The sequence below is a fragment of the Convolutriloba macropyga genome, chromosome 11, assembly GCF_964194025.1.
Source record: "Convolutriloba macropyga chromosome 11, txConMacr16.3, whole genome shotgun sequence".
Taxonomy (NCBI): Eukaryota; Metazoa; Xenacoelomorpha; order Acoela; family Convolutidae; genus Convolutriloba; species Convolutriloba macropyga.
Window position 1 is genome coordinate 35262292 of NC_134478.1, and position 119179 is coordinate 35381470.

Below are 119179 nucleotides of genomic sequence, written 5' to 3' on the forward strand. Positions count from 1 at the left end.
TCACCTTGAATTACAGACTTTTACCAATTGCTATACTTTACAAACTAAGCTATTGTTAAAATCCAATGTTCGAAAACAGAAGTCAACAATCAAAAACGGAGGTAAATGCTCGAACAGAAAGAAGTCAAAATTCAAGTCATGAACAAACTTGCTTTCTGCTAAAAAAAAAACCTGTAGAATATCATTACTCCTCTTCGAGTCGTAAAAACCAAGAGCACCGCAATGTAGCTCCGCTCAGCTTACCAAAATCGTCACTTCAATTTGAAAAGAACAGCGCCCCAATACAATTCAAATTGTTTAAATTGTAAAAAGAATAAAAGCGCTAAAGTTACCGGCTGAGATGAGGACGGCTATTAAATTAAATCGTTACATGAAACTTTCGGTAGGACTGCTTTTTTAGGGCTTAGTATTGCTCAAACACTTGGCTCTATCACCTTAGCGACTTTGGTTTTCACAGGTATTCCTTCTTTCATTGAACGATTTGGGGCAGCAAGTCACTTAAAAAGACCCAGAAAAATGTTGTGAAGAGTAATTAACCACCATAACGCGCAAATCCATAAACAAACACGCCATTAAAAAAATCTTATTCAAAATTTAAAAAGACCCAGAAAATGTTGTGAAGAGTAATTAACCACCATAAACGCGCAAATCCATAACAAACACGCCATTAAAAAAATCTTATTCAAAATTTTGAATATTGAATAAATAATAATGGAAAATTAGTATAGGGCTCAAACGACTGATAGGTGGAGTCTAAACATCATAATTTCATGTCTCCTCAGCAGCTTCGGTGATTATTGCACTGGTAAAACTCTAAAAGAACTGCTCCAACTTAATGCCCTCCGGGTTTCCCTTTTTATCCGGTTATTGAGAATGAAAAGTCAAATGGTCAAACGAAAAAAGTATGCGACGAAAAGTCTCCAGTACGCCCAATCGCATTACGAAAACACCAACAGGAATGATTTAATTGCTGGACATTTCCTTTGGTAGGGGTCTCAGCAGTCATTGGTCGTAATTACATTATAGACTTCTGTTAAATTTAAAGTGCAAAAACTGAAACCAAAATCAGAACTTTCAATTTGACGTTAAACAGTGAACTGCTACCAATTGATCTAACCTGCTTTCAAAAAGAGAAACGGTCCAGCAAAAATTTTGCATTGAAAAGACACGACTACAATAATTGCTTTAAACTGCGTTCGAAAGCAACTAATTATGTTGAAAACAAGCTTCTCCTACGCAACAACCAATGTTTATCTCACTAAGATATAGCTCAAACAAATTTGCCCTGATAATACCCCCCCCCCCCCCCCCCAACAGCAGTACCTAAAGCGTAACATTCCTACCTTCAATAAATTCGGAGGATTTCCTGTTTAAAAATTTGGCTTCTAATAGGAAAATTTTTTCTTGTCAAAAAGATATATTAATGTCATTTAATATTAGCACGAAGCAATCGACGCAATCAGTTAGCTACAAATAATTGGCCTACTGCTAAAGATGCAATATATTACGTAACTACACTATCTGAAAGTCTTTGTTTTGAAACTAGTTCTCTAATCATTTACACAATAATCAGGTTGATTCACAATCATGGTTGGAATAAACCGGCAATGGTTAAGGAAATCATCTTAACAGTATTTGTTGATATAAATCAACTGCATATGTACATCTAAAATGCAAACTATTAGCACCTCTTTTCGATGAAATTACGGAATTCAGTTTTGTTCGAAGAGCTGTCTGTTTCTACATTAAAAACTACTTTTAATAATTTCAAAACTGACTCTGGCGGTACACGTTACCTGGATAATACAAAACAGAAATTCGACAACGTGAATGGAGTGGTTCGCTATTTGTCCACATTTTCCAGTCGATATGCTTAATTAGCTAAATTTGGAGTGCACAAGGAACTAAATTTGTTTTGTAGTCAGCAGCTAAATTCTGAACCCCGAATAACTATTTCACTATAGTGTACTTAAGACTTTAATGGCAATCACTGTCTGAAAACCACTTGGATTCATTTAGAAAATGAGGACGCAGTCTTTCGAATTAAAATTGCGGCATTATTTTTATTTGTATTTGCACCATTGGAAATAAATCAGTTGTAATCTAATAGCTTCGAAGGATACAAGCATACAAATAGATGTCACGATAGATAGGTTGGTTACATCCAGAGAAAGAGAGGCAGAAGGTGATACAATAAGAAGGTACCAAAGAGAGAATAATTTAGCGATGAAGAGAGGTTATATTTTACTTGTTTTTGTAGTTATCCTTATGCTGACAGAAGTTGCACTATTCGGCCGAGAATTGCAATAATTTCGAAGCTCTCTATGGATTACACTTGCTCACAGTACAACACATAACTTTGTATTTTTTTCAAAAGCAGTAATAATCGGTTCCAAACTGAGTAAAAAATAAATTTAAAATCTAGTGAAAAGTGAACTTCTGCCATCACAAGAGTAGCATGTATTGAGGTATAGTCTGTAGTGTAGTTATTGAGGTACAGTTCATTTGCGTGATGAATTTGTAGAGTGCTTAACTCGTGACTACTGCTATTGTCGTTATTGTTGGAGACCATTGTTACGATGGAGAGGATGGATGGATGGATCATCCTACAGTTATGGTGTCATTTTCGTTAGTTTGAGGATGCGCCGGTCGGTGGTTGAAGTAAATGAGTAACATGAGCTCATGTACCAAGCTCTCGTATCTGAAAACCATCACTTTTCTTTCTGTTTTAGAACTAATTAATTGCTGATTAACACAAAAACTAAGAAGTTCTATAATCGATTTCCCTCGATATTCAGCATTTAACAACCCATCATTAAGCATGGTAACACTGTCGTTGACTAGCTATAGTTAGACCCAATGAAAAACTTGACTCAGATGTTAGGCCAGTGGCATTCGAATTTGTACCTGTAACAGACGCGTATATCGGGCACGTTTGTCTGGTTGATGTCGTTGCCACCTGGCCCGTCGTCTTCCCAATTTTTGCCGAGCCAGATGGCCTTCCTGGCATTGGCAAAGCCACTCATCGCCACACTGTTTCTGGCTAGCTCACACATGTCACACGTGCTCAGCTTCCACACCTGCAGATGGAACAAAACTTCACTTGTTGATTGCCTATAATCGAAGTACAGAAATTTGTGAGTTTCGTAAGTACGACTCAAAAGTAAAGCATACCACTATTTCAGTACTGCGAAATAACGCGACCAAACATTTATTAGTTAATTTGTACCCAGGAGCAATTGATAAACTCATCTCAATCGAGCACAATACAGTACAAACGATGTCACCGATCCTGTCATATCCTTCTGACAAAACAAGTAGCAAACAATTCGTACAACTTGATGATGAGTGAATAGTACCTGAGCAGCAATGCTGTACTCCTCCATAAGAGGCTCCCTTGTAAAGTGGAACTGGAGGGGGTCATCTGTGGAGAGGGATACATTGAGACCTCTGGCATGGTACTCTGGCAGAGGGTTCTTGTGGTAGTTGAGGAACAGCGAATTATTGGAGAGAGGAGACATCGCAATGCCCACTTGGCATAAATAGTACAGGTATTGCAACACTGGACTCTACAAACAAAACACAGTGTACAGAACCGATTATAAATATTCGCAATTTCATTACAGGGACAACCCTTTATGGCAGCCGCATCTGTGCCAGGTTCAACTCGCAAAAGGTTCCTAATATTCTTTCAGCAAATTAATGGTGAAAACGGGGTTATTTTAACTGTCCGAAACTTTTAACTACCTTGAATTACTTTGATCGCAAAGCTGCATTCGATCTGAGAATGCGACTTCAAAATATATGTAATAAGACAAATTGCGAACCAACAGATAGCAAGAACAAACAAAAGAATATCAGATGTATAAAATATAAAGCCTAGTGCCACACCTCAGAAAACCTCCAACTTCCACTAACGAAACTTCCACTAACGAAACAGCCGCCGCTGACCTCACTAAACCAAAAATGGTGACTACATCGTTTAACACTTTGTCTACAGATTTAAATGCCAATTAAAACTGACGGTTTTTCTATTTTTTTAATTTTGCTTAGGTAAGGTTGGCTAGGAGCTTATTGCTTGACCCGTATAGTCCTTTTTGGTTTTCCACCAGTTATGTTGATTGTTTTTACTTGATTTTTCCAATCGCTCGCTCGTGGTTTGAGAGCAATTCGTCCTACTTCAGTCGTTTATCTTTACCGAATCTAATAAAGCTGCAAAAAATTACAGCAGTTTGTAACGCTTAGAAAAAATATTGCTATATTTTTTCTCTTGACCTATTCAATCCCAAAGGTGACCACATAAAGAACCAACATAAATGGTAGAAAACAAAAAAACTCAGATAGTCAAGCAACTTAAGCTCCTTACTTAAACAAAATCAAAGAAAATAGAAACCCCATCAGCTTTAATTGCCATTCAAAACTGTAGAAAGTCTTTAACTATGCAGTCACCATTTTTAGTTTGCGGGTGACAGTAGGTGGAGGGAGAGAGGGGTTAGGTAGTGGGGGCGGGAGGGTGAGCGCGGTTATGTAGTTAGGAGTGGGTAGATGAGGGGGCTGTTGGAGGGGAGTGGGTTAGAGTTGCTTATTGATATTTGGATGAGGTAGCTAGGAGATAGAGAGAGGGGCATTTATTGATTCATAACATTTCGGAATGACATTAAGTTGACCTAACAACTGTGCTTTATTGCCCTACAATACAATAAGCTAACGTTCACGAGCAGAGCTAAATGTTCATTAAATGTACATCTGTTATTGAAGGTTCCACTTTAAGAGTAGCTTATTTTGTATTGTATAGTAATTAGGAACTGCCCTCACCTACCCACTCCCAACTACCTAAACCCTTCACCCACCCACGCCAACTAACTACACCCTCTCTCCCTCCACCTACCGACATCCGGACACCAAAAAAAATGACTGCAGCGTTTAGAACTCTGTCTGCAGCTTTGAATGCCAATTAAAACTGACATTTTTTCTATTTTCTTTGATTTTGCTTAGGCAAGGTTGGCTAGGAGCTTATTGCATGACCCTTACAGTCCTTTTTGGTTTTCTACCAGCTACGCAGGTTGTTTCTTATTTGATTTTTCCAACCGCTCGTTAGTAGTTTGAAAGCAACTCGTCCGACGTTTGCCGTCTCTTTACGAATCTAATTAAACTGCAAAAAAATTCGAGTAGTTTGTAACATTTACAGAAAATTTTTGACTGTCGTCAATTTTTTTTAAACATTTTTCTGACTTTTTCAATATCAGAGGTGGTTAGTGGGCTCAACGTCAGCTGTTTTCCGACAATCGTTTGACAACTTACCTAATATCTCCACCCTCAGATACCTACACCCTCCCTCACCCACATACTTATGACCTTAGCCGCCCGCCAGCCTACCAATCCCCCCCAAACCTCCCACAGTCATGAGTAAAATTAGGGCCTGCTTTTTGAAATACTTCAGTTCGGTCAGGTAATTCTTTCTATTTTGTTGATGTTTCCGATTTAAGCAGAACACGAGCTCCTTCTCTTTGATGCTCCTGACCTAAAGATTAAATTTTGCTTCGTTTCCGGTATTCTATACCAGCTATGTTTTTTTAGCCCGATCAATTTGACTTTTTCCTTCGCGAAAATTTACCTCTGTTCCCTGAACGTTAGACTTTAAGAGTAGCTTAATTTTGTATTGTAGGGTAACAAAAACAGGTCAAAAAGTTATGAATCAATAATGTAGCTATCCCTATCCAAACTTCCATATCCAGACATCCTCTAATTTACTACCCAACTACTCCCTCCAAATATCAGCATGCAACCGTTACCCACTCCCCTCTAACGGCCCCCTCACCTACCCACTTCTAACTACATAACGGCGCTCACCCTTCCACCCCCACTAACTAACCCCTCCCTCTCGCCACATACTGACACCCGCAAACTTAAATTGGTGGCTGCGTCCTTTAAGACTTTGTCTACAGTTTTATATGAGAATGGAAGCTGATGGGTTTTTCTATTTTCTTTGATTTTGTTTTAAGAGCTTACATTGCCTGACTATTTGAGTCTTTTTCTGATTTTTCCCATTTATTTTTCTGATTGTTTATGTGGTCACCTTTGGGATTGAGAAAATCAAGAGAAAAAGTAAATTAAAATTGACGACACTCAAATATTTTTTGTAAGTGTTACAAACTGCTGTAATTTTTTGCAGTTTTATTAGATTCGGTAAAGATAAACCACTGACGTCGGACGAGTCGCTCTCAAACCACTAGCGAGCGGTTGGAAAAATCAAATAAAAAACAACCTACACAACTGGTAGAAAACCAAAAAGGACTATAAGGGTCACGCAATAAGCTCCTAGCCAACCTTACCTAAACAAAATCAAAGAAAATAAAAAAAACCATTAGCTTTAATCGCCATTTTAAACTGCTGTTAAACGTTGCAGTCACCATTTTTGGTTTCCGGGTGTCGGTAGGTGGAGGGAGGGATGGTATAGGTAGTTGGAGTGGGTAGGTGACGAGTTTATGTAGTTGGGAGTGGGTAGGTGGGGGCAGTTCCTAATTACTATACAATACAAAATAAGCTACAAAATTAAAGTGGAACCTTCAATAACAGAAAATAATCGCGAAGGAAAAAGTCAAAATGCTTCAGCTAAAAAAACGAAGCCTGTAGCATACCTGAAACGAATCGATGAGTCATGAAAGGTAATCTTCAGATCAGGAATATCGAATAGAAGGAGCCGGTGTTGTACTTAAATCGGAAACATCAAAAAGAAATAGAAAATTTATTACCTAGCTGAACTGAAGTATTTCGAAAAAAGGAGAGGCAAGGCTGTGGGAGGTTTGGAGTGGTTGGTAGGCTGGTGGGTGGGGAAGTGGATAGTGGTTGGAGAGGCGGTAGGTATCTAAGGGCGGAGATAAGTGAGGTGAGGGTAGGCAGGTGGGGTGGGGGTTTGTAGTATTTTGGGATAGGTAGGAGAGACTGTTATGGAAAGAAACCTTTTCACAATGGCCTTACGACCTTGAACATTACCAGCAATTCTTGATGACCATATATTAGTAACTAAGCTACTCTTAAAGTCAAATGTTTGAAAACAGAAGGCAACGTTCTGAAACGGAAGACAAGGCTCAAAAATAAAAGTCAATATTTCATGAACAGACCTGCTTCACCTGAAGAATATATTTCAGAAAACAATATATGGTAAAAAAAAGTTTCTTTAGTTAGGAATGTGGGTAGGTGAGAGTGTATCTAAGAATAGCTTCGATCTAACTGAGACAAAAAAAGTTTCAATAAAGTTTCAAAAAACTCAAATCAGTGTACCGTTTCCGTTATATTCTTAAACTTTACTTAGTTCAGCTTCCAAACTGAAAGCTACAATAATTTCAACTAGTAATCGCTCTAGTGGTCTTTGAAAACACAATGCACAATGACAGGTCTTTATCGAATTATCCCGTTTCTTCTGATTTTGCTGTTTTGACATTGACCGTGTTCAGTACATTGCGTAATTCAATACGTGGAAGAATTTACAATCCATTCAGTTAAGACAGTGAGTGAGGTAAGTCACGAGTCAAACGTGACTTATGTCATAGGAAAAATATGATCAAAGGTCAAGCGAAGTCGAAAAAAGGAGAGCACCTACAGTTGAGAGGCTGACGTCGGTTATAAATAACTCCAATATCAAATATATTACACAATACGGTGTCTTGTTTCATGGCTGCTGCTCTTCCTGATCGCTGCTTAGCATACAGCAAATCCAGAGCAATCTTAAAACTTATCCACTCAAACATAAGAACAATCGTTAGACCTGTTCGAAAAGCACAATGTGCTCAGTTTATTTGAATAACATCTTCAAGAAATTGTATATACTTCAGATCAACTAAATTATACAGTGCTCTAGTATCAGCAGAAATACCTCCCAAAAATGTCGAGAGCCAACCCTCTGGCCAGCTCACTTCATTCGTCTATCATTTCCGTTTCCAAAAATTTCATTGTTAATAATGATCTGATCAAATTTTCATGGGTAACGCCTCTTTGTGGGTAAGAAGATCCCTTTACATGAACACTAACAATACAATAAGCTAACGTTCACGAGCAGAGCTAAATGTTCATTAAATGTACATCTGTTATTGAAGGTTCCACTTTAAGAGTAGCTTATTTTGTATAGTAATTAGGAACTGCCCTCACCTACCCACTCCCAACTACCTAAACCCTTCACCCACCCACGCCAACTAGCTACACCCTCTCTCCCTCTACCGACATCCGGACACCAAAAAAATGACTGCAGCGTTTAGAACTCTGTCTGCAGCTTTGAATGCCAATTAAAACTGACAGTTTTTCTATTTTCTTTGATTTTGCTTAGGCAAGGTTGGCTAGGAGCTTATTGCATGACCCTTACAGTCCTTTTTGGTTTCCTACCAGCTATGCAGGTTGTTTCTTATTTGATTTTTCCAACCGCTCGTTAGTAGTTTGAAAGCAACTCGTCCGACGTTTGCCGTCTCTTTACGAATCTAATTAAACTGCAAAAAAATTCGAGTAGTTTGTAACATTTACAGAAAATTTTTGACTGTCGTCAATTTTTTTTAAACATTTTTCTGATTTTTTCAATATCAGAGGTGGTTAGTGGGCTCAACGTCAGCTGTTTTCCGACAATCGTTTGACAACTTACCTAATATCTCCACCCTCAGATACCTACACCCTCCCTCACCCACATACTTATGACCTTAGCCGCCCGCCAGCCTACCAATCCCCCCAAACCTCCCACAGTCATGAGTAAAATTAGGGCCTGCTTTTTGAAATACTTCAGTTCGGTCAGGTAATTCTTTCTATTTTGTTGATGTTTCCGATTTAAGCAGAACACGAGCTCCTTCTCTTTGATGCTCCTGACCTAAAGATTAAATTTTACAACTCTTTGATTCGTTTCCGGTATTCTATACCAGCTATGTTTTTTTAGCCCGATCAATTTGACTTTTTCCTTCGCGAAAATTTACCTCTGTTCCCTGAACGTTAGACTTTAAGAGTAGCTTAATTTTGTATTGTAGGGTAACAAAAACAGGTCAAAAAGTTATGAATCAATAATGTAGCTATCCCTATCCAAACTTCCCTATCCAGACATCCTCTAATTTACTACCCAACTACTCCCTCCAAATATCAGCATGCAACCGTTACCCACTCCCCTCTAACGGCCCCCTCACCTACCCACTTCTAACTACATAACGGCGCTCACCCTTCCACCCCCACTAACTAACCCCTCCCTCTCGCCACATACTGACACCCGCAAACTTAAATTGGTGGCTGCGTCCTTTAAGACTTTGTCTACAGTTTTATATGGGAATGGAAGCTGATGGGTTTTTCTATTTTCTTTGATTTTGTTTTGTTAAGAGCTTACATTGCCTGACTATTTGAGTCTTTTTCTGATTTTTCCCATTTATTTTTCTGATTGTTTATGTGGTCACCTTTGGGATTGAGAAAATCAAGAGAAAAAGTAAATTAAAATTGACGACACTCAAATATTTTTTGTAAGTGTTACAAACTGCTGTAATTTTTTGCAGTTTTATTAGATTCGGTAAAGATAAACCACTGACGTCGGACGAGTCGCTCTCAAACCACTAGCGAGCGGTTGGAAAAGTCAAATAAAAAACAACCTACACAACTGGTAGAAAACCAAAAAGGACTATAAGGGTCACGCAATAAGCTCCTAGCCAACCTTACCTAAACAAAATCAAAGAAAATAAAAAAACCATTAGCTTTAATCGCCATTTTAAACTGCTGTTAAACGTTGCAGTCACCATTTTTGGTTTCCGGGTGTCGGTAGGTGGAGGGAGGGATGGTATAGGTAGTTGGAGTGGGTAGGTGACGAGTTTATGTAGTTGGGAGTGGGTAGGTGGGGGCAGTTCCTAATTACTATACAATACAAAATAAGCTACAAAATTAAAGTGGAACCTTCAATAACAGAAAATAATCGCGAAGGAAAAAGTCAAAATGCTTCAGCTAAAAAAACGAAGCCTGTAGCATACCTGAAACGAATCGATGAGTCATGAAAGGTAATCTTCAGATCAGGAATATCGAATAGAAGGAGCCGGTGTTGTACTTAAATCGGAAACATCAAAAAGAAATAGAAAATTTATTACCTAGCTGAACTGAAGTATTTCGAAAAAAGGAGAGGCAAGGCTGTGGGAGGTTTGGAGTGGTTGGTAGGCTGGTGGGTGGGGAAGTGGATAGTGGTTGGAGAGGCGGTAGGTATCTAAGGGCGGAGATAAGTGAGGTGAGGGTAGGCAGGTGGGGTGGGGGTTTGTAGTATTTTGGGATAGGTAGGAGAGACTGTTATGGAAAGAAACCTTTTCACAATGGCCTTACGACCTTGAACATTACCAGCAATTCTTGATGACCATATATTAGTAACTAAGCTACTCTTAAAGTCAAATGTTTGAAAACAGAAGGCAACGTTCTGAAACGGAAGACAAGGCTCAAAAATAAAAGTCAATATTCCATGAACAGACCTGCTTCACCTGAAGAATATATTTCAGAAAACAGTATATGGTAAAAAAAAGTTTCTTTAGTTAGGAATGTGGGTAGGTGAGAGTGTATCTAAGAATAGCTTCGATCTAACTGAGACAAAAAAAGTTTCAATAAAGTTTCAAAAAACTCAAATCAGTGTACCGTTTCCGTTATATTCTTAAACTTTACTTAGTTCAGCTTCCAAACTGAAAGCTACAATAATTTCAACTAGTAATCGCTCTAGTGGTCTTTGAAAACACAATGCACAATGACAGGTCTTTATCGAATTATCCCGTTTCTTCTGATTTTGCTGTTTTGACATTGACCGTGTTCAGTACATTGCGTAATTCAATACGTGGAAGAATTTACAATCCATTCAGTTAAGACAGTGAGTGAGGTAAGTCACGAGTCAAACGTGACTTATGTCATAGGAAAAATATGATCAAAGGTCAAGCGAAGTCGAAAAAAGGAGAGCACCTACAGTTGAGAGGCTGACGTCGGTTATAAATAACTCCAATATCAAATATATTACACAATACGGTGTCTTGTTTCATGGCTGCTGCTCTTCCTGATCGCTGCTTAGCATACAGCAAATCCAGAGCAATCTTAAAACTTATCCACTCAAACATAAGAACAATCGTTAGACCTGTTCGAAAAGCACAATGTGCTCAGTTTATTTGAATAACATGTTTAAGAAATTGTATATACTTCAGATCAGCTAAATTATACAGTGCTCTAGTATCAGCAGAAATACCTCCCAAAAATGTCGAGAGCCAACCCTCTGGCCAGCTCACTTCATTCGTCTATCATTTCCGTTTCCAAAAATTTCATTGTTAATAATGATCTGATCAAATTTTCATGGGTAACGCCTCTTTGTGGGTAAGAAGATCCCTTTACACGAACGCTACCGGACGTTCAAAATACAATTGTCGTCAGTATCCGACAGCAAAGCAGTATCTGTTAATATCACTGTGACGCGTCGTGTATTGTTCCTTACTCTATTTATTTTATTTAAATTTGCATTTAAAAGAACGAGAGGTTTAAAAGAATATAAGATTTCTGTTTTACACCAAATCAGGTATGAACTCGTGCACCTCGCTTAACAGCCATAGGTCTTACCACTTACGCTACAAAGGCGTAATTTTTGCGTCTTTTACCCTGTGTACCATCATTTTATTGTGCAACGACTTGTTTAGTTTTGCCACGTTGCATGTTTAGGGAGGGCTAAATCTCGTTCAGATTGCTTTCTCGTGCGCAATGCTTCGGTAGTAGTCAGGTGGGGTTCAGGGATAATAGCATTAGGGGGAGCAGAGTGGGGGCGCACTAAGAGAGCTGCTCATCCACTTAATGACCAACTGTTTAAACTGTTTTTGAAGATGTACTGTTTTTGAAGGCTCAGACAGAAAACCAGTCAAGCAAAAACTGCATAAAAAAGATCACAGGACTAATATAATCGGTACAAAAGGTTTCAGAGCAATCAATTAAAACATAGCCGACTATTATCGAGCGAATCGCTCTCAAACGGACGGCGAGCTGTCGGCTTCGGTAGTAGCCAGCTTGGGCTTGGGTATGCTAGCATTAGTGGGGGGGGGGGGGGGGGTTACCGGTGTGTGTTTGTGGGGGGTGGAGGCAGCGTTGGGGGGTGTCAAGCGATGGGGGTAGGGTTGCGAAGGCTAGACGAGGTGGGTTCAAATCGGCAAATGGAGGATGGTGGACAATGGAAGTGTTGAGGGCGATGGAGGCTGAAGGGGGGTGGGGGTGACCGAGGGGTGTCAAACTTTTCAGATTAAGAACCGCCCTTCCCACCATAAAATTGTCTCATCAGAACAATTTTGGTGAATCGCATTCTTAGAGTATAGTAAAAATTAAGGCTCTAAGAGAACATAATGCCCTCCGAGCGCTATCTGTTTTCCGTTTTTAAGGAACAAAAGTAAAATGACAAAAAATTGCATTAAAAAGACCACAAGACTAATATAACTGGAACAATTATACGGATTTTTCCGCCTCTACATGTGCTCGAAGCCCTGCCCTTCGTTAAACAGCCACAGGTCTTAACCTTACGCTACCGATGGTTGTAGTTCTTGTCTACTACCCTACATGCATCTGCAATTTTTCGGTCAACAAATTGTATGCTCGCATTTTTATAGTGCTAACACATGAGCTTCAAAATGTCGTTATAGCGCGTCTCATTATTGCGGTATAGCGCGTATAGAAGGACCGACCGTTAAAACATGTGAAGATAGGAGCGATATTAATCATCGCGCTCAAGTTAGACTTACATTTAATAACATAACCGACTAACGTCGGGCGAATTGCTCTCAAACGACCGGCGAGCGGTTGGCTTTTTCAGTAGCTAGCCACGGGGGTGCACCCGGGGCTGATGGGGGCAACAGCGGGGGGTGGGGGTGGTAACAGTGAGGGGTTTCTTCAACCTCTAAGAACCGCCCTTCACACCTTAAGTATAAGTCTCGAAAACAGTTTGAGCTGAAAGTCTCTAAGAGGACTTAAGTCCCGCTGGGGGCTACCTGTTTATCCCGTTTTTGAGGACGAAAAGTCACATGGGTCAGACGAAAAATCGGTCGAGCAAAAAATTGCATTAAAAAAGACCGACAGGACTAATATAATTGCTACAAACTTCGTTTGAGAGCAAATTATATACTAGGAACTAAGATAGCATACTGTTAATGTTCAATGTAAAGAAAGCAGAACTCAGCGTTCGAAAACAAAAGTCAATGCTTGAAAACAAGTAAGTCAAAGTTTAATTGGAACAAACTGGCTTCAGCTAACGAAAATCCTGTAGTGATAAAAAAGAAGAGCGCCGAAATAGTAGCCGTCGAGAGGCTAACGGTGGCTATCAAATACAGTCTGTATATTTTGACTCACCTTCCTTAAGAGCAGTCCGTGCGATATGTTCTCGGCAGCCATGAATGCCACCGCCAAGTGAGCGATTCCTCCTGCCTCACCCGAGTGCGGTCGCAACACAAACGTGTTGAGGCCCAACTCCCTAAAAAACATTATCAACTAATCCACTCTTTACTTCTTGATATACCACGAACTTCTGCCTACACTTAAATCTTAGTAAAGCTTTAAGACGAAATCATTTGAAAATTTGCATCAAATGTAAATCAGTTTTTCGTTCTCCTACGCAAAAAATATGAACTAGTGCATTAAACCGAGCTCCAACCATCAGATCATTGTATTGGTGTGTAGTAACTTGTCAAGATACGATTGTGGGTCAGTTCACTTGATTATTATTTTGAAACCTCATTTTGATCAGGATAGAGCTATGGCAAAAATATTATTGACTAACTGTCGGAGAGCATTAAGGACGACCATGTTGGACCAGATGTAGTAAATGTAGTAAGAGTAGGCAGGGTTAATATCACTCGTCCAGTTCTCTGGTGTAGGGTTAGTGGAGCAGAACCGGATAGCATCATTCTTACTCTCATCGTCAACACTGTCAAATCCAATCACCTACAATCAGACACCCACCAGAGGATAACAAGTACAGTTCATAAACATAACCAATTAACGTCGGGCAAATTGGTGGGTGGGGGGGGGGCAACTGGGAGGGGTAAAACTCTAAGAACCACACTTCATATCATGAATTTTTGTTTCTAAACTGCTTCGGTGAATCCCATACTCAGATAATTAGGGACTAGTGAGCCGTAGGCTCTAAGAGAACTTAATGCTCTCCGGGCTTTACCTGTTTTTGATGACGAAGTCAAATGGGTCATTGACTAAAGAGACCGCAAGACTAATACAATTGTTACAAACTTGGTTTGAGAGCGAATACTATATGTACTCTTGCTCATTATTGCAACTCTATCAATTCAAAATAAACTGACTTTGCCAAAATCACAAAATTTTTAACGCCACTGAATATTGAAAATGTTCATTATACTTTGTATGCTTTCCAGGGAAACAAACTTGGCAAAGATGGCAAATTATTGAACTTCTTTACTCACTGGTTTTAAGCTGCTGCGTGGCTATCAGCTTGTGACGAGTCCTCAAACAGAGGAGGGGGTCAGGTTTCAGAGTATCCCGCTAGGATTCCACTCATATAATCATACTAACGGTAACCTCCGAAGCATGACCACCTCCTCTGTACGAGGACGCATTACAAGCGGACATTTTCGAGCGATCTGAACTTACGTGTAGCAGAAATTGGTAGAGTTCTGGATGTTTTTCCGGACAAAGAGTGGCCTCGAAGAGGGGTGCAAATGTATTGTATATAAGCTCACCGAAGTTCTTCACCAGCTTCTTGGATCGGAAAATATCACTGAAACAGTACAGCCTTTACTCTCAGCAGAGCATTCAAAAAACTAACTTTGTATGAACTTGGAAAGAGCTCTTGATTGCATAAAATGCTCTTATTCCAAGCGCCATTTTTCGCAGCACATCTTTCACTTCCTCTTGGTAGTTTTTTGGAGCATATAGTTAAAAATGAGTTTTTCCAAAATTAAATTGAAAAGGTAACACTCCCATTGGCAAGGTAACTATATATGTCTTTGAAATTCAAGTGTTCTTTTTTATAACTAAAGCCTTTATAGAGCATGTTTGTTAAAAAGTGCAACACGAGAAGGTTTTCTGGGGAAAAATCATTGACCGTCAACAGACTGCTAAATTGAGATCCTCTGATGAATCCACAATTTAAGCGAAAGCCAAAATAGTCTGTCTGCTCTGAATTTAGAATTTAGAAGCACAATTAAGCGTAATTATTCTTCGCTCCATTTTTGTTAGTATATTGCATGGCCTTAACATAGACGGCAGATTTCCGAAATAGCCGCCGTTGACGCGCTTGATGCCATCGGGATTGAAACAGAAGAAAACATAACCGACTAAACGTCGGAAGAATTGCTCTCGAACGACTAGTGAGAGCTTTAATCAATTGCAGCCTGCTTCAGTCGGGGGGGGGGGCTAAATAGGACTAAGAAGTTCAATAGTGGGCTTCAAATAACCACATTAGAGGTTAACATATACCACTATTAAGATATAAAGTAAAAAAAATGGCACCAGTTTCGGCGCACTTTTCATTTTAAATTGCCGCCCATTGAATTTAGCTGCTTGAAATTATGATTGAGAGAGAATTTTGGATCACGCAAAACACAAAAAGTCAAGGCGTAAAAGTCACTCGAAAAGTCAAAATTGTCAAGCGAAAATTTTTGCGTATAAAAAGACACGTTTACAATAATCGCTATGAACTTCATTCAAGAGCAATTACAAACAGATAAATTGACCGAATTTTTTTTATTTTTTTCTGTCAAAAAGTGTTCTAATTCGTCGCGCAGTTGCAGTTGGATTCTAAAACTATACTTAATTCAGCTGCTAAACTGAAAGCTAATAAGCTTAATAATAATGTCAGCTAGCAAACACTCTAATGAACTTTGATAACCTAACTCTCAAAGACTTAATGACCGGACTTTATCGGTTTATCCCGTCTCTTTTGATTTTGCTCTTTTGACATTGACTGTTGAAACAGTGAGTGAGGTAAGTCAGAAGTCAAGGTGAAAGTCGTGACTTCTGTAAAACGAAAAACGTGATCAAAAGGTAAAGCGAATTTAAAAAAACATTGCAGGACCAGTCCTGAAATACAATTCAAAGAATTGTACTAATATATGACCAGACAATCACTTAATCTACTTCAATAGACAAATGAGAGGTGTTACTAATGAGACTAAGCAGTAAAGCAAAACAAGAACAAAAACCAGCAAGACTAAAAATTCATCTTTTATTTTTTTAAAAAAAGAAAGGATCAACATCAAAAATTAACTGCTATCAACTCAAACTACATTTATTTTTCTACTCAACCTGTCATTAAATGTCGAAGAGTTCTCTCACTAATAATATTAAATAAGAAAGATAACCAAAAATCGCAATAAAACTGGCTGAAGCTTTTTAAAAACACTTAGTTAAGTCACAGAACGCAACAGCTACTGAAGGATGCAATTACTTCAATTAATTGAGTTCTCAAAGACGACTGCAGAGACCTGTAATCAATGAAATTATGTGAAAAGACAGCTATAAGTACAACAGATACTAGCAAAACTAAAAAATCAACAACAGTCTTTTAAAAAGCAAACAAGCGTAGAAGTCACAAAAAGCAACAGCTATGAACTGAATGAATTGCTTCAATTGCAGCCTTTTTAGCAAGCAGTGAGACCTGTCAATAATGAGACTAAGAAATAAGACGACGAAGTTGAAAAGAAAAATTTCGCAACACTGAAAACAATTAGTGTCAAAGTCATAGAAAGCTCTAGCTTTGAACAAAACGATTCAATCAATAAACTTAACCCCTGTTTGCAGCATCAGAGACCTAACCCCAATGAGATTGAATGATAAGCCATCAAAAAGTACAGAAAATACTTGCAGAGCTCAAATTCGCTCAAAATTTTCGAGAAAAAGTAGTTTCAAAGTCATTAAAACCACTAGCTATTAACTCGCGCCAATAATTAGGTTCTTTTATGCCTCATTACAAAGCAATCAGACCTGTCATTGATGATACTAAGTGATAAGACAACAGATAATTTTAAAGAAGGGGGCAAAATCTAAAATGCACTAATATTTTCTGACAGCAAATAGTTGCAGGGTCATAAGATTTAGCTGCCCCTTAATGAATTCAAGCAAAAGCAAATATGCAGAATTAGAACACTTAAGTACCGCCCTAAAGGCACTGAAGGTAGACGGGGGGTTGTGATTGGGAGTTCGAACTTGTAAGAACCTCCCTCCTATTTATGAACTATCACCAACTATCACAAACTATCACAAACTGATTAGCATTGAGCAACTCAAAATGTTCAAAATAATTAAGAATTCTGTTATAGATAATACTTTCAAACACTTTTGCTAATGATGGGAGTAATGAAATTGGTCTGCAATTCCCATACTCAATGACATTACCATCTTTGTGGAGGCGATTTACTTTTGCAACTTTAAATTCGTCCGGGAGAATTCCAGTTTTAACACAGTTATTGAACACATTAGTTAGTGGTTCACTTATAAGGGGACAACAAAGTTTTAACATTTTGGAGGATATACCATCGTGACCATAGCTCTTTTACTTTGTATGTTTATAATTACGTTTTCCACCTCATTATATTTAATTTCACTAAAAAACAAAGATTGTGGTTGCCTTTCTATGGGTACTTTTTCTACTTTTTCAATTTTGGCATTCAGTTCTGTGCCAATGCGTGCAAAAAACTTATTCATATCATTTGCGACATTTGAGTCAAAATTATCCCGCAAAATCAACTTTCTTTTTGATCCAATTATATTATTGATGGTAGTATGATATTGTTTTGGGTCTGCATTTTCCAACTCAGTTCTCCAGTAAGCTCGATATGCTTTACGAGATAGCGCATTACAATTATTCCTTGAAATCTTAAACTGCTCAAAGTTGTCTATTGTCGGATTTTTAATATATATTTTGTAGAGCTCTTTACCTGTCCTTGAAGCACGCAGTACTTGATTTGTTACCCAGTTCTTACGCGCCCTTTTGATTTTTGTAAGTGGACAAAATCTGTCGAAACAATAGGTAATTACCTCATTAAGCTTTACGATTGCTGTATTGGGATCGGTTTCACTAAACGCGATATTCCTTAGCTTTTGGCTCATTAGAAACTCCAGTCTTAACCTATTATCAAGGTTATTAAAAACATTTAGATTTCTTGTGAAGAAACTGCGTTCATTTTCTTTTAATAATTTCAGAAGCATCAGAACACATTCACACAAATAATGATCGGCTGGTCGAAAACTATAGTTCATGGCTCTCTTACTTAAAACATTACCCCATATATGGTCTATACAGCTTGCAGAAAATGATGTTTCTCGGCTTTGACTTCGTTGCGACAGTAAATTCATACCGAAGGATGTAGATATGTCGGATAACAACCTACACACCTTGTTGTCTCTTACGAGATCAATATTAAAAACTCTTGCAATTATTCGTTTTCTCAAAAAATTATGTTCCTCTAGAAACTTCTCCAAGATATTAAAAAACCATCAATGGACTCGGAGGGTGACCGATACAAAACTGTGAAAGTAATTTGTTGACCATTTTCAGTAGCAATATCAATGCTTAAAATCTCTGCGTCCGAGTGTTCTTTAAAACTTACTTACTGTTCTTTAAATCTTACTTTGAGCTTATCAGATACCTAAACTCCTACACCTCCTCCTCTTGATCCGCGGCACCGTGAGAAAAACTTATAACCATGAATAGAAAAAATGTTTTCATTTTCAAACTTGTTTAGCCAAGTCTCCGTAATGGCGATTATATCTGGTTTATTAGTGAGTTGCTCAATGCATGCTTCTAGATTAATAGTTTTCCCTTAGAGAACGTACATTAGTTGTAACACAAATGACAGCCTCAGAAGAACTATTGTGTTGCTTAGACGAAATGGTGGAAAAGGTAGGTTAAGATGAAGTGAGGTGATCTCTGAGACTTCCAAGCATTACGAATCAATAGAATCTTCGACAACAAAGCCGTTTTCAGAATCAATATCATTATTTTGATCAGTAGTAGTGTTGGTTACAATGGATTCAATTTACTGATTGAGTAGATCTTTTTTATTTTTCAGCTTCTTCAGATTTCCGACTATTTTTCCATCATTAGGGCTGCTCATTCCTCGTTTGTTTGCTTTTTCTTTTCCATTAACTTGTTTTTGTCCTGCTTCAGTAAAATTGAACAATGCTGTTTTAGGTGCTGATTGCAATGTTTTTCGTTTTTAGAATAAGATATAAGGGAGCCTTGCGCGAGTATTGAATCTGCATTCTCCATGTCAACAACGTTGTGGGGTTTCGGCTTACTTCCATGCTTTTTAATAAAAACTTGTGCGCAGTTGTACGTCGATGATGTTTTTAAGCCTAATCCTTTTAAATAATCCATTAAATCGGCATCTCTTTTTGTTAATCGTTCGTTGAGGAAGATCGGTTTTGCATTTGTCGGGTTAGCTGATTTCTCAGGAAATGTTTTCTTCCCCATAGTCTCCTTCACATCAAAGTAAACGAACTTGACAATGAATGCTGGTGGTTGGCTAGGGTTGTGGATCGGCCCCAGTAGATGACATGCTACAATGCTGTCCCGCTCTACTTTGATGTTCAGGTAGTTGGCAAAAAACGTTAAAACTTCCTCCCAATAATCTGTCCCATGCACAAGTGGTAGGTTGTTGATAATGATACAGTCTTTTGATGAGTATCTTTCAATATCGTTCACCTTTTTCTCCAGGAATTGTACAAGTCAAGAAAAGAAGTCAAATTCAGAGTGAGGAAGTCATTTTTGAGAGTGAGGAAAGTCACGTGTGACCAAAAATTTAATCACGCAAATGAAAAGAAACACTCTCCACAAAAAGCAAGAGACGTCATGCACGCAATTCGGTCGAAATTGCATGAACAAATTAAAAAAACGCAGATTTGAAGTGATTATGACGTCATATAATCGTAACAAAAATCTTGACGAAATAAAAAAAACATAGCTTGAAGAATTTCGGAAACGACACGAAGAGTCGTCTATGTGCAAGAATTATATTTCATATCAACTGGTACCTGCTAAAGTAAGTGACTACTAAAACCAAACAAAAAAATTCAGTCAATAAATTAAAAAAATAGTCCACAAAACCAACTGAACTAAAAAATTACACTACTCCTATACATGAAACAAACCAAAATTGTAGACAATTAAAACATTAAACAGCGCAAACAACAATAGTCAAGCCAAGTTAGGCTCCCAAAACTGTCCAATTTTGAATAAAAAATGAATACTGCAAGAAATGGCCAAAAATTGTTAAAAATTTATCAATCTCCATAAGTTCTCTCAATCGAAACACAATAATTCTACAATACAAACCAAGTAATCAGTTGGTAACTAAATAAACTTTGCACATTAATTGTCGCTTTAAATTACAATGAAAGCGATAAAACTAAACAATGGCCAAAAAAATTAAATCGCAATTAATCATGAAAAAGACTACAGAGACGGAACAATGTTCAAACGCAAAGTATCGTATATCACCAAAACCAAGCACTAAGAATTATCGCAGAAACATAGCCGGCAGATTGCCGGAATAGCTGCGAAAGAATAGACCTGCGTGACATATAAAAGAGATACAGATCTAAATTGAAAAAAAAAATCGACGCCGCTCAAAAAACTAGGTAAAGAACATTCAACGATAAATTAATAAACCTTGTTAAAAATCATCCCGCAGAAGCCTCTTATTAGGGACCTTTACGGCACATATGAGTTCCTTTGACCTTGAACAAATTCAAACTAAACTTAAAATTTAGAGTGCAAAAGTCATTTTATTGAGTGAGGTAAGTCACGTATGATCAAAATCTAATCACGCAAATAACCTAAAAACTTTTGCTAAAGCGAGTGAGAAACGACGTCACGCGCGCAAATGCCGCTAGTGAGAGGAAGAAGTCATTCAAAAAATTTGACATTTTCAGCTTTGCTGTGTGAACAAATGTAAAACGAAAAAAGCGTCAGACGACGAAACAAAAAAAACCAAGAGCACCGCAATATAGCTTCGCTCAGCTTACAGCTTCGCAGCTATAAAAAGAGTGTAAACCAAAATTTTAAAAAGTGAAGCACAAAAAATCTCAGTGCCATATCATATTAAATAAAATCAATTACAAACAAAAAAACAACTTAGCTGACAAAAAATTGGTTCATATCAAAAATTCTCAATTTAATAATTATTGCCAAAAACAATTCAATTAGGAACAAAACGATACCAAAAACACCGACAGCGCACCAAAAGACTTCATGGTAATTAAAATACCTCAGATCAAAAAGAGGCATCCAATTCAGGATTTATCAAACATACCCGGCAGATTGCCGGAAAATAGCCGCCGTTGATTCCAATAAGCATGATTGGGATTGAAAGAATAGAAGATATTAAAAAAAAGATTTTTGTACAAAAACATTTTTTTAAGTCCGATGTATTTTGATGGCATTTCGTAGTTGAACATACTTCTGTTTCTTAGAGAGAGGCTACAGGGGCTACTATATATACCAATAAGCATACGAGATGGTAACTAAGACTTATAGGAACGACGTTCAAATAGCGGGCATCTAAAATTGGGCTTTATGGGTTTATCCCGTTTCTATTTCTGACTTCAATTTATTATACTGACTGGGTTCACTTTGAATTGCTTTGCTGAGCAACTGATGTTCAAATTCACTTCTAGCAGAATTAAAGAGAAAAACTAGCCTAGAGAAGTCAAAAGATTTCACGCAAAATGTCGAAAAAGCTACAAAATGGTAAAGCGAAAAAAGTTCGACGAAGTAAAAAAAATAGGAGCGCTATAATAGCCGGCTGAGAAGATGAGGGCGGCTATTAAAAAGACGTTGCCATATTTTCTAATTTGGTTAAAAGAAGTCCGCTCAAAGATCCAAAAATGAAAACTTGAGAAAAGCCAAAAATTGACAAACAAAAATGAGAAATATGTGCCAATTTTTCACTTGAAACGCATCATTTGGCTCTCAGAAACATTCGGGTTTCGATTTCAGATGGTTGCTTATTCATGCGGCATCGATCAAAATTTACTTCTACAAAAAACCAAGGTAAAATAACATAGCTGGCAGATTGCCAGAAAATAGCCGCAATAGATTTGTAGACCGGCAGTCTAAAAAAAACATTAAAAAAGACAGACCAAAAAAATTCGTCTTTTCATTGAAGGCTGATCTGTTATATTTTGATTAAAAATCTGTATAAGTTATTGCTGCCTCTATTAGCTGGTCTCAAATAACCTTCATTTAGAGTGACACACACCCATTTGACCTTATCTCTTTGAATTAAAGTAAATAAAAGTCAATTTCAAAGTGAGGAAGTCATTTTTGAGAGTGAGGTAAGTCAAGTGTGACCAAAAATTTAATCACGCGCATGAACAAAAAAACTCGCTCCACTAAGAGCGAAAAATGACGTCACATATGCAATTCAGTTGAAATTGCATGAACGAATGAACAAAAAGTGGCTGTGACGTCATATGGTCGTAACAAAAATCATGACGACGAAATAAAAAAAAACCAAGAGAAGGCCAATAATAGCCCCAGCTATCGCTGTGCGGCTATTAATAAAGAAAATTGGGCCCAATGGACAAAATACGACTAAAATGCGTCATCTGTATGCGCCAATATCTCAAAAATCAATGCACATGAACAAAAAACTTTTCTCGCTCAGCAAAAAGTTAGTTCACACGCTAATTTTACTCACTTTTACTATTAGGTCAAGACGCCGCCTGAACAAATAGTACTTCCGGTAAAAAAAAACTTAATAAAACCAATAGTCCTCTTCGAGTCGTAAAAAACAAAGACAAGGCCGATAATAGCCTCAGCTATCGCTTTCCGGCTATTAATCATTTAGTAGCAGAATCTTTCTTTTCAGCGAGTTTTTTAAACCGTAGAGAAAACAACATTTTTGCTCCCATACGGTCTCTAACAGCGACTCAATACCATTGCAATGCTTTACAAAACACTGGCACAACCGCAATATAACTGCGCTTAACCTAAAAATTTGAAGCCATATTTAAGGCAGGAGAAATCAGCTGAGATGCTACAGTTCGCTTCACTTTTCTGCAATGTGAGAGCAAAAGCTGACTATCGTTAAACTTACTACACACGCGGTAACTGTATGAGCCACTTGATGTGCGGAGAGAAGACATTGTTTGAGAGTGCAAACTTGGCTAACAGTTCCCACTCTTTAATGTCAGTGCCATAGATTGAGATCCTGGGTTCTGCATACTGGTACTTGCTATCTTCCAAATCACTTATCACTTCCTAAATGTACACAAAACATCATTTTCGAAAAAGACCCATGAGTGGCTAAATTAAAATATTATACAAAGAAAACAAATTAAAATATTATTTTGACCAAACGCCAGTAATAGAGAAACTAGCATAGAGATTCAATACCTTTTTAGCACAAGTTCAATTTTCGAAGATAAAACCCATGTTAGCCTTTTTTATCCATCCGACATATAACATTAGTCGCACTTGAAGATTCAGGATAGTGAATTCGAGTTGTGTACCTTGAGAATCTCAGCAAAGTACTGTCCGTTCATGTAGTTGTTTGTCTTGATGAAAATCTCTCGCAGTTTTGACTCTCCAATGGGGTTGTACTTGGCATTGAACTTGTCAAATCTGTGGAAAGTGTTCCGATCTGCGTGTACATCTAACAGGTCCACAGAGAGGTGATACGAGGTCAAGTTCATCTTCTTGAAAACCTGAAAATCTTCGATTGCAAATAGTTCGCCCTATATAAATTCTGATCTTCCTATGTCCCGGGATTCGAATGTAAATAAAGGTCCGCAAGAAAAACTGGTGCCGACAGCGGGATACCTTTCTAGCGCAACAGAGATGATTATCTTAGTCCCATTTAGGCTTTCTAGCCTAAATGGGACTAAGAAGTTTAATAGTGGGCCTCAAATAACCACATTAGAGGTTAGCATATACACTATGCTTGAAATTGCGATTGAGAGAGAACTTTAGATCACGCGAAACGCAAAAAGTCAAGGGCGTAAAAGTCACTCGAAAAGTCAAAACTGTCAAGCGAAAATTTTGCATAAAAAGACACACGTTTAGAATAATTGCTATGAACTTCGTTCAAGAGCAATTAAACAACCAAATGCTCAACATTCCTTCGCATGATAAATTGTCAGTTAAAGCTCCGTATCAAAATAATGTTACCTCTTCCAGAGTAACAGGTCCCTCCTTTTCAATGCCCACAATGTCATGCGGGTACTTGCGCAGTTTCTTCTTCATGAACCGCAGAAGGTGCTTTTGGTTCATGGATCCTGCTGCGTGGATATGAGTATCCACCTGAAATGAAGCTATTGTCGAGTTTGAAAACAGCAATAGACTTTTTTTCTTTCCCAAAACCTTTCTGAAACCTTTCGCTAAATATTATGAATTCGGAAGTGTTACTAGTAGCATGACTGCCTAAAACCTGCAAAATGTCACGCAATTAATATACAGGAAAAGTGACTCAATGATTTTTTACCTTTCGGACATTGTAGAAGTCTCGATGAGGCACTTTGCGCTGTGCAGCCAGCTCCTTGACCTCATTCAGCAGACAGTGCATCTTGTACTTGGACTCAAGAAAGGCCAGCCTCTGGTAACAGTAGGAGCGTCTAAAATTAAAAAAATACGCTCCCGCTTTGAAATTCTCGCTTCTTTTCAAGCTTCTTGATTGTAGATACATTTACGATCACACCGCTTCCATTATAATAAAATGTACTCAACTCTGAACGCAAAGCTCTCAATGTAAACTGGACGAAAACGGAACTGTAATTAAATGAACACCTCATTATTGCTTCATTCATATCTGAGATTTGAGAATCTGTACGGTATAGGGAGGGATGAATATACATTTGGATATATATATAAATAAAACTTAAAATATATTTGATTGCTGATTCGAGAAAAAACAAAGTTCATTCCCACCCGCATTCGAAACGCTATTGCTCATCGCGAAGAACAACCACTAACAGTGAATGCTGCTTTTGAGGAGCTAAACATAAAGCATATATTATATTGCTAGCTAGCTACAAACTAACGAGAAGTTCTTAGTTGCATAAATCGATATTTGATTACTTTGTTGAGAGATTACCTGCAGTACTTTTTATCTGATTGCTGATTCGAAAAAAAACAAAGTTCACTCCCACCCGCATTCGAAACACTATTGCTCCTCGCGAAGAACAAGCACTAACAGTGAATGCTGCTTTTGAGGAGCTAAACAAAGGTTTCATCACATTGCTAGCTAGCCAAAAACTAAGGAGTAGTTCTTAGTTGCATAAATCGATACTTGATTACTTCGTAGAAAGACTAGCTGTAGTACTTTTATTTGATTGCTGATTCGAGAAAAGCAAAGTTCATCCCCACCCGCATTCGAAACGATATTTCTCATCGCGAAGAACAAACATTAACAGTGAATGCTGCTTTTGACGAGCGAAACAAAGGATGTATCATATTGCTGGCTAGCTAAAAACTAACGAGTAGTTTTTGGTTGCATAAATCAATAATTGATTACTTCGTTGAAAGATTAGCTGCAACACTTTTATTTGATTGCTGATTCGAGAAAAAACAAAGTTCATTCCCACCGCATTCGAAATGATATTGCTCATCGCGAAGAACAAACACTAACAGTGAATGCTGCTGTTGAGGAGCTAAACATTAAGGATGTATCATATTGCTAGCTAGCTACGAACTAACGAGTATTTCTTATTTGCGAAAACCAGATATCATTGCCGCTTTTTCCTACTCATCTTGAAGACTCCGTGGGTAAAGTATATACAGATAGCCACGCATTAAAGTCATAGTTGATGAAGAAAAGATGCTGTGCTGAGGACATCTTAGATAGAGTAATTTTTGAAAGAATTATAACCTATTGTAGATACCTAACTGTGCGGCCATGACAATACATATTTATTAATACGTCCTTACGTTGGACCATGAGCCGTGATAGCAAGAAGTTCGTTCAAGTCCTTCACAAATGTATCTCTATCGGGATAAGGGTAATCCAATTCAACATCATCCTCCACTGACAATGATGACTTCTGGGTACTGGTTTCAGCCCCATTTGGGAGGTCACGTTGACTTGCATGTGTGATCTTTGAGAACAGGTGAAATACTCCATCCACCATTTTGGCAACCACGCCAGGTTTTCCAGCCACTGGATCAACGGTTGGAAATTTGGTCAGACCTTCACTTGATACTAAAAACGAGAAACCATTAAAGCGTCACTTATACGAAAAATAAATTGCAGTTGACACTGCGTTTTCCAAAATCTGCGTTAGAATGAGTTTTGTCAGTGGTTATTGCATGCGTAAAATTAATCTCACAATGTATATGAATGAGCAAATTTTTAACTTCTCTCACCCTGATTAATTTATCATCTTTATCTTTAAAAAAATATTGATTAAGAACTAGGGCACTACTAAATAAATTGGTTTATCTGATTCAATATTGTTGCATATTTTTGGGCTGCCGGGCTTTCTTGTCAGTTCAGTCTTGTAAAATTATGCGAATTCAATTATTTCGTTCCATTCAGACATTTGAACAAATGTCTCGAGCAAATTTTTGGTAATGGAGGCACATTCTCAAAGCATTTATATCCATTCAATATCAATTACACGGTGAGCAAAATCAGCAATAATGCAGTGCATAATCATACATAGTTAGGATTGAGACGTGAATATTCCGTCATAGCAGTAATAAACCAGACAGAAATGCCACATCATAATACTTGATACATTGTCAGAAGTCATTAAATTTTCTTCCAAGCTTTCTCTTTTATTTTATTAGCATGTATTACGTATGTGGAAATTTGACGGTTTGCTAAGACATTAAATGCAACAGACACAAAGTGCAGTTGGCATATTGAACAAAGGGTTGAAGAGTGAAGAGACAGCAGAGGAACAGAAGGGGGAGAAGTCAACACAAAATACATGGAAACAGAAGGAGACCATTCACAAACACAAATGCTAAACAGGAACTGAACAGATCATTTTAACAACATCTCTTTCATGAGATAGAGTGATAAATTCGAAGTTCTATAGTATATATGTGTTATACAACTGCTTCAAACCGCTTTAAAACGGATAGGAGTTTTTTGAAGAGATATTGGGCAAAATTATCTGGGCAATTCAAATCATTTTCTCTTTACATTTGATCAGAAAACCAATTTTCGCTTAAGCATCAATTCACGACTTAATTTTTCCGGTGGGAGAAACACTTGTTTGGTAATCTATGTTAAGCGGACAGGACATTGAATGAAAGCTTCAAAGAGGGACCACAGCTATTATTAGAAAGGCGAAACAGCGCCAAAAAAATTCCTCATATGAAACTTTGGACTCGAAAGAATTTCAAGCTAAAATCAAAGATAAAATTCAGGCATTAGCTTATCGTAACATGGCCGGCAGACTGTCGGAAAATAACCGCTGTTGAATCCACTGACCTACATGGGACTTAAAATGTCAAAAACAGAAAATTTGAGGACAGCATAGTTTTTTCTAATTGTCAACAAGTGTCAAAAATTCTAAGTGTCAAAAAGTGTTCTAATTTGGCCCGCAATTTAATTACATTCAATATATATGATGAATTCAGCCTATGAATTTGAGAACAATAATCTGAAAACTGATAGCAGTTAGAAGTATATTAACATAGCCGGCAGATTGCCGGAATAGCTGCGAAAGAATAGACATCCGTGCCATATAATATAGAAACAGATACAGATCTAAATTGAAAAAAAATCGACGCCGCTCAAAAAACTAGGCTAAAAAACATTCAGCGATAAATTAATAAAGCTTGTTAAAATTCATTCCACAGAAGCCTCTTATTAGGGAGCTTTACTGCACATATGAGTTCCTTTGACCTTAAACAAATTCAAATTAAACTTAAGTTTTAAAGTGCAAAAGTCTTTTTACTGAGTGAGGTAAGTCACGTATGATCAAAATCTAATCACGCAAATAACCTAAAAACTTTCGATTAAGCGAGTGAGAAATGACTTCACGCGCGCAAATGCCGTTAGTGAGAGGAAGAAGTCATTCAGAAAATTTGACTTTTTCAGCTTTGCTGTGTCAACAAATGTAAAACGAAAAAAGAGCGTCAGACGACGAAACAAAAACATACCCGGCAGATTGCCGGAAAATAGCCGCCGTTGATTCCAATAAGCATGATTGTGATTGAAAGAATAGATATTGAAAAAAAAAATTTTGTACAAAAACATTTTTTAAGTCCGATTTATTTTGATGGCATTTCGTAGTTGAACAAAACGTACTTCTGTTTCTTAGAGAGAGGCTACAGGGGCTACTATCAATTTCAATAAGCAGTAGAGATGGTAACTAAGACTTATAGGAACGACGTTCAAATAGCGGGCATCTAAAATTGGGCTTTATGGGTTTATCCCGTTTCTACTTCTGATTTCAATTTTTTATACTGACTCTGTTCATTTTGAATTGCTTTGCTGAGCAACTGATGTTGAAAATCACTTTTAGCAGAATAAGAGAAGAGAGAAACTAGCCTAGAGAAGTCAAAAAGATATCACGCAAAATGTTGAAAAAGCGGCAAAATGAGGTAAAACGAAACATTTTTTTATTCGACGAAGTAAAAAAAATAGGAGCGCTATAATAGCCGACTGAGAAGATGAAGGCGGCTATTTAAAAAAACCAAGAGCACCGCAATATAGCTACGCTCAGCTTACAGCTTCGCAGCTATAACAAAGAAATTTGATAACTTATTCTACTGAGTCTTTTTGACCTTGAGCGTATTAGCATAAATTTGGTGAAAGAATTTTAACTCCATTCAGTCGAAACAGCGATGGAGGTGAGCAAGAATTCAAATCGAAAGTGATCAAGTTGGGACTATTGTAAAGCGAAATAAAAATTAAAAATTTTGAAAGGAGAGGGCTTAATAGCCATTCAACTGACGGCTGCTATAAAAAAATATCGTAAATACTTAAATTAGAGTAAAGGATTCATAGTTTCAATCCACAACAGAGGGGTAGGAACTATATGCTCAATTGGTTTTTGTATTAAACGTACAAAGACATGAGTAGTATCATTTGAAAGCAAGCAAAGCGTAGGATGTTCTATTTTGAGCATTTTTGAATCTGATCTTTTTCAAGGAGTTAACATGGCTTAAAAATTTTTGAACTGCTTGTCACTAAATTTTTATCACGTTTTCAGTACTTCTCGTTCCCAACTAACTTGGTTATATTTAACTAAAAATTACTTGACTGTTCAGCACAATGTAATTGGTTTTATGATAAAAAAGAAAATGAAGGGTTCGCCCGACACTTTCTGCTAAAAATTTGTCCTATTTTTTGATAACTTAGCTTTCGCTTGTGATAAAATTGATGTCAAATAAGGCATTTTGATCTCATTTTAACAAGAGATCATTTTATCAACTTAACTTTCGAAAGCGCTGTCCTAAAAGATGTCCGAATACTTTGTGCCATTAGCGAAAGATCACCTCTCAAAAAAGAAAATAGTAGAACAAGAAAAATTTAATTAAATAAAATCGAGTAGAAAAGCCACATTCAATAAGCTAGAGCTGAATAGCGAACAAAATTTACTACCAATTATCTTGACGAGAATCGAGAATTGCTCTCAAACGACCAGCGAGCTGTTGGCTTTGTCAGTAGCTAGCCACGATTTAGTGAAGCTAGCTTTAGATTAATTGAAGCAGTGTGAGGTGAGCGCATCGGGGGGAGGGTGATGCACCCGAAGGAGGAGGAGGATGTGGACAACGTTGTTAGGGGGTATTTGGCAGCACGGGGCCCTTACGGCCTGAAGGATATGCAGGGCGCTACCTGTTTATCCCATTTTTGAGGACGAAAATGGGTCAGGCGAAAAATCAGTCAAGCGAAAAATCGCATTAAAAAGCCAACAGGACCAATATAATTGCTAAACTTCGTTTGAGAGCAATTATACATACATAGGTTCTGGCACATGAAAAATTTAACTATTGGACAATTAAGACCCTTCCAGCATATGCAATGCCCCAGTTGAAAAAGCAAAAAATTTTGATAAAAACATATGTGATAGTTCTCTGACAAAATGGGGTGACTATTCAAAACTAATCGACAAGTTATCTAAGAGAGACCAGTACATATTATCATCTCATGTGTAAAACCTTATGCCTGCAACCATTCTGTACACGTGCCTCGATCTGATCAAATGGAAAGTGAAAACAGTAACGTAATTAAAGGTTACGTGACACTGCAGCGGTTCAAGATTTTCAGACACAATTTCGAGGTTACTTCTGCAGAGTCACATATCCTTGCTTAAAACACGCAACTTGCTTATTTCAAAATGACAAAAGTCTATGGAAGTGAAGTTCTGACTATGTATACAGGAACTTCTGGCCTTTTACCTTCTAGCACTGCAGACTTTCGGCATTTTAAATCTTAGCATTTGAACGTGCGTGTTTTACACTTGGTGGCACTGTTTTTAGACGTAATTTCACAGTGCTTGCAATTACTAACTGTCTAGGCCAGGGGCCCCGCTGCCCTCCTCTGCAAGAAGTTAAACACACAATATGAAGTAGAGTTGTTAGCAAGTTATCACACTCAAGTAAACACACTCACAAACAGCATGATAGTAGTACACATGTTATAGTCATCACATGAAATGGTACAGGGATTTTTTATAAGCAATACGCACACGTTATTAAGAGATTACTTTGAAAAAAGACCACAGCCCTTTTGAGGAGTTAAAAGTGAACTTCAATTCGAAGCTTCACAGATCAGACTATTTATAGACACTAAAGATAATCTTGCATTTATTGGAGCAGATTCAGGCCTTGTTTTCTGAAGCTCCGGTTTTGAGTGAGCGCGCCTGTTACCATATTAAGAGCACTGACCAAATTTTGTTTCATCGAAGCCTCTGAATGGAGTATTGCGTGAATACAGCTTGTGGGCCACGAAGGTCTGCAGAACATTATCAAGACACTTGTCGGTTGCTCTTGACCTGGAAACAGTCATGAAAATGAGCACTTTCCAATCATCAATTTTACGTTTAGTTTTGAAGCAGCCTACAACTTATGTATATAATGAGCTGCTTTCAGTTCAAATAATTGTGAGCGATTAGATATTTTTAAAATATTGAAACCTATGACTTATCTGATTTTTGCACCTCATATATTGTCCTTTCTACTTTTTTGAACCTAATCGAGGTCAAAAGGATGTAGCTCTTGATAAAAATTTTTAACCATAATAGTTTTTCAGATTTTATGCAGGCAAATTAATATAACATAGCCGGCAGATTGCCGGAATAGCTGCGAAAGAATAGACCTGCGTGCCATATAATAGAGATAGAAACAGATACAGATACAGATCTAAATTGAAAAAAAATCGACGCCGCCCAAAAAACTAGGCTAAAAAACATTCAGCGATAAATTAGTAAAGCTTGTTAAAATTCATTCCACAGAAGCCTCTTATTAGGGATCTTTACTGCAGATATGAGTTCATTTGACCTCAAACAAATTCAAATTAAATCTAAGTTTTAAAGTGCAAAAGTCATTTTATTGAGTGAGGTAAGTCACGTATGATCAAAATCTAATCACGCAAATAACCTAAAAACTTTCGCTAAAGCGAGTGAGAAATGACGTCACGTGCGCAAATGCCGTTAGTGAGAGGAAGAAGTCATTCAGAAAATTTGACTTTTTCAGCTTTGCTGTGTGAACAAATGTAAAACGAAAAAAGAGCGTCAGACGACGAAACAAAAAACATAGCCGGAGGAATTCCGGAAGCGACTCGAAGCGTCAAACCGTCAAAAACAAAACCGTAATTGCAGCAGAAGCCATTACCATTTGTATTAAACCATTAACTCATTACCTCCCCAGGTCTGCTCTGGTCAAATTGGTGAAACTTAAACCACTGTCACCAAGAGAAACAAAAGGCAGCAAAGTTTTTATATTATTGAAAACGTTTGGTAACGTAAAAAACCAAAATAATTGAGATGATAAAATTACTGATAGGCTGAAACATCTGACAGGGCTATCAATTGCCCTCAAATAATTCATAATTCTAATCTCATAAAAGATCGCGAAAGCAAACAGCAGATAAATCTTAGAAACTAAGTTAAATCTTTTCAAAAAAGAATGCTCAAATTTAAGAATCTGAAAACCATTAAAATTACACTTCTACTCACTTCAATTAGGATAAAAATTAACGCATACTTCTTCCTTGCTGTACATATTCTAGACTTATGATTTCACACGAATTCAGAAAATAAATCATAGATCATAGAAAAGACAAAAGCATCAGAATAAACAAAGGCAAAAAATTGTTTAAATTAATACCAAGGCCGGAAGAGAGTTGCAGTTAAAAGTAATAAGTGAAAACTTTGGAAGACGCTTGCTAGCAAACTTTCAGTACTGCCTTAAGTTGAATGAAATCAATTGCAAACCAAAGAAATGACGAAAATCTAAGAAAACGCTGAGATCATTCAATTTTTTTAACAACTGAAAAAAACTAAAATACCCAAAATAGAAGTAGGTGCCAGGACAAAGCGAGAATCATGCTAAATAGACTGTTAAGAATATGGGCACATTCTAAGGAACACCGTATTAAAAAGACATTCTTGACTTTTAAGTTAAATATCAAATTTAAAAATCAAGAAAAACGAATACATTTCATTGTTCAATATTTGAGACTTAGAAAGGATAACTAGCCATCCGATAAAAAAACCTTATCCTCCTGAAGAGAACAAAAAAACAGGAAAAATGCAGAATTCAAACATACGAAACATTTTGCAAAAAAAGAGTCAAAAAATTTTTAATACTGCATTAATGAAAAAGTTTTAATTGTTTCTCAAAAACATAACGCCAAAATCAAATCAAATTTTAATGAAACGAACTTAAAGTCCCTCATGTTTCACAAAAACACTATTTCTAGTAACTAAAACCAAAATACAAAAAAAAACTGAAAAAAAAAATCGGAAAACTACCAAAATCGGATTAGCATATGTACCCTTTTATGAAACAAAATTACATCGAGGTAGAAAGAGGCGCTGAGTATATGAATTATCAAAAGGAAGTTACCATTTTTACTGCTTTCTGGCAAAAAGAAGGTTAAGAGATTCAAAACTGACGAAATTAATAGAAAAAAGCCAAAAATTAACTAAAAAATCAAGTAATGTGCCAATTTTGAACTTGAAACGCATTTTTAAGCTCTGCGAAACACTGTGGCATCAATTTACGATGTTGACATTTCAATATAGCATCGAATAAAAAAATTAATTCTGCAAAAACCAAATTACAAGCAAAAAAATTGGGCCTTTTAGACGAAAAACGGCTAAAAAACGGTTATCTATATGTGCCATTCAGTCAAAAACTACTTTTCAAAGTCGAAAAGTCATTCACTAAACGCAGCGCATGATCAAAAAACTTCTCTCGCTCAGAAAAAAATCATTCACACGGCAATTTTACTCACTTTCGCTTTTAGGTCAAAACAGCGTCTGATCGAATAGTACTTCCGGTAAAAAAAAACCTTAAGAAAACCAATACTCCTCTTCGAGTCGTAAAAACCAAGAACACCGCAATATAGCTACGCTCAGCTTACAGCTTCGCAGCTATAAAAAAAATTTTTGTCAATTTGACAATTTCTTCTTAGCGGAGTCTGTCTGGTAGTTTATGCAAATTTGATGAGGCTTACCCGTGTGCGTGGTGAATGAAAGCAGCGACGGTGTCCGGGAAAGACTGTTGTGAAATGGTCTCGTATCTCTCCCTGATCTTAATTGCACTGATCAGCTTCTTGGATGCAGATTGCAGGTCCTCGTCTACACCCTGAACAAAAACCTTGCGATGAGATTAAAATAACCTTTTTCGAACATAACAGACTAATTCTCTTGTAACACGGGCGCAGAACGGTCCCCCTGTAGCTGTCTTAGAGGGCCAGTTTTACCGTGTAATGTTGTTATAACATGAAAAGACTACTACAATGTGTCACTGATATTTTATTTTAATTAGCCGCCAACTGATGTGCGAAATGGATTTGATTAAGTCCAATTTGTCCACAAAAAGAAGTGAACGGTTGGATTCTTTAGTAGCTTAATTGAAGGGGCATGGGGGTGAGCGCTGAGTGGTGGTGCGGAGAGAGGAGGGAGATGACATGGGAGAGCGCACGGGGTGAGGTGGGGTGAGTGGGGGGTTCGAGCTACCTCAATCACGGGTAGAACGAAGTACAGGGGATACGAATGTGGGAGGGTGGGGGGTTGATAAGAAATTTTTAAGTACCGCCCCTCACACCAGGAATTTACGTCTCCAGAACAGCTTCGGTGAAACGCATACTTAGAGTCTAATATGCAGTAAGGCTCTAAGCGAACTTAATGCCCTCCGGGCGTTACATGCTCATCTCGCTTTTCGAGGAAAATCAGAAGCTTTAGACGGAAAATCGGCCAAGCAAAAGATCTCATAAAAACCATAGCCGGCAGATTGCCAGAAAATAGCCGCCGTTGACTCGCTAGACGCACATCGGGATTAAAACAGAAAAAGTAAAAACGAAGAGTTGGTAATTGACAAAAAAAATTTCCAAATAACCAAAAATTTCTATTTCAGTGTGCAGTTTCAGTTATATTCTAAACCTATCCTTACTTCAGTTTCTAAAATGAAGGGTATTAAGCTTAATACTAACATCAGCTAGCAATCGCTCTAATGAACTTTGATCACCTAATGCACTATGACTTAATGATCGTGCTTTATCGGTTTATCCCATTTCTTTTGAGTTTGATCTTTTAACATTGACCGCATCCACTACATTTCGTAATTCAATGCGTGAAATAATTTAGAATCCATTCAGCGGAAATAATGGGTGAGGTAAGCCAGAAGTCAAACGCGAAAATCGTGAATTAGGTAAGACGAAAAACATGATCAAAAGGTAAAGCGAATTAAAAAAAAAACAAACATAGCTGGCAGATTGCCAGAAAATAGCTTGGTAGATCTGCAGTCTAAGAAAAACAGTAAGACAGACCAAAAAATTAGTCTTTTTATTGAAGGCTGAGATGTTATATTTTGATTACGAATCTATGTTATTGCTGCCTCTATTAGCTGCTCTTAAATAACCTTCATTTATAGTGACACACATTCACTTAACCATATCTCTTTGAATTAAAGTAAATAACAGTCAAAGTGAGGAAGTCGTTTTTGAGAGTGAGGCAAGTCACGTGTGACCAAAAATTCAATCACTCGAATGAACAAAAAAAACTCGCTCCACTAAGAGCGAAAATGACGTCACGCACGCACTTCAGTTAAAATTGCATGAACGAATCAACAAAAAGCATATTTGAAGTGGTTGTGATGTCATATGGTCGTAACAAAAATCTGGACAACGAAATAAAAAAAACACCAAGAGAAGGCCAATAACAGCCCCAGCCATCGCTAAAAGAGAGCGCCTAAAACATAGCCGTTTGAGAAGCTGATAGCGGCTATTAACCACATGACTAATATAATTGCTACAAACTTCGTTTGAGAGCAATTAATAGCACTTAAGAGAAAAATCGTGAAAACAGAAGTCAAATTATCGCACGTAGAAAATTTAAAACCCAAAATTCATGCATCAAACCGACTCGCTTTGCCACTCCCTTTACTACTCTAGCGTGACTAAAATCACAACTGTAATTTGACTTCTCAGTGAATCAAAAAGTCGAAGAAGCTTGAACAGATCATATTAAAAAGACAATAAAATCAAAACCTTTTGGATTGGAAAAAAGCTAGATTACCTAAATAATAGCCTTTAGGAAGCTGACGACGGCTATTAGTAAACCACTCAAAAACTGCGCCTAAAAAGCAGAGGCGACCAACAAAATAGTTAGCAAATAAAGCTACTCCGCTCACTGGTTTGTCACAATTACAATTCAAAAGCTATTTCCAACGATACTAACAGTAGTGAAATCCAACGATTGTTCCGTAATCTGGATCCTCTGGTAGTCATCCAGCTGCTTGTCAATCAGCGTATGTTTTAGAATTTCTCTAAACTGTGGCTTGGACAAGGGCAGACTTTGGGCTGCAGCATTGATCAAAAGTCCTGCAGTTTCGTCTATGTTTAAAAGGTTATTCTCGCTTGTGAGTGATTTCTTTTTGAGGGAAACTGCAGTGGGTCCCTCTCTCGGAAAGAGCACATCAAGGGTGCTCACTTGCCTGAAATCACAACACATAAATAGATTTAAAAGACTTCTTCAAATGAGGAAAAGCAAACTAGAAATGAAATCAGACACCCACATCTAAGATTGCCAACAAACATAGACACTAATCGAATAATGATAGATAATTCAGTTACTAATTAACACAGATATAAGCAGGAGATATTATAGGTCACGGATATTCCATTCATTGCATATTAAAAACATAACATTCCGTCAAATATAAGCAGGTTTTACTGCATAGAAAAATTATGCTGAAAAATTAAGGTCAATAACAAATTGTACTTGGTACCAAAATCTACTCGGGTGCAGGTGAGAACAGTTTAGAAAATAAGTAAGGATGATTTGCATAGCAGTATACCGTTACTAAATAATGAGTCACAAAATGGTTGCAATTATGCTATTACTAAATTGAAGATGAAACCAAATATAAAGAAAAGGGAGCTAAGAGTATTTGCATTAACGTTAATTTTAAATCCATATTCCTCGATCATTTTCCAATCTTTATTGTTTCTCATTAGTCTGTAAGACTTCGTTCCTAGTTTTTTTTAGGGTTAGAGCGGGCATTAAAATGTATGCAATCATTTTTGATTCTGCAGCTTAAGAGTGCTTCATGTATTTGCCATAAAATTTCTAGGGGAAAACGAAGCATGTTTTAATCAAATCAACTAAATTTTATGGCCGATAGCTCTTCAGAATTTCTCCAACCTCACGGAACTATACTATCTATACAAGTGAGTCACGTAGTGGAACAAACCTAGGCGATGGATGATTTCTAAAAGAAAGAAATATGAAACAGATTACAAACAAGTTTATTGTTAGGTTAATTTCAACAATATTGAGAAAAATGAGAAACTAGACTAAAACATGCACGGATTATTTGATTCGCTAACTATTTTGATTAGAATGCTTTTACGTAATCCTGAGCAATATTACAATTAAGTTCCAACTTTGTAGAACAACATTTTACCAACGCAACACTTCCAAATTAAGCTTTCGGTACATGTAAGATATTCATTAGAAAAATGTTAAATAGATAAAATTCAGCTTCAATCTAGAAAGTCATCAGCTTCAATCTAGAAAGTCATTTGAACTTGCGAATCCGTCATCACCAAATACAAAAAAAACAAACCCGACTAACGTCGGGCGAATTGCTCTCAAACGACCGCCGAGAGTTTGGCTTCGTCAGTATCTAGCCATAGTTTAGTGAGCCTAGTTCTTAATTGAAGGTGTAATTCTTTATTATGTTTTGACCCCTTAATGGAGACCACATAATTTAAGCTGGTAATGGTAGGAAATGTCAAAATTTCTTATAATGATCTTCCAATGACAGTAAGGATGATCACAGGCAGATGTGGCAATAATTGCAGAAGATTGCATTGCTAAGAATCAAACGTGATCTCAATGGTTCCTAAGAACAATATACTGTCTTAGACTGATTACTAAGAGCCATGATGTCAACTTTCCTCAATCTTTAACAACCTATGTCGTCTAGAATTTTTATATGTCGACTTTCTCATTATCAAAACAAGCAATACGTCTGAAAGTTCTAGTCACAATTTCGTACAAGAAAATAGTTTCTAGCACGACCGACAAAAAGTGATAAACATAACAGACTAACGTCGAGCGAATTGCGCTCAAACGACTAGCGCTAGGTACGGTTTAGGGAGGCTAGATTTGGTTTACTTGCCTGGGGTGAATTTGGGGTGGGGGTGACAGGGGGAGGTCAAACTCTTCACACCATAAAATTATGTCTCAAAAGCAGTTCAGTTGAATTGGATACTGGACAGTATTGTAAAAAAAGAGGCTCTAAGAGCCCTTGAGCCCTCCGGGCGCTACCTGTTCATCTCATTTTTAAGGTGAAAAGTCAAATGGGTCAGACAAAAAATTCGTCGAGCGAAAAACCGCGTAAAAAAGACCACATTACTTATATAATTGCTACAAACTCCGCTTGAGAGAAATTGACAATGATTTCTTAAAAAGCGTCAGTTAAGTCATTTACGATAAAACACATGTTCATAAACTTCTACTATAATTCAGCGCTAATGATGGTAATAGATGATGACATCACGCAGCATAAAAGCGGCTGAAGTGCGGCATCAAAAAAAAGAATTAAGGAGAGAGAGAGAGAGAGAGATCGTGTGCGAGAGATAAAACGTGAACGAGAAAGAGGAAAGAAACCCCAGTCAACAGAGAAAAAGAGCTAGGAATATTTTTGATGAGATTCGACTCTGCTGCAACTTCTAGTTTCCTAGCCTTGTTAGTAACTAAATCACAGAAAAAAAACAAAGTGCAAAATTCGAAAGGTTTCTACATTTAGCAGTGAAAGATGTTGAAAACCATTTCTTGTCTCGGGATTTCTGTCATTTAAACCATCTGCTATACCAAAAAAGTTTCATTGGCTAGTAATGATTGTTAAACTCACAAAAAGACAAAAATATTCAAACTTTTTTCAAACAATTGCAAATTTTAACAAAATCTTGCCGAAATTCGTGATATAAATATCTTCAGAACGATTTCGTTGTCTCAAGAGACTATCCAATTACCTTAATTCAAGCCTTAAATAGTTTCACTGGCACATAAAGTTCCATAAACTTAGAACAAAATAATTATTCCAAAACTAACCATTCCATTAACTTTAGAAACTATGCAGCCGCTTATTATCAAACTTCAGAGGATGCCCATGGGCCGCGGTGCAGGCAAAAAATATGATTTTTAACATGATTTTTCGGTGCAGGTTAAAAAAAAATCAACAAATTTTGACTAATTTGCAAACATAAAAAAATCAAAAAGCACTTGAAAAATTTGCAAATAATTTTTCTAAATTGCTTAAATTCGTGATATCAAAATCTTGAAAAACACTCAAATTGACCAAGAAATTATGCAGTAAACCAATATCAAACCCTAGAGGACGTTCCTTGGCTCTTGAGGCTGGAGAAACCCAGAAATGACAAATAATTTCAAATTTGAAAAAAATTTCAAGTTTTGTCCAAAAAAATGCTTAAATTTGTGATGTCCAAATGCTGAAATCATTCCATTACCACTAGAAACTTTGCACTTAGCAGTAATCTATTAGAGGAGGTTCCTTGACATCTAGGGCTGAAAAACTCAAAAAATGAGAAAAAATTCAAAAAGCTTCAAAAAATGTGAAAATTAGTATAAATTTACGTGTTTTTGTTTGGATTACCAAAACATAGAGCTCTTAAAATGGTTCTTGAAATCATTAACAAAAAGCACTTGAAGGATTACTAAACGCGGCCTAGGGCTTCTAATGAAACTTAATGCCCGCTGGGCGCTACCTGTTCATCCCGTTTTTAAGGACGAAAAGTCAAATGGGTCAGACGAATAATCGGTCAAGCGAAAAATCGCATAAGATAAAAGACCAACAGGATTAATATAATTGCTGCAAAATTCGTTTGAGAGCAAATAATCAATACAACAATTTTTCAATTTTGTCTCCAAAAAACAACAGGCTGACGTCAGTCTAACTATTCTAAAAAGACAGATGAGTGGGTTTATGAATTCCAGACTTTAAATCCAAACGCTGCAGGAGACAGGTTATAGCCTGCCAAAATAACTATGACTGTAGGCGGTATCAGCTGATTACAGACCACTTAATTGATTTATATTGAGTATAGTAAAATCATATTCTCCTCAACTTAAGCAATTAACAGTCGAGAAATAGACCTAGTAACAATGGATAAAATAAAACCAAGCTAAGCATGCATGATTGAGTTTCATGAGTTTATTCAGTCACCGATTTCGCTCAATTTTAACGGCCTTCAGATACCGTAAAAGAATAGAAGTAACCAAAAGAACTTTTGAAAAAAATCACGCCCAATACCGAATGTTTCGAAAAAGGGAAGCATGTACCATGGGACAAATATTTTGGTTGATAAAACTAAAGGATATAGCTGCAAAAATCTGGTCAGACTTGAAAAAGTAAAAAGAATCCAAGATAGCTGCCTTCAAAACAAAATAAGCTTACCAAAACGAAACATAGCCGGCAGATTGCCGGAAAATAGCCGCGATAGACACTTGGGGCCTTCCATGAATTGAAACACATAAACACATCATTTTTATGAGACACATAAGCTCTATAAGGAGAAAGCCCTAATAGGGCTTTTCAAAATTAGGATATTTTCCGTTTGGCACTACTTAGATGCACACTATTGACCTTTAACAAGTACATGTTCATAAAATTTAGAGTTCCATAAGTGAGTTCAGAAGTCATTTTTTGATTGAGGTAAGTTAATGAAAAAGTCAATTCCAAGAAGTCAGGGTAAGACAAAACAAAAATCTGTTAGACGAAGGAAAAAACATAGGACAAGCACTGAAATACAATTAAAAGAATTGAATGAAAAACTTAAAAGTTCTCTACCTGACACGCAGATCAATTGAACAAAGCCAGCCAAAATACAAATAAAATCATCTCAAAAAATTGAGAAACTAAAACAATCAAACAAACTAAACAAAAACATACTCATTACTAAAACTCTTGAAGCTTTTGTCCCTTAGACAAAAATTCATTGCTTTAAAAAATACAGGTTTCAAAAATATGTTGAAGACCATTTTTTGTTTTTGAAATCGGTCCAGTATTATATCTGCATGACTTGAAAAAAATTCATTGGCCGATCGATTAACTCAAAAATGACCGAAAAATATAAAACGGAAATCAATTGCAGAATTTAACAAAATTTTTCTGAAAATTGTGATATTAATATCTTCAGAATCATTTCTGTGTCTCTAGAGGCTATCCATTAACCCAATTCCACGCATTAAAAAATTCATTGGCTCGAAGATCGATAGGCAAAAATTTTTAGAAAAAATCTCAAATTTCAAACATAGAAATTCGTTCTATTTAAATGTTGAAAACCGTTCAATTGCTACCTAGCAGCTATAATTTTGAAAAGCCCTAATAGGGCTTTTCAAAATTAGGATATTTTCCGTTTGGCACTACTTAGATGCACACTATTGACCTTTAACAAGTACATGTTCATAAAATTTAGAGTTCCATAAGTGAGTTCAGAAGTCATTTTTTGATTGAGGTAAGTCAATGAAAAAGTCAATTCCAAGAAGTCAGGGTAAGACAAAACAAAAATCTGTTAGACGAAGGAAAAAACATAGGACAAGCACTGAAATACAATTAAAAGAATTGAATGAAAAACTTAAAATTTCTCTACCTGACACGCAGATCAATTGAACAAAGCCAGCCAAAATACAAATAAAATCATCTCAAAAAATTGAGAAACTAAAACAATCAAACAAACTAAACAAAAACATACTCATTACTAAAACTCTTGAAGCTTTTGTCCCTTAGACAAAGATTCATTGCTTTAAAAAATACAGGTTTCAAAAATATGTTGAAGACCATTTTTTGTTTTTGAAATCGGTCCAGTATTATATCTGCATGACTTGAAAAAAATTCATTGGCCGATCGATTAACTCAAAAATGACCGAAAAATATAAAACGGAAATCAATTGCAGAATTTAACAAAATTTTTCTGAAAATTGTGATATTAATATCTTCAGAATCATTTCTGTGTCTCTAGAGGCTATCCATTAACCCAATTCCACGCATTAAAAAATTCATTGGCTCGAAGATCGATAGGCAAAAATTTTTAGAAAAAATCTCAAATTTCAAACATAGAAATTCGTTCTATTTAAATGTTGAAAACCGTTCAATTGCTACCTAGCAGCTATATTATAACATATTAACAAACCCTGGATGAGGCTAGCTGGATACTGAGGCAAGAAAAACTGAAAATAAGACAAATGTTTTGAAAAAACTTGAAATTGCAAATTCTATCTAAAAATTTCTAAAATTCAAAAAGCTAAATTGTTGATAACAAATCCATTGAAGCCAACAATCATGCAGCAACTTTAAATCAGACCGTAGAATAAGTTTTCTGGCACTTGAGAATGGACAAATATCAAAAATTGACAAAAACTTTAGGAAACCTTGAAAAAATTGCAAATTTTATATTTAAAAAATGCCGAATTTCGAGACATTAAAATGTTGAAAACCAATCCATTATTACCAAAAACCAAGCAGTGCTCTATTGTGAAACCACAAGGGACATTTCCTGGCCCCTCAAGCTGGATAAACTTGAAAAATGACAAATTTAAAAAAAAACTTGAAAAAAATTGCAAAAATTAGTATCACTTTGCATATTTGTATTTGTAGTACCAAAACATATAACTCATAGAATGGTCATAACAAGCTATTTCGTCTCCCAAAAGCCCTTCATCGTTTTTCAAAAACTTCAACGTAAGACTAAAACAAAAAAAATAAAAAAAACACAAAAAACATGAAAAATTGCAACATTTTGAGCACAAAAATTCCTAAAAATGACCTTCTAAACTTCCATTAAGGCCATCCCAGCAGCTGCACCACTCTAAGCACTTGAATGACTACTGAAGCTCCCTTTGGGCCTCTTATGAAACTTAATGCCAGCTGGGCTTTACCTGTTCATCCCGTTTTGAAAGATCAAAGCCATTGAAAAATGTGTGAACACATCTTAAAAAAAACACAGCGCCCCAATACAATTCAAATTCTTTGAATTGTAAAAAAATAGGAGCGCTATAATAGCCGGCTGAGATGATGAGAGCGGCTATTAATAAAACCAAGCTAAGCATGCATGATTGAGCTTCATGAGTTTATTCAATCACCGATTTCGCTCATTTTTAACGGCCTTCAGATACCGTAAAAGAATAGAAGTAACCAAAAGAACTTTTGGAAAAGTTCACGCCCAATACCGAATGTTTCGAAAAAGGGAAGCATGCACCATGGGACAAATATTTTGGTTGATGAAACTAAAGGATATAGCAGCAAAAATCTGGTCAGACTTGTCAAAGTAAAAAGAATCCAAGATAGTTGCCTTCAAAACAAAATAAGCTTACCAAAACGAAAAAAAAACGATTGCCGGAAATTAGCCGTGATTGAACCCATTGATCCCGGTTGGCCATCACAAAGAAAATAGATGAAAAATTAATCATTTTTTTATTTTTAAAAAGATATCTAAAGTACGTGGCATTTCAATTAGATTCGGTAGTTAGCCATATTTTTGATAATAAAAGTTTCAAAAGCAATAAGCATTAGAACTGGTAACCAGACCAAATTTAAAAAAAAACGTGAAAGTAACACACATCTGTAATTAAGATATATGGGATTAGCCTGTTTTTCATTTCGGTTATCGACACTGAATCTGAAAGTGAAGTGTGAATAACGTCACTCGAAGATTTACAACGATCAAGATGATATTGAATAAAACAACACACACGCAACTACAAAAGTTGCTTCCAACTTCATTCGAGAGCGATTGATAGCGATGCAGTTTCTGATATAGAAATTTGACGAATTTTTCAGGCTTGCTTTGTTTTTTGATACTACCTTTAAAACGTAGAACGATTTTCAAAATGAAGCGTACGTTCAATTAAGTATCACAGCACAGCTACTGACATTAATGACCGAGACTTTTTTAAAAATGTATGTAAACTTCATTTATTTTGTCCTCATTTCCTGCAGTTCTTTTTAGTTTCTCATTCATGCTATTATTGAGAGGCGACGTGGTTTTCTAATGAAGTGCTTATTTACCTTTATGGATTTAAAGTCGCTGAATGCGAGATCTACCACTTCATTCTCTTTAAGTGGAAGTTCGGAGGTAAGAACTGGGTGTGCGAACGTACAGGTGAGCAAAGTGTTTGCAGCCAAAGTCTCTCCATTGATAAAAACAACGAATCATTAAAAAAAAATCGAAGATAATTCGATGCAAAATTTTTAGCTACAAAGCTTGAATACTAACAAAATAGCTGGCAGATTGCCAGAAAATAGCCGCAATAGCTTCGTAGATCTGCAGTCTTAAAAAAAACAGTAAAAAAGACAGACCAAAAAAAAGTATCTTTGCTGCCTCCATTAGCTGCTCTCTAATAACCTTCATTTAGAGTGACACACACCCATTTGACGTTTTCTCTTTGAATTAAAGTAAATACAATTTAAAAGTGAGGAAGACATTTTTGTGAGTCAGGTAAGTCAAGTGAGACCAAAAATTTAATCACGCAAATGAACAAAAAAAACTCGCTCTACTAAGAGCGAAAATTGACGTAACGCACGCACTTCTGTTGAAATTGCATGAACGAATGAACAAAAAGCAGATTTGAAAGAGGTTGTGACGTCATATGGTCGTAACAAAAATCGCGACGACGAAATAAAAAACATAGCAGGACAAGTCCTGACGTACAATTCAAAGAATTTTCATTTTTTTGTCCAATAAGTATGATTGGGATTGAAAGAATAGATATTGAAAAAAAATTTTTTGCACAACATATTTAAGACCGATTTACTTTGATGGCATTTCGTAGTTGAACATTCTTCGGTTTCTTCGAGAGAGGCTACAGGGACTATTATCAATACCAATAAGCATTAGAGATGGTAACTAAGACTTATGAGAACGACGACGTTCAAATAGCGGGCATCTAAAATTGGGCTTTATGGGTTCATCCCGTTTCTATTTCTGACTCCATTTTTTATACTGACTCTGTTCATTTTGAGTTGCTTTGCTGAGCAACTGATGTAAAAATCACTTTTAGCAGGATGAGAGAAGAGAGAAACAAGCTTAGAGATGTCAAAAAGATTTCACGCAAAATGTTGAAAAAGCGGCAAAATGAAGTAAATCAAAAAAATTTTTTGTTCAACGAAGTAAAAAAAAACATAGCAGGACAAGTCCTGACGTACAATTCAAAGAATTTTCATTGACTAAACACAATTTAGTGGGACCTCTAATCAATTGCAGCCTGCTTTAGTCCAGGGGGAGGCTAAATGGGACTAGGAGCTTCAATAGCGCGCTTCAAATAACCACATTAGTGGTTAACACATACCACTAAGATTTAAAGTGAAAAATGACAACAATTTCGGCGCACTTTTCATTTGAGTTTTAGTATTAAATTGCCGCCAATTGAGTTCATCTGCTTGAAATTGTGATTGAGAGAGAATTTTATATCACGCGAAACGCAAGACGTCGAGGGCGTAAAATTCACTCTAAAGGGTCGAAATTGTCAAGCGAAAATTTTACATAAAAAAGACACACGTTTAAAATAATTGCTATGAACTTCGTTCAAGAGCAATTTATAAAGCATAACCGACTGCCGGAATACTCTCAAACTTGTGCGCACTCATTTATATTGAGACAACCTTTAAATCGGTGGGATTAGGTTGATTGTAGCTTGCTTTAACAAGGGCTCCGGCAATATTTCACTAAGATTAGCAGGCCCGCAAAACCACAACCAGAAAATCATTTACACGAATAGAAGGTTAAAAGAAGCAAAGGTTTCTGTTTCGCACCAACTCGGGCTCGAACCCATTCCCCCCCGTGTAACAGCTATAGGCCTCATAACTTAAGCTATTCATGTGAATTGCACTTGTCCTTTGCTCTTTCTACAGCAAACTTATGGATAATGGCGTTTGTGACTTGCTTTCTTTTGCTTTCCGCAAGCTTAATCAGCGCAAAATCTGCATATTAGGAGCTTAAAAAGGATGTTAAAGCGCGTCTCAAACCGCATTTATTACGCTATGTTGCATGATTAGGGACCCTTAAAACATGTAACGTTAGGGACCCCTAAAACATGTATGTTGACCATTTTGCTCAGTTGTGACTGATATTTACTATAAAAAGGAAGATAAGACAAAACGACTAAAACTACTCAAAACATTGTTTCATAGCAATTTTATGGATAATGGTAACAGAAAAACATTTAGCAGTCTTTCATCTTACAAACTGCTCTATAACCACTACAAACCAGTTTCTCACAATCGCTTTTATCTTACCAATGAACATATTTCATTTTTTATACTGACTCTGTTCATTTTGAGTTGCTTTGCTGAGCAACTGATGTAAAAATCACTTTTAGCAGGATGAGAGAAGAGAGAAACAAGCTTAGAGATGTCAAAAAGATTTCACGCAAAATGTTGAAAAAGCAACAAAATGAAGTAAATCAAAAAATTTTTTTGTTCAACGAAGTAAAAAAAACATAGCAGGACAAGTCCTGACGTACATTGTTAAAGCGCGTCTCAAACCGCATTTATTACGCTATGTTGCATGATTAGGGACCCTTAAAACATGTAACGTTAGGGACCCCTAAAACATGTATGTTGACCATTTTGCTCAGTTGTGACTGATATTTACTATAAAAAGGAAGATAAGACAAAACGACTAAAACTACTCAAAACATTGTTTCATAGCAATTTTATGGATAATGGTAACAGAAAAACATTCAGCAGTCTTTCATCTTACAAACTGCTCTATAACCACTACAAACCAGTTTCTCACAATCGCTTTTATCTTACCAATGAACATATTTCAGATGGACAGCATCTGAGATTACGCAAACATCAAAAAGTAAAGCGTGAAAACTTAGTTGAGGGCTAAGAGTGTTCTAGAATAGCGCAAATCTGTACGGCTAAAATTTTGCAGAAAAACACGGTTAAGAACACTAAGAACTTCAAAATTAGTTCGGGAGGAAAAAAAACATGTAGTACCCAGGACAGTAAATATCCCTCTTGGCGAGTAAATATCCCTCTCCATGCTGCTCAATGCGGCTCTTAAATATGCGCTTCGAGAGGCCCCTTAAACATGCAAAAAGTTTGTCCAAATTTAGAGCTCACGCGTTTAATATATAGGATGCCTTGCATATAGCTTACTATAGACAAATTAGTTAAATTGAAAAAAAAGAAACCACTTTTGGCGCACATTAAATTTGACTTTCAGTGGTAGACTTCCCCCTTTGAGCTCCACTGCTTCAAATTATGAACATGAGCGCAAATTAGGTCATGCAAAGAAGAATATTCAGCAAAAAATAAAATGACACATACTACATACAAAAAGAGTTTAAAACTTCGTTCAAGAGGAGTTAATATTTTCGTGTAACGCGTCCGTTATGTTGGCCAAGGAAAGTCACGAGATAGAAAGCAAGATCAATTCAAAACAGACACTGTAATAAAAATGCGAATAAAGACTGGTTAAGGTTTCAAAAGATGGGCGCAGTGCCGAAAATGAACAACACACAAAGAGAGGGTATTGAGTGGATAAAAGAGGAGGGGAGAGTGCAAAAAGAGGGGTGGGGCGGAGGGATTTGTATACATAGTTGATGAAACATACGCTTTCCGTTTAAGCGGGTATCCACCGAGTCCACTGGACTCCGATCGCTGCTTTTGAAGGCTTCACAACAACAGAAACAGAATTTAAGAATTTGAAAATTTTATTTCATTAAGTTGCCTCTTCTGGTGCTATCTTTGGTTAACACCATTTCATTGATCTATTTTTCTTGAATATGTCACCAATGACGTTACGCGTGTAGAAGTATCCGGTTTTTATATAATCGAACAACCAAAAACGCAATAAGGCCTTATATCACGTGCTTAATTTACTTCACAACTTCTGTGACAAAAGTCAACAAGGATAGGATAAGTCATTGCACAAACAAACGTGCCCCTGAAGTTAATCGAAGCAAGTTTGGGGAGCAGATTGTTAATTAAGCTCAACTGATGTAGCAAAACATAAAAGGAAATTTACCTGGATCTAGGCGACACTATCAAATCATGATGTCCAGTTGTAGTTGAGTCAGTAGTCACTGAGTTGGCCCGGCTGAAATAATTTAAAATTGCTACTTTTTATACATAATTTTTCTATGCAGCTGATTCCTTTTCCCGGTGCAATATGACCTTCATAAATCAATATTTTTTACTAATAATAGGATAGTTACTAAAGGTTACGAGATAACGTTGAAGTCGGCGGGAATTTCTCGCACTAATAGAGAAGCGCATCGCGATTCGAGATCTTAGAAGTTTAGAGCGACGTATGCAGAGTTATGCAAACATTTTAAACACGCATTGTACAAGTTCAGTGCATTTTCACTTTTGGCATTTTGTACATGAAGTTAGGATAATGTTAAATCTGGCACTGCAGATTGCGACATTTTTAAAAACACTTGTTTTTATGGATATTTCCACCTCTTATTAGGCTAAACCATTACCAGTGTAAAAATGCACATCAGTTTATTTACGCATGTTGGTTGAAAACAAGGTTTATGTCGGTTACCGCTGGTTAAGGAAAAAGGAAACAGTTGCCATTCCTTTCTGTTAGTTTGACCGACAGGCAAATCAAGCCATGTTGCTGTGAAACTGTTGCGAAGCTCACGCCATTTATGCAAACTGCTCCTTGCGTTTACCAACTCTGATATTACTCAAGACGAAAGAAATACCTCTTTGACTATCGATTTCGAATTTTCAGTCTACTTTGAAACTAATGAGAATACAGGATAGTTCTAATAAGAGAAATGAATGGTGAAAAGGCGGGTGTAAAATTAGTGGAACCTTATGTGCTATATGTACGTTGACATAGTCGATAGTCACTTACAAAATAGGAACACGACAGCTAAAAATAAGTGTAGACTCTACATCCAATTTTGAAATTACCCAGGTTTAATGGTATAACAAATCCCAGTTCGCAATTAGTGTAATCCAAACAGAACTTTCTGTTAATAAAATGAAGCAAGAAGATTGCCCTCTCTATCGTAATTTAAGATGAGTATTTAATTAGACTGATATAGAAAAGCTATCGCGACACCTCACTCACCCATCAAATGCGTAGCTATCAAATAAATAAATAAAATCATTGAAAACAAATCAAATCCACATCTTTACATTTAAAGCATTGCCTGTATACTCATAACAATCTGAATGCAACATTTACTTAAAGAAATACGGACTCGACAAAAAAATTTGTTGAGAAGTTACATAAACGCAAACTGAATGCATGATTAACAAACACGCTCTTATTTGGATTGTTTGTATTTTTGTGTCCGTCAATACAGCTGTACAACAAGCGAAACTCCATTTATACATAGAACATTTGACTACTACTTTCGACTTTTCTGCTGGCCTCGTTTTAACCCATTAATAAAGCGCGTCAATAAGCAAAGCAGTTGTCTAACATATACTTAATCATTGCTCTGTGGTGATAGATGCAAAAGAGTACAGGTCATGCTGATAACTGCTTTAATACAAGAACAACTCGAATTATAGTGAGAGCTGGTGGCAGGGGTAGATAGTGAGTGGGTAGTTGAGGGAGACAGATTAGTGGGAGGGATATCAGATTGACTTTTTCACCTTGAACGATAAGCGGAACCTAACTATTATACATCAGAAAGAGCGTTCTCTCATTGCTAATGCCCAACGTTAAGCACCGAAATCAATAACCAAAAAGAAAAAGTGAAAGTTGAACTCGCTTACACATGTTTTGGCTTTTAAAGATTTGTCAAAACCTATAATGATATTCGAGTCGCAAAAGATATCAGGTATCATAAAGTATGATAGAAAAGAATGGTAAATAAAGTTTCATAGAAAAGCTGACTCAAACCTCGAACAAAACTTTCAAGGGAAAATTTTAGTTCTTTAAAATCAGTTTTTATGCGAATAAAAAAGGCAAAAGCGAAAATTCTTTTGTGAGAAAACTTTTCTAACAAGTGTATGCCTTATGGATTATGATTTTAATTAGACCCTGATCAAGGAATAAGCTGCTTTAACAACGTATTCAAAAATTTGTTCAGTTTCAGCTCTCTAAAATGTGCACATCAAGCTGGCATAATTTTTTGTGAAAGACAGACAAAAACTTTTATAATTTTTCACCAACTCTAGTATTCTCGATGGTCAAAAAAGACAGCTAGGCGTTCAAGAAATGAGCAATGCCCTAATACTAATTTTAAAAAAAGATTCGAAACATTGCATAGCAGATAAGGCTAATAGACAAATATTTTTTTCTAAGTTTTGATGTTATTCTCCAGAAGAACTTTTCTCAAGTTATGATATTTTTAAGTTCCCATTTTCACTCTCATACAATCTTGTTTTGGTCATATAACCAAGTTATTTACTACATCGATTGATAGTTCTCATATACTAGAAACAACTTGATTTTGATACAAATAGAACCACAAATGTTTTAAATAGTACGTTAATTGTAGGTTTAAAAATCAGATAGTAAACGTGAAAATTACCTTTTCAAGGATTTTTTCATGAAAAACTGATTTTAAAGTATGCTCACTCAATGCAAAATGTTTCAATCATAACACTTGAAGGCTGCAAACAACGCCTGCAATCTTTATTTTCAATGTTTCCGAAGGTTTTGTTCGGAAACAAAAAAAACTGAAACATGAAATGTTTTGGTCTTCAAAAATTTTGCAATCAGGAAACATTACTTTTGTATTATTATCAACCGATTATACCTTTTCAGACCGTTTTTGCACATCAGATGATAGAGCTCATACAATCGCTTGCCAATCTTTTCTTTCAAATGAACTTCGCGCCGTCGGAAATCAAAGTGGGGCAAAAGAGGGTACAGACCGACCAGAATAAAAATCCCTAAATTCCTCAAGCGAGCGAAACAATATTCTCGAACAAAAAAGTGAGCAAAATTTTGCATAAAAAACAGGCACATGACTACAAAAAATGCAACTATACTTCGTCCGAGTGTCAATAAATTATTTTTTGAGAGATAAGCGATGTTTATTGAAATTCTTCTACCGCTTTAATTACCAATCGAACCCTAAAAAAAGGAAGATGACTCTGCAGCAAACAAACTCGTTTATTGCTGTGGAAGAAACTGAATAAGAACCAAAACTTATAAATTAAACTTTACAAACAGCTTAAACTGGTAATCATCGGATGAAAACAAAAACCAACCAAAATCGGATAACTTGCATTTGAGAGACACACGGGGCCATATTAAATTTGAGGGGGGCGTAGTAGCACTACTAGTAGTAAAAGACGTCAATTACCTTAACAGGATATTACAGCATTATAATCTTAAAAAAGTATTGCTAACATGGCAAAAGAAATTAAGCTTTAAAAAATAAATAAAAACATTGAAATATTTCCTATCTTGCGCAAAAATTAGATCTATATTTTGAAGCCCAAGTACACGTATTAATAATGTCACATTTCGTTTTCGTTAAGATCAAAAGACACCTATGTATACAATCTTGACATAAGACTTTCGATTTGAAGGAGCTTGCTCTGACACTCAGGAGATCAGCTGAGTCATTGACAACTTTTTGTACCCGGAAGAAGTTTTTCTCTGTAAGCCGTTTTCTTGCTCGCGAGACGACTAAACGTTCCAAGTCCATATTACTAGTATTTGCACATTGGTGTCAAAGGCGAAGAAATCATTAAACTTCCGACATTCTGTTCGTTCATTATAGCACAGGCCAGCATAGCCCCCAGATCCAAAGGACCATCTCAGACCTTGCAGTTTTAAGAGTTCTAACCTGCGCAGATGAATAATGTCCGGGAACCCGACAGGGCAGCCATATAGCAGAACATTGTTTAATTTGAATATGATGGCTCCACTTCAGTGTGCTGGACACTTCGATACCTAAATCAGTAATTTGATCAAATCGAGATATATAGTCGCTTCCAATAAATAAAGAATCTGTAGAAGTCCTGCTGAAATGAAGATAACCACATTTGGCAGCATTGAAATTAATAGAGTTGCAATATGACCAGTCTTAGCGCGTATAAATCACTTTGAACAGCGTGGAAGCTTGAATCTTCGCACCACATTAGTTTTGTGTCATCGGCAAAACAATATACGTTACAAAATTCAGGTATATGAAGTATATCGACATAAACTGAGAAAAAGATAGGCCCTTGTACGTTTCCCCGCGGCAAACCACCTCTTACATGCAAGAAATCTGGGAGCAAAGTCACAAAATCTCTGCCAAACCTACAAGATGCAATTTTAAAGAGGGACAGGAATGATTGACTGAGTCAAACGCTTTGCAAAAATCATAACAACTTGCTCCACATTTTTGTCGAAATCCAAATACATTTCGTGTAGGAAAAGGACTAGTTGCGTCACCGTAGAATGCTTCGCATGAAATCCATGCTGCCGGGCATTACGAAGGTCCTAGATTTTACCGTATATATACTTGAAGAGAAGATTTTCGAAGATCAGAGAAATCCGTGAAAGCATAGACATTAGTCAAAAATTTTTGACATTTGGCCGTGATCTCTTTTTAAATACTGGAGTGCAAAGGTGCACTTCAGACATCAGGTTGATTCCGAGTCTAAACAACGTACGAAAAAAGGTACATTAACGTTGACAGTGTCAGCTGCTTTATACAAGATAGTTGGTGGTACCCCGTCAAAAATTGCTATGGAGCTATCAGTCACCTTAACATGCAAGATCTGACTACCGTTCACGCTAAATTCAAATTCAGAGGGCTTGACCAATTTTCCAAAAGGTAAATCGTTTGTAAAGAAGTTATATTGAAAGACCGGACTAAAGTATCGGTTAAACAAATTGGCTTTATCAAAATAATTCGAAGCCCTATGTCATTAAAAAACTTAACCAGGCAGATAGCTATTACCATTCCACTTTTTAAGCGAGGAAATGGCGTCATTGGTGCTGAAACTGATAACACTGATGAGAAATACTAGATAATCCATATCTATTAAAACCGTGAATTCGCTTTCGAGCCTTTGAACGTTACTCGCAGAGCTGTTTGTTCAAACAGTGCATCTTTGCCTAAGAAAAGAATAACGGTGCACCAATTCTTTTCCTTCGTTTCGCATTTACATTTAGCTGGAGGGCTTTTTCCGAGAGCTTGTGCCATCTAGAGCTGTTACAACGCCGAATGTGAATTGTGGCAGTCGTTAGCGAGTTCGCGATAGGCAGATTATTAATGAAAATTTTTGCATCGAACGAGAACAGTGAAAACTCACTCGATGAGCGATAATTTATAAGAAGGCCATCGAAACACAGAAACATAGAGTCATGACCAGAGCAACTTGACCTCTTGATAACACAATCCCATTCATCTGTGAAAGAGCCAAAACCAAGGTCTAAAATGGTTGATCAAATATTTGCGCAAAAAGTAACTGCTCGGTTATTAACTCCAGGAGCGTTTGAACATCCGTGTGGCGATGAGATACTCCTATTGTACTTTCGTGTGATTAAGATAAAAAATTAGTCGATGTATGGAATCTGAGCTTCTCCCTTGTAATTTGTTTTCTACTTCACACATGATAGCGCAAATTCTGAGTTCTGGAACCATTGGTTTGACAAACTGCGAAACTTTTGGGGAAGTAGAAGAGAACAAAACAAAAACTTAGGCTCGTGTATGTAAACCAGACGACGCAATCGTTTTCGGATGTTCAGGAATATTTGATTTTGATAGCTTTCGAGAAATTTTTGAGGAACGCAACAATGATTCCTTCGTGATGACTGTAGTTTTGATCGGATCTTGCAAATACATAGAAGGATTACCAATAACAACAGTAATATATCATTTTATCAAGCCAAGTTTCAGTTCGAAAAGCAATTGCAGGAGATAACGTACGAAATGGTGGCTACAAAATGACAGCCGTTTTTTAATAGATAGGATACTCTGCACATTCTTGAGAAGTAAGGAGGTGGCTAGCCAGCACTGACCTTGTAGTCACTTCTAGCAAAATCGACTCCATATAATACTGTATGTATTTCTAGAATTTTGACTCTCCAATTGCCAATTTTCAATTCGTAGATTATATTGCTGAAAGCGCTCTGCTCGATAAATCCGGCAACACAAATACACAATGCAGGACCATTACGTAGATTGCCAGAGTTTTGAAGAAAATCTCTTTTTCATTTGCTCTCTAAAATTATGTAAAACAACTGACGCCCGGTGGATTTTCCTATTCTTTTCAGTTCTACATTTTCTTCAATTTCCACATCAACCTTTTAGCTAGCTCCTGGACAAGAGCTGCATCAGTTTTTAAATCTGACGATTTAGTTCCTTTCATTTATAGGTTCAACGTTTTCGCATACTTCCGTGCTCTGCAAAAAATGGCTAAAGTTTGCTGTTCTTTTCTAATTGAATTTGTAACAGCTGAGGAATACGTCTTTAGATTGTCAGTTATACTGCTAGCAGCGCAAAATTTCCATAGAAACAATTGAGTAGATTCAAAGCTCAAGGGAATGTACACCTTGATTTTAACAGGGCAGTTGTCTGTTAAGCAGGGCATCAGTTTCTCAATCAAATCAGTGCCAAGCTTTAAAGTTCGCTTCAAAGCTCGTAGGCAGTTTCTCGAAACTCTGTAAAAGTGTAAAAGCAAGAATACAGCAAGTCAGTCAAACAGGTGCGGAGACAACTCCCGCCAAATGTTCAACTTAGAAATAGTAATTGTGGTTGCTTCGAGTTATCTGAACGCAGAAAAAGCAAAGAACTCTTGCGCCTTGTAAAATGAAGTATTGTTTATACCCTCAGAAGGTAATTGAAGTCTTATACTACTGCTACTTCTGTTATCTTTTTTATTTATCCTTCAAATATCATAGATTTACACTAGTTTTCAAATGACAAAACAAGTTTAAGCGACTGCAACTTCGACCTTTTTCCCTTAATTATTGGTTTGGTGCCCGAAGCAAAAGTTAATTCTGAGAATAAATTTTAGTTCATTAAAATCAGTTTTCATGATAGTCAAAAATGCAAAAGCAAAATTTCTTTTGGGAGAAAAGTTTCTTCTAGCAGATGTATTGTGCCTTATGAATTATGATTTTGATTAGATCTTGAATAGGGTATAGGCCGCTCCAACACCTTATTCAATTTCAGTTGAAGCTCTCTCACATGTTCGCATCAAGCTGGTATGTCTTTTTGTGATAGGCTGACTAAAACTTGAAAATGATTTTGTAACGCCTCCAGTACCCTCGATGGTCAATAAGAGACAACTAGAATGGTTTCCGTTTGTAGTTGCGAAAATGAAACATTACAGCGGTAACATGACTACGAATGGTTTCCAAAAAAAGTTTTTATAACTCGCAATTACGGTTCTCCAAATAACCATCTCTTTCGTCTATTACGTTCGGTGTATTAAAAAATAAGCAATGCGTTATAGCGTTATAATTATTTAATATAAAGATTCGAAACATTGCATGGTATATCATGTTATTGCATGAAAATTAATCATTTCTATGTTTAGATGTCTTTCTCAAGAAGAACTCTTTTCCATTACCGATATTTTTAAGTTCGTATTTTCACTCTCATAAATTTTTGTTTTAGTCGCCCATATAACCTGCGAGTATATAACTACATATCAATTAATGGTTTCAAGCCTACACAAGGCTTAAATTGGAAATCAAGAAAGTTTTCATAAACCAGAATGCAATTTTCAATCATTAAATTTCAAAAAAAAACTAGAATTTAAAATGTTTTAAATGCGATTTAAAACAGACATACCTTTTGTCGGTTCTAAGAACCATAATACGTTAATTGCAGGATTAAAAACCTGATTGTTAAAAACGTGAAAATGACCTTTTTACGTTTTTTTTTATGAAAAACTGATTTTAAAGTATGCTCACTTCTAAAAACACAATTGTCTAAAAACACAATTTAAAGCTGCAAGCAATCTATGCAAACTTCAATATGAATGTTCCCGGAGATTTAATGTTTGGAATATGGAAGGTTTATTGACTTTTTAAAAACGTACAATCTGGAATTATCGCCAGTTTCCCCATTTTCCTTATAAAAAGCAGAGTAACATTAAGTTGAAGTGTATCAAAAGCAAAAGCTAATCATCACAGCTGGTAAAAAAATAAAACACGTATTTTTGCCATTTATGCAGTTTTCTGCCTAATCCAGGCCTCTTTTGCATAGGAAAAAGATACGCACTTTCAGTTTTAACAACGCCCTCCTTGGTACTGTGATAAGGCTGTTAAAATAAATCGAAAAAGCCGAAAATCAAAAATTAGAAGTCTTTGTTTCTTCCTTCACATTAATAACCTTTTAGTTGTAGAGCAACCCTAAGTTGGAGCAAAATTATATTCAAGAACAATCTCAAATGGAATTTGTTTAGAATTCAAGGTCCTGATATAAAGCTTTTACTTCTTCCAATTTTAAAATGTTACATAAACTGGGTCGGAACTTTATATGCCGTCCCCTTGTGCAACATAATAAAATACGATTCGGAACCATTAATTGGTCAAACTGTTGTACAAACCACTTCATTACGGCTGTATAGAAAGTGAACTACCATAGAGTGCAATTTGGTTCTCGTTACAATTCAGGGAAACTGAATTTTGAAAAATTTAGCAAGTATTAACCGTTGGAGTGCCTTATATAACTAGTAAAAATGAAAAAAAAACCGGTCTAAAACGCCACTTAAGACAACTTAGAGTAGTCCGCTGCTTTGCTTTTTACATAGTTCATTAACATGCAAAAACTGATTAAAAATTTGGATAGTATCACGAAGCAAGTTAAAATTGAGTAGCAACTGTTTCAATACTTGTAACTCTGCAATACTCACAACCGTTAAAACCATTCAATATTTATTAAGAGAATTGTTCGGCCCAAAAACGCATATAAAAAACAAGTGATGAGGACACGATGAACAGAAGCATTACGGGATGTGGAAAGTTCTATTTCCAAATTCTGGCCTTCATAGTCGGGTGTATCTTCTACCTACAAACGCCGTATTAGTCGTTAGTTAAAGTTACAAACTAAGACTAGCTAGCTTTTGACTAATAGTATTCTTGAGTGACGTACATTATCTATAACTGTTCTGAGTGACGTGAACTATGTATATTTTCCCTAGTCATTCAATGCCGTAAGCAGATCCTTTAATGCAAGATAAGAATCGGAAAGACGCTTATCTGCGAAGATGCGTGATTTGGCTTATTGATATTGGAAGTATTTGAACTAATTAAAGTTACAAGACAACTCACCCAATGCCAAAAAATCCATTTTATTCCCCTTGATCTTTTCGTTCAATAATCTGATTACAAATTACCAGTCGGTATTACAAGCATGCTTCAATATTCTTGAGCTGATAATTGATCCCATGTTCTGTTGTAATAATTTCATATCAAGTCCTCCGGGCCGCTGAGACATGGCCAAATGAGTTTGTCCTACTTCTGAAACTTGTTAAATATACTTTATTATATCATAAATTATCTTTTTAAATGATTATAATGCCAAAAAATCCTCCCATAATTTTAAACATATACGGCAGATTGCCGGAAAATAGCCACCATAGATACCCATAATTCCAATTGAGATTGAAAAACAATTGATCTACAAACGAATATTTTTAAAAAGCGTCCTATTTTGATTGGATTCCGTAGTTAGACATACTTTTCTTTCTTTATGAGAGGATACAGGGACTAGATTCAACTTAGCAATAAACAGTAGATCTGGTTACAAGGACCAATTAGAACAAAGTTCCAATACTGAGCATCAAAAATAGGGCTTAATCCCGCTCATCTTTTGCTTTCGTTTTTCAATATTGACTCTGTTCATTTTTGACTGCTTTGCTGAGAAACTGTTGGAAACGCAATTTGAGCAGAATGAGAGAAGAGGGAAACTAGACCAGATAATTACGGCAAAAAGCGGCAAAATTACGTAACGCGAAAAATTGTTTCACAAGGAAAAAACATGGCAGGACAAAATCTTTAGCACAATCCAAAAATAGTTTCAAAAACAAGAAATCCTCAACCTGATCAGCAGGCCAACTTAACAAACAAAGCGAAACAGAACGAGCGAAACGGACAAAAAAAGATTGACAAGCTTAGAAAAAAACAAAAATGATATAATTTCCGACAAAAATGCAAGAAAAAAGAACAATGAACTTGCCGTCGAATAAAAATCTTAATTGACAGAAGCGAAACGCCACCACAAGAGACACAAATGAAGTTGAAAACGCTACCTTTTGGAATTAGGTTGGCATTGCTAATACGTATACCTTAAAAAAGGATATGAGAAACATAGCTGGCAGATTGCAAAATAGCCGCAATAGCTTTGTAGATCTGCAGTCTCAAAAAAACAGTAAAAAGAGACCAAAAAATTCGACTTTTCATTGAAGGCTGATATGTTATATTTTAAATAAAATCTGTTTAAGTTTTTGCTGCCTCTATTTGCTGCTCTCAAATAACCTTCACTTAGAGTGACACACACCCATTTGACCCTATCTCTTTGAATTAAAGTAAAAAAAAAGTCAATTTCAAAGTGAGGAAGTCATTTTTGAGAGTGAGGTAAGTCAAGTGTGACCATTTCAATCACGCAAATGAACAAAAAAACTCGCTCCACTAATGGCGAAAAATGACGTCACACACGTACTCCAGTTGAAATTGCATGAACGAATGAACAAAAAGCAGATTCGAAGTGGTTGTGACGTCATATGTTCGTAACAAAAATCTTGACGACTAAATAAACAAGAGAATGCCAATAATAGCCCCAGCTATCGCTGTGCGGCTAATAATAAAAGAGTACTTCAGTTTAATTTTGGGTCTTTCCAGCAGCTTTAGCAATTGCGAGACTACTCAAGCCATCTTAGGTCGTCTAATAAAACTTCATGCCCACTGGGTTTTGCATTCTTATCCTGTTTTGAAAGCTCAAAGTAATTCGAAAAATTATACGAACAAATCTTATAAAACAGGCAGATAGCCACCAATACAATATGCGGTCTTTCGATTGAAAAAACAGGCCCGCAATATTAGCCGGCTGCGAATCGGCTATTAACATAGGCTAGAATATTGGGTACATGAACGAATGAACAAAAAGCAGATTTGAAGTGGTTGTGACGTCATATGGTCGTAACAAAAATCTTGACGACTAAATAAACAAGAGAAGGCCAATAATAGCCCCAGCTATAGCTGTGCGGCTATTAATAAAAGAGTACTTCAGTTTAATTTTGGTTCTTTCCAGCAGCTATAGCACTTGAGAGACTACTCAAACCATCTTAGGTCGTCTAATGAAACTTCATGCCCACTGGGTTTTGCATTCTTATCCTGTTTTGAAACCTCAAAGTAATGGAAAAATTATACGAACAAATCTTATAAAACAGGCAGATACCACCAATACAATAACCAGTCTTTCGATTGAAAAAACAGGCCCGCAATATTAGCCGGCTGCGAATCGGCTATTAACATAGGCTAGAATATTGGGTACATATTTGGTATTTTGGCACTTCAGGTATTATGTTTTGATCCCTTAATGGAGACCACATAATTTAATCTGGAAATGGTAGGAAATGACAAAATTTCTTATAATGATCTTCCAATGACAGTAAGGATGATCAAAGGCAGATGTGGCAATAATCGCAGAAGATTGCATTGCTAAGAATCAAACGTCATCTCAATGGTTCCCACGAACAATATACTGTCTTAGAATGAAGAAAAAAGAGAGGCTCTAAGAGCCCTTGACGCCTCGGGCGCTACCTGTTTATCTCATTTTTTAAGATGAAAAGTGAAATGGGTCCGACAAAAAATTGGTCAAGCGAAAAACCGCTTAAGAAAGACCACATGACTTATATAATTGCTACAAACTTCGCATGAGAGAAATTGACAAAGATTTTTTCTTTAAAAGCGTTAGTAAAGTCATTTAGGATATAACATATGTTCATAAACTTCTACTATAGTTCAGCGCTAATGAGGGTGATAGATGATATCACGCCAAATAAAAGCAGCTGAAGTGCGTCATCAACAAAAGAGTTGAGGAAAGAGAGAGGGACATAGTGTACGATAAAACGTGAACGAGAAAGAAAGAAAAACCCAAACCCACAGAGAGAGGGAGAGAGCTAGAAAAATTTTCAATGATGAGATTCGACTTTGCAGCTCTTAGTTTTCTAGCCTTGTTAGTAATTAAATCATATAGAAATAAACTGATAAGTACAAAAATTAAATTCAAGATTTCGCAGTGAAAAATGCTCAAACATTTTTTGTTTCTGAAGTTTTGTCATGTTACCCATCTGTAAAGACATAAAAAGTTCCATTGGCCAGTAATAATCGATTAAACTAACAAAAATATTAACAATTTTTAAAAAAATTGCGAATTTTATCTTGCTGAAATTTGTGATATTAATCTCCAAGAACCATTTCCTTGTCTCGAGAGACCATCCAATCTCCTTATTTCAAGCCTTAAATAGTTTCACTGGCCCATAAAGATCCGAAAGCTTGAAACATAATAATTTTTTGAAAATTAAATTTTAGCAAAAAATTGCTAAAACTCGAGCTAACAAAATATTGATAACCATTCCATTAACTCTAAAAACTATGCAGCAGTTAATTAACACACATTGGAGGAGGCAACCTGGTTTAAACCCTAGAGGAGGTTCTTTGGCTCTTGAGGCAAGAGAAACCTACAAAATGACAGAACTTTTAAAAAACAAAATTACAAGTCTTATAAAAAAGAATAGCTAAAATTTGTGATATTAAAAAGTTGAAAACTATTCCCTGGCTCAAAAAAATCATTTAATTATTCTCAAACACCTAAGAAAAAAAGTTTTGACAAAAATGCTAAAGTTTGTTGTTAAAATGTCGAAAATTCGAAAATAACCAATTATCAAACCCTATAGAAGCTTTGACACCTAGGACTGAAAAAACTTAACAAAATGCGTGTTTTTGGAGTCCCAAAAATAACAGCTCTTAAAACGGTCATAAAAAGTACGCATGTCTTGCAAAAGACCTTTATTAATTTTAACCAGCCTCAATTTTAACTGGTCTAACAGAAAATTCGAAAAATGACAACACAAAAAATTGCAACATTTTGGGCCCAAAAGTCCTGAAAATGACTTTTGTCCATAAATTACGGCCTTCCCAGTAGCTTCATCATACAAAGCGCTTGAATGACTACTAAACGCGGCTAAAGGCCTCTAATGAAAATTAGTATCGGCTAGGCGATGTTGATCTCATTTTAAAGGACAAAAAGTCAAATGATTCCGACGAAAAATCGGTCAAGCGAAAAATCGCATAAAACATAGCCTGAGGAATTTCGGAAACGACTCGAAGAGTCTTCTTTCTCTCGCTCTCTCTCTCTCTCTCTCTCTCTCTCTTTGTGTGTGCGTGTTTAAAACATACTTTTAACTGGTACTTACTGAAGTGACTACTAAAACTAAAAAAATGAGGTCAAAAAATGAAAAAAAAGCCCTGCAAAACAAACTTAACTAAAAGAAATGGAATAAGTCCATTACTCCTGTATTTATTGCGAGCAGAAATTACTGCAATAATTCTTTTACGGAATTGGAAACACGAAACTGCCCAATCAGCAAAGTGCAAGCTATCTTCAGCTGTCAAAACTTTCTAATTTTGAAGAAAAAGTTGAACACTTCAAAAGAAAATTAATACAAAAGTTATCAGGTTCCCTTATTTTTCTCATTAAAAACACTAATTAAAACCATGAAAACAGTAACCAATCAATAACTTGAAAAACCTTAAGCAATAGTTGTTGTTTTAAATCTCATTGTATGCGATGATAAAACTAAACAACGCCCAATAAATTTATCAAGTCAGAAATTAATCATGAAAAAGCAAATTATATTACCAAAACCTAGCCCTATGAAAAATCCCAGAAGAAAACTGTCATACAAAACTTTTAACAGTGAATCTAACGAAAACTCAGCGCTATATTGTATTTAACAACAAGCAGCAGATGAATATTTGAAAAAAAAATCAAGACTCAAATTGTTAGTTCCAATCAATACTTTTAAAACCAAGCAGAGCCAATAAGACTATCAACAATAGGAGATTTTTAGAAGGATGCATGCTACAGTGTGGAGATTAAGGACAAGGTAAAAAAAACAAAACTAATTAGCAACTTTTGAGAAAATAAAATCAAATAGGAAATTCAAAATACAAACAATGGACTTTTCATTATATGGCAATGGAGGCTCAAAAAATTTGCATAACCATCTTCCTGTCTCAGTAAGAAATGTAAACAGTTCAAGCTCGAAACAAACGATTTAAAAAAATGGCCAACAAACGGTCAAGCTTTCTACTTTAATCCGAGGGCTTATTACCGAAAACTTCTTCAATTAATAATAAAGACAAAAATCCAGGAAGGTGCAGATGAAGTTTTAAAAAAGTTTTAATAGTAAATAACTACAAAATACAAAACAAACAGAGAAACTGTTAAAAAAACCGCCAAAACCGGATTAGGCTGTGTACACAAATCTTACGTCAAAAAGAGGCATTCAATTGATAAATTATCAAAAAGACGTTGCCATATTAACTGAGTGGGTAGTAAAAAGTCCGCTCAAAGCTGCAAAGAAATGGAAAAAGGCCAAAAATTGACAAAAAATTGAGAAAAACGTGCAAAATATGCGCTTGAAACGCATTATAAGGCGCGCAAAAACATTGTCGTATCAACTCCAGGGTGTTACATATTCATGCAGCTCCGATAAAAACTTAATTTAACAAAATTAAACCAAAAATTGCGCCAAATAGATGAAAATGCGGCTAAAAAGGTCATCTATATGCGCCACTCTCTCAAAAACACTTTTCAAAGTCTAAAAGCTATTCACTCAACGCAGCCCATGCTCAAATAACTTCTCTCGCATAGAAACAATTAATTCAAAGGGCAATTTTACTTTTGCTTTTAGGTCAAAACGCCGTTTGAACAAATAAGACTTCTTTTTAAAAAAACTTTAAGAAAACCAGTACTCCTCTTCGAGTCGTAAAAAGACCAAGAGGACTAATATAATTGCTACAAACTATGTTTGAGACCAATTAACAATTCGCTGCATGACTATAAAGAAAATTTAAAATCTTCCATTTTGTGCAACGATTACAAGAAAAATTTTTTCGAATTTGGTATTTGAATTCTTTTCCAAATTCAGTTAAGCAAATGGAGCCTATCTTTATTGGTTGAGCTCCTGAGAAGTCGAGGATGGGCGCAAGGCAAGAAACACAGATAGGGGGATAAGTGAGAAGTGGCACTCAAACCATTCAAAAATGACCTTTATACCACTAATTTACTGGAGCAGTTTTGAGGCTGCTCCACGGTTGGACGCTTCTTCGCAGCGGAAAGGACGCTAGAGAAACTGACCCCAAGATCCAACCAACCCTGAAAGCATCCCAAGATGCCCCTCTTCCAGGATCCGTGTTTTTGACGTTGAGGCAGAACAACCCAGCCATTGCCTAGCAGACCCTTGGCTGGACTGACAATACGAGTGCTTCTTGTCAGAGGAGGAAATGAGATGAACCCAGGCCTGCTAACAACCAAGAACGGGCACCGCAACTTTCTCTGTAACAAATGCACGTGGTGCGACAAGACAAAAGCCCCTCCCACAAACCAATCCACAACAAAGCAAAAACCAAGCAACAACAAAGCAAAAGCTCTTTTTAATCAACCAAGCAGTTTCAACGGCAACAACAAAGCAAAATTTCTGTTTAACCAACCAAACAATTTTAGAAAAACCGAGAATTTTAACTGGAAGAATATTTTTAAAAACCTACAGTTCAACGCAAATGTCTTGAACAATAAACTGGAGTGTCATGAAATTCATGACAGACCGTGACATTAAAATTGCAGCCATCCAAGAAACGTTCAATCGAAAAGACACTCCACCACCCAGTGGCTTCACGTCATTAAAACAGAAGAGGCCCAAAGAAAGAGGTAAAGGTGGTGGCCTCGCTTTCATCATTCACGACTCTGTGACACACCGAATACACAGACTACCTCAGACTTCCAGAACACACATAGAGCAACAAGCAAAACAACTCACCTCAGGCCTTACCTCGATAACTCTAATTAACAAGTTCATCCCGCCCCAATCCAGCTGCTCCTTTGGATATAACGCCTCGTAAAGCCACCTATTGACTATGGAAGATACGATTTTAATGGGTGACTTCAATGACATAGTCCTCTAGGGTTCTCGTATCTATCAGAAGACCACGAAGTATAACGCTTTCGGATGAACTTAACGACTTCAACAACATCGTCATCAACGAAGAGGAACCAACTTGGATCACCAAAGAATGTCAGAGCTCGCCTTACATCACCATAGCCAGTCCCTCTCTGGCTAAGAACATGACGTGGCAAACCGGTCGAGCCCTGGGCTCGGACCACCTCGCGATAACTGTGACCCTAGATCAAGAAATTACAATCGTGGCTGCAGACAAGAAGACCTGCATCAATTTCCAAAAAGACGACTGGGTTGGCTTCAACTCTTGATTTGGAAACTTGGTTCGACTGGAAACAACCCATGTGTCAGAAGGAGAGAAGACCTTCCGGAAACTGGCAATGAAAGCAGCCAGCCGACATATTTCCCAAGGATGTATCAATTCGATCATCCCACTTCCTATCAGAAACTGTGAAACTGATGGACCAACGGAACAGGCTCCAATCACAGGAACCAAGCCACCCAAACATCAACTCCATAAACCAAGAAATCGACCGGTTTGTTCAGGCACATAAGCGCAACAAATGGCTCAAATTCCTCAATGGTGAAGACCGTAAGAGCAGAGCAAACAAACTCTGGTCTACCATAAGAAACCTGAATAGCTCCGAAGGAAAATCGAATGCCAGTAAAATCAGTTTTGGGACAATAACGCTTAGTATTCCCAAAAAAAGCGCTAACCTGTTCAACCGACAATTCACACCGCACCCACCAACCATATACGACTCAAAAAGAGCGGTGTTAAGGAGGATAAGGCAACTGCCAAAAGAAAGTGTTGAATACACAACAAATGGGGTATTTGAGACCATAAGATTCATGAAAAAGCAAGGCTCTTGGAAACGACAACCTGGCCCCCATCCACTTCCACTACCTGGGGCCAAATGCCATAAAATACATCAGGCCGTTGCTGAATCTTTCAAAAAACTCGACGGTGATCCTGCCGAACTGGTCAGGTGATTCCTCTGCCGAAACCAGTTAAGAATCTTGAGGAATCTAAGAGCTACACTCTTAAGAGCTACAATCTTGAGGAATCTAAGAGGAATCTAAGAGCTTGAGAGGCACCTCCAGCTGGCGGACCACCAACACGGGTTAAGAAACTTGAGATCCACCACAACGGCTTTGAACTGCCTGAACTACAACATCAAAAGTGGTCTCAAAAAATCAAAGTGCAATGCACTTTATTGGTTGCTCTGGACCTCAAAGCAGCTTTCGACACAGTCTCGCACGGAACTCTGCTGCACGACATCTGTAATACAAGCCTTCCCAATCACCTGAAAAGTTGGCTAATGTCCTACTTACAAGACCGTCGCACATTTGTAGAGTATGGATGTGCATCTTCTAAGAAGCGGAATGTCAAACAAGGGGTTCCTCAAGGAGGAGTACTTTCTCCTTTCCTCTTCAACTTTTATATGCGGTCTCTCCTTACACCACCGGGTAACATTAGCCTAAAAACATACGCTGACGATGAACTATCAGACAGGATAAACAAGTACCTCTCTGAGGTTAGTGAGTAGTTAGAAAAACGAAGACTTGTCCTGTCTCCGAAAAATAAACCACCACCCTCTTCTCATGGTTCAAAGAAGTCAGCACAGATCCCCAAGTCTTCATCAAAGGCTCAAAGATCCCAGTCTGCAAGAACCCGAAAATACTGGGGGTAACTTTTGATAGCATGATGAAGTTCACACAGCATGCCAAGGTCCCATGGGAGAAAATGCAATCAAGCAACAAAAGCTGGCAGGCACATTGGATCGCTCCAAAGAAACCCTAACTACCTCCTACAAAGTAATTGTAAGATCTGTCCTCAACTACGCGGCTCCGATCTGGAGCCCCAACTTGAGTGACACGAACTGAAACCTGCAAGTCAAAAAATGCGGCTCTACGTTTTGCAAATGGTAAGACCAGAATGGCCCTGATTAACCAAATGCACGCGGAAACGAAGATCCTGCATGTGAGTGAAGACAATGAACTGCTGCCCAAGCAGTTGCTCCTGGGCAGTTTCTTACCACAAAGAGCCGATCACTTCCGCGAAATCAGCAGGTCAATGTAATGTTTGTCCACATCTTCTCACTATGGGGGCAAGAGCTCTGGGCAAATACATTCAACAGGTCAGAACTACCATGAATTCGTACAAGGGCCTGTCCGAACTCCACAGAAAAGCAGCACAAAATGCAACCAAGAATCCATCAAAGCTGCTAGGCGAGCCTCCCCCGAAGTTGCAAAGGAAGAGGAAGTCCTGAGTAGGGAGACTAGATGCAAGCTTTCACAGCTTTGCTCAGGCTACAGTACCATCCGTAAAATTACAAACACAGAGTCGACACCGATATCCCAGATGAATGTCCTCTGTGTCAAGGCACAACAGAACATCTCCAACTGCCTTGCAAATCCAACCCCATTAAAAATAAACATCAAACAGAGTTCCTAAACATCAAACAGACGTGCTGACAGGGCACAACCCTAAATGCGGAAATTCTCCTCCGTGGAATGGCCACAGCAGTCTTCGGTCCTTCGAAATCAGACATATTTTCGACCGCCAGTGGCATGCTTCCAGCCTCACGGTGCTACGTGGCTTCTTTGCAACATCACTTTTTAATGTCTCTCTTTTGGAAGCATCTCCCACTATGCCAAGCACCAAAGCTGACCAGACATTAACGAAGTAACCAAGCATATACTGACCGAATCTGACGAAAACCCCGCCCAAACCTCGACGCCATGGCCTGGATCCTGATGGCGGTTCAGACGAGATGTGGACGGCTACAGCATCAACAGCAACCAGAAGCGGTTTTGAGGGGCTGGAGGGGTGGGGGATTGTTGGAGTGGAGCGCGGGAGTCCAAAACTCCAAGCATAAGAGTTACTCTTCAACTTAAAATTGAGTCTCCTGAATAGCTTTGGTGAATTGCATAACTACAGATTAGCAAGCTTTTTAAGAACTGCTCAGGAACTTACGACATTCCGGCTGTAGCAGTTTATGCCATACCTGAATTCAAAAAGTCACTCAAATTGTTGCTCAGATGAGGAAACTGTAGTACAAAAATTCCATGGGATCAATTAAAAACCAATACACCGCAGAGCTTAATTTCGAAGAAGACATGCACGTACTATCCCAGAAAAACCACCCCAACTTTCATTATTTCAAAGCAATGAATCCAAAAATCAGGAAGATTAAAACGTCGGGGTATTTTTTTCTTACCAAAACAACAAAACAGCCGACTAAGGTCGGGCGAATTGCTCTCAAACGACCGGCGAGCATTTGGTTTCGTCAGGGGCGAATTGCTCTCAAACGACCGGCGAGCATTTGGCTTCGTCAGTAGCTAACCACGGTTTAGTGAGGCTAGCTTTAGATTAATTGAAGGGGCGTAAGATGAGCGCAGCGGGGTGCAAAAGTGGATTGAGGGGACTGATGTGGGGGCGGTGCGTAAGTGGGGGTGTGGTATCAACTTCTACGAACCGCCCTTAACACCATAAGTATGTCTCCAGAATAGTTTCTGTTAATCGCATACTTGAAGACTAGTGGGCTGAAAGGCTAAAGCAAACTTTTGCAAACTGAGCGTCGCCTCTTTATCCCGTTTCTGAAGACGAAAGTCAAATCGTTCAGACAAAAAATCGGTCAAGCAAAAAATTGCATAAAAGACAAACAGGATTAATATTTGCTACAACTTGCTTTTAAGAGCAATTAGAAATGATTTCCTAAAAATGGTTGTCAAGTCATTTATGATTAAAACAAACATTTCTACTATAACTCATTGTTAATTAGGATCAGAGATGATGACATTACGCCACATAACAGCAGCTGAAGTGCGCCAACAACAGAGAGAGAGAGAGAGAGAGAGAGAGAGAGAGAGAGAGAGAGAGAGAGAGAGAGAGAGAGAGAGAGGGGGTGGAGAGGGAAAGATAAAGAGACACACACAGAGAGAAAGAGAGAGAGAGGGAGAGAGATGAAACGTGACCGAGATAGAGAAGGAAAGAGACTCTAACCGACAGAGAGAGAACGAGAACATTTTCCATGATGGGATTCGACTCTGCAACTTCTAGTTTTCTAGCCTTGTTAGTAAATAAATCAGTTGATAAAAAACTCAAAAAGGCAAAATTAAAAACAGAACAGTTAAACTTAGCAGCAAAAAATTTCAAAACCATCTTTCTCCTTAAAAATTCTGTCAAGTAACCCATATCTAATACTTAAAAAGTTTCGCTGGCCAGTAATGGTCGTTAAACTAAGAAAAGGACAAAAATACTGAAATTTTGGAAACAATTGCAAATTTTAACTAAATCTTGCTAAAATTTAAGATTAAAATCTTAAGATTCATTTCATTGACTTAAGAGACTATCCAATATCCCTGTTTCAAGGCAAAAATAGTTTTACTCGTTCATAAAGATCTATAAACTTGGAACATGATAGAAATTTTCCAAAAATTTGGAAAAAATTTTAAATTTTATCCAAAATTATCAAAACTGGAGTTAAAAACATTTTGATCACCATTCCAATAACTATAGAAACTAAACAGCAGCCTATTATCAAACCTTGGGGGAATCCTAAGGGCCCCTGGTGCCGGAAAAATCCAAAAACATGAAAAAATTGCAATAGTTTTTTTAAAAATTGTTTAAATTCGTGATATTAAAACCTTGAAAACATTCCATTACGTGTATAAACCACGCAGTAACCTATTATCAAACCCTAGAGGAAGTTCCGTGGCTCCTGAGACTAGAGAAACATAAAAAATGACTAAAAATTTTTTTAAAAAGCAAGTTCTAAAAAATAGCAAAAAAATTGTGATATTAATACGTTGAAAATTAATCCATGAACCACAGAAATTTTCCAGTAACTTATTATAGAAACCTAACGGAGGTTTTCGGACCCTTGAGGCTCAAAAAACCTGAATAAGGACTAAATGTACAAAAAATTGTCAAAAAAGCTAAAATTCGTACTGTTAAAATCTTGCAAGACATTTCATTACATCTAAAAATTATACAGTAACATATTTTCAAACCCTAGAGGAGGTTCATTGGCTCTTGAGGCTGAAAAAACATAATTGTGCCGGAAAATTTTCATAAAAACTTGAAAAGCGAGTTTTATCAAAAAATTGTAAAAATTTGTGACAGTAAAAAGTTGAGAAACTATTCCAAGGCCAATAAAAATTTGTCAGTAACTTATTATCAAACACCTTAGATGGTTTTCTGGCCCCTGTGTCTGGAAAGACCTGAATTAGGAAAAACGAATGTCAAAAAATTTGAAACGAATTGCACGTTTTGTCAAAAAAAATGCTGAAATCCGTGATGTTAAAATGTTGAAAACATTCCATTACCACTAAAAACAATGCAGTAACCTATTAATTTGGGGTTCTTTGACACCTAGGGCTAATAAAAATCAAAACTTTTCAAAAAGCTTGAAAAAAGTGTGCAAATTAGTATAAATTTGCTGCGTGTTTTTAGCGAGCGGTTGTTCGTCAGTAGCTAGAAACGGGTGCACCGAGGGCTGATGAGGGGGGGGGGGGGGTGGGGCAACTGTGGGGTGGGGTTTACAGTGTAGGGGTCGTCAACCTCTAAGAACCGCCCTTCACACCATAAGTATAAGTCTCCAAAACAGTTTTTGAGCTGAAACAGAGCTGAAAGGCTCAAAGAGCACTTAATGCCCGCTGGGCGCCACGTGTTTATCCCGTTTTTAAGGACAAAAGTCAAAAGCGTCAGATGAAAAATCGATCAAGTGAAAAATTGTATAAAAAAGACCGACAGGACTAATATAATTGCTACAAACTTCGTTTGAGAGCAATTAAAAATTACCAGTGAATGTTTCATACTCGGCATCTATGCAATACCAAAATACTAAAGCGCTCCACTACTTGAATGCATTCTTCGGCGAAGAACGCAGGTATTTGAAAAGCATAGATCCAATTCAAAACCAAATCTGATTTGTAGAAGGGATTGCTTTACTAATCCCCGTTAGAACAGATGAAGCATGCAGCTTTAGATATAACATCTTAGCTGCTCTATGGAGTTTACTTTAAGCCCTTTTGATCTGTATCAAACGGATTCAATGTTTGCTTTCACTTCAAAGTTCTGTTTAGATAACTGTGATGTTATACTCAAACAAATATCAAACTCAACTAACCCCTGACTGCTAAGCTGTCTGTCCACCTGGTGTCGCTTGTCCTCATTGGTCAGAATGGGCGGCTGCTCGTCAAGATCCATTGCGCCTCCCCCTCCGCCCTGGTTGAACGTTCCTTCTACCTGTTCTGCGATCTTCTCGAACTCCACATCTTTCTCACTCGGCTCACGTTTCGGTAGCTGCATCATCATCATAGCATCAACCATAATTTATTACTATAATTGGCTCAGGAGAAATATTCTCTTGGTTCTTTCATATCACAGCACTCGAAAAATTGCAAACTCCGCGGTCATGGAAAAGCACCATGCTCTCGTTCTTTACAAACGCAAACTCCGCGGTCCCGTTCTTCAACAGGGAAGCGTTCTAATTTGACGGAACACAGCCACCTCGTCTTAAAACCTATTTATAGAACCCAGACATAGGAACACAATAAAAAAATGCTTGAAAGCCTGCAACTCCCGTGAGTGTTAACTGGGATATCAAAAGAACCAATGAAAAGACAAATAAAACTGTTAAGCAGAGTGGGTAGGACCAAAACCAATTAAAAGGACCTGAATTTAATGAACAACTCAGAAATAAGAGAACCCTAACAAATGTAAATTAGCTAGAACCCTAACAAATGTAAATGAGTTCAAACAAGCAGAAATCAAATTTCTATCTTTAAAAGTAGGGACAACTTTGTAACATTATATTCTCTTTGAATTATTTTGTAAAAAATAAAATGCAGTAAGAAAGGTTTTCATATTACAAAAATGCTAAAACGCTCGCATGTAAGCAATAAACCGAATAAACTGAAGTAGGTCAAAATTCAGCGCTCTGCTATAAAAAAAAACAAAGCAAAATCATAGATACCATTAATACGAAGTGTTCTAACACCTTTCATCCATTAAAGCTAAATTAATCTAAGAGATAAAAGAATTTATTCTAAGAAGGAGTATCGGGAATAAGCGGTCGCAAAAAATGTTCTCACCACGCTCATCAACATTCTTGGCTGAAAAACTACCAAATCGAGAAGAGATAGGGAAAACTTTTAAAAAAATCTTTAAAAAAACAACAAAATAAAGGGTATATCATGCTTTGTAATTTAAAATAGGATATATTCTGAAATAAATGATCATAACATAGCCGGCAGATTGCGGCAAGAGCTGCGAAATACACTAGCGGGCCGTAGAATACAGATAGAAACATACAGAAATATATCGAAAAAGTTTTCGACACAGCTTAAAAGTTTCTGCCAGATAGTGAGAAATGATACTACACGCTCAAAAATTGTTACTGAGAGAAAACATTTGACGTTTTCAGCCGAGATTTAAAACAAAAAAAGGCAACAGACGACAAAACAGAAAAAAGGAGCAATATAGTTAAGCTCAGCTTTCAGCTTTAAAAATTAACTGATTAACACATTCCACACATACTTGAAAAAAGAAATTAACGTTAATACACCTCCTCGAGCAGGAAAAACGATTTGCTCAGTTAAACACTTTTCAAATAAACAAATTCCAGATTCTGAATACAACCTATAGCATTTTCAGACCAAGCTGCAAACAATAAGGTCCAAACCGAAACCAAACATCATGATTATCTAGTTGGAACCTATTAAAATCAACTAGATTTTGCACTCTCACGAAACGTTTATTAAGTGTGCCTAAATAATTTATCAAAAATTGGCCAAAAACAAACAGCATGGCAAAAATCAGCAAAAAAAGTAACTGACTTCTTGACGCGTAATTCTCTTTATTTAAAAATTGGCGACGTCTAATTTAAAAACTCAACCGCAATTTAAAATCAGTGACAACTAGTATTCAGCTATTGAAAACTGCAGACGTTTCTCCATTACAAATAGCGACGAAGAACCAAAAATAAAACAAGGAAAGTAAATACCAAAAAAGGCAAGATTCAAAAATTCGCAAAAAAAACGAAACAAACAGTATCTTAGTCACTAATTTCGGCTACACAATATAACCACTTAAGACCACCAAAAATAAGACTTCATTAGAAATCTATAAGTACTATTGAAATTGAGGGGAAAAACGGACGAACATCGAAATTATTGAAGACAAAAACAAGCAACTAAAAAGATTCTCTTCGTTTCACTAGAAAGCAGCTGTCATAAATGCAACCTAAATACAAGTCCAATAGAAAAACGGTAAAAGACGCATAAGTCAAGAAACAACAATTTTTTTCCAAGGCAAGCATTCTCAAATGCACAAACTATTGGCTTCTAACAAAATAAACAAACTAATTACTCCTTAGCAAGCCCAACGGTAAGTTCATTAATGACACTTAGTGAAAAACAACAAAGTAAGAACAAAAATGCTATGAACTGAGAACATTTTATAAATCTACTCAAAAAATGAAACCTGTGATTAATTACATTTAATGATCAGAAAAACAACAGCAGCATACAAAAGCAAATCTCAAAATTTACGAAAACAGAGTCGAGACCATAAACTGTTAAAATTACTATAACAGCTCACTTATGTCTTCCAAGAGGCTTCAATTGCTGGCTCTCGTCAATCAACATTGGTGATCAGAACACTGAAAGATTCAAAAATACAGGCAGAACTCAAAATTTTACGAGATGCTATGTCATCACAACATATGTATCAAATTGAAATGCAATTAGAGAAAAATCAAGTGAAGAAAAACGAAAACTGTACTCAAATTGTCTCACCTGGTCAGTAAACATCTTAAATCCAAAAAGTTGTTCGAACAAAAAGTTCTTTAGCTCCATCTAGTATTTTAGCGTTACCGAAACCACCGCTTCAATTTGACTTCTTTCTCGTCGAAAAGTCAAGAAAGCTTTCAAGATCTTAAAAAGGTTGCTCTCCAAATATAATCCAAATTCGATTGCGAAAGGCAGTGGCCCCATTGGACCGCGCGGTTATCAACAATACGAAGTTGACGCTAATCTTAACATAATTAGGTAAAAACATCTAAATTTTGCCAAAAATTACGGTAAGAGTCATCAAAAATTCAGTAACACCATGAATGTTGACTTCAACACTGGATAGCCCAAAAAAGCAAAGTAAGTGAAGCGTGGTAAAATTCAAAAAGTCAGAACGGTCCAGCAAAAAAAATTCCATTAAAAAGACAGAACTACATTAACTGTTTCTCACTTCGTTGAGAGCAATTAATTAATGAACTAAATACAGCTCAGCATATAGTTTTACCCACTATTGTAGGTAGGAATAAATTCTTTTGAGTCAAATCTTAACATTCACTGGAACTATATGGTAAACAAGGGATTAATTGTCTGTATTAAAAACTGCAGAATTCGGAGAAGGTACGATTAACTAAAACACTTTGCTTTCACATGCAATTGCGGTAAACAACATTTGCGTATTGATCATTTATTTAATGTGGTAATATCGATTTCCATTACATTAAATCCTTATTTGGAAAAGAAGACGGAGTCAAATTTTGAACAAGTCAATGGATTGAGTTAACACAGTTACCTCAAATCTGGCTGAATGTGGTGATTTTGGGCTAATTAATTGCGCCATGTTGAGGTTTGTTGCGCTGGCATGTGGGTCATTTGCGGGCGACACACCACCAGAATTTCCGTTAACCATTGTTACATCGACAGTTAAGTTGTCAATGTAGTGAGTCCCATTGACGACGTGGGTTGAGGCTTGGTTGGATTCACCATTTTGGTGTGACATCTTTTCTCATCCAAGAGGCTGATTTCAAATGACTAAGTAGCTTGATCATAAAAGAATGTGACCTGAAAGTCAAAGTTTGCTTATTCGCACAAATAATCCCACGAGTATATTTGTCAAGAAGAAAATACCAAAATGGGTTCACCATCACACGGTAATAGAAGATTTTATCCATTCTAAGGACTCTGATATCTATCAATCAGCTTATATAGATAATACTGGAGCAAGCATGAGTAACTTCAAACAAACTGCGTTTGTCTTCGAATGTAATAGATAACAAATTCATTTTGCTATTCTGTCTGACTTTACAAACTAGTCACACGAAACCTATCCCTAACCTCAAGGGTAGAAGATGCGAAGGCCAATGAAAGTACTAGAACTGTCTAGGAAATGAAATGTAGCAAACAATTTATCAGGAAATAGCTGCGATTGCTTTCCAGACTCTAGTCCCAACATACCAATGAAAGAAAGACAAAAGCGGAGAGATGCCGTTCTTCTATTGATATGCTGTTTTGAATTATTTAGAATTATTTGAAATATTACTTTGAATTCTTTTTAAAAGCTTCGCGGATCTTTTCCGTTTGTACCCCCCAGCTTAGTGGGCGCATATTATTTGAACCCCCCAGACGCACGCGCCATATTTTTACATAATGTTTTTAAATATTTTTCTAGTCAATTCTTTATTATCAGAGCACGTCTAAGTTTCAAGTTGCTGGACAAAAGAGTCAAAGTTATTGTTGCAATTTTGGCGGTTTTTTCTGAATCATCATATTTTTGAAGGTTGCAATAACATTGGCAACACATAATGATTTACTATGTAATGGTACGTGCTCTGTAACTTGGGGCGCATATCGTACTGGGGGGGCACAAACGGAAAAGATACAAAACAGCTTTTGAATTATTTCTTTGAATAAACTTCAATTAGATGGAGGTGTCGTTCACTGACCTAGAAGTAAGTAAAATGATTTTGAGAGCAAGGAAAATTTAGAGAGGGCGAGAAGTAATGTATGAGGTAAAAAATTGAAGCAAATAAACATAAGTGAATCAAAAGTGAAGAATGACCTCGCGCACACAGGTCAGTCGGCAAATTGTATCGAATAGCTGGTGCTAGGAAAATTGGCCGGCAGGGCGTTTAGCCGACAAAATAAGAATGAGCAATTTAGCCGACAAGCACTCTGATTGGTGAAAAATTGAATTAATTATGGATTAACAATTACAACATACGTCAGCAGTTGAATTCAACTCAATACTTGCGTTCAAGAATGAGTCCTTAAGTTTGAGATTTTTTGCATTTAACTGAATTTGTTGATGTTTCTAAAAGGGCCCAGGCTCCCATCTACCGTGTCTGCGAATCTCTATTCGCGAATAACATTTTTTTTTATAACCGTCCAAAAATTTGGGTTGCAAGTTTGAAGCTCCTTGCCCCAGCCCAGATTCCAATTTTCGCATTTATTTGTCGTTCTCAAATTAATGAGTCAGTCAAAAACATTAGGTAAGTCGTATGTTTCCATAAATCCATGTTTCGTACAACTGAAAAAATTGACCCCATTTGAGAGGTCGAAAAAAATTGTAGACAATCGGAGTCCGGCGTCGAATCCTCCAAGGCCTGTACGAATATCGGTAAAAGGATTGCGAACAAAAACGGGAGTGCGAGTGAGTGGAAAGGGAAAAGATGCTATTGGTACCCTTGTTCTGAAAAACAACCGCCTTGTCAATAGACAAATCGCTGCACTTGATTTATAATATAATTCTGAACAATGCCACACTGCTCAAGTGAACGCTCATTGAGATAGCTCCTATCTTCAAATGAGGAAGCGAACAACTCGTTGAAAACTAAAAACCTATCAGTCTCCTACGCTGGATGGCGAAACTCCTCTAAAACTTGTCGCTCGTCTACGGTCAAATACACAAAAGTCAGTGTGCATTTTGGTTGAAAAGCTCAGTGATTCATCATGAGCAGATTTATTAAAATTACCTTAATCGCCAAATTAAAAGCAAACCCTGGAAAGACTGATTGCTCTGTACAAAGTCATTAAAGATCTCGGCATCTATGTTTCCCATGACATGACGTGGAAGACACACATCGAAGAACGACTGAAAAAAGCGAACAAAGTACTCTACCTACTTCGACGAAACATAGCTCTGCAAGAAAGACAAGAGATCAAGCTCGGACTCTACAAGTCACTAATTTTGCCAGTACTCTTATATGGCTCTGCATGCACAAATCCGAACCGAGGTGAGCTACAACAGCTTGAAATATTTCAAAAGAAAGTAGTCAAATGGATCCTTGGACAAAAAGTCATGCCGTATCCAAATCAACTGAGACTTCTTAACATACTACCACTACCAATGTTCATGCAACTAAATGACATTCTACTTTTAGCGAAATTGACAGAAGACGATAGGTTTTTACCAATGCTGAAACAAAATTCAGAAAAAGGGAGAACAAATGAATTATTCAGGCTCCCGAAAACCAGAACTGAAAAGGCTAGAAATGATTTTCCGTACATGCAGACTAGCAAATCGAATAGAAAAATACATTGAATTTAATACGAAAAAAGCCTTAAAAATCGAGTTTTAAATTTCATGTGGAAGTTTGTAAACGAGCGATACGACGAAAATAACATCTGTAGCTGGCATCTATGCTGTGACTGTCAGATCTGCAGAAATAATAGGACAATTTTCTAAGACGACGACTGGGACGAAAATCCCCTCAGTGAAAACTGTAAATCGCCAACAACAACAACAACAACAACAACACTGATTTCAAAAGTTTTTTTTCTCACAGTCAATTACTACGAAAAATTGAGCACTTTGGAATAAGAGAATATCTATTAAATTTCTAATCATATAATTCTCCGACCGTCAGCAAAGAGTTTGCATCGGATACAAAATATCCGAACGGCTAAACGTGACTAGTCAGGTACCACAGGGCCCCATACTCGGACTGGTACCTTTTGACGCTTACAAAAACAACCTCCCCGAAAACTCCAAAAAGGCTATTACAATTATGCTGACAATAATGAGATCTTTGGACTAGACGCGATTTCATCAAGACATGGATGTACTCTGCTCATGGCACAAAGAAAACCAAATGGAATTTAACTGATCAGATTTCCACAACATTGTCTTCTCAGTAAAAAAGAAAATCGGAACGCATGCTCTTCTTCAACCAATTTCATAAAAAACTTGGGAATCCCGGTCTCAACATCACTAACCTGCATAGAGCAAGCTACCCTGAGAGCATAGAAAGCAGTCAATGCTTTCTTCCTGCTAAAAACGAACATTTTCAAAAGTTCTCTCTTGGCTCTGCAACTGACTGCTTACTCTAGCTGCATTGTGCAAATCGTCTCATAAGCCTCACAGGCTTGGAAATCTAAGATGAGAGTTTTGAAATACTTTGAGAATGTACAACGTTAAGCAACGAAGGGGATTCTCAAGAACTCCGAACAGTCGTACGAAAAGAGACCGAGCCAACTGAAACTCCTATCCCCTGTCAATGTACCACGGGCTCCACGATATACTCCTACTGTCAAAATCTACCATGGTGAGTAGAAGAAATCAACTAAAAGCATTACATCCAAATGTTCTGAGCAAATTGTAGAAACAAAAGACAAAGAACAAGACATTTTTAAACCTCCGGCTGTGAAATAGTAATAGTAGTAGTAGTAGTAGTAGTAGTAGTAGTAGTAGTAGTAGTAGTAGTAGTAGTAAAAGACTCAATTCCAAAACAGGAGTGAGGAGATCATTTAGGCATCAGGAGAAAATAAGAGCGACAATTTTTACAAAAATATTACAAAATAAGAACAAGAGATATCAATGTTAAAATAAGTAAGATCTTCAACTAGAAAAATATGTACTTCGGTGCGAAATATGCCCACAATCGAATATAATATTAATTAGCTTTAGCAGTTCATTTGCACATCTGGTGGCCCTGACAAAAAAGTTATCTTCAGAGCAAAACTTCTGCGTTTTAGGCTCGCTAAACAATCCAAGAGTCGAAGACCTTGTGTTGAAAAAACTACTTTGTATTTCACTCTCAACCTCGGCTCATTTATTGATCTTTTTCCAAAGCAGGACCATGTTCGACTCAATTTTCTGGTAGCAAACTGGTAGGAAAGAAAGTCTTTGAAGTTTAGAAAGATAATCGAGATCAGAAATAATCCATCTGAAAACTCTTGATTGAAATTTCTCCAGCTCGCGCATATAGGTTATGGAAGGCTGCCATACAGAACAACCGTAAAGAAGGATGGAGAGGACGAGGCTTTAATACAAAAAAAGTTTCCTCCTTGCTGAGATCGTGGAAGGCACGTTTCGCTTTGTCAAATAGAAAATCTTTTTGCATTTAGCTAATTTTGTATCAATATGACGTTGCCAGCTCAAATTGCTCGATATGGTGAAGCCAAGGTCTTCAATATAGTCAATGTAATACAGTGCTGTCCCATCAAGTTTTAATACTTGCGAACAGTCAAAATTGAAAGATAAAATTTTACATTTAGACGGATGAAAATTCCAGCAAATTGAAACTGACCACCGCTGTAAGACGTTAAGTCCTTGTTGTTTAAGTTGTGGCTCGCAGCGTGTAAAAATTTTCAAATCATCACTGTACAAAAAATACGATCCATGTGAGATTACATTTGGCAGATCATTGATAAATAACAGGAAAAGGAGTGGTCCGAGGACACTGCCTTGTGGTACACCAGATGTCATTTTCCAGAAATGAGAGAAAGTGTCATTCACTTTGACGCACTGTAGGCGATCAGAAAGATAAGCCTCGAAAAGTACCAAAAACCAGGACAGAAGCCAAGAACTTGAAGTTTAGACAGCAATAAGCGATGAGGAATAGTTTCTAAGGCCTTTCTAATGTAAAAACAAACTGAAAGTGCAGGAGAGCTATTGTCTTGAGATTTATAAACAATATCTAAGTAATCAATAATTTGAGTTACAGTGCTCCATAATTTCATGAATCAATGTTGCAGTTTGCAAATTAAAAACTTCACCTTTGGATAAATAAAATCAAACAGAATACGTTCAAATTCCAACAAAAGTTAACATAAAATACTTAATGGACGATAGTTTTCAATCAAATTCAGTGGTCCTGTTTTATGTAAGGGCGTAATATACGAAATTTTCCATAAAGAAGGCCAGGTGCATTTTTTGGTAGCCCAGTAAACGAGTTGTTGAACTGCTGGAGATAAAATAGTTGCACACTCACGAAGAACGAATGAGGGAATATTATCAGCGCCCATAGAGCACGAATCATCACAGCGCAATAATAAGGTTGTTATCTAAAATCGTTACGTTGTCTATCCAGAACTCTGGCAAAAATTGATAAGATGCTAGCACATCGTATTTAATTTTGGGAGCAAAAACGGAACCAAAGAAAGTATTAAAACCATTTGGGATCTCAGAGCTAGAGGACAGAGAAACTCCGCTATAAGACATAACAGAAGGTAAAGACTTACTGAAGCCAAGTATTCTAAGCAGCTTAAAACCGTGAGAAGAACTTGAAAAGTTGAATTTTTCAATGAAAACTTACTTCTTGAATTCAATCGACTCGTTAAGAGATTTATTAAATTCTCTTTGTTTTAGTGAGAGCAAAAATGTCCAGTTTTTTGAAAACTTACGAAGGTTAGTCTCTTTTCGATTCAAGAGATGCATTGTATGCGAGGAGAAAAATTTTGGCGCATTACGTTGCTTAGCTCTTTTCATTTTAACACTTTGACTAGAACTTTCTGGCAGATAAAAATACCAGTGCTCAGGATAGTCCAAAGTCTTCATATCGTTGAAGCTTAGAAATTTAAACAAGACAGAAAGATAAAAGTTGAAAGCTTGCGCATTGAATGACGAGCGTGAAAAACCTGATTTAAACTTAGCACCAATCAGAACGAAGTTACAAGAAAAGAAAATCGGGTAATGATCGGAAAAAAGTTTGGTTCCAATAGATACAGGTAATTGATCCACATTAGACATGATAAGATCCAACGTGTTGTGACCTTTGTGAGTTTGACCACTGACAAACGGATTCAAGTAAATCTAAAAATTTAACTTCCTGAAAGTTAATCGATGTAAGTGTTTCCCAATTGATGCCGGGAAGATTAAAATAACCGAGCTAATAAACATTAACTGTTGTCGTAGGCGAATAGTTGCTGACTAAACATTTGATATTCGCTAGGTAATCATTTAGGCAATCAGTGAGCAATTCGATGTTGAAGTGAAATGGGGATCCCACTGGGGGTTTGTGTATCAAAATGAAAAACGACGGAATGCTATCTAGAAGACCACACGCAACAGAGAAACGATATTGTGGTAATTTAACATCAAATATTTTTGTTTGGATGCAATTAGAGGTAGCAATGAGAACACCTCCGTGTTCCCATTTGCTGCGATCTGAACGTGCCACAACATTGAAGTTAGATCCGAGTAATATTTTTGAATGAGAAATGCTTTCAGAGAGCCATGTTTCAGTTGAAAATATTAAGGAAATTGATGCTGTTGTCATTATTCTAGCTATTTCTTGACGTTTAGACAAGCTGCAAATTGACTGACAATTGAGAAGCAAGCAGTTGGCTGGTGTTATTCAATTACTGATCATTTCGACTTCACGCCCTTGATAAAAAAGTTTCAAATTCTTTATCCGAAGGTTTTCTTTTTTTTCCTTCCTGACGAATCATATGGAAGTGTTTCCCGAGGACATTTTTCTCCTTCTGTCTTTCACTGGAAGTCAGAAACTTCTTAATGTATACAGATTTTACAAAAATTTGCAAGTAGTGACTTCTAGCAAAACAATTCTGAAGGAAAAGGGGATTGGAAGTTTTGATAAGTATAGGACTGCAGTTTCGTTTTTGTTCGTTCAGGGGATTGACTTTTTTGCCAATTCTTCTGACACCTGTTACATTGCCGTCGCAAGCTAACCCCATATGCGATATCAAGTTTTTGACTTTCATCGAGTCCTTCTCAATTTGCTTCAAATACGAGTCTTCAGATTCAGTAACACCATTTATAATAAACTGCAGATCAGGATTTTTGTACTGAGCGTTTGAGCGACCTGAACTAATGTCAGCGTAGGATCGTTTGGTCTCATTAACAGCTTTCTTGACGTCATCGTATAAATCGTATAAACAGCTTTAGGAATTAGTTCTGCAATTGATGATGTAAACTTGTTACTTAAGGAATCAAATAAGCCAATCAACTTAGCTTCGGTTTTTGAAGAAGTGAAGATGTTGTCATTCTGCTAAACACACGAGTCACAAAGCCACACACAGTTGCGTTTTGCTCCAAGCCATTTAACTTACTCCTCGGAGAGGTGAGCACAGGTACCGTGAAACCAAAGTGAAACTTTCGCACCCTATCGCAGAACCGTTATCCTCTTTGACTCGTTTCTTGAATTGGCCGCATTTGACTGATGTCTTAGAAGAGTTAACTCTTTGATTCCTTGATGCCATTATTCAAGCATACATTCATATGAAACTATTTAATGTTAAGACGTCAAACCGAAATCGATTTTGGTTCAGAGTTCCTACGCTTGTTAATAAAATCTCAATGGCGGTAACAGACGACTTTGAAAGTTCGGTACACGGTTTTCATGCGACAAGTGACCGCGATCTTTTGGAAAGGCTTTGAAGAGCAATTTGATTACTATGATTTCTGCTCATGGACACATAGGGTATGCCAAATTTTGTCCAGTGATCCAAAGGATTTGTGTACAACTGAATGTTTTTTGCGTCTGTTCTTGCAGTCTTCGCAAAAAACATTCTGTTGTACACAAATCCCTTGGGTCATTGGCAAACTTTTGGTATAGTAAAAATTTGTTTGTTTATTGTTATTAAATTTCTTGAACAAAATTTTTGTAGGCAAATTTTACTAACAAAACCATTTTAGAAAAATAATTAAACTCTTTTATCCTAAAAACCGCAAACAACGACCAAAAAAATTAACATCAATATCATTTAAAAAAGCAGTAATTAGAGCAAAGGACAAATATAACAAAATGTGAGAACAAACCAAGAGAGATTACGTTTAAGAGCGATAAAAAATACCGCCAAGAAACTAGAAAAATAGTCTCCCAAAATGTACCAACAACCCACAAAACATCAAATTGTTTTTGAATTAACGCCACCTGATTAAGTTTAGAGATAATTTGAAAAATTTAAATAAATATTAGTTTAACTTGAAAACAGGGAGCCCGTTAAAATCATCAACCAGTACGAAAAATCAAAATGAGTGTTACTCTAATAAAAACAATGAAAAGCCATACCATTTCCGCTGACCAAAAACAAGCGCCTAATTTTGAGCTCCATATGCTTAGAATTTTTGCCTTTGCAGATACTGCTATGTCATTCATGTTAGCTGAAATATTCCAAAAAGTGTTGTTTGGTTGTAGTGCTAGTAGTAGTAGTAGTAGTAGTAGTAGTAGTAGTAGTAGTAGTAGTAGTAGTAGTAGTAGTAGTAGTAGTAGTAGTAGTAGTAGTAGTAGTAGTAGTAGTAGTAGTAGTAGTAGTAGTAGTAGTAGTAGTAGTAGTAGTAGTAGTAGTAGTAGTAGTAGTAATAGTAGTAGCAGTATTAATAGTAGTAGTAGTAGTAGTAGTAGTAGTAGTAGTAGTAGTAGTAGTAGTAGTAGTAGTAGTAGTAGTAGTAGTAGTAGTAGTAGTAGTAGTAGTAGTAGTGGGGGACAAAATCCAACCTCACCTCCACGTGGTGTCCCCTGGGGGTAGGTAATGTGCTGCGGCTCTCCGCTCACATGGTCGAGCTAACGAGGCACTGGTCTTCTAGTTTGTGGCGCAACTAGTCGTATCTCAGCCTTCAAACACCAAAGCAATGAGTACAAGATGTTCTCGGAAACGAGTTTGAAAACATAGAAGCGTTCAAGTATCTCGGATCATATGTCAGCCTCAAGCATGGAGACCTGCAAGAAGTCAATTGCAAACATGCAGAAGGAAGACAACGGTTTGCTAACTTCCAAAATCTCTGGAAGAGCAAGCAGCTCAGCGTGCACCTCAAGTGCAATTTGTACAAAGCACTCGTTTTATCAGTCGTGCTGTACAGCTCAGAGACTTGGACTCTTTCGAAATTAATGGAGAGAAAACTTGAGAGTTTCCACTGTGGTTGTCTTCGGAGAATTCTACGTGTGTCATATCTGGAGAAAGCAACGAACGAAGAAATTATGTCAAGATCACGAATGCCCCAACTATCCACGATGATCATGCTCAAACGGATAAAATGGTACGGACACATCCAGAGAATGGAACCAGGAAGATTAGCCCGCAGTGCCTTCGATTGGGACCCGCCCGATCAATACGTCCATGCTAGACGCGCTCCTGGGGGGCAACGGAAAACGTGGATGAGTCAAATCGAAGGAGACTGTGTACGAAACAAAGTATCGTTCACCAGATTGCAGGAGAAAGCAGCAACCGGGTCAAAGAATGCCTTCAACAATTTCGTCGTACAGCACTTCACAGAATAACCAAACAAATAACTCTTCTTGTTTTGTTTGTATTTGTTGCCAACCGTGCCTTTATTTCATATTTGGAATTAAAGTGTTGAAACAGTAGTAGTAGTAGTAGTAGTAGTAGTAGTAGTAGTAGTAGTAGTAGTAGTAGTAGTAGTAGTAGTGGGGGACAAAATCCAACCTCACCTCCACGTGGTGTCCCCTGGGGGTAGGTCATGTGCTGCGGCTCACCGCTCACATGGTCGAGCTAACGAGGCACTGGTCTTCTAGTTTGTGGCGCAACTAGTCGTATCTCAGCCTTCAAACACCAAAGCAATGAGTACAATCAACCATGGCCCCGAGTCCCGGGTAAGGGGTGCTAAGAATCTCCCGAGGAACCAACTCAGAATTGCAACTTTAAACGTCAGAACACTGACCCAAGCCGGATCTTTAGAGGCTTTGAAAATGGATCTGGCGCAATACAAGTTGGATATTCTGGGAGTGCAGGAGACGAGATTGCAGGAGCAAGAAATTGATCTCGGAGACCACAAGCTCTACCTGTCTGACTCATGTTTGTCTGGTGTAAAGTCGAGACAAGGAGGAGTGGGCGTTGCTGTAAAGAAGTCATTGATAAACAGCATCGTAGAACAAGTGGCTCTAAGTGAACGTATTTGCTACGTCAAGTTCGCGGCTCGGAGGAGAGCCAATCTAAATGTTGTTGTCTGCTACGCACCTACGAATGAAGCTAGTCTCCAAGAGAAGGATTTAATTTGGAGTCAACTTTCAGACCTAGTTTCCAGCTTCAAACATAGGGAGCGTATTTGTGTCATCGGTGACCTCAATGCAGAGCCTGGACACCAGTTGAATGACACCATGAGCTGCAGAGGCCCGTTTGGAATGGGTGAAGAAAATGAAAACTCGGAAAAGTTGTTATCATTTTGCACTTCACACAAATTGCTCGTAGGTGGTACATGGTTCCAGCATCGACAAGTGCATCGGTACACCTACAACCCTCCCGATCCGAGTTGTCGGAAAAAGATGCTGGATCACATTCTGTTTGCAGAGAGATACAGAGGATGTCTGACGAATATGAGGACCAGAAGAGGGAAAACCACAATTACCGATCATGAACTGGTCATTGCGGAAGTATCTATGAAACTTTTGTCTAAAAAGCCATGTTTCACGCCCAGAATCAGTTCTGCAAAGCTGCAAGATGAAACAACGCGTGACTTATTCACGCAGGAGGTCAAGTTACATCTTGATAAGAGCGGCAATTTCGAGAATACAGAGCAGTCTTGGGACAATTTTCGAAAAGCCCTGAACCAAGCAGCAGTGAAATGCCTCCTTCCGGACAAGCGAGTGAACAAACCTTGGATTTCTCCAGATTCTCTGGAACTTATCCGGAAACGAGCTGATCTACAGTTGAAGAAACACAGCAGCGCGGTGGCGTTGTTAGAGTTCACAAACTGCTGTAAGGAATTCAGAAAAGCTCTACGTGCAGACAAAAAGGCATGGCTTGAACGCAAAGGCCAAGAAGTGCAGAGCTTTGCGGACAGAGGCAACTTGAAGGAGGTTTTCGGGGCATCACAGCAGATTTGCCGAAACTGGAGTCCCCAGTTGACCAAATTAGTTTCAAGCACCGGCGTCGACTTACGGACGAAAGAGGAACGACTTGAACGCTGGACGGAACATTTTAGTCAACTCCTGAATCCCTCAACATCCAGTTGCAGTACGAGATTGGATCCCGAAGAAGCAGCTGAAAGCTTGTCGATTGACCTGAGCCCAATTCGATTTGAAGAAGTGCTTGAAGTTGTCCGCAGGTTGAAGAACGGCAAGGCAAGTGGACCCGATAACAATTCCTGTGAGATGTTGAAAGCACACAAGGGTATTGTCGAGTGGCTCTGGGACATCATAGATAAGTGTTGGTCGACGGAAATTCTGCCTGATGACTGGAAGGTAGCAGAAATTGTCCCATTATACAAGAGTAAAGGAAAGAGGTCAGAGTGTTCGAACCACCGAGGGATCTCTCTATTGTCAGTACCAGGCAAAGTGTTCGCTTCCGTTATTCTCAATCGATGCAAAGTTTCAGTGGATCGCGTCTTAAGGGAAGAGCAGTGCGGCCTCAGAAAAAGCAGAGGATGCGCCGATCAACTCTTTGCCCTGCGTCAAATAATAGAGAAATCAATGGCGTTTCAATTGGATATTAGCTTTTGTTTCATAGATTTTCGAGCGGCATTCGATTCTGTCGATCGTGAGCAGATGTACCAGATAATGAAACACTATGGTCTTCCGCAAAAAGTGATAAACATCATAGGAGACAGCTATGATGGATTCAAATGTCGAGTCAAAGCCGAAGGTGAGAAAGGACGCTTATTTGATGTCAGAACGGGCGTTAGGCAGGGTGATGTGTGGTCCCCAATCCTATTCGGCCTTGTCATCAACTACATTTTGGCTAACTCGGTGCATGGAGGATTAGACATTGGGAGATTGGTGGCTGACTTAGATTTTGCTGATGATGTTGCTCTCGTGGGGGTCTCAGACAGTGAGGTGCAAGAAAACCTACATCGAATCGAGGCCCTTGCGGAAGCCGCTGGTCTGAAGATTAATGTGGCCAAAACAAAGAATATGGGCGTAAAATGCGACAGCCCAAATGTTGTTGCAGTGCCTAGTATCCAACAGAACGTGGAGATACTCACTGGAACACATAAAGGCAAACTAGGACTCCTGGCAGAGACATCCAGCCAGTCACAACTAACCATCAGCACGGAGGTGCTGCTGGGAACGAAAAAGAAAGCGGGCTGGTTCGAAACACAAGATGGCCGGAAGCTAAGATTGAAAAGCTTAGCGGTGGCTAAGCCAGCGTTGGTAGCTTCACAACAACAATCTGCGGTGGCAGATTCAGAGTCGCTAGAAAATGAGAGTCGGTCAGTGGTGGCTGACCAAGAGTCTTTAAGATGTCAGAATTGTCAGCGGCAATTCAGTACAGTTACCGGACGCAAAGTGCACCAAACAAGATTCTGCAAAGCCGGTTTGTCAAAGAATGTCAACGACAAGTCAAAGTTCGAGCAACTAGAGGCGAGCCTTACCTGTGACAAGTGTGAAAGAAAGTTCAAAACAGTCAATGGCCGAAAAGTTCACCAATCGAGATACTGTGGCAAACCTAAAGCAGTTGCCACACGCGTGTTTTCCTGCAAAGTATAAGATGTTCTCGGAAACGAGTTTGGAAACATAGAAGCGTTCAAGTATCTCGGATCATATGTCAGCCTCAAGCATGGAGACCTGCAAGAAGTCAATTGCAAACTTGCAGAAGGTAGACAACGGTTTGCTAACTTCCAAAATCTCTGGAAGAGCAAGCAGCTCAGCGTGCACCTCAAGTGCAATTTGTACAAAGCACTCGTTTTATCAGCCGTGCTGTACAGCTCAGAGACTTGGACTCTTTCGAAATTAATGGAGAGAAAACTTGAGAGTTTCCACTGTGGTTGTCTTCGGAGAATTCTACGTGTATCATATCTGGAGAAAGCAACGAACGAAGAAATTATGTCAAGATCACGAATGCCCCAACTATCCACGATGATCATGCTCAAACGGATAAAATGGTACGGACACATCCAGAGAATGGAACCAGGAAGATTAGCCCGCAGTGCCTTCGATTGGGACCCGCCCGATCAATACGTCCATGCTAGACGCGCTCCTGGGGGGCAACGGAAAACGTGGATGAGTCAAATCGAAGGAGACTGTGTACGAAACAAAGTATCGTTCACCAGATTGCAGGAGAAAGCAGCAACCGGGTCAAAGAATGACTTCAACAATTTCGTCGTACAGCACTTCACAGAATAACCAAACAAATAACTCTTCTTGTTTTGTTTGTATTTGTTGCCAACCGTGCCTTTATTTCATATTTGGAATTAAAGTGTTGAAACAGTAATAGTAGTAGTAGTAGTAGTAGTAGTAGTAGTAGTAGTAGTAGTAGTAGTAGTAGTAGTAGTAGTAGTAGTAGTAGTAGTAGTAGTAGTAGTAGTAGTAGTAGTAGTAGTAGTAGTAGTAGTAGTAGTAGTAGTAGTTTTAGTAGTAGTAGTAGTAGTAGTTGTAGTAGTAGAAAATGCTTTAGGTGTTCTAGTTCAGTTTTACCTTAGCGGTTGCAGGTATGCATTAACATAGCAGACGCCAAGAACATAATTCACTTTCCGCAGACCATACATAAAGTCCAAAAAAGGTTCCAAAAAGCTATTTTCTGATAATATTGCAGTATTGTAATCTCAATTTCTGGGAAACTAGATTTGAATAAAGAGCTGTTTCTCTGAAAAGAGCATAGCTTAGTTTTGGCCAAAATGAACCTGTTTTTGTTTTATTGACGGTGCATCTTATTTTTTAGTGGTCTCGACAGAGTTGTGGTTTTAGTGGTATGTCCTTGCAACAGGTCAAAAAGAAAACTCATTTAGTTGCTTTTTGCTAGACTTTATCAATTGTCCTGAGAGTCGACATGGATAGGTAGCACGTTTTATGTTCAGATCTGAGAATAGAACATTTTTTCTTTAATTGGCGTTCAGAACGAAAAAATGGTTGTTAAAATAAGACTGAGAAATTTCCATTGAATTGTAGTTTCTATCAAAATTCCATAGAAGCTCCTAGTACATTTTCTTTTACATTAACCACTCTGAACTTCAAAACATTTAATCTAATTTCATTACTTTTCTATCAATTATCCGCTCTCTTTGTTATTGTATGAAGACTGACTTTAAGTTAAAGACCCATTTTCATACATTTCTTTCTTACTTGATATACAAAAATTCTTCTCAATTTTTAGAGTTCACTTTTTGTTTTCTTGAACCTTTCTTTGGTATAAGTTCAGCATGCTAGATTTTTTGTGATATTAATCTCAAATTATTCTCAAATGTGATCAACAGTTAAAAATCCCAAATGTTTTCCTCAATTTTTTCTTTTTGTCCAGCATCGTGGCCATAAGAGTGGAAATGTAGTTCTCCTCAGAAAACACTTGTCCAGGGCCATTATCATCTCTTTAGTAGCAACCATATTTTGATGACATCCATACTATAATGCATCTCATGAAAACTTCAGCTTGTCAATAGAAGTTTCAGTTGGTCTGCAAAGATGAAGGTTTTGACACACACAAGCAAGGAGCTCAAGTCAGTGATGAAAATGCAAGATAGGAGAGGCCCAAGGAGTCAGCAACGTGGAATTCCATGGAAGTTTAGCTTTGTAGAACTGACATTGTCAATTCATAGGTGCTCTTTTTTAATTAGTAAACAACTATCAATGAGAAACCTCTAGTGTGCAACCAGTGGTTACTATTTTAGTAATTTTTGATATTCAATTGTAGTGAGGGAATTTAGCAAAAGTTTGGCGAAATCTACACAAAGGCTCTAACTACAGATTGGCGTGATAGTAAACTTCTTCATTTATGTTTTTGAGAACCGTGTTGATGCCAGGTAAGATGTGTACTGAAACGGTCACAGTGTTCAATGTACAAACATTTTTTGACCCCTTTTTAGTCAATATTAATTGAAAACAAGCCTAAATTTTCTAACTTGTTGTCGTATGTCTTTTTGTGGACAGGCGAGACTGCAGTTTATAAACTATAGTCTGAGAAAAAAGAACTTAGCACGTCAGACTTGGCGCTCTGCTCAAAATCTCCTATAGTTGCTTGTTTGTAACTCCAACGTAGTCGGTTCTCAGCCCGGATGAGAACGGAGGAGGAAAACACCACCAGATTTTACAAGAAAATTTCAGAAGTTGGTTTTTTCAATCAACTTGAGAAAAATTCCAACAATGTTATTGCCATTTTCTACATATTTTTGCTGTGCTTTGGTCAATTTTGTTTAGTTTTGTTCGGAGATAGAGTTTAAGCCTGGTTTTGTACCTCGTGATCTGTTCAAAATCTCTTATAGTTGCGTGTTTGTAACTCCGCCGTAGCCAGTCCCCAGCCCGGATGAGAAAAGAGGAGGGAAACACCACCCGAAAATAAAGGAAAATCTCAAAAGCTGGTTTTTTCAATCAACTTGGTGTAATTTTCCGACATAATGTTAACACACAAGTTTCGGTCGGTTGGATCTGGCCAATGGTCTGGCCTAAGGTCGATTCGGTCTGGCCCGAAGTCTGGGCAAAATCTGTATGGTCTGGCCAATACCCATCTTTTGATCTGGCCGTTCAGGCCAGACCAAAATGTGGGTATTGGCCAGACCGAACAGACAGAAAAATGGTAATGGCCAGACCGAACAGACCAAAATATTGGTCTTGGCCAGATCGAACAGACCGAAATACGGGTATTAGCCAGACCAAACAGACCGAAATATGGGTATTGGCCAGACGGAACAGACCGAAACATTGGTGTTAGCCAGACCAAACATACCGAAATATGGGTATTGGCCAGACCGAACAGACAGAAATATGGGTATTGACCAGACGGATCAGACCGAAATATGGGTATTAGCCAGACCGAACATACAGAAATGTGGGTATTGGCCAGACCGAACAGACCGAAATATGGGTATTGGCCAGACCGAACAGACCGAAATTGCCATTGGCCAGACGGAAGGCGCGACCCAAATTTTTTCCAGACTATTGTGGACAGTCGCACCGGACCCCCCTGTCCGCGACCCAAGTCGGTCTGGCCAATACCTGTCTTGGCTCGCGGACTTCATTCTGGGTAAGCTTTGTCCAATAACTTATTAGTCATTTCAAATTTTTAAACAACTTATTAAAAGACAAACCAATGCTTCTAGAGTTTATACAATGAAAGGGTAGAAGTAAACAGTGTGGTCCACGTTATTTGGTAATTGCTGCAAATGAAACGATTTCGTGTATTTGAGACGCCGATTTTCTTCAAAGTGCGATTCTTCATTGCGTTGAAGTCTTCTTTACGGGATTGGTTTAAAATGACCACTTATTCTGCAGCTTTTAACTGTGTATCTGTTCGCTTATAAAATTTTGGGGCTAGGGTAGTCTTTTTGATTTCGTATATTTTTTCAGATACTTGAAGATTGCAGTTGTTTTTCAAGGTGAGAGGAGAGACTCATAACACTGAATTCTGTCTTTTTCTGAAGACTTCATTGCTAAACTCTCTAATCTTAATACTTGGTTTTTCCAAGAGTTAATAGGTTCCACTTGCAACATGCAGTAGTTTCTCCTGGATATTCATTAGATCTCAACTACATGGAGATATCCAGTTATTAAAGATTACAAATCTCTAATGCGTTTTGGTTCATTTATTTCAATTATTCTATCAAGATAATCCAACAATTCACTCTACAGGTTATTAAAGTCGGAGAAACAGACTGGTTCGAACAGGTTCGATGAAACATTAGTTTTAATGCAACTGTTATCTGCTTTCCCAAAGCTCCTATGATTCGCATTCGGCACTTTAAATTTAGTAGATGAGCATTCCCGTGTTATGTTGAAAGACTCGTGGTCAGAGTTGTCACAACAATGGGCAAAACGAAGATCCTTTCTTGCCAAGATCTACTAGTTTTGATAGAGCGCAACATTAAGTTTGTTTTTTGAACAAGATGTGAGAGTAATTGATTGCCTGAAGGGTTTTTCCTGAAAGAGTTCATTTTTTGTGTGATCCGACCATTGTCTTCGTCTTCCTTTTAATTTAAACCAAGTCCCAACCAAGCATCGATCTGCTATATTGAATTTGCTCACAAAGTCAAAGTGCAGAGTTATCTTTGCTGTATTGACATGGACTGATCTTTTGGTGGGTAGTTGAAGAACAGATTGTGTAGCACAAAATTGTCGAGATGGATTTTACATGGAACCCAAGGTTTGGAAAGATTGGTTTGTACTTCCTCTGATATTAGGGTGACCTTCACAGCTATGACGCTGCCAACGTCGTGTAGATTGTTCTTCTTTTAAAGCCAATATTTTATTAGTGAAATTGTCTTGTAGGAGTTCAGCTGACACTATGCTCTTGTTCAGCCATGTTTAACAAAGAGAGGTTATATTTTAAAAACAGTTTACAGCAGCGTTTTGAATTTTTGCTGTGCCATTGGTTTTTATTATGCTTCTTGCTTTCGATTGAAAGATGTGTAAGGAAGTTAATCAAGTTCTCTCACCTATATTTTAATAGGTCTTAAGCTTTTCCACCAAAAAAGATTTCAGATTTCTCATTTGGATTTTTTCTCCGGCATAATCCTTATCGTTCAGTGTCCTTCTCTCGTTGGGAACTCAATTTTCTTTGATACCATCAGTTTTTAACATTTTGACAGGACAAGCAACAAGTAAAAATTGTACGCCGTTAATTCTTTCGTTTTCTTAAACCTTTCTGCAAGTGTCAATCTGGATTCATGTTCACTCGAGAGAAAAATTTTCATTATCTGAGTTCTTTTTTAAAATTTTCACTCCATCTTTTTTAAACTTTACAAGCCTTCACAATTCGTTCACAATTGACTTCACTACTCTTGGTACAAGTTAATTGTCTGTATCTTCAATGACCTCTTGATTTCTTCTATTTTCTCATGTGTTGATTTCCATTTGTCTTGTCGATTTGCCAATCAACTTCCGTTCACTTTTCTTCGAAGGATTTTGTACCGAAACGACAACAGCATACGTTTTGCTAATTCTGTCATATGTTTTGAAAGAACTGATTAATTCCTGTCAACCCTTATGGTGAGTCGTTTTTCTGAAGACTTCATTGCTAACCTCTCTAATCTTGATACTTGGTTTTTCCATGAGCTTATAGGTTCCACTTGCAATATGCAGTAGATTCTCCTGGATATTCACTAGATCTCAACTAAATGGAGATATCCAGTTATTAAAGATTTCAAATCTCTAATGCGTTTTGGTTCATTTATCTCAATTATTCTATCAAGATAATCTGACAATTCACCCTACATGTTATTAAGGTCGAAGAAACAGACTGTTTCGAACAAGTTCGATGAAACAATAGTTTTATTGCAACTGTTATCTGCTTTCTCAAAGCTCCTAAGATTCGCATTAGGTTCTTTAAATTTAGTAGATGAGCATTTCGGTGTTATGTTGAAAGACTCGTGGTCAGAGTTGTCACAACATTGGGCAAAACGAAGATCCTTTCTTGCCATGACCTACTATTTTTGATAGAGCGCAACATTAAGATTGATTTTTTGAACAAGTTATGAGATCAATTGATTGCCTGAAAGGTTTTTCCTGAAAAAGTTCATTTTTTGTATGATCCAACCATTGTCTTCTTCTTCGTTTTAATTTAAACCGAGTCCCAACCAAGCATCGATCTGCTACATTAATTAAAATTGCTCACGAGGTCAAAGAGCAAAGTTATCCTTGTTGTATTGACATGGACTGATCTTTTGGTGGGTAGTTGAAGATCAGAATGTGTAGCTCCAAATTGTCCAGATGGATTTTACATGGAACCCAAGGCTTGGAAAGATTGGTTTGTACTTCTTCTGATATTAGGGTGACCTTCATAGCTAAGACGCTGCCAACGTCGTGTAGATTGTTCTTTTTTTAAATTCAATATATTATTAGTGGAATTGTCTTGTAGGAATTGTTCTTTCAGCTGACATTATACTCTTGTTCAGTCTTGTTTTACAAGGACAGGTCATATTTTAAAAACAATTTATAGCAGCGTTTCGATTTTTTGCTGTGTCATTGGTTGTTATTATGCTTCTTGCGTTTGATTGAAAGATGTGTAATGAAGTTAATCAAGTTCTCTCACCTATATTTTAATAGGTCCTAAGTTTTTCCACCAAAAAAAAGATTTCAGATTTCTTATTTGGATTTTCTCTCCGGCATAACTTTCGTCATTCAGTGTCTTTCTCTCGTTGGGAACTCAATTTTCTTTGATGCCGTCAGTTTTTGACATTCTGACAGGACAAGCAACAAGTAAAAATTGTACGCCGTTAATTCCTTCGTTTTTTCAAACCTTTCTGCAAGTGTCAATCTGAATTCATGTTCACTCGAGAGAAAAATTTTCATTATCTGAGTTCTTTTTTAAAATTTTCACTCACTTTTTTAAACTATACAAGTCTTCTTAATTCGTTCACAATTGATTTCACTACTCTTGGTACAAGTTAATTGTCTGTATCTTCAATGATATCTTGATTGCTTCTATTTTCTCATGTCTTGATTTCCAATTATCTTATCGATTTGCCAATCAACTTCCGTTCCCTTTTCTTCGAAGGATTTTGTACCGAAACGACAACAGCATACGTTTTGCTAATTCTGTCATATGATGTTTTCACAGAATTGATTAATTCCTGTCAACCCTTATGGTGAGTCGTTATTCCAGGTTCTAATCAAATTCAACACAATCTGGACAACTGCTTTTGCTCTTGTTCTCAGATACTCTAGAACGTGGTGTGCCTCAGGGGACATTGCTTGGTCCTCTATTGTTTAATATTTATATAAACGATCTGCGAGACCAAATTGATAGAAACTGCAATTTAACCCATCAAAAACTGAATTCGTTCTATTCAGCCGCAACAGAGATTTCAGAATATGAATCAGTAAAAATTGGGAACAAACTATCACTGTGACCAAAAGCGTCAAGTACCTTGGGATTACATATTGACAAAAATCTCAGTTTCCAAGACGAAGTGAAGCATCTTTTAAAGAAAATAGCGCGTGGAATTAAAAGAATTGATATACTTCGTAATCGGATACCAACGTTTCTAAAGAAAACGGTTCTGAACGCATTTGTTATCAGCCACCTACAATATTCATTACTGCTATTCCAATCAATAGAAAAAATTTGCTTATATCGCTTGAAAAGCAACTAAATTGGGCCATTCGTGCTTTTTACTCTAGAAATAGAATGGACTCAACAAAAGTTCTCAAGATAAAGCATTCTATTATCCCTGTTGAATATTTAATCAAATTGAAAAGAACCACTTATATGTGGAAACTGAGAAATTGTCTTTTACCCGCGTTTAATCCTCTAGATGTCACAACCTTGCTCACTTGGTGCATCAGACAAAACCCTAGAAGCTGTGACATATTTCTTAGTTCTATATGTTACACTGAAAAACTAGAACGTTCAATTATAAAAACTGCATCAAAGGATTGGAATTCACTTCCTAAAGAACTAAGGGGTTTGGAAAAGAAAAAAACCTTCCCAAAAGAATTGAAAAAATTTTATATTAAATCTTTTTCTGATAATAAACAAAATACAACTTATGGGTCGGTTAGTTGGAAGTCTAGCAGATTTAAAAAATCTTACTGAACCACGACTCAAGGATCAACAGTATCTGGTCGAGCTGAGAATTAATTTAATTTAACTTAAATTAATCTAATTACACTATGTACTAAAATAAATAACCACATTCCAGGCAGTGTTTTATTAATTGTCAAACCCTCTGTTACTTCTTATGAATGTTATGGTTAATAAAGTGCTCTTTTTTTCTTGCACTCAGGGAAAATACGTCCATTGATGAAACTATCCCGCTCCCAGTTGTCCAGCAGCGTCACACGGCTAACAAGTGCTCCAATAGTACTAGTTCAGACAGGTCGGATGTGTGTGCATTCGGAGTTCAAATGCTTGTGGGCAGAACATAAGGCACATTTCAAGGTGCATTCAAATATTCTGGGTATCGGTTCTTTACATGTAGGACACAATTCAACCATGCTGTCAATGCGTCAACAATCAAGGCTACTACTTAAGCAGTTTTTTGAAAAAATTTTTTGGTCCGCACCAGACAACTAACTAATTGGCACTTATGAAAAATTAATAACTTCTGGGGAGAGAAACGTGCAAACTTAGGCATGCGACCTATAGTTTCTCAGCATATAAGATGACTGGAACCCTTGAAGCAGATTGAATTTTGAATGGTACCTGGAAATTAATAAATTGCAACGTCACAAAACCCTAGAAGCATCAAAAGTTCGAATCACTTAATAGTTAGCGGCATCTCATTTCTGCCTGTTAAGTCTTCGGGCCTGGTAATCTTCTTAATATTTTTTAATTGGCTAACCTGAATGTGCTACTGCTTTTGTCCCACTTTGGTGACGATAAGGTCTGTGATAACCCTGACTATAGGGTACAATCGTGCTGCGAATCCACTTAGATTTAGATGTATGGATTCGAGGTACGAATCCAAGTTTCCAACGTCAATTGGATTGTTACTTTTAGAATTAACTACAATCGCGGTGCGAATGTAGACAAATTGAATGATGATGGATTTCTCCTTCAAATCCGCTAATTTTATTATCTAGTGGAAAAGAGATTAGATTGTGAACGACTGAATTCAGTAAGAAGATTCAAAAAAATGAATAGTTGAGTAAAAGTGGGAGGTGTGAACAGTATGAAATAATGACTTTTTAGTCGGCGGTAATTTATAATTATGTGAACATTGACTTTTAGTTTTACAAGGACAAGTATAAATTAATTAAGTACAATTTAATAAATGAGAACTAAATTATGGTACAACCGTACCACATATCCTGCGCTGAACGAAAAATTTTAAACTGCATCAGTATAAAATTTAGAATAATATTAAAATATGTACTGGTTATTATAGATAGTATACATAATGAGTAACGATAAATGAGTGCCGTAGGATTAGTGTATTTGAGTCTCGAATGTAAGAGAAAACGAACATAACGGAAACTGACGACATATGCAGTAAATTTTATGCACGCGATATAAATTAATGCACAAACGTGATTCGAATCCATCCAACTTTATAATACGCGAATTAACGTTACAAATGCAACATCAAATTAAAGGAATGGAGAACTAACACACAATGAGAATTAAAATTAAACGAAAACATGGAATGAGTGGAAAAGCAGGGCAATTCCGAAATGATTTTTAACAATTACAGATTGGAACTAATTTAATAAGTTAACAATGACAGTCTGAAATAGTTTTAGTTTAAATTTGGTTTTCCGCATCGAATACACTCATGCTAACTTCACGAGCGTAATCGTCGTAATTGTATTCTTCAGGGGACCAAGTTCCCACTGGTGGTGGTGCAGAGGGGCTTGCAATCGTCAATTCATAGTCTGTTTCGGGAACTGGCGGCCTTGTAGCTTCTTCATGGAGAATTGTTTCGATCACCGGATTTGTTCGCTTCGGTTTCTTGGAAACCGGAGCTGTTGAATCATCACTAACCGAATTTAGCGAGCTTTCAAAGCCGTAATATTCTGGAGCTCGTCGGTTTCGTTTAGTACTAGTATTCGAGGGGGACGTGGTTGAAGACGTTACTGAAGGGGCAGCAACAGACGATGCATTTGACGTATTCATACTCACCGATGTGTTACGTGATCGTTTTCCCCCGACTTGGGGCTTTCGTGGTTTTCGTGCCAACATTGCTTTCGAAATGTTGCTATTGGCAGATGACACACCCGATGCTGCATCTGACTGTGTTGGACGGTGTCGAATTTTGATCTCCCCGCGAAACTTCTTCTTTAATTCCTTCGTGTGCTGCGCGATTTTCTCTTCCGTAGTTTTATCGTAAGGAAGGGGTCGACGTTGCGCATATTGCCATAGTTCAGTATTCCTTTCGGCGCGAGTACCGAATTTAGCAATATCGCTATTGCGAACACTTACTTCAGGTACTCCTGGTTCTTTGATGACGGTTGTCGTATCTGATGTACGAACAACCGTACTTCCTGGTGCCAGTGTTTCCCAAAGACCGCGAAGGTCTCGTTTGGATCGTTTAGTCACCTTGCGAGCGAGCTTCAAATCCAGTGACTTTTCCGATCTGGGGATGGGGTTATTTAGTTTCGGGTGTAGTATGAAGCGAGAGACAGATTTGTTGTGTTCGCCGTTGTAGCAGCGTCCGGCGTCAACTTGTGCCCGTTGCATTGCCTCTTCAATCAGTATGTCGCTTCTGTCTCCCGTCACCCATCCATTTTCATCCAGGTAGTTCTCAACAGGGACAGTATCAGCGTCTAAATAGTGGTGAAGAATGTTTTCATATGACAGATTAGATGATTTAGGTGTTGTACTTATATTACTTAGTGGTGTGTTTGGCTTACGTCCAAAGTGTGCTTGGAAAGGTGTTACGTTTGTAGTCTTTTGTTTACATATACGTAATTGATATACAATTGACTTTATTGCTTCTTTAATTGTGAATGTTTTATTTCTATTGTCTAATTTCATGCAGCCTAAGCGTCTTTCAATTGTTTGTATCAAACGCTCCACTAATCCTATGGCTTTATGATCATTTACACGGGCAGGTAGTATGTTAATATTGTGTTGTTTGCAAAAGTTTTTAACTTTATAACCTATTAAACATCGTGCTTGATCAAGTCTAATATTTCGGGGAACACCGTGGTTTTGAATATAATCGTCTAAAAATTTTCGTACATTTGGTCCATTAGCTTTATCAAATACTTCTACAGAAGGATATTTGGAAAAACGATCAATACATGCAAGAAAATATGTGTCTTGATCTTTTTCTTTCGTGATAGGACCTCCAAAGTCAATCTGTATTTCTTCATTTGGCTCTGTACATGGCAATAAAGGTTTCCAATTAGACGCCGGAATAACAGGTTTAAGGTTCTTACCAATATCCGTGCAAGGTTTGCACGTGGCAGCTTTATTTAGAATTTCGCGTTGCATATACGGCCAGAACGCGTATTGGCCAAGCGTTATCATCCCCCAACTTCCTGGATGCGTTAAGTGGAGGCTTTCCAAGACCGCGTCTTGAATGGAGTGTGGAATCGCAACGCGTTCGTCCACACAAACACATCCTGAGCGGACGTGCAAGTCGCGCCAGTACGAGAATAGGTACGGGTTGACTTCCTTGCATCTCTGGGGGTCATCTTGAAGTATGCAGTCCCGTACCTCCTTCAGAACTGCGTCCTTGCTGGCCAGTACTGCCAGAAAACCTTTTGTGAACAACTGTGTCAGGTTGTTCTCAAACACCTCTTCTTTTGACAATTCGACACTAGGGGAAGGGTGTCCCTCAGTTGAAGATCGGGTCGTTCCTGAATTTGGAGTGGATTGAAATGTCACTCGGCTGTGGGTAGGGGGAGTTTGCGGGTTTCGGCTGTGTGAAGGAGAAGTACTCATCTTGTGTTTTTCAATTACGTGGATATGAGTTTGGTTGAATGTATTATTTATTTGTGACTGGATTTGGGTTGAATTTGTACTGGTATTAGAATGAGATTGCAATTGTGCTGCGTTTGCAGAGTATTTAAGAAGCAACTGATTTGTGTTTCGATTAATGGCAGAAAAAAAATTGGAATAGTTTGTTGAGCGAGGATGTGAGGCACGTGTGGAATGTGTGGTAATGACGCTGTTAAAGTGTTGTGATTGGCAGGTTTGTGGTGTGGTATTTACATAAATTGCTGCAATTGCGTCACGAATGCGGGTAATTGTTGCTACCGCAAATTCCTCGTCATATTTGTTTGTAACTTTTGCTTTTTGATTTGGTTGGCGGGAAATATAATCTACCAGCCCCATTTTTGCGCCGGGGATATGTTCAATATTAAAGTCAAAAGGTAAAAGACGATCAATCCATCGTGTTAATCTAGTATTATAAGATTTGTTTGATCTGTGTTCTTTCATGATTGAGAGTAATGCTCGATGATCTGTGATGATTGTAAATGATTTGCCAAATAAATAATATTTAAAACATTCGACGGACCACACAACACCTAGTAATTCAAGTTTGTTAATGCTATAACGTTCCTCATTTGAGTTAAGAAATCGAGATGCAAATGCAACCGTATGCCAACCTGTAGGTGAACGTTGTTCTAGTGCTGCTCCTAACCCTGCTCTAGAAGCATCGCATTTGATCCGCGTTTCCAAGTGAGGATTGTAATGTGTGTTTTCTGTGGCGTTTGCTACTCTATTTTTAATTGCTTGGAAATGTGTATCATTTTCTATGTTCCAAATGAATTTTGTGTTCTTTTTTAATAATGGACGAAGAGGATGACATAAATGGGATAAGTTAGGAATGAATTTACCAAGGTAGTGTACAGAACCTAAAAATGATAAGAGTTGTTTTAAATTTTTAGGTGCTGTTAGAGATGCGATTGCCGCTGTTTTTGACTCAAGTGGAGCTATTCCAGATTGACTGAATTTATGTCCTAACCATTCTATTTCGGTTTTTGCAAAATGACATTTAGGTAAGTTGATTCGTAAATTATCCTCATCTAATTTTTGTAAGCACTGGTAAACAAGTTTTAAGTGGTCTTCTTTGGACCCACGGCTAACCACTATAATGTCATCTAGAAAGCAGTAAGTATTTTTTAGTCCGACTAAAGTATAAGCCATTACTTTTTGGAAAGCTGCTGGCATATCAGTTAAACCGTAGAAACCTGTAATGAACCGATATGTTCCCGTTCTCTCACCGCTGATAATATTAAAGTTACAGTGTTTGGCCGTTTCCGGATCTAATTTAAGTTGACTGTATGCGTACTTCAAATCCAGTGTGGAGTAATATGCTGTTTCTTGTGATGCGGATGTGTTTAAATTTTGCTGAATTGTGTCAATCAAATTATCAATGTTTGGCATTTGATATTTGTTTTTGTGAATAGACTTAATTAAAATTTTTGAAACTAGTGCTAATTTAACTGTTTTATCTCTTTTAACTGTAATAACTATAGGTGAGATGAAGTTTTTGTCGGAACAACTATTTAATTTAATGATGTGTTTTTCATCAAGTAATTTTTGAAGTTCTATGTTAACTAAGGGTTGTAAATTAATAGGTACTCGTCTTCCTTTTTGATGAGTAGGTGTAAATTCACTATGAAATGTAGACTTTACTGAATGTTTTAGAGATTTACCGACGCGGGTGATGAGTTCAGGAAAGTCAAAAGAAATTTGCCGCTTAATTGGGCATTGATTTTGATCAATGTTTGCCACTTGTTTTGATTGGATTACTGAGAAACCTAGTTTTGGGAAAAGGTCTCGTCCAATGATTGGTCGGTGACCATCTTCAACGACAGTTACATCAACATCTGAGGCTATCCAGTCGTTGCACTTTATTGATGTCTTGATTATACCTTTTATCTTGATTATGTCATTGGAGAAAGTTTTTAAGTCGTGTATTTCAGGGGACTGTATCCAATAGCTATCTTTGCATTCCAATACCACTTTGTCTGCTAGGCTTTTGTTAACGATCGTACAAACACTTCCTGAATCCATCAATGCTTTGGTGCTCGTATTTCCAACTCGAATGTCTAAATTTACGGGTTCTACCTCGCGAGCGTCGGTATTGTATGAAATTGCCGCTAAACAATTGTCATCGTAATCATCGTAGTCGGAATCGTAATTGGCATCGTATATGCTCTTTTGTTGCAGAAGTTTGCTAATATTGTTTACTTGTTCGGTCACTGATGTCGTGGTGCCGACTGTAGCCGCTTCCGAAATTGAGTCATCGACGTAATTTACTCGAGATCTAGGTTTGTTAGCTTGTTTTGGTTTTCGACAAACCTTAGCGAAATGGTTAGAGATTCCACAATTTTTACATATTTTCCCACGGGCGGGACAATTTTGTCTATGAGAAGGAGTCCAACCATACCCACAGTTTGGACAGATTGTCGGTTTTACGAATGTGTTTGTAGATGGTCGCTTTCTATTCCACGGTCCTTGGATAATGTTTATCGAGTGAACTTCATTAGTTGAATTGTTGGTTGAGGTTCCAGAGATTTTAAGTTGTGTTTGTATGCCCATTTCGATACTGATCGCTACTTCGAGAGCTTTTTTAGGTTCTCGTGTTTCTTTTAGCAATTCTTTTTGGATTTCTCCATCTTGCATGTTAGCGATAAACACGTCCCGTATTATCGATTCCTCACGGCTTCCCAAATCACAATTTAGGGAAAGTTCTCGAAGGCACCCGTAGAACTTTTCCACTGGTTCGCCTTTCATTTGTTTTTTAGATAAAAATGTGTATCTGTCAAATGTAATATTCCTTTGTTTGGTGAACACTTCATCAAGGCATTCCCACAGAACTTTCATGGTCACTCTGTCAATTTGGATACTTGGTTCCTGTGAACCAAAAATTCGTCTGCCTTCAACTCCCATGCTGAGATACGTTAGGGATACTGCTTTACTGTCACAGTATTTCCAAGGCTTTTCCCCACATAGTATGCCCACAAGTTCTGGCTTTTCTAGAAAAGCCAGAACTTGTGGCTGTTTTTTAGCTGTTCATTCCTAGTACGTCTGTCTCTTTCGCTTTGAGCAGTGCTGTTTTGAACGTCCTCCTCGTAGATGGGTTCTGGAGGAAGGGTAACTTTTTCTGGGGGGTCCTCAAGAAGAGTATCGATTGATATTCCTTCTTTAGCCATGATGGCTAACTTTAAAATGACCTGCCATCTGCCCATTGCAATGGAGGTTCCAACGTCGGTTTTTCCCAAAAGGGCTCGATTCCCAAGAGTGCGCGTTCTTTTGTAGCTGACTGCGCCATGTGATAACCCTGACTATAGGGTACAATCGTGCTGCGAATCCACTTAGATTTAGATGTATGGATTCGAGGTACGAATCCAAGTTTCCAACGTCAATTGGATTGTTACTTTTAGAATTAACTACAATCGCGGTGCGAATGTAGACAAATTGAATGATGATGGATTTCTCCTTCAAATCCGCTAATTTTATTATCTAGTGGAAAAGAGATTAGATTGTGAACGACTGAATTCAGTAAGAAGATTCAAAAGAATGAATAGTTGAGTAAAAGTGGGAGGTGTGAACAGTATGAAATAATGACTTTTTAGTCGGCGGTAATTTATAATTATGTGAACATTGACTTTTAGTTTTACAAGGACAAGTATAAATTAATTAAGTACAATTTACTAAATGAGAACTAAATTATGGTACAACCGTACCACAAGGTCGAATGGGTCAGTTGAAAAGTTGGTCCAGCTAAGAAGTTTTTATGAAGTAGACCTTACGACTAAGGTTATTGCTACTTCGTTTGTTGTGTTACTTGCTATGTTACGTCATTTGCAAGCAAATAGTAGATAATCTTTTGCTAAAGATGCAGTACAAAAGTGCTTTTCCGAGAACAAACTAAAAGTTCGAACTAACCAAAATATTTGGCCAACTTTCACCATCTAACTTATTAACCACATTGAGAATCGACTCAATCATTTTTTCCAAAAAAATGTTTTCTGAAGATAATTGATTGAAATATTATTAAAACTCAAAAGTTCCTAGAATTAAACGAGTCTAACATACAAAAAATGAATGGCAAAAAAGAGAAAAATAGTTGACATGATAAAAGATAAATTGGGATAGCTTCGTAGAACTGTAAATGAAAAAAAAAAACAATAAAGAGAAAAAGGTTAAATTACGATGTATCAACCCGAACTGCATCTCGTTTTAAAGATTTTACACATCATGGGGGACAAGATAATGTAGCACGAGTTGGAACAAAAACGTTTTATTCCGTTTTTTTTTAAAACAGATAAAATTGTGATCCGTCAAGCAGAAAATTGTATAAGGAAGACAACAGGACTAATGAAATTGCTACCACCCTTGTTTCAGAGCCATCAAAATTTCACTCAAAAAATTGTAGATTGTTGGGCTAGTAGATAATGAGGGTAGGTTGATGGCAGATTCCGTTTTTTGTTATTGAGGAGGGATAAACATAGGAAGAAAACCTTTCAAAATGGCCTTTCGACCTTGAACAATGCCAGCAGTTCCCACTCATTATGTGTTAGGAACTAAGCTACTGCTAAATTTCCTGGTTCGGAAACAGAGGTCAGTAATCTAAAACAGAAATCGAATGTTACGAAACAAAAGTCGAATGTTCAACTGAAAAAACATTGCAAGACAAGTCCTGACGTACAATTCAAAGAATTTTCATCGACTAAACAAAAAATAGACCTAAAACGGACTATGAGTGAATTGGGAAAACCATTTCTACAAAAAATCAGATAAAAAACAAAATAAACAAAAGATCAATGCCAAAATGCCTCCAGGGAGAACAAAAAACCACTAGCGAGAAATAAATTTTATCTTAACAAAAAATGCCTGGAATGAATTATGAATGGATTTGGAAAACCATTCAGAAAAAAATCTGATCCAAAAATCTGAAAAAACAGATAAAAACAAAGTGAAATTGCCGCATGAGAACAAAAAACCACTAGTGAGAAAGCGATTTTTTTGTTCAAACACCGTTTTCTCACTCATTTCATTTTTTTGTTCAAGCGATTTTTTTGTTCAAACACCGTTTTCTCACTCATTTCAATTCATTTATTTGCTCCATTTCCGGTTTCGGCGTGACCAAAATCACTACGCCCATTTGACTTCAAAAATCATGAACATGTGAACAGATCTTAAAAAAAGACAACGCCCCAATACATTTCAACTTCTTTGAATTGTAAAAAACCTGCGCAAAACCAATGCTCCTCTTTAAGTCGTAAAAAGACAAACAAATTTAATCTTCAAAGTTTTTTTCGAGAAGAATTGATCAAACTTGGACATAAACCAACTAACACTGGACAAATGGTTCTCCGACAACTGACGGTGCAATCAATTTTGAAGGGGAATAGGCTAGAGGAACTTTCATAACGCACAATTTTCTGACTAACGGTTCAAGGCAATGTCCTCTCGGCTACAAATCCTGGATAATTACCATTAATATTCACGAACTATAAGCCGCCTCTTTTTGCTATTGTCTTTTTCTTAGCAACAGAGTTAATTTCTGAAGGCTCCGAAATTTAATCACTCAGAAAGGTCACAAATTCAAGCGTAAAAAGTTTTTCGAGATGAAAAATTGAAAAATTGCTCGAGAACAAAACGGTTGCAAACATTTTGCATAAAAGAAATATTTAGGTTTACAAGAATGGTTCAAAATTTGTGTGATAGCAATTAATAGTTCCCAATCTTGTTCATTAATTTTGATTCCATAAAACGCCAGCGGCTCATCCCGTCCATGCCAGGGTGCCTTGGAGCCACAGACAGCTGGAATTGACCGGAAACCCTCAGCAAACCCTGTGAAATTACGAAACGACCACTGACCTATTTCATCTTGTCTTATATTTTGATGCTTTACATTTTTTATCCAATCATATTGCATTACTCACCTGCAGATATTCATAAACCAAGAAATTACTGTCTAGAGTGCCAAAATGATCAGAGCTTGAATGAAAGAGCCGATGTGAAAGACGAAACTAATTTGGGTTAAAAAAATTTCTCTATAAAAACTTTTTTTGTTTGGCTTTATAAACAGCGAAACTAAGATCATGATCTGATGAACAGCACTTGTATTTGTAACAACCAAATTTTAACGTTTTCGTAAGTCCCCCGGAAGGTGTCAAAATTTCAAAAGTCAATGCAAAGAGACGTCTTGGAGTAAGCGATTGGTTGTTGCATTAATCCACAATATTATATCACAGAAAACCTTGATTAACTCACACCAATCATTGAAGGCACAAGTAACAAACCAACTCAGATACATTTTAGTGAAACTTAAAAATGTCAAACTCTCCACTTGAATTGTTCAACCCTCCAAAGATTTTTACATTTCAAATTTTTCACAGGAGCGTCAGTTAATTGCGGTGTTGGCTTCTGTTTACTTGTGGCTAGGAATCTGGCTTTGATCGCGAAGGAATTCGTCTATCAGCCGGAGGTCAAACTTCTTCAACCTCTTCGCTTTATACAATTCGCCTTCTAATAAATTACTAGATTTAATTTTATAATTTTCTGTCATGAAGCTTTGTTTGTTATGGGCGATATGAACATCGATCTTCATACTCCAAGTTTTGTAAATTCCGACTATATGAATAAAATTTTTTCACCTGGTTTTTGTCAAGTAATAGATTGCCCAACGCGAGTCACAGCAACTTTAAAAACCAAGTTTTACACAATTACTTGTACCCAAACATTAAAAGCAGAATTTTGCCATGCACAAAATTGGATCATGATGAAATATTTTTTGAACAGAGTTTTGATTTATCGAAAAAAATCCGCCTATCGCATAAAAAATTTTTGGATGTGAAAACGGAAGCCCCATGCGTGTATTTTTTTCCAATTTTAAATCAGTTTAGCGTGAACGGTGTTCTTAAACACAGTCATTATCTTCCTTGAGTTGATAAAAACCTCAAAAGTTTGATAAGAATGGACTAAACTCTTCAATAAAAAATTCGTAAACATTGGTAGGAAGATTGAGAAAAATGGAGGTCATAACTAATCCAGATACAATCAACTATGAAAGAAATGGTATCCAATAGTATAAAATCCATCTTTGGCAAAAAATCGAAATGCTCATAAATATCTAATATACCAAATGGTAAAGCTCCTGGTGTTGATAATTTAACAATTAAACCACTTAAGTTTACCACCCAGTCCTTGCTCAAATTTTAAGAAACTAAACAATTAAAAACTGACACTTTACCAAAGTCATTGCAAGCCGCTCGCGTTACTGCTCTCTTAATGGCTGGGGAGGAAAAAAATGTCTCCAACTACCGTCATGCACGTGTCTTATGAGTAATCTGCAATACTTTTTAAAAATTAAAGTTCAAGAGGTTGCTTTCATTTTGGGAGAACTTTCTTTAGGACCAACAGTTAGATTTCACGAAAAAGCATTCATCTATTGGCGTACTTGCTTCACAAATCACTCAAGGATCCCTAGTCGAACACCCACGTTTATCGTGCAAGATCTTGCAAGATTCTTGTAAATGACGCTTATCTTGCAAGATCTTGCAAGATTCTTGCAAATGACGCTTATCTTGCAAGATGCAAGATCCGGACGCCTATCTTGCAAGAACCTTGCAAGATCTTGCAAGATAGACGTCAAAAAATGTTCAAGAAAAAAAGTTAAATTTTAAAGTCCTAACTCAAAGATCATTTTCTCTTATGAGTTCAGACGTCAAAAGGAGCTCTCTGTTCAAAACAGAAACTTTCATATCACTTCTGCCTTCAACAAAATATTTGAAAATCTCACTTCAAGAAAAATTGTTCAATGATTGTTTCAATGGTTACTTCTGTTCGCACCAAGTGTGAATCACTTGGTAAGCACTAAAAAGGGTCATAAAAAGCATCCAGAGCGTTCCTGCTTATGATATATAATGATCGCTTGAACCCCACCGTTCTCTGTGCCCCCTTTTTTGTGCATTTAGATGTTCATTTATGTTTCTTTCTTTCGGTGCTATAACCCCACTCATCTCTGTGCCCCCTTTCTGGTGCATTTAGATGTTCATTTATATGTTTGTCTGTTTCTTTCTTCAGCGCGATAACCCCCCGCCCTTGTTTGTGACCCCTTTGCGCAACAGTCTTAGCTCTTTAGGGTCTTTTTTTTCTTTGGTGGCCAGCTAGGTCAGGTGCGCTCCCTCTGGAGCTCAGTAATGCACCGACTCTAGTCATCAAAGAAGCCAAAAAGGCCCGCGCTCAAGCTAAGACTAAATTTCCGAATGCCCATTTTGCAAGTGTCTTGCAGGAATTCGTCGCTTATCTTGCAAGACCCTTGCAAAAATCAGACGCTTATCTTGCAAGATTCTTGCAAGACTTCGACGCTTATCTTGCAAGAATCTTGCAAGAATTCGACGCCTATCTTGCAAGAATCTTACAAGATCGACGCTTATCTTGCAAGATTCTTGCATATCCGACTGCTATCTTGCAAGATCTTGCAAGATTCTTGAAAGATCTTGCAAGATAGCCGTCGGTAATAGACTAGGGATGTACTCAATGGTTCTCGTCATGAAAAGAACGCTGGACACAACATAGCATAAGAGCCCATTATTAAAACTCCAATGATATGTTATTAGAAGTGCTGCATCATTTTCACTAAATCAACCCCTTCTCTTCTAACAACCTGTTGATATGAAATTGAGGGGAAAACCATCCATGAGAAAAATGCAGTGCGTTTTTCCTCAAGATCCATAATTGTTAATGAGAGCAATTTACGCAATATCTGTCAGGTACTTCAGCCTCATATGCAGTGACGATACAAATAATTTCCACTACAAAAGAAACAAAAGGTCATTGAAAGGCAAACCTAGATATCCATAGGTTAACATTTTGCCTCAAGGCAGTAAAAGTAAGAAAGGCAGTTAAAACATTGGCAGTAAAAGTAAGAAATTGTGAAGTTCTTTACAAACTGTCTACTGTTCCCTTACATAAAACTTGCGGTGATGCTATACCGACATCAGCATGTAAATCTTCAAAGAACTTCGTGGCCGAAATTCAAATTATGTTCAAGTATGATATTCATATTGAGAATGCTGTCAAAATTGTCATTATGTGCCAGGAGTTTTATACTTTTTTTTTCTTTTTTATACTATAAAAATTCCACCGAACCCAGCATACAATATAGAATGATATTATACGTATCTAAGAGTATTTTTTGCCAATTTTGAAAGTACAGAAAAAACAGTATGATTAATTTGTTTCTTGGCCCCTGGACATTGACGCACGATGTTTACCTAGGGAGTTCTTTTAGCACAAATTATGACATCTATCTCTCTGGCTTTATCATCCTTCTTTTCACTTCTATTAGACAAGAAATTGCAATGTCATTTCTACACAAACTGTTTCTGTTTCCGGTTACAAAAGAGAAATCCAAGAGAATTTGCAGTGTTGTTGCTAGTCCTTGCACTCTCTGCCTGATATACACCGTAAAAACTTCTCTGACAAATCGATGTATAACTTTGCTGACAAAACTGAATTATGATTAATACATAACTAGGATGGTTGAATTCCAATGACAACATTTTCTGCTTTCAGCGCGGAAACGATCATTATGCATCAAAACTGTGAATTATGTTTCTGTTGAATTAGTCTCAAAGTTTTTTTTGCGTTAGGGCATCCATTCAATAGGTTATAGTTGCGACGAAGGTTCTGAAGCTCTCATCATAATGGTATTTTTCATATATGTTTCATTAGTGCATCAGAAATTAAGATCTCATTTTCTTTCTGTGAAAGCCAAGCAGTTGGTTATAACTTCCATTTTTACTCATTAATTACCTCATAGCTGTCGGAACAAAAAATGATAAAATATAGTGACGATTGCCTGTTATTATGATTTTATGATCCTGACCACCAAAGCAATAAAGATTTGCAGAGGTCGTTAAATTGTTTTTTCATATTTCGAAAAGGGTAAAATAATTTTGGAGGTTTACAAAACGAAATTTATCAAATTTCACGGTTATTTTAAATGATGTTATTATAGTTTTAGGCGACGTTCAAATATTTAGAACTACTTTTGTACTAAAAACTTGGCTTGAAAAAGTTGCAGTATATTTCTTTTGTTTGAACTCACCTGGCGTTAAGTTCAATTCAAGAAGGCTTTTAGGGGTAATTTTGTAGATATATTTCGTTAAAGACCACAAACAGCAATGTTTAGTTGACCGTTCACTGGAATCCTTAAGTATCAGATTTCCTTTTCCTCCAGACAAACTCATTTTTAGCAAGACTCAACATTCTGTTTGGTAAATTTACTAAAAATTTGCAATTTTATACTGCAGATGGTTAATAAAAAATAATGTAATTTAAAGCAACGTAAAGTTAAAGTAAACGTTACCTTAACCGCAGTATCATAACAACAATATATCTTAACTCCGTTAATGAAAAATAACTTTTTTTTATTTAGTTGGTAATTGAATTGCATGGTCAGGTTTTTCTGATAGGACAGCGCTGACTCAGGATGGAGCCCTGATTAGATTTTTCCCGACCGTAGGTAGTTCTGCCAGAAACTGTTACGCTCTTAACTGAATTGTGTGGTAACTGAATTATAAACAAAATTGCATTTCAACTTTTTGTTAAAGAGCTTAAAGAGCTTAAAGCTTTATGAGCTTAGTTTTTGTACTCCAGAAAAAAAATTGTGAGACAAAAAGTCAAAGTCGAGCGTACTGACGTTATATTCCTTTTCACTTTGTAGCGTGCTCTTGAAAAATTCCTCATCACTTCAAATCTTTCAACATAATAAAATTTTGATCGGTGGCATAACTTACTCAACAAATTGTGTTTGAAAATTAATAAGCTCTCACAAAACTTCTAACTATCTGGAAACTTAATTAATCCATTTCAAGTAATAAGGAAAAATACTACACAATTCAAACCCCGCAACAGACATAAAAATATCGTCGAGCGATAATAATTATCGGTTGCTGATGCCTAAAATTACTAAAAATTTCATCTTCGTTAAACAGAACTGAACTTCCTTTTCTTGTATCTTATTAACTCAGTAAAAATATACTGTAGTTCGGGAAGATTCCATTCTTAATCAAAAATTATTCAACTGTAACTAACGTATTATTAGCATAAAGCAACGTATAGCGTGTTATATAAGCGATCAATGTGACAAGTGAGAACTTAGACGGAAAGATTTTGTTGTTCATTTAACAGGTTTTTTCGTCTGATGTCATTGACGTCAAATCAGTTCCTATTCATTCGGCAATTGTCTAGAAAACCTAAAAATATTAAGCCGAAAATAAGCTTAATTGATACATATAGGGGTTATATTTACTTAAAATTAGGTTAAATGAACTTTTTCGGATTTTTCTACGTATATTAGAACCTATTTAAATCTTATTTTAAAGTTTAGAAATACTCGATTCTGATTGGCTAATAATTCGTCCATTTACTACGTAACATCCTTCGGCCCGGAAGAAGATGTTGGGAAAACTGGTACAAGTTTTACAAGCGGGCGGACGAGTGAACCAGTCGACGTACGTAAAACGGCGGAGCGCGCGACGCTATCGGAGCCGTAACGGAGTGCCACAATCCGAGCGGTTGGGTAGTAAACCCTAGGGTTGGTTTCTTCAACTATCCAAACCAAGTCACCGGTCTTATGGTGTTGCTCGGCAGGCGTCTACCACTTAGAGCGTCGGTTCAGCGTCGGTACGTACTCTTTGATCAAACGGGACCAGATCGCATTAGCGTACGACTGCGCACGGGCGTAACGTTTACGATGGTCAAGCTCATTATTGCCGACAACAGACGGAATACCTGTAGAGTATTCTCCTAAAAGAAAGTGGTTGCGCGTTAAGGCTTTCAAATCGCACGGATCGGCGCGTACGGGTGATAAAGGACGCAAATTGAGAGCGTTTCCATGAGACAAATGTAGTATGCAGTACCCCATCCATCAGGCGACGCGTGCCAAGAGTAGTATACAACACGCGCTTGAAGCTGCTTACCAACCTCTCCCAGATGTCACCTTGATGTGGTGCGCTGGGTGGATTGAATCTCCACTTTATGCCTTTGTGAGTGAGCTCAGCTGCAATGTTGACAACGTTCCACTTTTCAATGCTTTCTCGGAGTTTTTTCTTCGCTCCAATAAAGTTAGTGCCATTGTGTGACCAAATCATGGCAGGTGTACCGCTACGTGACACAAACCGCTCAACTCCCATGACACAAGAACTGGTGTCCATGGATGTAACTATCTCGACATAGACAGCGCGAGTAGTGAGACAGGTGAAGTTGAAGCCCCACTTTTTCTCAGAAATACGGCGGACAGTAACATAGAATGGCCCAAAGAAGTCAACGCAGGTGTTCGTGAAGGGAGGAGGCTGGTAAGGAAGTCTCTCCTTAGGTAAATCAGACATGATTGGTTGCATAGTTACAGCTTGGAATTCTCGGCATCTCAGGCAGTGTGCTTTGATTGAACGCAAAGATGATCTTAGTTTCAGTACTGTATAATGTTCCTGCACAATTGATCTTAGGTATTCAACGCTATGATGATAATGCTTTACGTGCGTGTGTTCAAGAAACAGTTTTACAAACGGATGACGTGCGTCTAAGATGATTGGGTACTTTACGTTAAACCCAACTTCCATTAACCGCTCGATGAGGCCCGAGGAACGGATTAGCCTATTGGGACTAATAAACGGTGAATGTGGAGCAATTCGGCTACTCCGTTTAACGAATTTGTTGTCAAGAAAATCTTTTTTTGGTCGGTTTCAAAAGACTCTCCTTGCACCAAGTACTGTAGATGACGCTCGGCTTCGTCAAGCTCAGTAGGGTCAGTAATGCTACAATCGGGGTTACGGTAGCCGGCATGTTTCGGAAAAAGCCGGTGAACGTATGCGGCAATGCGCAAGTACTTTTGATATGAACTAAACTTATCAAATGGGAATAACGACGGAATGGGAGTTGTCTATTTTTTAACAGATGTAGCGAGAGAAACAATGTCTTCTATGATGACTGCTTGGTTGACGCCAAGTTTGATGTTATTAATGACGTATTTGTTCGGTACGAGAGGGAAACTTGAGTTAATTAAGAATTGTGGACCATTGACCCAACTGCTTAGTTGCAAAACCTCAGCGGACATTCCACGCGTGCCAGTGTCAGCTGGATTATCCTTAGTTGCGACGTGGTTCCATTGGTCAACGCTGGTGTACTCCAAAATTTCACAAACGTGATTTGCAACAAAGATTGGTTGCACTCTATTAGAGTTTATCCACTGAAGAACGGTCGTGCTGTCTGTCCACATGAATACTTGGTTAACAGTTACAGTAAGTGCTTGTGTAATTTCCCTTTTCAGTCGAGCGGCAAGTAGAGCTGCTTGTAATTCGAGTTTTGGGACAGTCATTACTTTCATTGGCGCCACGCGCGTTTTCCACAAAACAAACTCAAGCTCTGTTTTTATCTTGCCCGTAGGAGTTGTTACTCGGGCTCGAAGAAATGCGACGGCACTAAAAATATCCTGGGAACTGTCACCGAACATATGCAACTCTATATTATCAAAGGGTACACTAAAGTAACTTCGAGGAATTTTGATATTTTCAAGCGTTGGTAAGTCCGCACTCCAAAGCAAAAATCTTTGAACCATGTCCTGTGGGAGCTCGTCATCTCATTGTTGTCCTGTGACACGCCAGATGTCTTTTAAGAGCAGTCGCGCACCGACGGTAAACGGTGCGACAAGACCAATGGGGTGAAAGACTTTCGAGACAAGACTTAGGACCAAGCGTTGCGTGAGGGACTTGGTGATTGCGCAGCTTGTACCCCTACTCACAACTAAAGTGTCATTAGTACGATCCCACTTTAACCCTAGCACATGCGATGAATCCTCCTGACATGAAACAATAACTTTGGGCTCAGTAGATTGAGAGGAACCATCAATTCGGTCAGCCAGATTTGGTACATTGCTTACGAACTTTGTAAGCTTGAACCCACCGAGATGGAGAAGACGTACCAATTCCTATGATCTATTGATGGCTTTCTCTGGAGACTCCACTGAGTCAAGATAATCGTTCTTGTAGAAGTTTTCAAGGACGGCTTTTGCAGCTTCGGGGTAAAACTTGGCATTGTCTCTCGCAGTGCGTTGTAATGCATAGTTGGCGCATCAGGGCGAGTCTTTAGCCCCGAATATATGGCGCGTATATTGATACACTACAACGTTAGTTGTGGGGTCCTCCCGCCTCAGAAAGCGAAGTGATGGTTGATCTGATGGTAATACACCAACCTGTAGAAACTTTCCCTCGATGTCGGCAGAGACTGCATATGGATGTTTTGGGAAGCGAAGAAGTACGTAAATAAGGTTTTCGAGCAGATCAGGGCCAGTGAGCAAAGATTCATTCCGTGAGGCACCATGAAATTTTGCTGCTGCATTGAGCACCCTACGCACTTTACCCGGTTTGTTCGGGTTTGAAACCGGATGGTTGGGTAGGTACCACTCTTTATCTAACCGGCTCTAAACCTTGTGAGCGTCAAGAACCTCAATTACATACCCCTTATTAGGTCTTCCTTAATGGTACTAGTATACTTCTCTCTAAGGTCTTCATCCTTGGCTAATCGTTTTTCGAGAGATGTTAATTACACAAGGGAGGAGAAGTATTTATTTGGGAGCTTGGTGTTGTCTGCTACCCATAGCATTCCGACATCGTGTCTCAGGCCATTGTGAATAGTGGTACTTTCAAGGATTTCGTGAGCCCTTGCGTCTGCTGCAGATCGTGGGTCGACCTGTTTGCTTGCCCCAAATGATTCGATGTCGTACCATGACTTTACTTGACTTGCTAACTCCTTGTCATGTTCGATATTTACTTTAAAGCACGTTGAGGTTGAACACGAACCTGTTGGTAACGGACGCTTAAGAGCCAACCTATGGGTAAGCGTACGGCAACGGGTGAACGCTTCTCATCGGCAGAGAAGTATTCTAACGGGCGGATTGCATGATAAACATCTTGTCCGAGTATCATCTCAATGTCTTTATAGGAATATGTCACTGGTTTGAGGACTGCTAAGTGTGGGTAAGTCTTTTGCAGGGCCTGTACAATAATTATATCAGAGCCGACGTTCAGACTCTCCATAACGAAAGGGTTGATGGTAAATGGTTCGAAATCTTGATGTTCTCTTGGTTTCACAGTAACTTCAACAATCCTAGTGTCAACTACTTCCTCGGTATTAATACCCTTGACAGTTAGCTTTAGTGCTTTAACGTGCAAACCGAGTCTATCTGTGAGACTACCAGCCACCCAAGAGTTACTGCAGGCGGTATCACACAAAACTAAAGCCTTGGTATCTAAACCGGACGAATTGACCAACTGCAATTCCGTTACCTGAAGGAGCCCCTTAACATCGGTAACAGAAGACATTGTTGTGGTCTTCCTAGACAGCTGTTGACTAGTGGTTGCTTTACTTTGACCTGTGTTGCCAGAAGGCTGAATGATATTGGAGTTTGTTGATTGTTTTGTCGGGAAAACCCTATCTGCTCCATGCAATAGTGTGTTGTGCGAACTATTACACCCCTCTGCTTGGCATTTTCTTGGCTGAGGGCACTGGCGGAACGGAACGTGTGCTTGTCCCTTAAGCACGAAAAGCAAAGTTTTTTATCCGCCACCAACTTAAATCTCTGGGTTGGAGTCTTTTCCTTGAAAACTCGACACTCCCATAGACGGTGATTACCTTTGCATACAATGCACCGAGAGTAAGTGTTTGTGGAAGAAGATGGAATTTGCTTCTTTGTCTCCCTTTGTTGTGAGTTTGATGCAAAGACTTTTGAGGCTGTTTTGGTCTTGGTTACTGAAGTGATGTTGTCTTCAGGTTTGGCCTTGGTTGCGCTTTGTATCATAAGGTCATGGGCCTCAGCCTTTTCTTTAAGCCAATCGTTAAAGTCAAGAAGGGTCGGCTTAACCCAGTGCTTCTTAACCGTAAAGAGCGACCAAGACTCTTTCATGTTTGGTGGTAACTTCTGTACCGCTTGGTTAAGTAGGGAAGCGCTCTTTAAGCCAGCGTCATACGCTACCGACTTGAAAACCCCAGCGAGGCTGGATATTGCTGCAGAACAGTTTATGATGTTATCACTATTGTGCATTTTAAGAGGCGGAAAATTGCTTAGTTTATCCAAGTGTGCACTTACGACTGCCTGTGGCTGGCCAAATTTACGTTCCAAAGTCCTTAGTGCATCCTTGTACATTAAACCACAGTAAGCAAACCCGGCGATTGCAATCTTTGCTTTACCGGTGACGAGTGTTTTAAGGTACGTCAATTTAAGGTCATCAGTGAGCGACTGCGAGTCGATCGCGCTTTTGAATTGACCATACCACTCATGCCACTTTAATGGGTCGCCATTGAACTCTTCAAGTTTCCACTCGGGCAAAGGGTCGTTGCTCTTGCTTGTTATTGCATCAGCTAATTCCCTAATCAGTGACGCATTGCCCGGTATCGGAGGGGCAAGTGCAGACACTTGCGGACCTTTCCAACTCAACGGAGTGAGCCCAACATAGGGGTATGTTTGCTGAAAAACCGGAGTGGGCGCAACATAGGGGTCTGTTGGCTGAAAAACCGGAGTGGCTAGACCAGGTACAGCATTGCTAGTAGTCGCGATCAGGTTTTCCTGCTGTGCACCTAATGGTGATTGCATTTCAACCACAGGGGGCGAATTCGGATATAATCGTAGTGGAACATAAGTGCTTGAGGGTGCGATATGAGTGTGTACATTTGGAGGCAGACTATTCATGGTGGTTGTGTCTTGGTTGACTATTGACGGTCTGTGCTGTGGAAACCGCCAATGACTCATATTTGGCCCAAAATTTTGGCCAAAAGGGATATTGGGAATATTTTCGACAGGAGGAGCAACGGAACGTACAACTTTGTGTACTTGGTTATTACTATTGTGATAGGATTTGTCGAAGAAAGGCTGATTAATCAAAGGGGCGTGTGGGATAGGGGCAGTGAGGTTAGGTGCGAAGACTGGGTTATGAATGGGTAAGTCATTAGGACGAGCGGGTTCGGAGTTGTGCTTTTGTGTGTTTGGACTTGGTGGGGCGCTTGGTTGCAAGGGAACGTTTATTGCGGGCGCTGGATGATTTGTTGTCGGAAAAGGAGGAAGAGTGGCGTTCGGTGCTCGGGGAACAAAATTAATTTGTTGTAGGGAGCATATTTGCTGGGCCGAATTATTCTTGGGCAGGCTTGATGTTTCAGGTCCCCTGGATTCTGAAATTTGAAAGTGTGCGTGTGGAAAAAAATCGGACGGTTTATTTTGACTTATTTGTGGTCAAACGGGCTCTTGAATGGCTGGTGAAGAAGCCCCTGGGGCGTGTACAGAACGCGGGTGACTGTCTGGGGTTCCTTGGTTAGTTATGCTCGGAAGCGCCGTGCCTTGTTGGCCTGTTTGATTCTTTTGCGCTCGTAGATGCGCCTGGTACAACGCCTGTGTGTTAGCAGCAGCCAAAAAAATTTCAGGTGGTGTAAAATAGGGGTCGAGTTGCTGCAAGGTCTCATTGCTTAAAATGTAATTGCCTCTACAATTTTTTGGAATTGAATGCCTTGAAATGTCAGTGTTATGATCTGCCACTGCTTGCCCGTTATTGCGGCTAGAGCATTCTGGAGGGTCTTTCGTAACCTCTGGTTCACCAGTTTTCTCCTCATTATTAAAACTTAAAGCAAGTGAGGTGTTGATCCAGTCCTGGACAGCCTTTTCACTTCTCATTGAGCTCCTAGAACTTGCAGTTGTTTCAGGTGGGCTAACTTTAGAAACGGCGTCCAGCAATTCAAATTCTTGCAGGGTTGCCCCTGCCAACCGTTTCCTGTTGTTTTTCTCCAATTCATCTAATTCCGATTGCTTTTTCTGTTTAGCGAAGCGAATGGCTGCCTCTTTCTGTTTTTCAATTTCTTCGCGCTTCATTTTAGCAATTACGTAATCATCTTTACGCTGACTAGATGTTTTTGACGAGGCCATAACTGAGGGAAGTCTAGAACGAATGGAAGCCCTTGGTTCTTGGAACTCACTCATTTTATCATCAGCAGAGTTTATGTGGTTTCGTGCTGAAGTGAGTATCTTGTCGTTCTTAGTTGTCATTGCTTCCAAGTAAGACTCTAATGAAGGAAAAAGTGCACTTGGATCCTCCGTTTTTCCAGCAAATGCAATCAAGTCCCCATTTTTGTCTACAACAGTCATAAAGGCTTCGTTGCACTTTTTTTACTAGAAGTTCAACTTTCACTCGCTTACTTTGATTATTTATACAATGAAGGATGTCTTCATGTATAGCACGCAATTCAACTTCACGCTTTGACTTGGCAGCGTACAATTTTTTGACCTTTCGATCAAGACCATTAGACATCACGAAGTTTTTATTTCCAATGACCAGCAAAACTACCACCGCAAACGGTTATCTATTATATGCACACTCCAAACATACCAAATCCACGCAAAACAAACCTAACGCAAAAGGACACCAAACACAGCACAATGTAGACGGTCTGTAAAACAAACCGCCCAAAGAGCAGAAAGGCCGTCGAGCACATAGTGCCCGACAAAAACAGAAATGGAGCGCTGAACGCTATGCGCTCAACGCGGAGGCAGACAAAGGACACACGGGAAGTCGAGCGAGCAACGCATGACGAAACGGAGACGTTACGGACGGGAAGTCGATTGAGCAACGAGCGGCGCAACGGAAACGGGATATACGAGAAGTCGAGCGAGCAGTGCGCGACTGAACGGAAACGGGACGTGCGGAAAAGCGAACGAAAATTGCGCAACGCCACAAAACGGGACGGTGGGAAAAAACGGACGGGAAATGAGGTTGGAAAAAACTATGTTAGCAGACCACAGCGAAAACTCATCCAAACAACCTAGCCGTAACTCCAGAACAAACTTAAGTCACACCCTAGGAAGGAGTGAAGCTACTGCAAGACAATCTAACATAATTCATAATGTGTCTAAAACGGCAAATTTAATGACAAAATAAATTACGTCAATTCAGTAGTACACTAACAAGATGAAAAGGTCGAGAAATTTACTAGCCATAACTCCAGAATAAACTTAAATCACATCCTAGCAAAACCCAAACCAAAACAAACAATCAGCATACTCGCGATATTAAACAAACTCTAGCAAAATTGAATAAACTACAATAGTGTATTTGTAGACTATGACAGTTGAAAAAGTCGAGAAACTCTCCAGCAGTAACTCGAGAATAAACTTATGTCACACCCTAGAAAGCAATAAAACGAAAACAACAAACCAGCATACTAGCATACTCAACATACAAGAAAAACAACATACTTCATCACATATGACATACTACATCGAAATCCGGAAAAGAAGCGGAAGAAAATGAAAAACTAAGTTTTGGGAGAGCGACGTTATTGAAAAAAAACGGAACACGGAGAATTAGAAAGTTTAAAAGGCGAAAAGGATACGGACAAAACGGTACAAAAATAAGCGACGAGAAAAATTTATAGGGTTTCGATTTTCTCTGTTTCAATTTTTTTTCTGTTGGCCGGAGGTTGTGAAAGTTTTCACAACTTCTTGTGTTTAATTGAGTTTCACTCAATTTACAAACCTTCTTGTAGGAAAATTGTTTTTTTGACAATTTTGTCAAACTTTTATGCATTTGTCCAATTTTTTTTTCAAATTTTGGTCAACTTTTTTACAAATTCTTGTTTACGGAACGATAATCCAGTAAACTGGACGGTTTTAAACTCAGAAATACGGTTTATCAATATTCGGTATTGATTTTCTAAAGTTTTCAGAATTGACTCAAAATTGACCAAAAATTTCCAAAATTGATCAATTTAGCCTTATTTTCTCTCAATTTTCAGAGGTTAGTTTTGGATATACTAACCGACTATCTCATTTTTTTTCGAATTTTTGGCATATCTACCAAAAATTTTCAAAATTGAAGTTTTTTAATCTCAAAAATTATGTGCACCTGGGCTCCTTGCCAATAGTTTCTACCAAGAATAGTTCAATTTTAGGCCCCATGCAATATGAAAATCAAGGGTTGGTTTTCTTGCCGTCTGAATTATTTTTTTTTGAATTACTCTTTTACTGCAAAAGTTGTTCGGTTTTGTCTTACAGTTTTCTGTTTGATCCAAAGCTTTTCTTGCCTTGAGAAGTGCTGAGTGCAGTCATGATTCCCACCCCTCGGCCACTCTTGGATTCAGGATGTAATTGACGCTCCACTTTACGCAGCTGGCCAATGATTCGCCCCTCCAATCATGAACGGCAGTTCCTTCCCATTTTTTAAAGCATTTGCAGTCCGGCTCTGAATAAACGGAGATGGTCTCTTTTTCAAACGGGATGCTCAAATCCTGTTGCTGAAAGTCTGCATCGGTCTCCAGATCGCAGGTCGGCATTAGTAAGCTCTGAACCCGGGAACGAACCCGGGTAAGCTCTGAACCCGGGTTGAACCCCAATTCCTTTTCGATTACTGGGGAAATGAAATCAATTTTGGCGCAAAAATAGTATTTGTCAGCAGGAGTTACCTAAGGTTTTGATCCGCGTTTGGTCTGGTCTCTTGTTCCTTATTTAAGGTTATAAGGAACGGTCGGTTTTACTGCTGTATTAAATGAACTGTCGGATTACCTTTAACGGCCCCCACCCTGTATTGAATTAAGAGTAAAATGGGTTTCGGTACCAATATTAACTCAGTAAAAAGATACTGTAGTTCGGGAAGATTCAATTTTTACTCAAAACGTATTCTATTCAACTGTAAGCAACGTATTATTAGCATAAAGCAACGTATAGCGTGTTATATAAGCGATCAATGTGACAAGTGAAAACTTAGACGGCAAGATTTTGTTGTTCATTTAACAGATTTTTTCGTCTGATCAAATCAGTTCCTATTCAATCGGAAAATGTCTAGAAAACCTAAAAATATTAAGCCGAAAACCAGCTTAATTGATACATATGATGGTTATATTTACTTAAATTTAGGTTAAATGAACTTTTTCGGAACTTTCTACGTATATTAGAACGTATTCAAATCTTATTTTAAAGTTTAGAAATTTTCGATTCTGATTGGCTAATAATTCGTCCATTTACTACGTAACATATCTTTCATCAATTAATGAGCAAGAAAATGTCAGATCGCCTCTATAGTTCAAAATGGACATTAAATCACCACCGTCTGCGTATCAGAGGAATTTGAAGAGAGTTGCTCCATCTACGAAATTATTGAAGAAAAACATAAAAAAACTGAT

General features: G+C 37.7%; 1 protein-coding gene across 8 annotated transcripts; it reads right to left on the reverse strand.

Moving 5' to 3' along the window:
- Positions 1-2407: 2407 nt before the first annotated feature.
- On the reverse strand, positions 2408-73606 carry LOC142349558 (AMP deaminase 2-like). 8 transcript variants are annotated; one of them, XM_075401189.1, is made up of 21 exons: positions 73338-73606; positions 69883-70058; positions 48717-48731; positions 47655-47726; positions 47241-47300; positions 36845-36862; positions 35830-36085; positions 33606-33736; positions 30812-30918; positions 30435-30464; positions 25892-26162; positions 24450-24579; positions 24137-24268; positions 23479-23673; positions 23064-23227; positions 14611-14737; positions 13766-13929; positions 13339-13459; positions 3360-3569; positions 2908-3080; positions 2408-2701 (listed from the first exon to the last, which is right to left on the reverse strand). In XM_075401189.1, the coding sequence occupies exons 1-21, from the start codon at positions 73542-73544 to the stop codon at positions 2602-2604; spliced, it is 2859 nt and encodes a 952-aa protein (XP_075257304.1). In that variant the 5' UTR covers positions 73545-73606; the 3' UTR covers positions 2408-2601. The 8 variants fall into 8 exon arrangements, with proteins under 8 accessions (XP_075257304.1, XP_075257306.1, XP_075257309.1 ...); XM_075401191.1 differs by lacking the exon at positions 48717-48731; XM_075401194.1 differs by lacking the exon at positions 47241-47300.
- Positions 73607-119179: the final 45573 nt, after the last annotated feature.

Excerpts from the sequence above, each read along its gene's own strand:
- LOC142349558 (XM_075401189.1), bottom strand. The coding sequence starts at position 73,544 with ATGTCACACCAAAATGGTGAATCCAACCAAGCCTCAACCCACGTCGTC. Across the intron at positions 23,228-23,478 it reads ACTTTGCTGAGATTCTCAAG|GAAGTGATAAGTGATTTGGA; the intron begins GTACACAACTCG and ends GTGTACATTTAG. Across the intron at positions 14,738-23,063 it reads ATACAGTTACCGCGTGTGTA|TGATATTTTCCGATCCAAGA; the intron begins GTAAGTTTAACG and ends GTACTGTTTCAG.